At 42.8% G+C, this 123,962-nt stretch overlaps 16 protein-coding genes and 2 non-coding genes across 28 annotated transcripts; 9 read left to right on the top strand and 9 right to left on the bottom strand.

Moving 5' to 3' along the window:
- The first annotated feature begins 2,867 nt into the window (after positions 1-2,867).
- On the top strand, positions 2,868-5,447 carry LOC4324856 (ras-related protein Rab2BV). Its single transcript, XM_015769471.3, has 2 exons — positions 2,868-3,266; positions 4,660-5,447. Exons 1-2 carry the CDS (start codon positions 3,102-3,104, stop codon positions 5,143-5,145), a joined length of 651 nt encoding a protein of 216 aa, XP_015624957.1. The 5' UTR covers positions 2,868-3,101; the 3' UTR covers positions 5,146-5,447.
- A 17,941-nt stretch (positions 5,448-23,388) lies between these two features.
- Positions 23,389-28,005, top strand: LOC4324855 (BEL1-like homeodomain protein 9). Its single transcript, XM_015786462.3, has 4 exons — positions 23,389-24,666; positions 25,491-25,870; positions 26,994-27,054; positions 27,162-28,005. Exons 1-4 carry the CDS (start codon positions 23,860-23,862, stop codon positions 27,750-27,752), a joined length of 1,839 nt encoding a protein of 612 aa, XP_015641948.1. The 5' UTR covers positions 23,389-23,859; the 3' UTR covers positions 27,753-28,005.
- A 2,414-nt stretch (positions 28,006-30,419) lies between these two features.
- LOC4324854 (pentatricopeptide repeat-containing protein CRR2, chloroplastic) lies at positions 30,420-32,960 on the top strand. The gene has a single exon (XM_015766718.3). It carries the CDS (start codon positions 30,540-30,542, stop codon positions 32,520-32,522), a length of 1,983 nt encoding a protein of 660 aa, XP_015622204.1. The 5' UTR covers positions 30,420-30,539; the 3' UTR covers positions 32,523-32,960.
- Positions 32,961-32,963: 3 nt separating this feature from the next.
- LOC4324853 (delta-1-pyrroline-5-carboxylate synthase 2-like) lies at positions 32,964-42,383 on the bottom strand. The gene is made up of 21 exons (NM_001428165.1): positions 42,078-42,383; positions 41,337-41,408; positions 41,134-41,237; positions 40,951-41,053; positions 40,702-40,863; positions 40,300-40,577; positions 37,042-37,192; positions 36,661-36,825; positions 36,466-36,543; positions 36,247-36,336; positions 36,074-36,160; positions 35,898-35,984; positions 35,730-35,826; positions 35,484-35,587; positions 35,110-35,185; positions 34,516-34,666; positions 34,306-34,374; positions 34,146-34,212; positions 33,925-33,995; positions 33,632-33,711; positions 32,964-33,560 (listed from the first exon to the last, which is right to left on the bottom strand). The coding sequence occupies exons 1-20, from the start codon at positions 42,192-42,194 to the stop codon at positions 33,633-33,635; spliced, it is 2,208 nt and encodes a 735-aa protein (NP_001415094.1). The 5' UTR covers positions 42,195-42,383; the 3' UTR covers positions 32,964-33,560; position 33,632.
- A 3,020-nt stretch (positions 42,384-45,403) lies between these two features.
- On the top strand, positions 45,404-45,477 carry TRNAV-CAC (transfer RNA valine (anticodon CAC)). Its single transcript has one exon. It is a non-coding gene; the product is annotated as a tRNA-Val (tRNA).
- Positions 45,478-50,530: 5,053 nt separating this feature from the next.
- LOC4327478 (PRA1 family protein A1) lies at positions 50,531-53,337 on the top strand. The gene is made up of 8 exons (XM_015766853.3): positions 50,531-50,833; positions 51,537-51,577; positions 51,677-51,755; positions 52,241-52,327; positions 52,421-52,509; positions 52,625-52,696; positions 52,770-52,895; positions 52,972-53,337. The coding sequence occupies exons 1-7, from the start codon at positions 50,676-50,678 to the stop codon at positions 52,871-52,873; spliced, it is 630 nt and encodes a 209-aa protein (XP_015622339.1). The 5' UTR covers positions 50,531-50,675; the 3' UTR covers positions 52,874-52,895; positions 52,972-53,337.
- LOC9271397 (aldo-keto reductase family 4 member C10) lies at positions 53,327-55,208 on the bottom strand. Its single transcript, XM_015766852.3, has 7 exons — positions 54,974-55,208; positions 54,832-54,882; positions 54,646-54,722; positions 54,425-54,512; positions 54,059-54,331; positions 53,739-53,969; positions 53,327-53,491 (listed from the first exon to the last, which is right to left on the bottom strand). The coding sequence occupies exons 1-7, from the start codon at positions 55,082-55,084 to the stop codon at positions 53,408-53,410; spliced, it is 915 nt and encodes a 304-aa protein (XP_015622338.1). The 5' UTR covers positions 55,085-55,208; the 3' UTR covers positions 53,327-53,407.
- A 3,542-nt stretch (positions 55,209-58,750) lies between these two features.
- On the bottom strand, positions 58,751-62,645 carry LOC4327476 (aldo-keto reductase family 4 member C10). The gene is made up of 7 exons (XM_015787251.2): positions 62,265-62,645; positions 62,103-62,153; positions 61,240-61,316; positions 61,034-61,121; positions 60,235-60,510; positions 59,867-60,115; positions 58,751-59,062 (listed from the first exon to the last, which is right to left on the bottom strand). The coding sequence occupies exons 1-7, from the start codon at positions 62,373-62,375 to the stop codon at positions 58,979-58,981; spliced, it is 936 nt and encodes a 311-aa protein (XP_015642737.1). The 5' UTR covers positions 62,376-62,645; the 3' UTR covers positions 58,751-58,978.
- A 3,336-nt stretch (positions 62,646-65,981) lies between these two features.
- Positions 65,982-69,919, bottom strand: LOC4327475 (aldo-keto reductase family 4 member C10). Of its 2 annotated transcripts, NM_001409112.1 has the most exons (8): positions 69,606-69,919; positions 69,429-69,479; positions 68,863-68,939; positions 68,657-68,744; positions 67,893-68,004; positions 67,729-67,826; positions 67,370-67,618; positions 65,982-66,305 (listed from the first exon to the last, which is right to left on the bottom strand). In NM_001409112.1, the coding sequence occupies exons 1-8, from the start codon at positions 69,714-69,716 to the stop codon at positions 66,222-66,224; spliced, it is 870 nt and encodes a 289-aa protein (NP_001396041.1). In that variant the 5' UTR covers positions 69,717-69,919; the 3' UTR covers positions 65,982-66,221. The 2 variants fall into 2 exon arrangements, with proteins under 2 accessions (NP_001396041.1, NP_001396040.1); NM_001409111.1 differs by having other exon boundaries at positions 67,729-68,004.
- A 1,652-nt stretch (positions 69,920-71,571) lies between these two features.
- LOC4327473 (CASP-like protein 5B1) lies at positions 71,572-74,403 on the top strand. Of its 2 annotated transcripts, none has more exons than NM_001409123.1 (3): positions 71,572-71,927; positions 73,049-73,181; positions 74,023-74,403. In NM_001409123.1, the coding sequence occupies exons 1-3, from the start codon at positions 71,797-71,799 to the stop codon at positions 74,218-74,220; spliced, it is 462 nt and encodes a 153-aa protein (NP_001396052.1). In that variant the 5' UTR covers positions 71,572-71,796; the 3' UTR covers positions 74,221-74,403. The 2 variants fall into 2 exon arrangements, with proteins under 2 accessions (NP_001396052.1, NP_001396038.1); NM_001409109.1 differs by having other exon boundaries at positions 71,577-71,927.
- Positions 74,404-75,329: 926 nt separating this feature from the next.
- On the bottom strand, positions 75,330-77,875 carry LOC4327472 (probable mannose-1-phosphate guanylyltransferase 2). Its single transcript, NM_001406345.1, has 5 exons — positions 77,648-77,875; positions 77,331-77,521; positions 76,781-76,843; positions 76,451-76,690; positions 75,330-76,375 (listed from the first exon to the last, which is right to left on the bottom strand). Exons 2-5 carry the CDS (start codon positions 77,439-77,441, stop codon positions 75,704-75,706), a joined length of 1,086 nt encoding a protein of 361 aa, NP_001393274.1. The 5' UTR covers positions 77,442-77,521; positions 77,648-77,875; the 3' UTR covers positions 75,330-75,703.
- Positions 77,876-80,543: 2,668 nt separating this feature from the next.
- Positions 80,544-81,281, bottom strand: LOC4327471 (uncharacterized). The gene has a single exon (NM_001406344.1). It carries the CDS (start codon positions 81,207-81,209, stop codon positions 80,949-80,951), a length of 261 nt encoding a protein of 86 aa, NP_001393273.1. The 5' UTR covers positions 81,210-81,281; the 3' UTR covers positions 80,544-80,948.
- An 882-nt stretch (positions 81,282-82,163) lies between these two features.
- On the top strand, positions 82,164-87,723 carry LOC4327470 (transcription initiation factor TFIID subunit 12b). Of its 6 annotated transcripts, none has more exons than XM_066305435.1 (9): positions 82,164-82,518; positions 82,722-83,587; positions 84,374-84,574; positions 85,011-85,514; positions 85,752-85,826; positions 86,008-86,086; positions 86,161-86,225; positions 86,711-86,928; positions 87,343-87,723. In XM_066305435.1, exons 2-8 carry the CDS (start codon positions 82,850-82,852, stop codon positions 86,882-86,884), a joined length of 1,836 nt encoding a protein of 611 aa, XP_066161532.1. In that variant the 5' UTR covers positions 82,164-82,518; positions 82,722-82,849; the 3' UTR covers positions 86,885-86,928; positions 87,343-87,723. The 6 variants fall into 6 exon arrangements, with proteins under 6 accessions (XP_066161532.1, XP_066161535.1, XP_015618226.2 ...); XM_066305438.1 differs by having other exon boundaries at positions 82,383-82,518; positions 85,014-85,514; XM_015762740.3 differs by lacking the exon at positions 82,164-82,518 and having other exon boundaries at positions 82,912-83,587; positions 85,014-85,514.
- A 443-nt stretch (positions 87,724-88,166) lies between these two features.
- LOC4327469 (ultraviolet-B receptor UVR8) lies at positions 88,167-93,743 on the bottom strand. 2 transcript variants are annotated; one of them, XM_015762710.3, is made up of 11 exons: positions 93,282-93,743; positions 92,357-92,430; positions 92,188-92,272; positions 91,965-92,090; positions 91,627-91,863; positions 91,297-91,539; positions 90,640-90,683; positions 89,976-90,158; positions 89,183-89,273; positions 88,618-88,661; positions 88,167-88,535 (listed from the first exon to the last, which is right to left on the bottom strand). In XM_015762710.3, the coding sequence occupies exons 1-11, from the start codon at positions 93,559-93,561 to the stop codon at positions 88,413-88,415; spliced, it is 1,530 nt and encodes a 509-aa protein (XP_015618196.1). In that variant the 5' UTR covers positions 93,562-93,743; the 3' UTR covers positions 88,167-88,412. The 2 variants fall into 2 exon arrangements, with proteins under 2 accessions (XP_015618196.1, XP_015618203.1); XM_015762717.3 differs by having other exon boundaries at positions 91,297-91,533.
- Positions 93,744-99,411: 5,668 nt separating this feature from the next.
- On the top strand, positions 99,412-105,118 carry LOC4327468 (probable methyltransferase PMT11). The gene is made up of 9 exons (XM_015787662.3): positions 99,412-100,237; positions 100,957-101,106; positions 101,191-101,461; positions 101,808-101,918; positions 102,547-102,706; positions 103,157-103,414; positions 103,813-103,935; positions 104,295-104,372; positions 104,647-105,118. Exons 1-9 carry the CDS (start codon positions 99,530-99,532, stop codon positions 104,849-104,851), a joined length of 2,064 nt encoding a protein of 687 aa, XP_015643148.1. The 5' UTR covers positions 99,412-99,529; the 3' UTR covers positions 104,852-105,118.
- Positions 105,119-105,439: 321 nt separating this feature from the next.
- Positions 105,440-105,597, top strand: LOC112937678 (U1 spliceosomal RNA). The gene has a single exon (XR_003240341.2). It is a non-coding gene; the product is annotated as a U1 spliceosomal RNA (small nuclear RNA).
- A 2,316-nt stretch (positions 105,598-107,913) lies between these two features.
- Positions 107,914-113,608, bottom strand: LOC4327467 (protein HESO1). 2 transcript variants are annotated; one of them, XM_026022333.2, is made up of 10 exons: positions 113,458-113,608; positions 112,127-112,289; positions 110,678-110,839; positions 110,163-110,341; positions 109,993-110,088; positions 109,831-109,901; positions 109,606-109,735; positions 108,919-109,026; positions 108,596-108,814; positions 107,914-108,520 (listed from the first exon to the last, which is right to left on the bottom strand). In XM_026022333.2, the coding sequence occupies exons 2-10, from the start codon at positions 112,278-112,280 to the stop codon at positions 108,242-108,244; spliced, it is 1,398 nt and encodes a 465-aa protein (XP_025878118.1). In that variant the 5' UTR covers positions 112,281-112,289; positions 113,458-113,608; the 3' UTR covers positions 107,914-108,241. The 2 variants fall into 2 exon arrangements, 1 of the variants encoding a protein (XP_025878118.1); XR_010737601.1 differs by having other exon boundaries at positions 109,606-109,901; positions 112,127-112,281.
- Positions 113,609-114,733: 1,125 nt separating this feature from the next.
- On the bottom strand, positions 114,734-120,256 carry LOC9268265 (protein HESO1). 2 transcript variants are annotated; one of them, XR_010737600.1, is made up of 9 exons: positions 120,012-120,256; positions 118,731-118,887; positions 117,856-118,011; positions 117,359-117,537; positions 117,178-117,273; positions 117,035-117,095; positions 116,808-116,949; positions 116,061-116,168; positions 114,734-115,966 (listed from the first exon to the last, which is right to left on the bottom strand). XR_010737600.1 is itself a non-coding variant. In XM_066305411.1 (9 exons), the coding sequence occupies exons 2-9, from the start codon at positions 118,876-118,878 to the stop codon at positions 115,334-115,336; spliced, it is 1,512 nt and encodes a 503-aa protein (XP_066161508.1). In that variant the 5' UTR covers positions 118,879-118,887; positions 120,012-120,256; the 3' UTR covers positions 114,734-115,333. The 2 variants fall into 2 exon arrangements, 1 of the variants encoding a protein (XP_066161508.1); XM_066305411.1 differs by having other exon boundaries at positions 116,819-116,949.
- Between the last annotated feature and the right edge of the window lie 3,706 nt (positions 120,257-123,962).

Genomic DNA, 123,962 nt, shown 5'->3' with positions numbered 1-123,962 from the left:
TCGGGGCGTTGTTGGCCCAAATCGGGCTGGTAAGTGGTAATCAATAGCAGGCTGAGGGCTCTGCCTAGTTTTTCTAGCTAGGCTTAGATTGAGTCTGTCTGAGAGCGACGGTCTATCTGGATGGGCTGAATTATCCGGACGAAAAGATAATTTAGAAGGAGAGGCTGATAAGTGTTATCTTTAAACATGACCAGGAGTGTAGATGGGATAAGGATGTGAAGTTTTAAGGGGATTAATGACTGTTTTGGATTGATAAAAAATTATCAATCCATTGACAGTTTGAATAGTACTTCCTCCATCCAAAAATGTTCTATCTTGGATGGAATTTGACATATCCTAAAACAACAAATCTAGACAGAGGTTATGTCCAGATTCATTGTCCTAGAATAGGTCAAATCCTATCTTAGATAGCAACATTTTGAGACAGAGGAAGTAATAGTCATTGGGTTGGTTCGAAGCTAAATCAATATTCATGCCCATTTTGATACATACTTCCTCCGAGTTCATATTATAAGTCGATGTGACTTTTTTTAAGTCAAACTTTTTGAAAGTAGAAATGCAACAATATTTATAGCACCAAATTAATTTTACTAAATCTAACAATGAATATATTTTGATAGTTTCTTTGTTTTATGTCCATAATATTTTTATATTTTTCTATAAATATGGTCAACGTAAAGAATTATGACTTAGAAAAAAAATCAAAACTAACTGTAATATGAAATGGAGGTAGTAATACAAACGCTATTGAGTATTGGACATATCACCTTATTAAAAAAACTATATGTCTACTATTTATTTTATTGTGATTTATTTTATCAGTAAAGGTACATGCTGAAGCATAACCCGTGTTTTTACATATTTTTCACAATTCTTTTAATATGATGAATAATCGAACGTCTATAAAACGTCAAATGGCATCACATATTTCCCTGGTCCAGAGTTCCTTCCCCTACTCTGCTCTGTCTCCAATTTTTAAATATGTGATGCCATTTCTCACCGACTTTCTCCCTAGATGGGTCGGGATCGTTCTGTGCTGATTCAGTCCATGCTATCTTCTATTCCGGTCCATGTGTCTATGGCAGTTAGTTCGCCAGGCTGGGTTGTCAATGCCATAGATAAGAAATGTCGCGCTTTCCAGTGGACGGGTATGGATGCAGTTCAGGGAGGACGATGCATTATGTCTTGGACGAGTGTTTGTCGCCCCAGAGCTATCGGTGGTTTGGGTATTGTGGACTTGTGGCTTCATTCTTCACCTTCGCTAGCTCTGGCTTCAGCGCTCAGGCCACCTCTATTGGGCTGACCTGAAGGCCCCCTCGAGAGATATGTCTGCGTCGTTCATCTTCTTCGTGCCAGGGAACGACACGTCTCTCTTTTAGAGAAACCAATGGATTGAGGGTCGCTCGGTGGCCTCCTTGGTGCCTGGCCTCCTCCTTGCCGTGCCACCACATCTCCGGGCATCGCGCACAATCACCTCTGCTCTCTCTAACAACTTATGGGTGGGGGACATCCGTGGCGTTCTCACGGTCCCTATCATTTCCCAATTCCTCGTGATCTGGGACACGGTGTTTTGTGTCCAGCTCTTAGCGTTGGACAAGCGATTGGTGTTACTTGGCTTACCAGACATTTTTCCTCGGCCAACACTCCTTTGCTTGCGCCAATCTACTTTGTCAGGCTAAAGGCCCTGCTAAGTGTAAGCTTTTCCTGTAGCTTGCGTTCCAAAAGTGCCGCTGGATGACCAACCTTCTTCTAAAGCGTGGTATTGACAGCCACTCAGTCTGTCCCCTCCGTGCCCAAGAAATGGAGACGGTGAATCACATCCTACTTGATTGTGTTTTCGCTCACCAGGTCTGGCATCATGTTCTGTCTCCTCCTGGCTAGCCTGACCTTGTCCCCTCCCGTGGTTGCTCACTCTAGGTCTGGTGGCCGACTACTAGGGCCTGCTTGTCAGAGCACCTCATAAGGGTTTCAGCTCCCTTGTACTCCCGATATCTTGGCAGCTGTGGAAGGAGTGAAACTCTGGGGTGTTCGATTTCTCTCTCTCTCTCTCTCTCTCTCTCTCTCTCTCTCTCTCTCGTTGGTTTCAGTAGTGTTGGAGTCTGTCTTTTAGGAAGGCCGTCTGTGATCATCTGCTAGTGGTACTGCTTTTGGGGGCTTTCTAGGAATATAGTGGGGCTACTCCTCTACCATCCCTCGCTATAGGAGTTTTTTGTTTTTAAGTAACCTTTCCCCTTGTCACTTTTTTCCTTTTTCGATTTTTTCTTCCCCTGTCCCCCCTGCAACACCCTTCTAGACGTTTTGCATTGTGTAACTAAACTCCGTCTTCTTCTATTATATTGACGTGTATTTCTTTTAGCGTGTTAGTGAAAAAAGAGGGTACCTATGCTATTTGCTACATGCATGAGGCTAACCTCTCACGTTTAGACGTGTTGCTACTGCTAGGTTGCACCCACGTGGCCACGTGTATGTAACGTTAGTGGTGACAGTGTAATAGTGTTTGCATGTCAGTATGTGTGAATGCTTGCATATGTGGGAAAGAAAATATTGTGTTCCAGAAAGTATTCATCTATCGAAAAAAACGAAACTGTATATATCTGCATGGTGTGAAATGCTTGCATTGGGCCGAGCCGTGAAGCCGCCCCGACCCCATACTTTCCGCACGAGCAGGCCGTCGAGGCCGAGGTGGTGACCCATAGATAAGCCCACATAACCAACTCATCAAGCCCACGAACCAAACCGACGAGGCAGGTGATACACGCGGCCACCGACCACGGCGACCACGCACACCACATGGCCACATTCCCCAGATCTGGCAAGCCCGCCCCAGCCAGGGACAAAACGCCGCGCCAGCCGTCGATTGGCTGGCCGAGACGCGACCACCAACAACAACAAGCCGCGCCAGCGCAGAGCGAGCGCGAGCCTCGTCCCCCCCCCCCTCTCTCTCTCTCCTCCCCCTCGGATCTGCCTGCCCTCTGCCCCCACCGTTTCAAACCTCCATTCCCCCAGGCGCACGAACCGAGAGGGTCAGGAGGCGAGGATCGGAGGGGAGATTTTCGTTCGTTCCAGATTCGGGACGTGAGGGGAGGCGGGAGGGGGAGATCATGGCGCACCGGGTGGACAACGAGTACGACTACCTGTTCAAGATCGTCCTCATCGGCGATTCCGGCGTCGGCAAGTCCAACATCCTCTCCCGCTTCACCCGCAACGAGTTCTTCCTCGAGTCCAAGTCCACCATCGGCGTCGAGTTCGCCACCCGCACCCTGCAGGTACCCGCGTACGCGACGCCCACCCGCCCCCCCCCCCCCCCTGATCCCCTTGCTTGCTTGTACAATTTTGCGATTGGCGCGCGTCGTGATGTCGCGTCGGGTTCTTGTGCGTTAGGAATTGAGATCCCGGATCCATGACTGCAGACTCGGACACCCACAGGATTTTTATGGTCGCGTGATTGGGCTGACAATGGCAATACGGCACTTTGTTTGTTTGCATGATATCGCGGTGATGGTACCGGTGGTAATGCCGCGCATATTTCTTTTATGTTTTCGCGAGTTCCTTGTGTTGGAGATGATAGAGATTAGAGAACGGATATACGTGTCATTTCTAGGTTAACACTAGATTGTCAATTCTTTCGAGCAATCCTATTCATGCAGGCATTTTGTTCCCTCTTGGTCCTTCCTAGCAATGCAAATACGAGAGTAGATTATATGCCAAAAGTACATTATGTTAAGAAATGCCAAAAATACGAGTAGATTCATCATACTTTTATACTACATTGGAGGAAAAATGCTACCGCACCAATATGCTGGCCTTCCAACGTCAATTTCGTCAAAGAGGTTATGTCAATCCCTGCCGGATTCATAATCCTAATGCATAATAGCTGTTGTGGGCAACATAGATTGACTAGTATGACCATCTTCTCCGTTTGGTTGGCATAGCACTGATCATTGTATTGTCTCTGAATTAATTGCATTCAGATGACTTCATCACTTCCATACCATTTATGTGCAGTTATTATAAGGCTGGAAATGTCTTTTTTGTTTTTTTTTTCTCAGTCCTTACATTCCTTGAGCACAACCATGTCATTATGCTCTGTTTTGTCCTTCCTGATCCTCTTCTGAGAGTATCAATAATTAGACAAAGAAGGTTATATCTATTACTTTTTGTTTGATCAAACATTTTAAGTGATTTTTTTTTGTTTCTAGCACGCCATCACTTTCTTTTTGCAGCATTTCAGCTTTTAATACATATACATCAGTAAATGGAAAAGAATAACATGGGTTAAACTTTAACCCAAATTTTTAAAGAATCTTGTAAGCCTGTGACACAATTCTTCAATCAGCATTCAGTAATTGGGATTGCAGTGCAGTTTGTAGTTGCCACCAATGTTAGTGTGGTATAACTATATTTGTTGATTAATCAATTGATATATACCCTTCAACCATAGATCTTCCCATGTCCAATCAAAGAAAAAAATATATTGTTCTTAGTACTGATTTGTTTGTATATTGTCATGAAGACATTTTCATCATGTTAAAGTCACCATAATTGTTATTGCCAATCATAGATCTGGAATGCTATCCATTTTTCTCTGTTTATGATTATGCTGAAGCCATACGTGTCTACAGTTCATCTCAGTAAAAGTCTACTATTGTCTTGAGACAGATAGAAGGGAAGACTATCAAGGCTCAGATATGGGACACGGCAGGTCAAGAGAGATACCGTGCAATCACGAGTGCTTATTACAGGGGTGCAGTTGGAGCACTTCTTGTATTCGACATAACAAAGAGGCAAACCTTCGACAATGTTCAGAGGTGGCTGCGGGAGCTCCGGGACCATGCAGACGCCAACATTGTTGTCATGATGGTCGGAAACAAGTCTGACTTAAACCATCTACGATCAGTCCCCGAGGAAGATGGCCATGCGTTCTCTGAGAAAGAAGGTCTCTCCTTCCTTGAGACGTCTGCTCTGGAAGCGATTAATGTGGAGAAAGCATTCCATACTGTATTGAGTGAAATTCACCAGATTGTAAGCAAGAAAGCACTTGCAGCTCAGGAATCCGCGTCTACAAATGGGCGTTCCATGCAAGGAACTACGATCAACGTTGCTGAAGCTCCAGCCGCCACAAAAGGTTCTTGCTGTTCTAGTTAAAAAAGACTTTTCTAAAGGAAAAGATCTTTCGAAGCGTTTGTTTTTGCAGAACTGCAGAACCAAATAGGCTAATACTGGTTTCACATAATCTGTCTTCTCATACCGAAGCCCATGACTGGTACTCCTTATCACAAGGAACATTTCTACCGTACACTATAACCTGCCTGAATCAAAACATTTCCATTTTGTATTTATGAATTAACTTACCATGGCATCCGCTTGTATACTTTGGGGGAATTGAAGAGCATTGTACTATGTAACACTGATTCTTTCCTAGTAACAAAATATTCTTTCCAGCACAATTTTGCTTTCCAGTTCCGTCCGAATGGAACAGCACTAGTTTCGTCTGTATTCATTGTACTCATTTATACTACAGTCTAGATGTGCTGTTAGATGGGTAGTCTAGAAGCCTAGGCTAGCTACAAGCCGCAACATATCAGCATTGCCGGTGTTAGTGCATCACCAATGTATATGGCAAAAATGGTCTATATAGATAGGATTCATATAAATAAACTTTAACTATAGCAATCACAATGTATATGGATACAATGTAACATTAGGAGAAGAGAGAGAGGTAAAGATGGATAATATTATTTATGTCATATAGGTAGTCCATATGCATATGGATATCTTTTGCTATTTCCTTTAATGGACTAGTTGCACAATATTACTAGATGGCTGAATGGAATAGATTATTCCCTATGGACTATTTTGTAGTACATTTTGGATGCCCTTATAGCGGTACAATAAACGACGATAGGATGTCCACGTCGGATTTTTCGGTGACGTGGAGGAGAGAGGGGGGAAGAGAGAGAACGAACGGGTGACTAATTAGTCGCCCGGCTCTACGCACGGCCCAAGGTCGTGGGACCGCATCCGTCGGGATATGCCGCCCTCGTTGCCACAGCTGTTGCCTGCGTCCGTCGATGTCGTCCGCTGGCGCCGCCGCCCTCACCTGCGTCTCTCGACGTCGCCGCCTCACCTGCGTCCGCCGACGCCGCCACTGTCGTCCGCCTGCGTCTCTCGGCGTCGCCGCTGTCATCCGCCTACATCTGCCGGCGCCGCCACCGTCAAATGCATCTCTCGGCGCCGTCGCCCTCACCTGCGTCCGTCGGCGCCGCCGCTGTCGTCCGCCTGCGTCCGCCGACGCCGCCACCCTCACCTGCGTCCGCAGGCGTCCTCATCCCCCTGTGGCCGCCTCCGTCGCCGTCGTGCCGCCGCCATCGCTTGCATCCTCTGCCGTGGCTCTCGTCCACCGCGGCCGCAGCCGTCGTCGTCGCCGCGTCCGCCGCAACTGTGGCCCTCGTCTACCCCGGCCGTCGCCGTTGCCATCGCTTGCATCCTCAACCGTGGCTCTCGTCCATCGCGGCCGCAGCAGTCGTCGTCGCTGCGTTCGCCGCAGCTGTGACCATCATCCGGCCACTGCCATCACGTTGTCACCATCACTTGCTTCAGCCTTGGTCGTGGCCCTCACCAGCCACGACCGTGGCCGCGCCGCCGCGGTCGTTGAGCCGTCGTCGTCTCCCGCGTCCGTCGCATGATGCCCTCGTTCTACACGGCCACCGGCGTCTCCCGTAGTTCCGTATCCGTCGCATGGCCATCTGCCCAAGCCCAAGTGCCCATCTCCAACTACCGCACGCTCAGGCCACAGGCAAGACGAACACAGAAACAGAAGGGGTAGGAGGAAGAAAGAGAATGAGATAAGGCAAGATGGCGGGTCCCACAAAGATAATAAAATAATTGTGTTATAGTAGTTCTATTGTAAGCATGAGCTATGCTATAAATGATGTGGCTATTTTTTAAGAGCCGACAGCGGGCTATATTATTGACTTTGCTCCTAGTAGCGGGAACTAACAACCATATTTGCAGTGTTCTTCTGTCTGGTGAAGAAATAATTGATGGGAGCCGTTCTTGTATTCTGGTCCGGAGTTACAGTGAACTCTGAAACAGCCCATCCGTTCCACTCTATCACCAAACAAATTTTCTTCGGTTGGTTGCTTTCTGATCCATTCATGACTCCATCAGCCTGAGTGCCATGCTCCTTCTGTTCCAATTTTATTGATCGCTCCAGTACCCTTGTTGTCAATAAAATGGCTGTTTGGCTACCATTGGCTGTTTGGCTCGGCCTCTGTTGCTTGCTTGACATGCATGGCATACATGAGCCCCAGCCCTCTGTTGCTTGACATGCATGGCATACATGAAGCCCCAGCCGTGTCATACTAATGGACTTCACATCAGCTGATGGCCTCCCATCAACCACCTGCAAAGTGCAAACTACGCACCTTCGCTGCAACCATCCATCAAAGGCGTTCTGCATCTACGGGACGCCAAGCCTCCTGACTCCATTCATTTTTGCACGGTCGTTCACGCTTCCTGCTTTTGGATTGGAAATGCAGATGTGACTATGAGCAGCTGCTCCGTGGCCTACCACGCTGCCGACCTCTACCGATTCACCACCCCTGCCCTGCCTCTGCCTGCACTCTCCCTAGCTACTCTAAAAAACTAGCAGTAGTAACAAAAGCAACACAGCTGGTAACAGCGGGGAGATTGTTCCTGTTGTGGAGTACTTGTAGGTAGGCAAAAGAGGATAAGAGCAGCTAATAGCGAATTTGATGATTGGGTGCCATTAGTACATGTTCTCCGTTTTCAACTAATAGAGGGCAGTATGTAAGATTACCTGCCTCCGCAACTATTTTCCGTACTGATCTTATTAGCACGTACCTATCGTTGATGTAACTAGGGCCGAAACGGGTGGAGTGGGCCAGTATACACTTCGCGAGATGTCCTGTTCGAGAGAGATTCTATCAGCAACAACTTTTGGAAGAAAAACATGGAAACTTTGGAGGATTTCAATTCTATTTAAAAATTTCCTATGAAGGTCTTTGAAATAATAGATTAAATCATATCATATTATTTGAAATTTCTATGAAATAAACGATCCTATAGAGATTTTAGAGGAAATTTAATAAGAACTAACATCTTGGAAAATATCCTTGGAGTCTATCTTTCTTATATGAATCCTGCGTTTTTATACGATCCAATCAAACGATCATTGATGTGTTTTTCTTGCGTTCTCGTTTTGGATTTACAATCCTATCAGAATCTTATATTTTTTCTATTGCTTTGTTTTTCCATTCGCGTGATTCAAAGGGGTCCTTAGATTCTACCATCAGTTTAGTAGATTTTTAACCAGATTTAAAATTTGTAGTTATAGAATCTAGGAGATGAAATAAAAACCAGAACTTAGGAAACATAGCTACCAAACAACTATTTCTCAAAATCTTGAGCTCTTTGTATCGTTGTTCCTTTTACCGTTGACATGCTGGTACTTAACGCTCCTACAACTGGGGATAGACTGCACGGCATCATACTACCGGGGATGAAGTATTGATCAGAACCGACCGGTTTTATAAAGTCGACTGGTTTTATAAAGTATATATATAATCGCTTGGTTTTCTCTATATTTTCAAACTAACCGGTGATGGTTGTGCACTTAATTACTATGCTTTTAGGTTATATAGATATTTTAGTGTCTTGTTGTTTGCTTGTTGCCTACTCCATCCGTCTCTTGATAAGGGATTTTGATATTTTACTTGCACTGTTTAACCATTTGTCTTATTCAAAAAAAATTTAGAATTATTATTTTTTTGACTTACTTTATTATCCAAAGTACTTTAAGCACAAATTTTTGTTTTTTATATTTGCACAGATTTTTTTAATAAGACGAGTGCTTAAACAGTGTAAGCAAATTATTAAAATACATATATTATAGGACGGAGGGAGTACTAAATTTTGTAGGGGGGGGGGTATCCTGATTTGTTTCAACATTGGTTTTTAAACCACAAAAGGTTTTTCTGACAAATTATTTATTGTTGCTCCATTCCTATTTCTAGGATATATAGCTCAACCAATACGAGTCTTGGTCTATTTATTTTTTGCAAATTTTCCTCTAGAGGTTTACTCCAAGTTCAAATAATGATGTGCATTTGTAGTTTAGAGGCCAGGGTTATAATTCCTTTAAAAAGATAGTAAAAAGTATATATTTTTCATCCTTAATTTCTACATGGGGATATATTAACAGTGACGGTGAACGTAGAATAATATAGTGCGTAACATGACAAGACTAAATATAAGAAAAAAACAAACATTATTATATTTTTATACAACTACCTATTTAAAAAAGAAGTAAAAGTAATTACCTTTCAATTATTCATCGTTTTTCTTCTATCAAACTAGTGCTTTTTTCCTCTATTAACTCAACATTTTATAAAGGGTTTAGCCAACGGAACAGGGACTCAGGCCCACCTAGCCCAAAACTGTTGGGATCACCCTGTAGATTAACTTTGGTACGAGAGTTCAGCGTAAAGTTTAGATTTTGGTTGAAATTTGAGATGATGTGACTAAAAAGTTGTGTGTGTATGACAGGTTGATGTGATGGAAAAGGACTGAAGTTTGGATCCAAACTTTGCATCTAAACACAGCGTGAATTTACTTATGCCAATAGTTTTCACCGAAAGTTCACGTTAGATCAGCCAAAGGTTTCTCAGCGCCAATGAGAAACCGCTGTTCGTGAAAGCGCTGTCATGTCAACGGGCCAGCATTTAATAAATATCAGGATATTATATTCATATGAATTTGTAATGGCTAGCAAATAGGAGTAACTGTATTTTACTCTTTAATGTTTGGGATGATATTTAATTAACTTCAGCTGGAGGGGTAAACATGGCCTTTCCCATGACAAAAAGGTTGTACTCCATCCGAATCAGAATAAACCAACTTAGAAGACGATTGTTGTCTAAATTGTTATACTAGATTGTGTCAAATCCATTCATATGTTAGTTTATTTTGAGATAAAGGGAGTAGCTCTGATGTGCTTGTTTTTTTTTTCTGAGACAGATTCAGTAATTTGTATATTTTTATTGTGTAATTGTACCCATTAAAATTCACGCATGTATTTACACACGTGTAATTCGTAAAAAAAATCTGAAAAGTATTTTTACGGTGATATCTACTGATATTTATTAGTTAAATAATATAACCCATTGATTTATGACTTATACTATCAATGAAAGATAGTTTAAGATTGTTGGTGGTAGTATATATTGATTATATTACCGTAGAGATCATCATAAATTTTTTCATAAATTTTATCATGCGTGTCGTCTATTAGGGGTATATTGTGGGAAACACTTATGGTTAATTTGCTTTATGCCTCTTGTCGCTTGAGCTGTACGAAGTAGTTGATATGCCATAGAAAAACAAACAAAGTAGGAGAAACAATTTATTTATATATGTTTACTTACAGTTTAAAAGAAAAATTAAAATATAGAGTACGGGTAAAAGAAATCAACTCTAAAATTTATTTTCCAAAATTTAAATTTTGGCTACGAGCGATAAATCTGCAAGTAGACTATGAAAGGCTATATATATGTGCTCCCTGTGTATATTGAACACATGCACATCTCTACAATGAGGGTCCCTTTAAAATGGAGGATTGACAAATAATTTTTGATAATTCAATTCCCTTAATATTTTTTTCTCATATGCTCCTTTGATTCATTTGAAAAGGACACGGATTTTTCCTATGAAAAGGATGTGAATTTTTATAGGATTGTATTCCTATGGTCAATTCCGTCCTATGGTGCAATCGAAGAACATACCCCCTCTGTCTCATTTGAAGTACAACCATGATTTTCCGTGCACAATTTTTATTGTTCGTTTTATTTGAAAAATTTCTGAACAAATTAAAAACATGAGTTACATATAAAGTACTATTCATGTATTATCATCTCATAATAATAAAAATACTAATTATAAAAAAAATTCAAATAAAACGGATGATCAAAGTTGGACGTGAAAATTTATGATTGCACTTAAAATGGGACGGAGCGAGTATATTCCTATTACCTGTGCTTTTAACTATTACTGGATTAAAAAAACATGTTACTTTCATTTATGTGGTTTATTTCATATTCTCTGTGTTTTTTTATCATGTATTTTAAGGGGCACGACATTAATTTGTTCCTATATACTATATCTAACTTAAGCCAGGAACATTTGTGAAACAATACATACTGTTTCATTTTTCCATATGTGTGTAGGACCCGGCGCGGACAACTTGTGTAACCCTTCTCTCTTTTTTTCTTTCTTTTTTTTTTTTTTGTGCGGGGAACTTGTGTAACCTTTCCTGGCACAGCACGCGCTACTCGCATCCTGTCAATCCCTGCTGATCACGCCTTCGCCATGCAATAATCAATCGAAATGTGGAGACAGCTCCTGTCACGGATAGGCGCCCCTCCTGTTACTTGGCGGCTTTGAAGTATCCACGGTCCTAAATACCGGCCGGATCAGTCACTAGATCTTTGCACCAAACACTAGCCATCTCGTCCAAAGATCCTTAGCATTTGGTGGTACGTGTATCATGAAATGTCCAGTATACATCAATACCATCATCGCCGAACCCTACCCGTACGTAGTGTACGTAGTAGTAGTACGCATCGTCCCAATCCAACCATAATAGGCTCACGCGCGCACGGCCCGATCCATCCGATCAGCGGACCATCACACGATTATAATTCCCGAGAAAAGCCATGCATGCATGTACGCCCCATGCCGGCCGGCGGCCTAACCCGGTGGGCCACTCCCGACCGGTGGTTATCCAGACATGTCATGCTAGTGTGCTACCGCTGCTACATGCACGAACTAAAAAGCCTATCACATGTAGTAAAGCCATGGTCGAGTCGAGCAGAGGAAAAGAAAAAAAAAGATGAACCACTAAATCTGTACGCATCCATGCATGTATTGATCGGATTCGCTAGAAAACTACACATATTGCAAAGCAGCTCCTGCACCGACGACTGTAGCAGCGCGGACACAACGCCGTCCGCTAGATATGGTACCAAAATGCATGCGGGCGCCCATGTCAAACATGGCACGTGCATGCGCTGCTTGGCGTAGCGTACGTGTGTGACGAGCCGTCACGAGGACGCTGTGTATAGTAGGAGCCTGTAGCCAATTGATCGGGGGCGTGCGGCATGATGAGAGCCCATGTATGTAGGCAGCGAGCGAGCGTGCGTGACGCGACCAACAAGCATGCTCAGATTCAGGGCCATCACTACCACCGCGCATACGACGACTACTGCTCGCCCTGTGCCGCTACAGCGCGCGCCGATAGCTCGCCGCTCCCGGACCATCTCTCGCCTTTTTTTTTTCCTTTCTCTCTATTGGCGAAGTCAAGGAAAGAGGTAAATTTTTACTCGTAGCCAATGCAACCGACGGACGCTGCAGCTAGCGCATTGAATAGACTCGAGTTCTCGCTCGGCGTGCCGTGTCGCGCGGCAGCTTGCTGTCTCCGCGTTGCATGGGCTCGAGAGGCGCTGCCACAAGCCAAAACTACTTGAATGCTCCAGCTGCTCACACGCACGTACTACCGCGTAGGTTAACGTCACCAACAGCAATTACTCCTTGACTTATATATACTCCCTCCCTCCCATTTTAAAAGAGGTAACGTGTTTCTGTGTTTATTTTTTATTATCGTCTTATTTAAAAAAAATTATGATTAATATATTTTTCTTATTAAATGATAAAATATTATATTAATTTATACATTATTTTACTTTTTTAACTTTTATTTTTTAAAATAAAATGGACGATTAAAGTTAGACACAAACTCGTGACTGCGTTTAAAATAAGATGGAAGGAGCACTTGCCCACTCATACTCTTTTCATCCCAAAATATAACATCTATCAAAATTTATAATATTAGAACGTATTTTACCGTTTAAAGGTTATTATATTTTAAGACGGACAAAGAAGTAAAATATACCTTTATATGTAAAAAAATATTCAATTCTGACAAGTTTTCTGGCTTCTCATTTATCCTATAATAAGTTTATTTTTAAGTAATAGTTGTATCAAGTTTGTGAATGAGAAAATAATTGCATTCGAAATAGGTAAAATAAAGAATATTTTTTTTAGGATTTGATGCACTAGATGTATTTGTCTTTTTTCTATTTTTGTTTTAGTATGTGTGAGATGAGTGAAATTCTGGAACTAATTGAAGGGAGTAGCAACCTGTACTAATTTGACATAACCTTAACCTTGTCCGTCCATATTCGTGATAGTATAATACTCCTATGTCCGTATCGATACTAATTTACTATATTTTAAAATGGGGTAAGTGCTATCTTGGGTACCGGAGTAAATTAAATCAAGAAAACAACAGCAGAGATGGTTTACTACTGTTTGGGAAACCGGACTTTTTGAGAGAGAATTGGTAAGAATTTAAAAGGTCGGGTTTCTCACCATGTGAGCACAAATTTATTAAATCACTAGAAAAATGCCCGTACATTGTAACATGTAAATGCTATATTAATTTTATTATTGTTATAGGGTTTAGGTAGGGTAAAATTCACCGTGGAAATTCGCTTGGATATTTTTTTTATAAAATCATGAGTTTCAATTAGGAGTCTGTACTTCATCTCAAGTTAGCATGCGAGCTTTTTTTAAATAGATTCTTATACGACTCTGTCGGTGACATGGGACCGGGGATATCTTGACTAGAGGTTTGGGGCAGCCGCGGTCACCCACGTGGCCTGACCCCCTCGGGGGGGGTCGGGCCCGAGAGTGATGAGGCTGCCCCTCCCTCTATCTCCCCGAGGGGTCGGGCCGCTCCCGTTTCGTCCCCGAGGGCTGGGGCGCCCCGACCCCCTGAGGATTTGGCGCCACGTGTGTGGGTTAGGTGAGCACAGCGGCGCTCACCTAACCGCGTTTATTGCGGGTTGGACGAGCGCCCCACGCCGCATTTAATGCAGCGCAGCACACTCGTTCGGTCCGTGACAGGTCACAGTGTGTGACCGGTCACAGACCGGTCAGATCGCGGGTTAGGTGGCAACAGGCGGCCTTTCGCACGCCTCGCCCCGTCCCGTCAGAATGATGAGAGCCTCTAGGCACTCGTCCCTAGACGGAGCCGGCGTGGGAACTCCTGGAGTTAGCACGTCGGTCCCGACTAGATTCATACCAGGCTTCATCGCAACCATTACAAGGAAGTCATTTTATGAAGAAGGGCTGACGTGTGGCATGCTAAACTGACACGTGGTAGACAAGAATGACCAGTTTGTGACTGGACTGACGCCGGTCACGTCATCAGCAAACAACCGTGCTTCCATGTTGCACCTGCTTCCGGCGGAGTGGAGGTTGGTATGACCCATCCCATCGGAGGGTCATTCGGACAGCAGCCATTGCAAATCGCCCATTAATGAGGGAGGACAGGGTTATCCCGGTGTCAGGCGAAGGTACGAGCCAAGTTTTGGTCAAAGTAGGATGGGTCCCCACCCAAAAGAAGGGTAGGTAGAAATGGTGTATGTGGTATCCCCTTGAGATATAAAAGGAGGACCATGCCTACCAAAAAGGGGGGACTGGAGAAAAGAGGAGTGAGAGGGTCTCTAGAGTTTGAACTTTCTTGCTCTCCAGCTCTCTGTAACTCCTTCATACACAGATCCACCAGAACACAGGAGTAGGGTATTACGCTTCTCAGCGGCCCGAACCTGTCTACATCGCCCGTGTCTTGCGCATTTGCTCTCTCGCGAACCATTCCACAGATCAAGGGCTTAGAACCTCACCCAGCGCCCCCGGCCGAACCGGCAAAGGGGGGCCCGCGCGGTCTCCCGGTGAGGAGCCCCACGCTCCGTCAGACTCCTTTTGTATTTTCAAAAGTAAACAAGCTTAAAATCCAACTCAAACACGAATAAATATTCCCAAAAGCGAACCGACTTAAATACGGATGACGTACGAAAATACCGACAAAAACATTCTCAATTTTTATAATAGTATATATAGAAGAGATGTACTTCCTTCGTCTAAAAAAACTTAAAATAGTATATGATATATTTTAGTTATACGAATTTAGACGGCCATCTGTCCAAATTTGTATTACTAGAATATATCACATTCTATCATAGGTTTGTATTTCGATTAATTAATATTTGTAATTTTGACTAATTATTGAGCTGCTAATGTAAGAGCATTTGTTTAATGAGACACAAGTAATGGCATAAATTCATATTCGAAAATACCTTCAAGTGATGCTAGTACTATGAATATACTCCTCAGCAACACACGACTCAAAATATAGAAATCTAGGATTAAGATTAGATCTGATCTAGTACCACGATTCTAGACATGGATTGTATAGATACATCACATATCTAGATTCGTTAGTATTAGGTTAGGTTTAATCCGGTTTTAGGTTAGTATATTTTTAAACGGAGAGTGTAGTTGTTAATGTTATATTATGAAAAAAAAGATTTTCAAAGTAGATCATGCAAAAACTAATATAATTTATATTTTTATGACGGACTAACCTGGCCCGTCCCCACGATATAAGAACCTATACCGGATATAACATATCCTAGTAGAACGAATTCGTATATGTTCTATGATATGTCGCATCCGATACTGTAGGTTGCTTTATTTCGATATGGAGCGAGAAAATTATTTTTACTATGGAAATAATATGCTAACGTCTTATTGATCGAATTGATCAGTAGCCGAGTCTCCTTTATATGTAAAACCTCAGCCTTTTATTTTTAATAGAAAAAATGCCCGTACGTTACAACGGATGAAGTCTATTTTAATCTTATTATTGTTATATAGTTTAGTTAAGATGAAATTCACTGTGGGTGTTCGCTTAGATATATATATTTTTAGAAAATCATGAGCTGCAGTTTGGAGTCCGATCATCTCAAGTTAGCATGCGAGTTTTTTTAAACAGATTTTTTATATGATTGCTTCTGTATTACCGAAAGTTAACGATCTTAAAAATCGACTCAAATACAGATTTGTATTTTTCAAAAACAAACGAACTTAAAAACTGACTCATACACGGATGACGTATCAAAATACCGGCAAAAACATGTTCAATTTTTTATAATACTCTCTCCGTCGATTTTAAAATTTTGCTTGCATTGTTTGACTACGAGTCAAGTTATTTTCAAAATCCTACTCGGAAGGGATATAGTTTCTGTTATTCCGTACCAGATCCAACATACTCAAACCTTTCTTGGAGGTCAAGTTGAGCTGATCCACGATATAAAAGGAACCCCTGAGGGAGGGCTGAAGGATCATCCAATTCAATCACCAACACACCCACCATAGTTTACGAAGTCGGAGTACGCGGAGCCAAGTCGCCGGGAGATTTCGTCGAAACCTTCGACTACGGTCTCGTCGGTATTATCTATTTCGACTACTCTCTTTGTAATATGTTCTCGTCATAAATCCCATATAAACTGGACTATGGCTATTACCTGATAAGGGGCCTAAACCAGTATAATCGTTGTCCTTTGTCTGCTTGATGTCGTATTACGTAGACCCTCCTACCAACATACCCTAGTACTCAACTCATCCGGTTCACGAGTATCACTCGTCGACAATACGTCCGTATCATATCCCATATTCTAAAAATATGACATACTTCCTTCGTCCCAAAATGTAAGCATTTTTTATGTTGGCATGGGTATTAAGAAAGTAGATGAGAATGATTGAAGAAGGTGTGTGATTGTTTGAAAAGAGAAAGTAGGTGAAAAAGAATGGTTGTGATTGGTTGAGAGGAGAAGGTAGGTAGAAAAATAGCTTAATTTTGGGACAAAGTAATGTGCTAGAAATAGCTACTCCCTTCGTCCCATAATATAAGGGATTTTGAGTTTTTGCTTGCAACGGTTGCACACTCGTCTTATTAAAAAAATTTAAAAATATTATTTATTTTATTTGTGACTTACTTTATTATCTACAACACTTTAAGCATAACTTTTCGTTTTTTATATTTGCAAAAGGAATTTGAATAAGACGAGTGATCAAACGTTGTAAGAAAAACTTAAAATCGCTTATATTGTGGGACGGAGGGAATACATTTTAGTACGGAGATAATATCGCGGTATCGGTGTATATGCATCCGTTTCGGATACTGCAATTGCGTACCCCTACAGTATGTGCCGTGTCCTATTGTATCTGTATGCACCGATTGCTGAAACCGATGTTGTTCAAATCGGAGGGAGAACGAGAATTCATGCAGGGCGGTGTCAAATCACTGGTCTAATGACAAGGGGATGATGCGGAAGGAGTGAGGCAGTAAGCAAAGAGATTTTGGAGCCTGTACTCCACGTTAACCCAAGCTATCTGGTGCTCCCTGACGCACGTCAATCAGATGCTACTACTACTACCGCTGCGTCGGCTAGCTCCAGAGGAGGCCGACGTAGAAGTACTTCACGTAATCTAGGAGTAGGGGTAGGAGCAGCTAGCGTCTGATACTCTGATCTGAGAGGGTTCAGACTTGGGAGTCGCTTTGTGCTTTGAATGCCAGTAGTCCCAGCTGACTGAGAGCCACGCCATCCACCGTATCCGGAGATACTACAGTACACTCCAATTACATACAGGTACGTGGAGTACTCCTAAATTCCTAATCCTATACTCTTAACATGGATGAGACTGAGGGGTGTTTAAATTCATATGTAAAGTTTTAGCGTGTAATATCGAATATTATATAGGGTGTCGTATAGAGTGTACGTATACTAATAAAAAAACTAATTACAGAATTCGTTAGCAAAATACGAGACAAATTTATTAAGACTAATTAATCCATCATTAGCAAATGTTTACTGTAGCACTGTCAAATCATGGAGCAAGCAATTAAGGTTGTGTTTAGTTCACACTGAAGTTTGAAAGTTTAATTGAAATTGGTTGAAGTTTGGAGACCTGTTCCAAAGCTTTTTTTCTCAAACTTACAACTTTCCATCACATCAAACCTTTCATATACACAACTTTTCTATCACATCGTACCAATTTCAACCAAACTTCTAAACTTCAGTGTGAACTAAACACAGCCTAAACAGGGCCTAAGCTCATAAGATTTGTCTCGCAAATTAGTCACTGTCAGGGTTATGGATACCACATACATAATAGTTGTTAACTAAATCTCGGCAGGACTCACCATATACCATGTTCTATACGGAAATAACCTGCGGATACAGAAGGAGTTCCGGATAAGGAAAGATAACCAGAGTTCTATATGAAAACGACAATGACTACTCGGATTGTATCCATATTGGTTTCCCTATTTCTACTTGGACAAGGAGACACCTATGAGTATAAATAGAAGACCTCCTAGGAGGAGAGGGGACACACCCACCATGGAAGACACCTACGATAGACAACACGGAACAATAGAAGGCACAACATACAAGCCAACATACGCCAAGACAAGCCGCCGGATATCGACATCAGAGATATGCCTGGATCAGCCCTATTTGGTACCTACAAAGGCCGGCCATAGGGATCTAGTGCTGTCTCTGATCTCGCCGGGCACGAACTCGAGGAGGAAGACTACCCTGTTGTCGACTACGAGTCAGACTTTCAAACCGCCATGTCGATAACAGTTAGATAGGCTACCCCAAATATTGTACTGGTGTGATTATGATGAATAAAAGTAACGACCGGCTTCGACCAACATGATGTAGGGTTATTACCTGACGATTCAAGGGCCCGAACCTGTATAAAATCCTCGTCTCCGTCTCTTTTACCTCAGTCTCGCGTATATCCTAGTACCAACGATCCACATACTATACAAATACCGCAATCGCGACATCAAACGTCGACAGTCACAATTTATGTAATTTCTTTTTTTAGCCTATATTTAATACTTAATGCAGGTATTCAAACGTTCGATGTGACAGGGTGTAAAGTTTTTGATGGAATGTGGTAAAGGGGTATTTAGATCCCACCCTAAAATTTTACACCATATCACATCGAATGTTTAAACACCTGCATAAAGTATTAAATAAATACTAAAAAATAACTAATTGCATAGACTGCGACTAATTTTCGAGACGAATCTTTTAAGCCTAATTGCTTCATGGTTAGGCAATTTGGTGCTACAGTAAATATTTGCTAATGATAAATTAATTAGACTTAATAAATTCATCTCATGATTTACTAATGGATTATATAATTAGTTTTTTTCTAGTACCGAACACCTCATGCAATATCCTAATAGTATCCACTTTACGCCCGTGGATCTAAAACACCCCTAAGCAGGGCGTGATTAGCCAACGTCTTTGAAGAGAGAAGGAACCGAACAGATACGTACAACGACAAGCATCCATCAGTCAGAAAAGATAGAGAGAGGGAAAGAAACGGTGGCATGCAGGCTTCTCTGAATTGACCTTACTGTCGTTGCTAGTAGGAGTAGAGTGATTCGGTACCTGGTACTGCAGCTGGTCGTCGAGTGGCCGTATGATGAGAAAAAATTTCGACGGGAAGACGCGATCAGCGATCTACTCCGCACTCATTTCTTGCGGACTACGAGGCGCGTAGTATATCATGGATGTCCAAAAGGGCAAAAACCTCGTGTATACGCATCATCGTATACGTTGGCACGGATGCTGTCGAAGTGTCATTCAAACATACTCCCAAGTTCTACAGTACCTCGCGGTACTCCTTCCGTTCCATATTGAATGTGACACATTTTAGTACAATGAATCTGGACAGTGATAGATTCTCTGTCCAGATTCATAGTAATAGAATGTGCCACATCTAAGTATTGGTTATTTTATGAGATAGAGGAAGTAAACCAGTTTCTTTTTTTTCTTGCTTCGACATTATGATGTTGAAATGTAAAAGGAACTTTCTTTTACATTATCGTTATATACTCCCTCCGTTATAATATAAGAAATTTTAGGTGGATGTGACACATGCAATAAATCCAGGATAGACCGTTTGTTAAGATTTATTGTATTGGGATGTATCACATCCACCTAAAATTCTTTATATTATGGGACAGAGGGAGTAGAATAAATGTAAAAGGAAGTAGTTTTTTTAATTTAGTATCTATTAAAATTAATTATTAAATATTCAATTATCAAGATGATACGTAATTAGTAGTAATAATTTAATTAATAATATTTTTTTAATTAAGTCTTTCTAGTTTTATTGAAAATTTGGCATAGCCCAGCTAGAACTGGACGGTAAAACGAGCCTTTTACACTAAGACAGAAAACCCCATAAGTAACGGTTATGAACTAGCTATGGTCGGTACGTTTGCTCCAATCCTATACATGTCGGTTTATTAAAAAAAACGCAACGCTGGCTTCCACGCCGGTGGCCGCCACCCAATGCCGCATTGGTGGAGGGGGGAGGGGGGCGGAGGTCCCTTGGGTGAGAGGGAGCCGACGAGATCTGATGACCACGCCGCCACCTTGCCACCCGGCCGCCACCCCACGCCATGCTAGAGGAGGAGAAGGGGAAGGGGGGAGGTCCCCTAGGAGAGAGAGGGCTAGCAAGATCCAGGCCTCCTCCACCACCACCGCCATCTCGCCGCACTTGAGGACGGGGCTGATAAGATCTATCTGTCAGCCACCGCACCGGCCGCACCCTGCCCGATCGGTCGGCTTTCTCCATCGCCACGCTGCCCTAGAGGAGGAGAGAAGGGGGGAGGGCCCCCGGGTTAGGAGAGGGCCGCCGCCGCTCCACCAGAGAGAGGAAGGCAAAGGGAGAGGAGGGACGAGAGATGCATGGATGGCAAGCGGGATGGATAGATAAGATAAGGGTGCTGTGGGTGGTCAAACATATACGGATTAAGTTTTTTTTAACAGGTGTCAGTTTTTTTAAAAAAATCAGCATCCATATTCATTTTATAGATGTCAGTTCTATTAAAAATATGCATCTATAGTGCATGTATTGAGTTTTTTTTAAACAGAATCGATATCTATAGTGCTTAAATATGCCGGTTCTATATTTTTTTCATCGTGGGAAGGTGAGAAAAAGATCATAGATGTCGATTTTAAATAAATTGGCTCTTATAATACCGGTCCCTATGAAGATTTTTTAAGTAGTGTTATCCGTTGTTGATTAATGCTAAAGAATCTCAAGGTCACACAGTTCACTGGTAAAAGTTCGGTCTCCTTATTTCACTCCACTGTAAATATGCTATGGTACAGCAGCTGGAAGGTCGCTCCGTGTAATTCCCTGGTTCTACCCCTTCTTTTTACGTCAAAAATAATTGCTTTTGGCTTTAGAACGCACCCGGGAGCCCGGGCGGGACACATGAGCTAGCAGCAGGGTCGCACGAAACGAAACGCACGTACGTTTTTGGCGTGTGCGGCAGCCATGGCAGGCAGCAGCCAACACGTGCGCTGCGAGAAACAGGGAAAACGCGGCGTGTCCACATGCGATCCAGCGAAACAGGAACTGCGCGAAAATACAGGCGGGTCCCCGGTCCAGCCACTCCAGCCGGTCGCACACTTGTGCGTACCATCGACACGCGAAAAGGTGAGGACGGCGAGGGGCCAAGGCGCCAAGGGCAGCTTCGTCTCGACTCTCGCGGCAAGGCGGAAAGCTCGGATAAACAAGTTGATAAGCTGGTCCATCCAGCTTGGGCGACGGCCTAATGCACGAGCTGGGGAGAAGATACACGTTGCGGTGTGCATGCGCCCGTGGCCCTTGCCCACGCGTGCATGCGGCGTGTCATCGGCACGGTGTGCGTACTCCTGCCTCTGTTCTGTGTCTCTGCCTGCCTGATTAGCACAGCGCCACAGCGCTGCGCCGCTGCCAATACACAGCGTCTGCCCCCGTGAAACGATTTCCAACGCGCTGTGGCGACGGGAAAATATGTGTAGTGGTATAGGACGGTCTGTGGCAAACACCGCGCGGGCGGAGCGTAGTAGTAGTACGTGCTAGCAGTGCTTCGTGGGTTCGCTGTGCACACGTTGGCTTAGCGTGAGCCCCGCTCGGTCGCATGCAACGCTGTGAGATCGCGTTTGCAGAAGAGGCGGAAGCGGTGGAAACGTGAAGATATTTAACGTGGGGATAGGTAGCCAAAGCTTAGCAGCTGCCTCGGTTCACCTGTTCATGTGCTCACATGCACGAAATGTTGAGCAAAGCAGTGCGCGTCGACACTGCGAGGTGGGACCCGCGGCGATAGGGCGGCACTGTCCTGCCACTGTTCTGACCGAGTGAGAATCACTTTCACCTGTTCTGTTGATCCATGTAGAGAGAGGTCACTAGGCAGTAGCTTAGCCGTGCTTAGCTGCACTATAGTCTACAGAGGGGGTCCCTGCAGTAACAACAAAGGCATAAGCCCGGAGGTGTAGTTCCTTCACACCCCAGTACTCTGCTCGTACTCCTCGTATCTTTTGCTCACTTATTCTCTCTCTGTGCACTACGGCTAGATGAATGGACGGGTGGATTTGAAGTTAATGGCAGCGGCAGCCACGTCACGGGCTCCGCCGTAGCGTAGCTTTGCTAATCATGCCGCGCCCAAGGAGGAGCCGGCACGTGTCCCCCGGTGACGTCCCACGCGACGCAACAGCCAACAGCCGCGGCGAAAGAGAGGTGGGATTCTCTCCCCCGTATCCCTGGTTGCGCGCCGCTGTATGGAAAACCGGGTAGGGGACGTGGGTCCCGCTTGTCGGTGGTGCGTCGACGACGGTGTGGAGCTGCGCGTGGGGGACTCGGAGCGGAGGGAGGAAGAGACGGGCCGTGGGCCAGAGGGTGTGCTATGTTAGGTCTTGTCATGGGTGGGGCCCAGAGGGGTGATTGCTTACTTGCGGGCCCAGTTACGGGTGGTGACCAGTCGTGGGCCCGGGCGTCAGGACTCGCCCAATGGAGGGCTTGCTCTGGGGAGGGCAGCGCATTAAAGGGCGCGTATGATTTGCCGCTTCTACTAGTGCGGGTCGACCAGTATTGTACTACCCCAGTACTACACTATACACAAGCAGCCAAGGGATTGGGTCATGTAGATGTAGTGATGTGGACACGCTTGCGATAAAAACCGTATTTTGGTGTCGTTTGACAGCCCTGTACAGAGTACTGGGGTTAACACGCAAAAATTGTTGCTGCAGCAGAGGTGGAATTCGAAAGCAGGGAGATGGGTGTTTGTACGAAAGCCAGTTAGGACAACATTTATAATGGGGGACTTAATCGCACTGCACATGGAATGTTTTCTACTCGTAGCTTGGAATGGTCAAACCCCCACAGGTGGGAGTACCAACCGCGGGCAGCCGCAGTAAAACAAGGGAAGATGAAAATCATTTTTTTTTCCCTCGTAACGAGCCAGCCAAGGGCTGATCGCGCCGCGCCAAGGGCAAGTACGCTGCAGGCCCGGACACGTCCTGGCAGCCAAACAGCCCACCCACCCACTCGGATGACAAGCGCGGCTGCACCTATTTTTACACGCGATGCGCGCTCTCCAGTCTCCACTCCTCTCCCCCGTCGCGCTCGGCCTTTCTGCTTTCGCTTTCACAGTTTCACGGCTTACCATTTCCTTCCCATCTCTCCCTCCCGCCACCCCCCTCTTTCTCCCCCTCCGTGTCTCGCCTTTGCAGAAAGAAAGGCGCCACGAACCCAGCAACAACACCCAGCACAAAGGCGAAACGGGGAAAAAGAGGAGGAAAACAACAAGAGGACGCGAGGGGTCGGGGTGGGAGAGGGAGGCTACACTACAGCAGCAGCAGAAGCAGAGCGGGAGAGTGATGAGGGAGTGAGACCAGGCCAGCCAAGCCAGGCCCGGGCGCTCGGAAAGTGCGGAGCCGTTTCCCCTCTATCTCCACTCTCTCCAGGGCCAGGTGCTCACTGCGCTGCGCCTCTTCGCACGCACCACCCGTACTACGTGCCCACCCGCGCGCGCGCCGAGGAGAAGAGACCCACGACCGTACGTGCGTGCGCGCCATGTCGTCCGCCGCTGGGGGCGGCGGGTACGGCGGCGGCCAGGGTGGAGGCGCGGAGCACCACCACCACCACCACGGGCACGCCGGTCACCTCCTGCTCCACCACCATCCGCAGCACGTGGCCGGCGCGGCCGTTGCGGCAGCGGCCGCGGCGGCGGGCGGGCAGATGTACCACGTGCCCCAGCACAGCCGGCGCGAGAAGCTCCGGTTCCCGCCGGACGCCGGGGACTCGCCACCGCCTCATGGTCATGGTCATGGTCATGCCCCGCAGCAGCAGCAGCAGCACGGGTCGTGGCCTCCGCCCCCGGCGTTCTACTCGTACGCGTCCTCGTCGTCGTCGTACTCCCCGCACAGCCCTACTCTAGCGCAGGCGCAGCTGGTGGCGCACGGGCTGGCGCCGCCGCTCCCGCAGATCCCGACGCAGAACTTCTCGCTGTCGCTCTCCTCCGCGTCGTCGAATCCTCCACCACCGCAGGCGCAGCCGAGGAGGCAGCTCGGCGGCCTCGCGCAGGCCACGGGGCCGTTCGGTCCCTTCACCGGCTACGCCGCCGTGCTCGGCCGGTCCCGTTTCCTCGGCCCGGCAGAGAAGCTGTTCGAGGAGATCTGCGACGTCGGCGGCGCTGCTTCGCACGTCGACCGCACCATCTCCGACGAGGGCCTGCTCGACGCGGATCCGATGGACGGCGTCGATCATGACGTCGTTGATCACGACCTCGGCGGCGCTGACCGCGCAGCGGCCGACGCTGGCCCCATCTCGGGGGCCGAGCAGCAGTGGAAGAAGACGAAGCTCATCTCCATGATGGAAGAGGTGAGTGAGCTCCGCTAGCCGCCTCAATTCCTCCTTCCAGGTTTCTTGTGGCGACCATCTTTTTCACCTTGTTTCGGCGTTACAATTATCGCTACTCCTGGGTGGAGAAGAATCTTGCACATAGTGGTCATGTCACCGATGCAGTTGCGGATTGCTTTTATTTACTGTGGTTGCATGTGCTTTTGATTTGATGATGATTTCCTTTGCTGCTGATACATCTTTTGATTTGTTCTCTCTCTTCTTTTTCCTCGAGTGGTTTGAGCTTGTACAGTTCTGCACTGTTCATGATGAATAGTAGTGTTCCTCCGCGTCTTATCACCAAAGATTGTATTTTGATCGGCTGTTTAGCACTACTGTGAGTGCTTGAAAAGATAGTCCTCCACATGAAATTAGAACTAACCGTCCTTTCAAAGTCTTGAGACATGACCCATGGGCGATGCCAGATGCCATTAATTCTCTCTTGTTGGTGTCCTCTGGTGAGAATAGTGGCGCTGCTAAAAGCTTCGAGCTTTGAAATGCGCTCTCCTCTACGATGTCGGAGCATGGCAATTAGGAGTATACTACATGAGCATCTACGTAGGAGTACAATGTAGAAAGCTTCTATTTTTGGAACCCTCTGTAAGGCAATTTTGTTTGCCTGTGTTCTTCAATAACATCTCTCTCCCATAATTGGGAGCTACGCTTGCTTTGTTCGTGTCATATCCACATGAAAACAAAAGCACACTGCTTCCTTTTCCTAACATGGATATCTTTTTATCTAATCATTCTTTGTTGGTAGATTATCTCTCATCGAATTCTAACCCAACAGCAATATCTTTTTTTAGGTTTGCAAGAGGTACCGGCAGTACTACCAGCAGGTTCAGGCTGTGATGGCCTCGTTCGAGACCGTCGCCGGGTTCAGCAACGCCGCGCCGTTCGCGGCATTGGCGCTGAGGGCGATGGCGAAGCACTTCAAGTGCTTGAAGAGCATGATTCTGAACCAGCTGCGCAACACGAGCAACAAGGTCGCTGTGAAGGACGGGCTAAACAAGGAGATCGCCGTGTTCGGGCTCGCCGGGGGTAGCAGCGGCGGCGCCGGCCTCCAGCGAGCGAACAGCGCGAGCGCGTTCGGCCAGCCGCACAATATTTGGCGCCCACAGAGGGGGCTCCCCGAGCGCGCTGTGTCCGTTTTACGCGCGTGGCTGTTCGAACACTTCCTGCACCCGTAAGCCCTTTGATCTTCTTATTGCTTTATGGTTAACTCTGGGTTCATTAGCTGCACGCATTCCAAGACAATGATGATGATGCTACAGTTGCTTGCTTTAGATGAGGATAACAGTAGTCCCTAAGCATTTGTGGTGAGTGTGGTTGTTCCTTTTTGATATGATCAGTAGTACGTGACACTGGAACCGTGGGGTTGATCCGTTGATGGTTTGGTGATAGCAAGCGACCCTGCCTGTCTGATAGAAGGCTATGGCCTCATGCAGGCATGGCTTCCAATCCATCATTAACATAACTTTTAAACCTGTACCTAACTGTGTGTTGAGCTGTACTACTAGAGATCATACTTTCGACTTGGTGATCTAAATAGTGGCATTCCTGCTGCTTGTTTGATGCATTCTTAATCACGTATTAACTTCCTGGATTTGTTGTTTCTGGCTGTAATGTATGAATGTGGTGGCCCGGCTTCTCATAAGTAGAGTGGCTTTTAGAACACGTTAATGCTGGAATTAACTTGCCAGATGGGCATTACTTCGAACTAAATCTTAAAAGTACATACCTTAGGCTATAATAAGCATCATCATAATGTAGTTTGTTTGGCATATTCTTTTTAGTTTTTGTAGTATGATCATTTTGCATTATATATATGATCTAAAGGCTGTAGCTAAGCCCTACTGGTGGTTACATCAAGTTGATTGACATGTGCTCGAGATATTCAGTTTGAGATAATTAGTACAGTAGTTTAGTGCTAGCCATTTTCATCCAGTAAGGGGTTTGTCTGTCTGTTTATTACTTTAAAAAAAGGATCAGTCATCATCTTTAAAAAAAGTCACTGAAATCCATTATTTGTCAGATGTTGGTCCTAGTGTTATTAGTTCCCGTATTGATCAAATCCTTTGTAAGGTTCGACTTGGAAGATGTGTTTGCCTACATCTTTGCTTGGATATTCGCCATGTAAAATATTTGTTGTGATCCTGTAAACCATCGTTAAGCATGCACATCACAAGTGTCTTTTGTAATAGCGGAAATTTCTTGATTATTTGATTTTGCGCTATATCTGGTACTTTGTTCTTTTAGAAAACACTATAATTTTGCATCAGTGACATTTTCAGATTCCAATCGTGCAGGTATCCTACCGATGGTGATAAGCAAATGCTAGCAAAACAAACAGGCTTGACACGCAACCAGGTAAATAGAAATGCTTCTAGGTGTGTTCAAGAATAGATTGCACAGTATATCAGGCTAGATTGTTTTGTTTTCAGGACATTTTGATTGAATTTGTGATGCTGGTGCAGGTATCGAACTGGTTTATCAACGCAAGGGTTAGGTTGTGGAAGCCAATGGTGGAAGAAATTCACAACCTAGAGATGAGGCAAATGCACAAGCACTCGGTGGTTGACAAGGGCCAGCATAGCGTGCATCATCAGGCCCAGCATTCTTCGCAGTGCAGCGGGAATCCCTCCGTTCCTTCGGACTCCCATCCTGGACAGAGCAGCAGCATAACTCGGAACCACAACACCGCTGCCTCCCAGGGCTTCCCGGATGAGCTCTCCCAGATGTCCCAGTCCATCCAGGGACAGGTGAGCTTCGCATACAACGGGCTGACCTCGCAGCACAACATTGCATCACCACATCATCAGCACCAGCAGGTCGGCGGTGTTGGTATCGGAGGCGGCAATGGCGGTGTCTCCCTCACCCTTGGTCTTCACCAGAACAACAGGGTCTGCATCGCCGAGCCTCTCCCGGCTGCTCTCCCGGCCAACCTAGCTCACCGTTTCGGACTGGAGGAAGTCAGTGACGCCTATGTGATGAGCTCATTTGGAGGTCAGGACCGGCATTTCGGGAAGGAGATTGGTGGTCACTTGCTGCATGATTTTGTCGGGTGATTGTGGCTGCTGCCTCAGGTTGCTGGTGATGCACTTGTAATGTACTGCTAGTATGATGTTAGGATGGTATATAAGTCAATCACTTGGCGACATGGCTTGATGATCAGTCTGAATCAATTTGTTCGGAGGGTGAAAAAACATTGATCTTCCCTTCATGTAGATCCAGGTATGCTGTCAAATATTTGACACCTTGCGGGCTATAGAGAGATTGACAATACCTTCCCAAGGCAGTAAAGTTGTGTACCATTTGTTATATGCTTAGATTAATCCTTGTACTGTGATGACGAAATGGGCTTAGCTGGCAGAGAAAAAGAAGCTGATGTTATGGCCAAAAAGTGAGGTGATCCTACCAAATGTACTAAAGTAGCTGAAGCTTCAATTTGTCGCTGTAGAATAAGACCTGCTAGGATTTATCTTTCAGCCTGTTTTGTTAGCCTTTCTGCCTTCTTTGGGTGAGCAGTATTAAACTAAGTTAGTAGACTTTTTTCTAAGTATGTCTTGTATCCTTAGACGGGGGTAGCCTCCTAAAGCTTGGACAAACCATGATTTGACCATTTGTTAACCTCTAACTGGCCTCTGTTACACTAATAATTTTCGTTGGGGTCTGTGCAGTAGATTGGCTCATCTTTTTCGATCGATGCATTAGTAGTAAACAATTTGTCTGGATCTGCAGGCAGAAGCTCTCCAATGGAGCCTGGCTGTCTTGGCTCCATGCATCTTTGGTTCTGCAGCATCATTTGATTATTATGTGAATGGATGAATTTTGTATGTGTATCCAGCGTTGTTACCTGGAGATAGGCAGCTCGAGTGGGGGGGGGGGGGGGGGGGGGAGGGACCCATCTTCCATGGCTCCATGCACGTTGTTTTCGTTTGGAGGGGAATCCATGCACGTCACAGGGTACTGTAACAAACAACAACTCCCTAAAAAAAGAAGGTGTAGCAGGTACTGCAAGCACTGTTCATGTTTTGAAAAGAGGCACTGCTGCTTCTTTTCTTGGGCGTCAGGCGGTGGATGAGGCGCATAATTGTTCTTTCGATATGTCATGCAATGACCACTGTAACTACACATGTGTGGCGTGTGAGGCATGGAGTAACTCAAAGCTACCAGTATTCGTACTAGTATCCCTCCAATTAACTTTTGATATTTTTGGACAATATATAATACGGTTTTAGAAGTATGTCCTTGATTATGTTTTTTTTACCTTTTTGTTACAATATATATATAACAAAAAAAATTACATTTTTTTTAAAGACAGATCTATCTACGATGTTATAGTGCTTTTAAACTAAATATTTTTAAAGATATTGATGATCAAATAAAAGTTTTATCTTAATCTCATCTAAAACGTCAAAATTTATGAAACAGGAGAGAGTATTACACTTCTCATCTCGCAACGAAATCAAAGCAAGCCGGAAAAGCCCGGAATGTGTGTGCGTGTCAACTTTAGATCAGCACAAGTCAATTTCGGAATATATGTTTTGGACAAAGAATGCATTACGGAATAGTAATATCTACTTTGTTCCTCCTGTTATGCTGCAACTTTGCTCCTGCTAATTTACTCACTGTTACTACTTCATGACAAAAATACAACTATATAGTACTACTGGTTTATTTTTTTTTATAAAATTAGCTATGGTATCCCAATTCAATAAGCTCTGCAGATAGTATGGCCTCTTCTGAGTTCTCACCCTGGCACTGTAGAAAGCTTCGGTACACAGGCCTTCTGCTTGCTTCCTTCTCCAGGTACATGCCTGTTGAAAGCAAAGCTTCAATTTTGTTTCTAACTTTACTTTTTTCTTGTGAGGATGGGCACAGGGGGCACATGAGCAAAAGTTGAGGCAGTGGACTACTAGAGACCTTTCCTTAATCTAATCTGTGATGATGGATTCTCGTTAAGCATATGTTCTTTCCACTCTAAGATACGGCTGATTTGATCCCTCATTGGATTTGGAACGCTTTTCAAAATGCTTGTTTGGTTTTGTCGATATCTCGCCCAATCCGGTGGCTCTCTCTCAGCTGCAGCTGCTCCCACCACTATCCAACAATTGCAGTGGCAGTGGCAGTGGCACATCTGCTGCTTTTGTCTCGGAAATGACATGTACATACTGTTTGCTGCATAGAATAATTGCTTTTCTCGGAAATGACACACAGCGCAGTGCGAGAGCATCAAAGGGGGATTGGTCATGGGAAGCGGCACCCTGGCTTTCCCGTCAGGCACAACCCTTTTTATCAATTCATGCTGCTCTATGCCCATGTTCAGTACAGTTTCTGTTACTACTAGCATTGACATGGCACTAAAAAAAAAAAATCCGTAGACAGTACCTCTTGTACAAGAGACAGCCAGCCACCAAAACTAGAACCTGTAAATAGGAATAATGATTAATCGATGACAGTGGCAAAAGCTATCGGCATCGTTATAGTACTTGCCTAATCACCAGCGGTCCAGACTTCTTCTCTCCTACTACTATGATCCTATCCTATCATTGCCGAGGTGTTTTCTGTTTGGACCTGTTTATTTGGAAAACACGGTGCAAAAGCGGCCTATCACCATTCCGGCCCATGCCACAATCCGTCAGCCCAACAAACTGCAAAAGATTGCGTAGCCCATCAACGGTCGGCCTGTCACTACCACAGCAAAAATCCCCACGCTTCTCCACCGCCGCGGCGCGCCTCCGCCTCTCTCCCCATCCGCTGCCCGAACTCCGACCACACCGCACCGGAAAAATATCCCGAACACGGTGAAGCCACTCGCGCCGCGCACGCTCCGCCTCCGCCTCCTCCACCCCATGTCCGCCCCCGCGCCCGCCTCGCCGCCCGCCTCCCTCTTCCACCTCTCCCGCCCGGCGGCCGGGCCCAGGGCGCGCCCGAGGGTGTCGCGGTCCAGGTGCGTGGCGTCGCTCGCGTCCCAGCCGCCGACGCCGCCGCCCGCGAACGCGAACCACCTCGTGCAGACGCTGTGCGCCAGCGGCCGCCTCGCGCGCGCCGCGGCGCTCCTCCAGGGCCTCCCCGCGCCCACGCAGCGCACCTACAAGTCGGTCCTCCTCGCCGCCGCGCGGGCCGGGGACGCGGCGCTCGCCGCGGCCGTGCACCGGCGGCTCAAGGCGGACCCCGTCTTCCGCTCCGACCCGTTCCTCTCCACCCGCCTCATCGACGCCTACGCGTCGCTCGGCGAGCTCCCGGCCGCACGCCAGGTGTTCGACGAGGCGCCCGTGAAGAGCATCTTCGTGTGGAACGCGCTGCTCAAGGCGCTCGCGCTCGCCGACCATGGCGAGGAGGCCCTCGCGCGCCTGGCTGACATGGGGCGGCTCCGCGTTCCGGTCGACAGCTACAGCTACGCGCACGGACTCAAGGCCTGCATTGCCGCATCAACGTCTCATGTGCCGGCGTCGGCCCTCGTACGCGAGATACATGCGCATGCTGTCCGTCGTGGCTACGGATTGCACACACATGTCGCCACCACTCTTATTGACTGCTACGCAAAGCTTGGAATCGTCAGCTATGCTGAGAGTGTGTTTGCTACAATGCCAGAGAGGAATGTTGTGTCGTGGACTGCCATGATTGGGTGCTATGCCAAGAACGAGAGACCAGGTGATGCCATTTTGCTATTCCAGGAGATGGTGGCTTCTGATGAAGACCTTGTACCCAATTCAGTCACAATAGTATGCATCTTGCATGCTTTTGCTGGAGTTAACGCTCTCGGGCAGGGCAAATTGTTGCATGCGTATATCCTCCGGAGGGGTTTTGACTCACTTGTTTCAGTTCTGAACGCATTGATGGCGATGTACATGAAATGTGGATGTCTTGAAGCTGGGCGGCATATCTTTGATTTAATAGGACACCGGAAGGATGTTGTGTCATGGAATACACTCATATCTGGATATGGGATGCATGGATTTGGCCATGAAGCGGTTCAGGTGTTTGAAGACATGACCCAAATGGGCGTTTCACCCAATATCATCACATTTATCAGTGTCCTTGGGGCTTGTAGCCATGCTGGACTCGTGGATGAGGGGAAGAGGCTGTTTGAGTCGATGGTGGATTATAATGTCACCCCTCGTGCAGAGCACTATGCCTGCATGGTAGATCTCCTTGGTCGTGCCGGGCATTTGGACGAAGCCGTTGAGCTCATACAGGGAATGCACATTAGGCCGAGTCCTCAAGTGTGGGGCTCACTTCTTGGTGCTTGCAGGATTCATCGCCATGTGGAGTATGCGGAGATGGCTTGCTCACAACTCTTTGATCTTGAGCCTAGAAATGCTGGAAATTATGTACTCCTTGCTGATATCTATGCTCGAGCTAAGTTGCATAGTGAAGTTGGTGTGCTAAAGGATCTTCTTGAGGAGCATGCGTTGGAGAAGGTGCCTGGATGCAGCTGGATAGAGGTGAAGAAGAGATTGCACATGTTTGTCTCTGTGGACAACAAGAATCCTCAGATTGAGGAGCTCCAAGCTCTGATAGGTGAGTTTGTGACACAGATGAAGAATGATGGCTATGTGCCTGACACAGGAGCTGTTTTGTATGATATTGAAGAAGAAGAGAAGGAGAAGATTTTGCTTGGGCACAGTGAGAAGCTAGCTGTTGCCTTCGGGCTTATCAACACTGGCAGGGGAGAAGTCATCAGGATCACCAAGAACCTCAGGCTATGTGAGGACTGTCATTCCGTCACCAAGTTCATCTCCAAATATGCAGAGCGAGAGATTATTGTGAGGGATGTGAATCGGTTTCACCACTTCAGGGATGGAATTTGTTCATGTGGGGATTATTGGTGAAGATGCTGCGGACTCTATTAATGTTTTTTGGGAGCTTTACTGATTTATACAGAATAACCACTGAAGACGTAGGAATTGTTGTATAGCCTAACATATTGATTAGACTAGCCATCATGACTCAGTCTTTCAGGAGGTACCTCAAAAGATTGCTGAGTTGTTTGTTTGGAGAGAATTGGAATCTCTGCCAGACAATTTTGATACATTTGTGATGGATCCCTGTTTAACACATCAGTAGTAGTAACGGTATCCTGACACATTTGGAATGGTGATGGTACTGTGGATACCAGACATGGATGTAATATTGTAATATCCCCACCTAATGTTGACACTGATACGAGAGTATCTACCATCTGTCATGGTTAGAGGCCCTGAGCTGGGAGATTGATATTCATCTCTGTAATTTGTTATGCAATACTGCAATGGGATGCATTACGAATAGCTGCTAGAATTCTGAACTTCTTAAGTTGTGAAATGCTGGGAATTTTCGTCCGAGACTTATTGGCGATTTCTAATATAACTGTCTTTATCTAAACAGATCAGATACGGGATGGTTCAGTTGAGGCTCCAGTCTGATGATTAGGCTTCTGCGATGTGCATGTCTCCGGCTTCAGCAGCAGACCGCCCTACACCAGCCAGATCTTTATCATGGAAAGCACCAGCGTCGCCACGCTCAGGTACTTTCATATGTGCATTCTATGGAAAATAAATCTGAGATGTTCATCTAAAGCCATCTAGCAGTTTTACATCTAGTACCATAGACGTGTCCATGAAAGCCAATATAGTTACATGTAGCTACTACGACATTGGCATAAATTATTCATGGTACAATGAATAATAAGGAATACCACACAACTACGTAGCAACACCATAGTACATAGTACTATAAGTTTCTGACCTACTTCGCCCTTCATTACTTCCTGCTTTGACATGCTTTCGTGCTCCCATTGCATGTCATGAAGAGAAGCAGCTCTCAAGGAGGAGCACGGTGAGCGTCTGCAAAAAATTGCTCTACAACAGCTCCTTCACAAGCCACTTCACCTGAAACCAGAGATGTTGAAGGTTAGTAATCAGTAGTATGCCATCTTTCAAAATAAAAGAACACTACCTACCTCACTGCAAAGGGAGCTCCCTGTGGGTGTAAACAACTCCCTTGTCGCCGTTCACTACTTGTCCACTTCCTCGTAAAATGCTATATATAACGAAAAACCAATGCACACATATTACATGAAGATACTAGTAGTAAATACAAAACTACTGATTTTTTCCATCTGTTTAGTATGATAATAACATTTAGCTGAAAAAATATTGTATGATGATAAAATGCTAGATGCAGAAAACATCTTGCACAATAGTATTGTCCTTAATGTTTGGACATGAAGACAATATGGCATGATAACCCTACCATCGAGTTGTTAGGAGTCCATCAACGCCAACAGGCCCCCGAGCATGTATGCGCCCTGTGCTTATGCCAACCTATATTTGATAAAGGAAAGAAAATAGGGGACTGAATGAAACGCTGACCATTCAATAGTAACAACATATATTTTCGATAACTATTTTTTTTTGATAACTAGTTAACGAAAATGTCCAAGTTATAAAGTGATACAAATTTAAAGGACATACCTCAGCACCTAGACCAAAGCGAGCCCCATCACAGAACCGTGTGCTTGCATTATGGAATACCGCAGCACTGTTGCAATTTATAGAAGAATAACTCCATTAATTAAGGTATGTACTAAAAGCGGCAAACATAATAGTTGTGCAAAGGAAATTAGTTAAACACCTATCAACTTGCTGTAGAAAAGTCTCTGCTGCCTTTCCATCAGTAGTGATAATGCAATCTGTGTGTGCACTGAAATGAACATATATTTAACACAATCAAGTTTAGTTCAAAAAAAAAAAAAAGAAATGATGGGGATATAGTAAGGAGAAAAACTGCATACTTCCAAAAAAAAAAAGTGATGAGGATATAGTATGGAGAAAAACTGCATACCTTCCATAGCGATTTATATGGTCAATTGCTGACTGCACATCATCAACAAATTCGAGGGTGCATGCCATTGAGTTATACTCATGATGAAATGAATCTACCTTTGGTAGTTTCAAAGTGTCATGTGCAACAGGCCCGCCATAGATAACTACCCCTGCAACATGACATCAATTAAAATCCATTAGTGCTCTTCTGATCCCCTTTTGCTGATTTGCACAAGAACTCGTGTTGCAAAGCAATTTTGGATTGACTGCAACATAATAAGTAAAATCTGTAATATGCTCCCTTGAGAAGCATTGAAAGTAATTAAGAACATCAAATCTTTGATGTTGAGCTACATAACTGTTCATCATTTCTCATAATAAAATAAAATACTCCCTCCGTTTCACAATGTAAGTCATTATAGTATTTTCCTCATTCATATTAATATTAATGAATCTAGATGGATATATATGTCTAGATTCATTAACATCAATATGAATGTGGGAAATGCTAGAATGACTTACATTGTGAAACGGAGGAAGTAGCACTTTTTGCAGAACACATGTCAAGATACAAATGGCTGCAATACTTCAACTACAAGGGTGTGGATTTTACCTTCCTTTTCAAGCTCCACCAATAAATCGTCAAGGCCTTCTGTCCTGTTCAGATCTTTATGAACAAGTAACGTTTCCTGCACAGAATATAAAAAATATTTAGATATCTGTGCTCAAATGATAAAATTTTCCAAGAAATAAATTAAGTGGACAAATATAGAAAGTTAGACTTGAATAGAATGGCATCTTCCACAGTGAACTATTGCTTTTAGCCAGAAGTTCGACAACAATACTTGTAAGTTAGCATGAGTGGCCAGCAACGATGTAGAACACACATACAATTCGTAATATACATTTTTTTAAAAAAAAGTACAATAAATAGAGAGGTATCACCATATGGGCACACGCTAATAAATTTGTAAATTAGAGAAGTACCATGGCATTACACGCTGCTGGATAATCAACCTTTGCGTCCAATACAATACGTTTTGCCATGTCCATGTCAGCTGATTTGTCAATATAAACATGGCAGATACCGTCTGTAGAAGAAAAAAAACATTCATTCAATGTATATCATAATAAAAAAAGGAAATGTATTATGCTTAGTTTATGCAAAATAAATAACCATTATCATACTAGTAATATTTAGTGACAAGAATTCAATAACAAAAACAAGCTTACCAGCATGACCAAGAACAGGAATCTTGGTTGCTGCTTTGATCTGGGAAACGAGCTTATTGCTACCTCTTGGTATTACAAGATCAATCACATCATCAAGCTGCACAGAGTACTTCTGGTTTAGATTAAATTCTTAAATTTATCACCCAAAGAATCACTTTACATACTCACCTTGAGCAAATCAGCAATTTCATCTTTGTTTTTCACTAGGCCAATAAGTTTTTTACCAACAACATCTGGAATTGCACCAGTTATGACCTAATAAAAGACAGCATGTTGGTATTACTGAAGCCTACTATTGCTTCATTAATCATTACTACTAAATCAGTTAGTTAAGTACATAATACCTTATGCAGTATTGTGTTTGATCTCATAGCTTCTTTTCCTCCTTTCAAGAGAAGACCATTTCCACTTCGGATTGCTAAAGATGCAATCTGTACAATGTTATGTTAATATGATAAATAACGTTGCTTTGTAGTTAACTGATACAGTTTCTTTCCAACTAAAAAAATCATTTTACCTGTACCAAGGCATCAGGACGGGACTCAAAAATAATTAGGAGAACACCCAATGGGCAATATGTTTTCTCAAAAACAAGATCTTTAGCAACCTACAAAACAAGTCCTTCATTGGTTACAAATCACATGAAGCTATGATTGATTGTAGTACTTATCACATTGATTGATTGTAGTACTTATCACATCGTGTTTGGATTTTAGAATAGGGTATATGCATTCACCTCTGTTCTTTTCAGTGTATGGGAAATAGGGTCCTCCATATCAGCGATTTCACGAATTGATCCTGCGAGGCTTTTTATCTTCGAATAGATATTAAATATAGTGAGGACATTTCATACAACAGCCAAGAATCACTTCAACAAATAATGAACTTAAAGATGACACCGCTCAGAAGATGGCACATGTATCTGGCCTACCTTTCCTGGCTTTATGGTCATCCGAGCAACCAATGATTTATCGTAACCAATATCTTGCGCCAAATCCAGATCAGCTTGGTTCTCGGATGTAATTAGATCTTCATTTGCTTCTAGAGCATCGGCGATGTCTAGCAAAATCTTCTTACGCTCCTCAGACGACAATTTCTGTTTAGGTGACCACATGCAACACAAGTAGTTAGCAAAGGCAGCAAGAAAATAAACAATATTGATATTTATACTACTTAAAGACGACGACATGCCTTTGTAATAATTTAATATGACATGAAGAAAACACGCAATTATTTGATTGTTTTTTGAAGTTATAGCTTGAAAATTGCATTGCCTGATTCCTTCACAAAAGGAAGTGAAAGGAAAGAATACCTGTAGATGTCTGGAGCAATCTCTTGCAGCAACGGCCATCTCACGCGCTGTTGCTTCCTTGGAACAACCCCACTGGTTTGCTTCCCTATGGAAAAGCGTACCGATTTTCTCTCCTCGCATGACCTTAATAATGCTATCGATTGCAAATCCACTTCATGGATAATAAAAATAGTTAGAAAGCAGAGTTGAATCACAAGACTGCTGTTGGGAAAATACACACAAGCTTTCCTACTTACTGTCTTACTGACAACTTGAAATCTATTATATTATTAAAACAGCTTTGAAAGGAGGCACCACGTTCGCTGTGGGGGCTAGAAATTCCCACGTTAATCGGAGAAAAAAGAAAAATCTAGACCGTTAGATTATACTGGGACTAGAATTTGATGGTGTAGATTAACTTTGATAATAGAAGTCTGAATAGAAAACAACTGCTAGATCAAACGGACGACACTGATCAAGTACTAGAATACAAGTCCAAATAGGTGGACGTACTCCTGCTTTGATTCTTTTCTTATCCTAGATGGACACTAAGGATCAATCAACAAATCAGGTGATTAGGATTCAAACACAGTGCGTGCATATATATTTTGGAGCCAGTATAATTAGAATTAAAATGTGATTTTTTTTACCTATGGATGAAAAAAAGAGAAAATAGACCAGAAAACTTATGCATTGGTAGAGATACATCTCTCCGTCCAACTCGCTAAGGCGTGTTCAAATTTAGTACGGTCTTAAAAACTAAACTTTAACTTTAAATTTTTCATTGTAGCAACAAAATCATAATCATATAAAATTAAATTTAAATGAATATCCAATGATATTATTTTTAACAACTAAAATTTAATTTATAATAAATTACAGCTTTGAAAGAAGGAACCACGTTCGCTGTAGAGGCTAGAAATTCCCACATTAATCGGAGAAAAAGAAAAAAAAAGAAAAGGAGAGTCCAAGTAGAAATACAATCTAAAAATAGCTGAAATTCGGAATTAAAAATAAGCAATATTGAAAGAAGTTTCCATATAAGAACCCAATACAAGATTAATCAAAATTCAAAATAAAAATAAAATAAAATCCAAAATTAGAAAGAAAAAAAGAGACCCAAGTAGAAATACAATTTTAAAATAGCTGAAATTCGAAATTAAAAATAAGCAATATTGAAAGAAGTTTCCATATAAGAACCCAATAATCAAAATTCAAAATAAAAATAAAAATAAAATAAAACAAAATTAGAAAATAAAAGGATAGTCCAAGTAGGAATACAATTTTAAAATAGCTGAAAATCGGAATTAAAATAAGGAATATTAAAAAAAGAGTCCACATAAGAACCCAATTACGAGATTAATTAAAATTAGGAATAAAAAAATAAAATCCGAAATTAGCAAAAAAAAAGAAGAGTTAAAGTAGGAATACAATTTAAAATTAGCTTAAATTTGGAATTAAAAATAAGCAATATTGAAATAAGAATCCATATAAAAACCCAATACGAGATTAATTAAAATTCAGAATAAAAAATAAAATAATATTCAAAATTAGAAAAACTAAAAGAGAGTTCAAGTAGGAATACAATTTTGAAACAACTGAAATTGAAAATAAAAAATAAAAATACTAAAATAACACAATACGATATTAATTAAAATTTGAAAAAAAATAAATTCTGAAATTAGAAAAAGAAAAATAAGATTTCAATTAGGAATACAATTTATAAATAACTAAAATTTGTGATAAAAATAAAGACTATTTAAAGAAAGACCATCTAAAACACATGACGAGATAAATTAAGTAAGAGGCCTATAAAGGAGTAGAGTGGTGGCGGTTGATACGACATATAAAAACTGTTAATAAAACACCAAATAGAATCCTAATAACGATTAAAAGGAGGGACGATAGGCAGGCCGTGAAGCAAACGAGCAATGTGATTGCCGGGACTACTAGAAAGTAAAAAAAAAACCCCATTGATAATCATATTCAATTTTTAAAATCTCAATGACAATAAAAAGAAGCAGTGGGCGGGGTGTATAGTAGTATAGTTTTAGAGCCGGTGATGTTTGACGTGACTTCTAGAAAATAAAAAATGAATTGCAACGATAGTTGTGCTTAATTTTTAGAATCACAATGATAATAAAGAAAGAGTAGGCGGCGGACGGGCCATAAAGGAGCATAGTGGCATTGTTTGACGAGACTTCTAAAAATTATAAAAAATAAAACCCAACAAGACAATAAACTCTAAAAACTACAAGGTTCAATTTTTAAAGGTTCCGAACTTCGAAAAGGTAAAAAAAAACAATGATAATCATGTTCGATTTTAAAATCTCAATGACAATAAAGAAGGGACTCAGCGGGCGAGCCGTAGAGAAGTACAATGGAAAAGCCGCTGATGGTTTGGCGGGATTTCTAGAAAGTAAAAATGAACCGAAACGATAATTATGTTCGATTTTTAAAATCTCAATGACAATAAAGAAAAGAGACAGTAGACGGGCCATAGAGGAGTATAATGGCAACGTTTGACGGGACGTCTAGAAATTATAAAAACGAAACCCAACATGACAATAAACTCTAAAAACTATAAGATCTAATTTTTAAAGGTTTCAAGGAGAATGAATAGAAATAGTGGTATATCGAGCAAGCAAATAAAGAAGGAGATGTCATAAGGGGTAGCAACTGGTGTGACTTTTAAAAAATATATATAATTAGAAACACGGGGATGATAAGGTTTAATCTTTCAAACTCTTAAGACATGAGATAGCTATTTAATAAATTTTAAGTAAAATCATACTAAAAAATTATATGATTTTATTTAGGTGCTAGCCGCGCAATTGCGCGGGCTACCCAGCTAGTTTCATAATAACACACCAAATGTAGGAATTAAGATGCAGCACTTTGATACTATTGAATACTGTCTCTACCAGAGCCTCGTACAGGTGGTTAATAGTAGCAACTAAAGCAGTCCACGAGTTTTCTAAAACAAAATTGTGATGCAGGCATGCAGCTGCTCTCCATTCTCAACTATTATTATCAGGAAAGTGCTTCCAAAATATCAAAATATTACCGTCTTAGTCAATGTGTAAACACTTGTGTACAAATACAACACCACGTGACAGTGTAACTAACCATCATAAGTAGAACATATAGTTCTTATACACTGAAAAATAATATAAATCGTTGTTGCAGTTGCAGTATATTATCTTTTAGACATATATTTATTGGTTAACATTTGTGCTACAATTCATGCAACGATAGAAGAAAACAAGCTTTACTCACCTGGCAATTACAACAGGTATTCCTTTTGATGAAGCAGTAAAAGCAGCTGCTACTTTAGCTTGCATTCCACCTCTTCCCACACGAGATTTCTCCCCAAAGCTAATTAACTTCCCATGTTGTTCATGGACGTATGTGTGGATAATCTTCGATTGTGGATCGCTAGGTGGACCGCTATAGAGCCCCTCCACATCACTGAGCATGATAAGGAGATCAGCTTTAAGTTCTTGCGCTAACAGTCTGGCCAAACTATCGTTATCCCAGAATATGCCAGATGAATCCTACACACGGTTGATCATTACAATCAGTAAAGTGTAAAAGGTTAGTGTTTGTTGTTAATGGAATTTGGAATACGTATATATCAGTGAAGCTCCCAGTGCACACAAATCACATTAGGAAACACACCTCGTATGGTTGCCTCCTGGTACTGATGGCGTCATTCTCATTAAATACTGGTATAACCTTGAGATCTAACAGAGAATTAACAGTCTCGCGGAGCTGGTTCCCAAAACTTGGATCCATAAAATCACGATCCGTAACAAGAAGCTGAGATGATGTTACGTCAAGCTGCAGCGAAGGAAGTTTAACGTGTCAAAATATATGCAAAAAAATCATATTTTTTACACAAAAATCCATCAGGAATGGCACGCCAACCTGGCTAAATAACGTGTCATAGATCGCCATCAGCACACTCTGACCGACGGCAGCGCAGGCCTTCCCGTCCATGTCCATCTGTGGGTTCTGCAGATCAGCGAAACTGCAAGCAAGAGAGAGATCAGAAATGAATGCTACAGCAGAACACTGTTTACTGTTCAGAGCCAATTAACTCTCTGCAACCTGCTATTGACGAGCTTCCGGTACTTGAGCCTCTGCCTCCCAACACCAACAGCACCAGAGGTGACCAGAATCACCTCGTACCCCTCAAAATTTAGCTGCTTCACCTGGGAAATTTATCACACCGGTTAACTGACACTGATTAGCACAAGCTCGGTTGGTCAGAGCATTAACCTCTGGTAAAAAAATTTGGGGGGAAAGTTTACCTGTTCACACAGAGCACCGAGCCTGCCCATAGCCAACCGGCCATTCGGCCCAGTCACAACAGCGGTGCCGACCTGTCGAATTAAGCCAGCCAACAGAACATATATTTAGAGGGAAAAAAAATAATATCCTTCATTAGAGAATGGTACTAATTAATGAGTGGTAAATAGTTAAACCTAAAAACATATTTATGGTAAATAGTTAAACCTAAAAAACGTATGAATGGTAAAGAGTTAAACATAAAAATATAGCCATAGTGATTTTAAATTAAAAAAAATAGAAAAAAAGGACAAATCACGGGTGACAGCATATGCTGTCATAATGGAGCTCATAAAAATTCACTAAAAATTACCTACTACTGCTGTTCTTCTTATGGTCACGCGTTGTATGAATCTATCAAACGTAAGTACGAACATGAACAGCACACAAGAATAGATTAGAACCACTCCTTTGGAACGCATGCTGCAGCTCCCAAAAACAAAAAATGAAATAAATCTATTGCAGTTTGTAAGGCCATTTTTTTTGTCAGGTTCTCCGATCCTTCGCAAATCAGATCGAGAGAGCCTCGAGTTTCACCGATCACAGATCGCGCAAACAAACTATCGTCACTGAAAAAAAAAGGAAACAACAAACAACAACAACGGCAGAACGGCAGGTTTCACAGGAAGGGAGGACACAGTCGCATGCCGGACGCCGCTGACGGGATCGTCAACCCGCGCATCACGTCGCCCTCGTTCACTCACCTTGATGATGATGCGCTTCACGTCCTTGACGAAGCCGCGGGTGGAGTCGGTGTTCTCCACGTCCGCCTTCGCGACCGCCGCCACCAGCCCCGCGCCGCCGATCCCTCCTCTCCCCATCTCCTCCTCCTCCTCCTCCGCGAGCTTGGGGTGGGATTGGATTGGATTGGATTTGCAGGGAGGGAGAAGGAATGCGGCAACAAGTGGCGTGGAACTTAGACCAGAAACGCGAGAGATACGGGGAGGGGCGGAGGCTTACACACCGCCAGGGTGCGACGGCTTTAAAAGGGGGAGAGGAAGGGAGGTGGTGGTGGTGGTGGGGATGGGTGGTGGTAGCCCGTAGCCGCGTCCCGTCCCGTCGCGCGGGCGTCGGATTACGTGTGTGGCGAGATCCCGCCCGCCGCCGCGATCGTCTGCGGCGAGCGGACCCCGTGATGGCCCGTAACCATCGCCGAACCGCCAACGGGCGCTTTCCACATGGGCTCCCGGATCTGTGGAATCAGCGGTTTGCTCCCAAAAATATCGCCATCTTCTGTGTTGCGGTCTCTCCCTCTCTCTAGTCAGCCCAGCTCACGCAGGCCCAGCCACAGTAACCACTTATTTTAATTGTGGATAAACTGTGAACTGAAATACTGACCAAATTCCTAAAAACTAGTACATCACTGTTTCGAAATAAGATTATTTTTATTCGCTCCTGTTTATTCTAAAATAAGTTTATTTTTAAACAATCGTTGTATTAGAGTTTATAAAAGCATGGGGCAAAGCATTGGGAGTAGATAAAATATGAAATAATTATATTGAAATTTGATAAAATGATGATAATATTTTTTATTTGATATGTATAGCACGAATGAAAAATATACTTATTTTCGAGATAGTGGACATAAAGAATGTTTCATGGAGATATACTTAACAAGATTATTCCTACCGTTTTCACGTACAAATTCCTAAATTCATTTACTTCAATCGGTTGCAACCAAAACATTCGACATGCATGATACGACGATGACAGATTTTAAGGTGTTTATTTCGTGGTGCTTTTGCTAGCTAACGTGGATATTGACAAATCGTGTGTTCCACATAAATACACACTTGTCTACCCTCCATTCATCCACTCCATTGCTCCAGTCTGTCCTCGTCTCCTCTCTGTTTCTCCCACACACACGTACACCGTACCATTCGTAAGACCCTCTGCGTGCAGAGGATCAAACGTTCCTGACTTGCTGCTGCCGTCTATCATTGGAACCATACGTGTCACGTAGGTGTGTCCTATCTGATCAGCCATGGACGGGGACGACGGATGGTGCTTGTTGTCTCCACAATGCAATCATTAGTCCATAACACGCACTTCCCACAAAAAAATCAATATCAAATACTGTAATACTTGGGACATTTTCAGGGTAGAAGACAAAATGTTGAAACGTGTACAGCCAGTCGTTTCATAGCACACGTGCTCCACGGTAAGAAAATTGGATAGCCGCAGATCGACCTCCAATACACGGTTAACACACGGTCGCACTAAAATCACACACGTCCTAGCTTGTATAGCATTTCGATCTACATCTGAGATTAATCCCGAGATGAATCCCAAGAGAAATAGGGAAAATACTATAGTTTTATTGATTTTGATTTGAGTGGATTATATTGCTCGATTTGATTATAAGTTATGTTAAATATTTTAAGAAATAAACTTGATAAATAGTGTAAAACAATAATCTTAGCATTGCGATAAAATAAAGGTTTTTTTTAAAAATGCATTTTTTTAAAGAATAAAATAAATAATCCATTTTACTAACCAGATGAGTAATTTGAAAGAATTGGATTAAGACCATCGTGGTACGAAGTGTAAGGTTATTATGGGCCAGAAGTTCATGAGCGTGTAAAGTGCATTAGTGTTTACCCTCTTGATAGAAAAATAAATGGTAGCGCATACATAGTTTGAAGTCTGGGCATTTCAACAATCAACAATTTTTAATGATCTGTTTGGCATGGCTTTAAATCTCCAATAATAACATCCCCATCATTTTATTTATGTTTATGCTTATTCACTTGGCTTATCATTAACTAAAAATAATAATCTATAGCTAAATGTTTTACAGACATGTTCTTAGCGATTCAAAAGTAGATGTTATAAAATAAACTACGATGAAACAAAAATATCACAAAATTAAGTAAAAAAATTATCAAAATTTGGCTTATATAAGTATAAACATAAGTGAAATGATGGGATTATTAGATTCTTGCATAAAATAGGGTAACCTAGTATATTCCCGATTACTTCTAAAAAAAACAAAATTTGAGCTAAAGATACTAGATTTAAAAATTGTATATGAAGTTGTGACAAGTATCGCTTTATACATGGCATGTTTTTTTTGCCAAAAAAGAAAAGCTACAGCTGTGTTCTTTTGGTACGGGAATACATGTACAGCTATGTACTCCAGGTGGTACTCCTACTCCGGTCACACCGTCACAGTATCGCCAAGTTTTTTAAAGACCTGATAAGTTTTCATGTGATTGAGTTGTCGCCTTGTGTTCACCAGATGTAAATGATGTTGCCCCCTATGCACTTCAGATTGATACAGTAGTTCCTACTAGTATGTATGGCATCTTAGCTGAGACAACGGAGATCAGCAGTTCAGCACAATGGATATTGCGTTTGCACGCTGCAACATGTGCAGGGTGAAGGTAGGCGATCTGTGTCCAAAGTGTTGAGTCAGTTTCAGTAGTATGTATACGGCCGGAGTACCATACTTTCGCTGCTTGATTCGAACTTTTCTGCACTGTATTTGCCCAGTCGATCTGTATAAAAATGAATACTACTACTACTACTACTACATGACAGTTATAGAGACGTGTGTGATAACACATCAAATAGGCAAAATAGCTACTGCACCAATAGCAAGCCCCTAACATGCACGGACCAGCCTCAGATGCACAAAAGACGCATTCCCGTTTGTTTTCTTCTATTGTGGCCTTGTATTTAGGTCCTGCTCTTACCGAGATGCGTGCGCATGCATGCACCGATTGCTTGTCAGGTCGCGGCGCGCAGATCGTGCAGAGATCGATGCACATGCATGGTTGGGAGGAAGTTGCAGACTTCAATTACTGTTGCAATCCAGATATTTATGGATGGAGCATGCTCTCCGCTGGGTCTCAAAGAAAAGGTAAGCAACTGGCCGATGCACTCCGGCAAAAGTGCGGCTGTTAGATGAACGATGAAAACAGATTTTGACTGTTGACAGCGTCTGCGTTGTATCCGTGATCTTTGCTTTCTGCAATTTGTTGATTTAACATTGATTTAAAATGTGCATGCTTATATAAACAAAAAGGTCTGGGTGGTGTAGTTGGTGATCACGTTAGTCTCACACACTAAAGGTCTCCAGTTCGAACCTGGACTTAGACACAGTTACAATGTTTTTTTAGTTAAACTTTATAAAATTCATCCTATTGGCTCAGACACAATTAAAAAATTCATCCTATTGGCTCAGACATTGCAATTATTTATTGAGTTAAACTTTATAAAATTTATCCTATGGGCTCAGACATTGCAATTACATTATTTTTTTGTTGAGTTAAACTTTAAAATTTATCCTATGAGAAGAGTTATGAGTTTTCTCGAGTTAAAATTCAGCCTATGATTTTTTTTTTGAGTTGAGATTTAAAATTTATCCAATGATATGAGTTTTCTCGAGTTAAAATTTAGCCTATGAGTTTTTTGGCATTGACTTTTTTTTTACTGAGTTAAAATTTATCCTATGAGTTTTTGCAAAATTTCTCTTCTGGCATTGACAATTTTTTTTTTGCTGAGTTAAAATTTATCCTATGAGTTTTTGCAAAAATTCTCTTCTTTGTATTTGCAAAATTTCTCTTATTTTTTGCATTGACATTTTTTTCACTGAGTTAAAACTTCTCCCATGAGTTTTTGCACGCTCAGACATTGCAGTTTTTTACATTGACAATTTTTTTTTGCTGAGTTGAAATTTTGCTATGAGTTTTTGAACTCTTTCAAATATGGTCAATCCTTTCAAGAGCTGAAAATTCAATGGAACATTTGACGGCGAGCATGGGCAGCTGCCCGTGGTAGCCGGATGGTGGCTTTGCCGTTGCTTTGTAGGACTAATTTTAAATTTTAGAATTGCATTCTTTGTTGGACAGAGGGTGAGACATTGACAATTCTTTTTTTTTTTTGCTAAGTTGAAATTTTGCTATGAGTTTTTGCACTCTTTCAAAATTTATTGCTGAGTTAAAATTCTCCTATAAGTTTCTGCAGTCTCTATAGTATAGCTGAGCCAGAAAGATTTTTAACCCTGAGCAAAACTCAAACTATATCCAGTTCTATGGTCAATCCTTTCAAGAGCTAAAAATTCAATGGAACGTTTGACAGCGAGCGGGGCGGCTGCCTGTGGTATCTGGGCGGTGGCTTCGCCACTGCTTTGTAGGACAAATTTTAAATTTTAGAATTACATTCTTTGTTGGACATAGGGCGAGTTTATTGGCAAAACTGATAAATATTTTACTGATTGAGTTTTGTGCACGGGCAAAATTGATAACTTTTTTTTGCTGAGTTTTGTAATTGTTTTTTCGTGAGTTTTGTACGTTGGCAAAACTGACAAATTTTCTCATATGAGTTTCTGCACTCTTTGTTGGACAAATTTTAGAATTACATTCTTTGCTCGACGGAGGGTGAGTTCAAGTACATTGGCAAAAAAAATGATTTTTTTTCTTCTTTCCTCTCTATAGCTATGAGTTTTGTATATTACCAATTGTCTCTCTTCACCAAATTGCCAGTGTGTTTTTCTCTTTTATACATTGGCAATTCATTTATTTCTTTTCTCAAGCAAATTCATTTTTCTTAATCTTTTCTACATTGTCATTCATCCAAATTTTGTCTCTTTTGTTACTTCTAAACAAAGTTGAGTTTGAACTTTGATTTGGTGTGAATGTATTTTACGCCTACAACTATTTCTAGTAATTTTTTTTCATGAATTTAGAGAACTTTTAAATCCGGTTTTCACGGGTATTCACATATTTGATGTTTTTTCAGTGGGTATTCCCCATTATCAATTCAAGAGACTTGTTTATCTTTTGTGACGGTTGTTATCCCAATCAAAATTTTAAAACTTCCGCATATTTTTTTCCTCCTAATCAGTGGTTGGGGCACTTAGCATAATCTGACGACAATAGATATGCTAGAAGCCTAGAATCAATGTGCCACACAGCTCCGCCTAACAGATGCTCCCTATGGTCACTTTTACATAGCTTTTAGGACATAAAATTAGTGAGTGATTTAATATGATTTTGTTGTCTCAAACTTTAAATATATTGACATGAGGGAGTAGGAGCATGTGGTAGATGGTGATGCTACTCAACGTGCAATAGTCTAGCTAAACCAAAATGCAACAGAAAGGAGCCTCATTGAAGAAATGGCTACGAAGTTATTCTACTAAGAACCCAGGAACCAGAATTTGGATCCTCTGCCGTAGATACAGTAGCCATAAGCCCATAACTGATAGGTTAATTCGATCCATACCATTACAAATAGGGAAAAGTCTAAATTACCCCATAAAATATTGGGTGAGTACGAATTACCCCCTTAGACTCGAAAAACAGATATCTTTCATCCTCAACTATTAATATATACCGGACGAACTACTCTCCTAATTCAATCCGGAGTGGTTTTGGTTATACATGGTAGTTTAGTTGGCATTTTTTTTCTAAAAAAAGGTGGGACCACCTGTCATATTCTCTCCCTCACCCTCTCTCTTCTCCCTCTGATTCTCATCCAAATTGGCTACTAGGGGTAGCGAGCGGTGAGCGGTGGGAGGCGTTGGGACCATAGTTATTAAGACCGGACCGATAAATGAACCGATTGAGCTCTCGGTTCACTGGTTTAGTGGTCGGACCACTGGTTTGTCCGGTCCAACCACGGTTTGATTAGTAATATAGAATAAATGTTTATATAATAGCACAAGCGGTACGATGGTGGCATGGCTACCGTGTGGTGCTCTCAATCCTATGACTTGAGGTTGAATCCTCATCTCCACCAATTTTCTTGGGATTTTAATCTCCGGTTTATATAAAAACCGCTCAAGTTAACCGGTTTTCTCCGATTTTAATCCCTGGTTTATATAAAAACTGCCCAAGTTAATCGGTCAATTTTCTTGAGATTTTAATCCTCGGTTTATATAAAAACCGCCCAAGTTAACCGGTTTCTCCACCAATTTTCTTAGGATTTTAATCCCCGGTTTATATAAAAACTGCCCATGTTAACCGGTTTTCTCCTATTTTAATCCCTGGTTTATATAAAAACCGCCCAAGTTAACTGGTTTCTCCACCAATTTTCTTGGTATTTTAATCCCCGGTTTATATAAAAACTACCCAAGTTAACTGGTTTTCTCCGGCCTGATTGCATGCCCGATCTTTTAAGGGGACTGGACTGGCGGGGGCTCTGGTTCCCTTTTTTTCCAGTCGAACCACCGCCGGTGGCAAGTGGCAAGCGGTGGAGGCGCCTCCTCCTCGGCCTCCAGCAGAGACGACTGAAAGGATGGAGAGGGGACACCGCCAGGCGGCGTTCCTCATCGGCGGATGGAAAGGGGACACGACGAGTGGCGGATGCGGCTTCAGGCAGCGAGTGGCGGAGGTATCCCTCGTTGTCTATCTGGTGGGCCATGCCGTTGACCGCCTAGGACCCCACGCCGTTCCTCGTCGCCCTCCACCTCCGGCTCGCTGCTTGTGGAGCCGCCTCCACCCCGCCACTCGTAGCTCACCGCCCCCAGCCACCAATTTGGGAGAGAATCGGAGGGAGAAGAGAGCGGGGCGAGGGGCGAGGAAGAGAATATGACATGTGGGTGTCACCCTTTTTTAAGAAAAAAATGCTGACTGGACTACCACGTAGGACCAAAACCACTCCATATTGAGTTAGGGGGTAATTCGTCTGGTATTAATACTTGAGGGTGAAAGATTTCTAGTTTTCGGATCTAAGAGAGTAATTCATACGCACACAATAGTTCAAGGGTAATTCAGACTTTTCCCTTACAAATATGTTATTTCAGATAAATGTCATTACAATTCGTTTATTCAAATCGTAGTCATGTCATTGAAATTTTATAAAATTAGAACCGTGCCACTACCGTCACATTTTTCATCTTTTTTTTCTTTCCTATAAGTGGGACCCACCCGTTAGATTAATCTTCTTTCTCCCCTCTTTTCTTGGGGTCTGTTTAGATTGATGTCATTTTCAACCATACCATTTTTTTTTGTCAAAGTTACTTAAAAAATGTCTACATTTAGTTTGCTGCTAAATTTAACAAATACTTTGTCCATAAGAAATCCTGCTAAAATTGACAATGCCAAAATTTGGTAAGATTTATTTTGGCTACAATCTGAACATGTCCTTATTTTCCTATCTCCCTTCACCGCTGGTAAGGGAGGTGGCGATAGCTCCTCACTCATCGGCGCCATGGGCACCGCTGCCAAGAACAGCTGCATTGACGTCGTCATCCTCCTCATTATGGCGTTGGCCCTGTCCGCGCAGCTCGCACCTGTTAGGCCCGATCGAAATCACAGCACCGGCTGTTGCTTTCTCCTACTGCCCGACGCCTAAGCCTCCGATGCCGCCTAATCCTTAAAATATAAGTATTTAGCAAGATACTAAGTACAATGACTTAGTAAAGTGGAAAAAAATATATCTTGATCGTGTAAAGTTGTCAAGGATAATGACAGCATAATTCATGCTTTCATCTGCCTCTCCAAAAAATTGAGACACGTACATGACTTGTGTAAAAGACAAATACAACAGCTGGCGTAAGTGAACATGCTGAACGGGCTGGTGCACACGGTAGTCGGCACCAAGGCCAGCGACACATGCTGCCCGCTGCTGTCCGGCGTCGCCTCCCTCGCAGGCGCCCTCCTTGCCATCCGCCGAATTTGGCTCAACAAGTGGTGGAGATTGATGAAAAAAAAAAGAAGAGAAAGAGATGATGAAGAAAAAAATGTATTTGACGGGTGGGTCTCACTTATAGAGAAAGAAGATAGAAAACATAACGGCAGTGGCACGATTATAATTTTGTAAAATTTCAGTGACACGGCTACAAATAGACGCACTGTAATAATATTTATCTAAAATGTTATATTTTCAATGACATGGATTGAATTAAACCCTTACATCTAAACTTGCGTGTCAGTGTCTCACAATACATCAGTAGTGCTACAGACAATCTCCAGTTCCCCGCTGCCAGGAACCAATGCTGGATTGCGGGAATCAACCAAAAAATGGCTATCATCTCGGGTGATCATATTACTCGATCTGACCCGTTGATCTATAGAATGGGCGGTCAAAAAACGGGTCCAGTACTCCAGTCATGTACCAACCCTTCGTCCCAAGTGCCAACTGCGCCTGTCCGATCGGTTCCGATCCGACCAAGCCACACGTCGCCGAATCCGAACAGCTCTTCCACGAACCACTTGCCCCTCCTCACGCCCTCTCCTCGTCGGTTTCGAACCATCTAGAAGCGTCGCCGCCGACTCGCCATCTCCTCTCTAGGTCACCGGATTTCCTAGCCGGCGGCGAGCTCGTCGGCTCAGGCGGCGGCGGCGGCGGCGATGGACTGGAGCTCCGTGACTGCGGAGGATCTGGTGGACGCGCTGCGGGAGGTGGACTGGTCGACGCCGCCGCGCCCCGTCTCCGAGTTCTTCTCCCGCTTCACCGCCCCGCGATCCTACTCCAAGTGGACCAGCCGCCTCAAGTGCAACCTCTACTAGTAAGTAGTACGGCTTCTATCTCGAATCTACCTCCCACCTCTGTGCCTCTCCTCACGAATCGAAGAATGAGTGAGCTAGATTGGTTGGCCCACTGTGATTTGGGTTAAATCGGGTTGGAATAGGGGGCGATGCATGAGGTGCCAACTGTTTAGATTCATTTGGAACGATACGTTAGCTGCTGCAGAGATGTTTCACATTTAATGTGTGTAGGGCATCGATCTGAATTCTACTTTTGGAGTTAAACGTGGAATCTAGATTTGATTATAACTTGTTCTGTGAGGTGTACGTTTGCTGATAATTCTAGTTAGGTGTAGCTCACTAAATCGTGACTTGAAATTTATTGGTAGCTTGGCTACATCATGGAATTTTATATGTGAGACTTAGGGGAGTATAAAAGGTGCATAATCAAAACTTCCGTGATGTTTCCATATTATAGTAAACCACACGGTTATCCTCTGAGTGTGATACAATATTTTGTATGGAACCGATGATCAACAGTAACCTATAATCATAGAATATGTGAACAGGTACTTTGATTTTAACGTGTAAATAGGAAGGCAGCATATCGATATTATTTAGGAATAGAACCTGGAAGTTCCTCTACCATTTTACATTAGAACTTATATTGTAAATACATATTTGTTTTGTACCATGTTACATCTTTCAACAAAGTTAATTTCCAACGTTTTTGCTGGTTTGCAGCTACAGGACGAACTACTTCATCTTGATCATGTTCATTCTTGGTAGGCAGAGAGACCTCTATGTGCTGTACTCCCCCAACCCCCCCATCCCTACTATTTTTTTGACTTTCATATAGTCATCTTGTGTCTCTCTTTTTGCAGGGATGGGCTTTCTCCGGAAACCAGTTTCCATCCTTGCAGCTTTTTCAACAGGCCTCAGCATTGCATTTCTCAATGACAGGTAAGTTTGGATTCAATTGAAGGCACCGTTAGTGCTCTTGGGAAGAAAGATATTTTGCACTTTACAAGCTGTTCTTCCTTTAACCTGCAAATGTGACATTAACCCCTATTTCGCATGTCGCATTCCTTCCAACACATAAATGTTGTTTGATTTTGAATCTGCTAAGCATCTGCTGTTATTATTATCAATGGATATAGATTGGGAGACATCTGCATTTCATATTTTAGCTTAAGGGCTCATATCAGCACTCTTGCACCAGTTATATGTTAACAACTTAACACTTTGTTTTTTCTTCCCCTTAATGAAATGATACGCTGTTCTTCTATGTTTTTGAGAAAAAAAAACTTAACACTCATTAGATAACTGACAGATTTTATGCTCATATGTGTATTTCTGTAGTCAATTCCTATGTTTGTCCACTCCACTAGAAATAGTGATACTCCCACTAGAACTGCTTTTTCAAATGATTCATGTTTGATATGCAGTTTTGCAGTTACATTCAATGAGAAAGTCACAAGGACAGTCAGACAATTTTCACCACATTTAGCAGCAAAGATGAGGCCACCCTTAAGGTGGGGATCCTCTCCCCCTATTTCTTCTATAACATTCTTCTTTTTTTAAAGAGTCTCAGAAGAACGGGCTAACAACATTGCTGATATTTGCAGACCTGTCATTCGTGGCCGACCAAGCTCAAAAAGATCAATTCATATTTGTGGCCGGCCTCGATGGGTTTTTGTTGTATTATTTTCTGTCGGTTAGTATAAAGCACTGACCTCCATACATACTATTCTAGACCATAGTTTTTTTTTTATAAAAAAAACAACTAAATAAATAATGAACTCAACATATAATTTATTTTATTTTTGCAGTAAGCTGCTTCCTCTGGATGACCTCATGTAGTCTCCTTACGGTTCTGTGGGCACTAATTGTTGGTCTGCTTGGTAAGGCCAAACTTGAGGTTTAAAATTTTAAAATTGTGCATGTGTGCCTAATATATAAGTTTGTGCCTTGCAGCAACCTTGCTTCACGCCAGTTTCAGAACACCTAATCTGAAAGCACGCCTGAACACATTCAGGGAGGAATTTCGAGCAGTATGGCGGAATTATAGCGAGTTTTAAACGCCCTTTTTGTCTACCCCATGTGAGTGCCTTCATCGCTGTCTTATGGTCGAAAATTGAATCTAGCGAAGGGCTTAAAGTGCTACCTGTTCTGTCAGTGCATCATTGTGGAGCTGCTTATTGGATGTCTCTGCGGTGGTGCAATGTAGAAGGACCTACTTCAGTGTGCTTTCGAATTTCTTGATTTTCTCTGCAGATTTATGTGGTAAAAATGTTACCAAGTTCCATATCTCTGCTGCCTCTTGCGACTCTTTAATTGTGGGAGATTAAAAATAGGCATGCTATTTTCTCCAGTTTATGGATTTGGCTTTAGATTGTGGATTATTCTAGTCCCCCACCACATGGATCTCCATAGTTTTAGCTTCTGGTCCAAAACTTCTACTGTATTTTGATACATTGGGGAAGGAACAGCATGTAAAAGAGACAGCTATCCTGAAGAGAAGAAAAAAGATATTGTTGTGAAATGCCTGTTATTTTTCATCGTTCTTTTACAGTAATGGCACATTTTGTTTCACATAGGTGATTTCCATTCTTTTAGATTTCTCCATCAAAAAGCTCCTCGTAGGTTTTGTAGACACTCTCGGGGTGAGCAAATCCATCTCCTCTGATTTGCTTAACCTGTCCAACATGAACAATGCATTTTCAGTTATTACAATTCCAATACAAGGCCTACAACTACAAGAAACCCTTGGCGTATCCACTATACTTGCATTTTGTTCAATAGTACTTTTTTCTGTACTGGTTACTAACTTATCGGAAGTTCAGAACTGTATGAAGTTTATTCATCCGGAATTGCATAAGATATGAAGACAGAAGTGAAACTGTTTTCTGCACTTGAGACAGCTGAAAGGTTGGATGCACTTGCCTGTTCGATTTCAGAGAGCTTGGCACACAGTTCCTCAGGAATAGACCAACCAAACAGATCCATGTTCTCCTTCAACCTCGCCTCACTGACGCTCTTGGGAAGCACACTCTGACCCTGCTGAAGACCCCAGCGCAGAGCAACCTGAGCCGGAGTTCTTCCTAGCATCTCGGCTACCGATGGCAACACCGAATCAACGGCGATGCCCTTCATCCTGCCCAATGGAGCATACGCCTGCAAGAATCATGTGAGCAGTGAACCACAGCACAATGCTACTACTACATATCAAGTGATCGATGAGCTCAGAAACATGCAGGACTTACAGAGAGATGAACGCCACTGGTGTGGCAGAACGCTCTGAGCTTCGCCTGCTGCCAGCCCGGGTGGCACTCGACCTGATCAACGGCCGGAGGGACGCGGGCGACGCAGAGCAGATCGCCAAGCTTCTTGGAGGAGAAATTGCTCACGCCGATCGCGCGAGCTTTGCCTGAATCGTACAGCTGCTCCATCGCTCGCCAGGTGCTGGGTATGTCAGGCTTGACGAAGTTCTCTGGACTGAGCTCCGTGCCTTTCTTGATCTGAAACGGCCAATGAATCTGCAGAGATTGCACCGTTGGGCACCTGTCAGAAGCAGAGCAAAATGGCAAACCTTTCACTGTCTACGTTTACGCTGATCATGATGAGCTTACCAGATACAGATCAACGTAATCCAGCTGCAGATCTTTCAGTGTACTATCCATTGCGAGTGGGACATCTTCAGGTGCGAGGTCGCTGCACCTGCAGAGTTTGGGACGTCTTCAAGAGGAAGGGATAGAACATAATTCGAAATAGCAGAATAAACTTGCACTACTAGTAGCGTTCAGAAGTTGAGGTCGGTCAATAGAAGGAACAAGACAGCAGCAGTCAGCACCATATCTTGGAGGTGATGAAGAGGTCTTCCCGCTTGACAACCCCATCATCGAAGAGCTTCTTCAGAGCACCACCAATCTAGGAGCACACACAAAAATCACTCTCACAAGTTAAACCGGTGCAATTCATGCCAATCGAGGATAGAACACTCAACACTTCAAAGATTTGCAGGGAATAGCCTTACTACCTCCTGCTCGTTCTTGTACAGCGGCGCGCAGTCTATGTGCCGGTACCCTGCCTGCCACAGCAACTCAGCAAGTAAACTTAGAACAATATATGCATATGGATACGGGCGTACAAGTAAACAGCAAGTGTTCAGAGAGACCGACCTTGACGGCGGCGGAGACCACGTCGGCGACGACGCCGGTGCCGGCCTTGTAGGTGCCGAGGCCCACCGAGGGGATGCGTGCTCCGGTGTTGAGCGTGAAGTGGGTGGCCATGTCCTCCGGCTATCCACACGCGCCTGATGCTCTGCTCTTCCGCCGCCGGCCGCGTGCGAGACAGATTAGATATGGGGCACGTTTTGGAGTCGCTTGACGAAGGGAAAATCAGTAGTAGAAAATCAGGAGTATTGTTGAGATGCCATGTCTTTTAAAAAACGGAACAAGCTCTTCAACAGAGGCTGCGCAAACGACCGAGGAGGCGAGGACCTGTCGCGATTATAGTGTGAAATGAAATCCGAAGCACATTGAGGTGCTCAACCAGGGGTCCCGCATGTCAGTGACAGCGTATGTCAGCCGGCGGATCCCACCTGCCACCTGCAAGAGAATTGCTTTCCGCGATGCTAAAATTGCAATCAAGAACAAGTGACAATTATCAAATGAAAGGTTCGGCTTAAGAATGTTACTATTAGGATAACTAGGAAGGTGGCCCGCGTGTGCACTTATATTTTTAAAAGATAAGATTATTGTTTGTTCAGAAATTTTGTCTCATAAATTTAGGGCAAACTAAAGTTTGGATAATGTTATTTTATAATAAATTAAAGGTTCTGTTTTTCTCGAGGTATCTTAGAAAACCATTCACAAACTTTTGAATAGGGGATGGATTAAGTAATTACAACTTTTGAATCATGTTTTTTTTCTCGAGTAAATAAAAAAGTATTGCTAGTTAATTATCATACAGTCCATCTATATACATACGTGTAATAAATAAAAAATGTGAGTGCATGATACTCAAAATTCTAGAATTTTGATTAAATCATCTCATGAAGACGCATGATATAGTAATAAAGGGAGGGAAGCATATGCATGGGAAAAAAAAAGAAGAAAGAGAAAAATAAAAAAGGGAGGGGAGGCATACGTACCCATGCACGTAGGTGCATACCTATGATGAGGTGGGACCTCGTAGTATTTAGTTTGTTCTAAGATCAATTTAATCTAACGGTTTATAATATTGGACCTACCGATTTAAGTGAAAATCAAGTAACTGATACTTTGTCTTTTTTTTCTTAGAATTTCTAATATTTGCCCTAATTTATTAGAGTATCACGTGGCAGCTTGAGAGCATTTTAAGGAATTTTAAATGACTAATTAGAATATTAACTGCGCAATATATATGTATGGGACGTATGGTAATATTTGTTCCAACTTCGTCCATGTTTATATATATGTAGAGAGAAATTAATTTTGTGGCTAGCAAGCCATTAGATGTCTAATTAATAGCAATTAATTTTGACACCTATTTACAATTGTTCAGAGTAACTCTTACATATTCATCTTACGACTTCGATGATCCGTTGATCACCAATTTACTGATCACCATGACTCGCATGAAAAAAATATGTAGTACTTAAGGTTTAGGATAGCTGAAATTGATGAATTATATAATTTATGTGATAGCTATTTGAGGGTATAAACGAATGAATTGACTTCTAAAAAGTTATAATGTTGTTTAAAGAAGACACCATTTAGAAACTTGGAAAGCGTGCAAAAAAAATCCAAAATATGGAATCGGGAAAAAAAGAGAGGGCCTTAAACTCCCTTTATCACCCTTGTCGTACTAAGAGTTCTATTGATATTCGTCAATATTGCACTCACATTTATAACATAATGATTCCTTTCACCTGTACGGATAAATAGTACAAAATCCAAATACGACATAACACAAATACATTATAATTATTATGTAATCAACTCTCGGTTTCAACTTAAACAGAGCTAATTAGTGTTGAGAAAAACACAACCCATGGTGCTTAATTATTCTCTCGCTGCATCACCTTTAATTTTATTTTTATGTTATTAACAAAATTAATCATCTTCATATATGATTTGATATGTGGCAAAGCGGTAGCGCTACAGCGGTTGTGATCACCTTAGATGTCTTAGACACTACGCTTTGTCACACGTGCGAAAGGCCAAGGTGCAGACGTGCGTTGTGCAGCAGGCAAAAAGAGAATTTCGGACGCTTTATTTATTAGCAAACAATAGATCCAATGATTATAATAATATGTCCACCAGTTCTACTGTAAGTGTAAATTAGTTAATATAGATTTTAAATTGTTAATATAATGGATACACAATATAATGGTGTAGACCTTATTTTGAAACAGTGCATTACCTGAGAATAATAGACCAATGTAAAAAAGTAGATCCGATAATTTATATAATGGGGCCATCAGTTTAAGTGCACGTATAAATTTGTTAATATGATATTGTTTATTTGATAGGTACACAATATAATTTTGTAAAATTTATTTTAAAATAGTGCATTATTTGAAAATAATAGTACAAAGTAAAGAGTACACCGGTTTAAATTATATGATGGTAGATTCTTTGTTTGTAAAATTATTATTATTTAAAAAATATATCCATTATATATATAAATTGAAAAAAGAAGAAAAAAGGAAAAAAAGGGGAGGAAGCATACGTACAGTACGTACGTATATACTCCACCTGCCAATGCGCGGGAGGAGGATAGGTGGAACCCATGGTATTTAGTTTGTTTTAAGATCAATTTTATCTAACGGTGTGTAATATTGGACCCACCAATTTAATTGAAAATCAAGGGATAGATGTTTTGTTTTTTTCTTAGAATTTCTAGGATTTTCTCTATTTTATTAGAGCGCCACGTGGCGGCTTGAGAGCGTTTGTAGGAAGTTTCATGGACTTTTATTATATAATAGAAGATAGATTTTTTACCAATATGTATTTTTGATCGGTAATTGTAGCAAAGTCGATTCTTATCTTTATATGGTGTCTTCTTCACCACATTTTACATCTTACTTGCTATCTTACTATTAAGCTTCTTCCTTTATGACATACAACTCCCGTCGCCCCAGGGCAACGCATCACGGCAGCACCACCCCTTGGTTATGGTTTTGGATGGGGGAACAGGTTAGAAGATGTGAAGTGCCCCTCTTCGGCCTGCTCCGCCCCGCTCCCGTGCGCCGCTTCCGCCATCACCGCTTGCTCCGCCATGGCCCACGGGCCACCGCCAAGTACGGGAGGGGATCGGGATGTCGATTTTGGTTGTGAGGGGATTTAGAGTGGGGGCAGTGGATTTGTTTGAATAGGTGAGGGTTAGTAGAGTATTTACATATTTTCTTAGTCAATTTTCTAATTTCTTGAACTCACTTTATGTGGGACTGGACATCTAAACCAGGGGTAAACAGATTATTCAGTTCGAGAAAATTAAGGGTAAAATTGTAAAGTCTACTTAAGTAGGGGTAAAATCACAATTACACCTAAAACATGGGAATTTAATAAATGTACTCTTAAAAATAAACCTAGATATGATGGAACATATTCTATTATTACGAATCTAGACAATCAGATTCAAATTCATAGTTTTAGGAGCTGTTTAGATTTGTAGTATTAAGATAGTCATATTCTATCTTAGATTTGTTTTTTATGAGACAGAAGAAATACAGTCAATATCATGGCTCAATAGAAAAGGGAAGTGCACAAACGACGGCACACCTTCGGTGCTAAGAATAAAAACAGAAAGAAGCTATAATCGTTGGTGAGGCATGGCTGAATACCAGCTACCAGCAGCAATTCAGGGTACATATATAATTTCTTTTTGTTGATTAGCCTGCTAGGCTGCTAAGTAATTTCAGCGAGGGAATTTGATGATCCAAGGACATAGTCAAACAAGTAGCACGGGAATAACGGGATAAATGATGCCAGATGCGAAGCACAAGCACCAAAATGGCATTCCAGTTTTATTCAGAGGAGCAGTAAAAAGGATTTCCAAGGGAACATGATGCTGCTGATCAAGCACTTCATTACATAGGACAGAGGAGCTCGAGAGCACTGAACCACCAAACATTAAATATGCGTAAATTTGCTAATACAATCAATGTTCAATAAGCGTGATTGGCACTGACGGAACTCCTAAATTTCCCTGTCCCAGAGCTCCTCATGGGTCTTGTAAACGCTCTGTGGATTGACAATGAAGTTGCCCCTGAGCAGCCTAACCTGAACACCATAAAACAATTAACGTCAGAAATAACTGGTGTACTGCTATATGAGTTACTGGAAGGGGTGCAAGATATTGAATTAATGAGTGAGCTGTACTAGATTGATGGCAAACAAAATACTACCACACTGCGCAAGACCTACAAAATTGTCCTGCGGCCACTAGTGAGTACTGGCAACATAAAGCCAAACCTGAACAGACAGTTTGTCATGTCACATGACATTACAATAGAAAAGCAGCAAATGTAATGAGAAATGAAACAAGTAACATAATCATCAGAGATCGAAGCTGAGTAAAAAATTGCTCAGATATTACAAATTACAAAGAGTAGCCTTGAGCATACACGTCACTGCATTATCATGTGTGATCTCTGAACTATATAATTGATGCTTGTTGCTGCGCATATGTTTCCCTGAACAGGTGTAATAAGGGATAAAAGAATGTTCCTAAGAGTATCCTGGCACTGATGTTCCAAAACAAGCAGATGCTAACAAACAATACACTAAGTTTCTACAATCTAGTATGCTTCGAGGTAAACAAATTTCTTTGGAGAGTATTTACAAGCAAATTTGTTTCCAAGGATAAAGGTTGTCATATAGAATTAAGAAACATTTTATGGAGAACTTTTGCAACATCAGCTTGCTCTCTATATATAGCCCGGTATCAATTGTTACCAAGTATCAATGTAATTTTATCCCAATCATATGAAGCAAACACTCGCTGTTAAGAAACAGTCTGTTCACATGTATGAAAAGTGAAAACATAGATGACAAATATAGGTGCTCAAAGAAAGTTGAACTAACCTGCTTAATCTCCGAGAACTTAGCAAGCAAGTCCTCTGGAATAGACCAGTCATAAACATCTAAGTTCTGCTTTATCCTTTCTTCACTCACACTTTTTGGGAGTACACTGTGACCCATCTGAATGTTCCAGCGCAGCGCCACTTGTGCAGGAGTTTTGCCAAGCTTCTCTGCAATCGAGATAATGATGGGTTCCTTAAGGACATTGCCGTTCATAAATGTTGAACCAGGTGAACCTAGCGGCGAGTATGCCTAAAAAAGGAGGAAGAAAAGGATCAGTAGGTTTCAGAAAAGGAAAAACCACAGGTGTCATTTGTTCATTACTAATATCAGTCAGAGGATTGACTCAGTTTTTTAGTATGTAGACTTACAGAAAGATGAATGCCCGTTGACTGGCAAAAGTTATGCAGCTTCATCTGCTGCCAACCAGGATGGCACTCCACCTGGTCAACAGCTGGAGGTACACGGGCTGCAGCAAGCAGGTCACCCAATTTTTTCGATGAGAAGTTACTCACACCAATGGCACGACTTTTGCCAGAATCATATAACTTCTCCATTGCTGCCCAGGTAGATGGGATGTCAGGTGGTAAGTAGCTTTCAGGTTTGCCAATGCTGGATCCCTTCTTGGTTCTGAATGGCCAATGAATCTGCATAAATATAATGGTGATTAGAAATTCTGATTAGTGTAACAAGATGCTGAAACATTTTAACAAAGGAATCTGCTAAATTAAAAGTTAACCACAGGTATATGCCCCAATTTATGTGGAGAGTATACTTCAATGTAAGTCATTCAAGGTGAACAATCGAACTGATACCAAAACAAGGAGTACTTTGTTTATTGTGGTTGCATGGATGAATGATAAAAGGAAATTGTCATGCAAATATGCAATGGACTAGCAGTCTAGCACATATAACAGAATGCTGATGATTCTGATATGGATGGCTCAGGTGTATTCCATAGCAGATTGCAGAAATTTTGCTGGACAATGTAACATTAGCTATCAATGCGCACTGACAAATGGGGAGACCTATTCTGCAGCATATAGAAATAGAGCTAGTTGCTATAGGTTGATGATGCCAATGATTCCAAAGCAAGACCTTGATGGTGGAGAGAACAGAATCAAGCAAGTCACATATTGAACCAAATTCTTAATAAAAGAAGATACGTACGAGGTAAAGATCCAGGTACTCAAGCTGTAAGTCATTCAAGGTAGCATCTAGTGCCTCAGGCACATCCTCTGGGGCATGATGATCACACCTGACAAACATACCCATCACCTCTGATCAGTTGAAGTAAAGCTCCAAGCAAGCACTGGAATTCCAATTCAACTGCAAAGACATAATTACAGGCCAATCACACATAAATTTGAGGTTACCATAGCTTAGACGTGATAAACAGATCTTCGCGTTTGACCACACCCTCTTCAAATAGCTTCTTCAGAGCCAACCCTACCTGAAAACCCAAAATGTGTTTGTTAATTGTTTGTTATATTACTTGTCTTGAAACGAGATAATATTGGACCAGGTGTAAAGCACGTGGTAGTAAGCAAGAAGGGTAAGTGCTACTTAGTTTTGAGTAGTGCGGATTATACATGCCCTAAAAGTAGAGCGGATCTGCCCCTACTTTCTTCCTTCTTTTTTGTGAAGGTGTCATCAACCTTTCTAAAGCGATTTTGCTATATCTCACTCGAAAGATTTTTTCTTATCTCTCACTCGATTTTCTCACTCAAATTTACAGTGCATTTTCTTGTAAGTTATAGTGTAATTTATGAAACTTACACTGTAACTTTTGTAAGTTACACTGTAATTTTTGAATCTTCGCATGTAAATTTTAAATTTTGTATTGGATTTGGTCTTTTTCTTGAGGATATGGTAATTTAGTGTCCATTATAGTGTTTCTTAATTGCTTTTTGCTTTTTATTATATCTATCGGATTTTAATCCAAAGATTAAAAATCTGTGTGATACGATTATAAAAATCTTTCGAAAGATGTATAGGTACTCCCTTCTAAAGTACTAATAGTTCACTGTCCATATATATAAAATGGATGAATCTTCTTTGCCAAATATAAAAATGAAGGAGTAGAAGTTTCCAAATACTTTTTTTTGTGCCTTTCTTCTGTTATTATCACCCATGTTACTAATGCAAAATTCATACGCCAATCGTTTCAAACAAGAACACGCAGAGTGATGCCCCAGTAATTCGTGAACGATTCAGAGCTTTGGAGAAACCAAGTTACCTCCTTTTCGTTGTTGTACGCACTGGCGCAATCGATGTGCCGATACCCCGCCTGCACGATCCGAGAACAGTATTACATTGATTTGCCAGACATAATAAGCCAAATGGGGGAAGAAACGAAAAAGGGGAGGAGGAGGAGGAAGCGCGGGTGAATGGGGGAAACCTTGACGGCGGCGTAGACGGCGTTGCCGACGACGCCGGGGTCGGACTGCCAGGTGCCGAGGCCCACGGAGGGGATCTTGGCGCCGGTGTTGAGCACGAAGTGCTTCGCCATTTCCGCCCCCCTCTCCCTTCCCACGGGTCTCCCACCACCTCACTGTCTCTCACTCACGCACAAGAACGGCCGCGAGAAGGAGAAGGAGAAGGAGATCGAAGCGCGCGCAGCACGGGAACCCGGCGGCGGCGGCGGCGGGCGGCGAGGTGGGAGTAGTGCGAGTGATCCGCTCGGCGAGGTTGGTCTCGACTTCTCGAGCTCTCGCCGGCTTTCCGGGGTTTCGGGACGAGGCGTTCACCGTGTTTCCGTTGCGGTGGTGGTGTGGTGTCTGCGCCAGGTGGACGTGGTTTGGCAAATTAATAGCGGGGGCTTTGGCTTAGATGTGCCATCGTGTGGATAGCTTAGCCCGTGACAAGGACAGCCCATTATGGGCGCATTATTAGTACTCCCTCCGTCTAACAGCCATGACTTTTCGTGTCCAATTTTAATCGTTTGTTTTATTTAATTTTTTAAAAAAAACTAAAAAAAATATGCCACGAGTAAAGTACTATTTATGTTTTATCATCTCATAACAATAAAAATACTAATCATAAAAAAAATTTAAATAAGACGGACGATCAAAGTTGAGCGCAGAAACTCATGGTTGTGTTTATTTTGGGACGGAGGTAGTAGATACTTCCTCCATTACAAAATATAAGGCACAACCACCCTTAACCCAAAGACCAAGAAATAATTATTATCATCTTGTAATTTGGATTATCCTAATAAATATAATGTATGCATCCAATAGGATTAGATGTCATAGTTAATTGCATGCTTACATGCATGTCTTATATTAGAAACATCTTTAAAAAAAGTGGTTGTGCCCCCTTTGAATCATAGGAATGAAAAAAACGGAGGAATAGGAAAAACATAGGATTCTCATAGGAATACAAGTGTAAAACAGAGAATTACAAAACACAGGAAAAACATAGGAATAACCATTTAAAAAACATAGGAATGACCATTTGATTGAGCTGTAGAAAAAACACAGGAATTTGAGGAGATATAAAGACTCAAAGAATTCTTAACATGAGGTTTTACCTCATGCTAAATTTTCTCCAAAACTTGCATGGGAAGAGGCATTCCATAGGAATTTCATAGGATTCTATAGGATTCATTCATTCATTTGATTCACAGGGCTATATAGTAAAAATTTCTATAGAAATAAAATTCTTTAAAATTCCTATGAATTTTCTTTGAATCAAAGGGTGCCTTATATTATGGAATGGAGGGAGTACTAGCGTGACCTCTAGGAGGAGTACGTTTTTGCGTCTACTTGCTTCAATTGTCTCTTGTCCTAACGAGTATCATTACTCGATAATAGAGGTCCTAACCACGTACTACTCCGTATTTGTTTCAATCACGTCTTTGTTATTCATTCATGTAGTTCCTCTCCGGGTTGACCTCGTGGCGTCTTGCGTAAGGACTGGTTTTTGACAATAACGTGCACCAACTGTTGGCCGCATGTGGCCGCTTTTGCCGATTCGCCGGATTCGGCCGGGGGAATCTCCGGCCTAAAGGAGAAAACGGAGAAACCTTTTTTGTCCACATCGCACACGGTGTAGTTTTGACCCCCGCCGCCCCGCGCAGCGCGAGATGCCGAACGCATGGGGACACACTCTCAGCATCCGCCGCCGGCCGCCCCGTGGTGTCACTGCCCGCGCTTCCGCTCCGCGCTCCACGAGTTCGGGTCGAGGCTGAGGCCGACGCGACACCACGTCGATAGCGTTGTGTCCGTGCGAGGCTGCGAGCTTGTCGCAACGGAAGCGTAAGCCGTGACGCGGAGCGGCTCTATCGCTGTCGCTGTGGCGCGCGCGACCGTTTCCTGTGTCTGTGTTGCCATCTCTTCACTCTTCTCGAGCTGTTGGAAGCTGGAACCGTAGGCTGGGCAGCAGCTGAAAATAATGACTCCACCCGTCCATTGGCATTCCTTGCAATGCCGAATTTACTATTTTCATTCTCATTCGCCACTCGAGTCGATGGTAAATGAGAATAAAATTTTAAGAGAGTGTTATTTAGACATGTATATTTGGAAGAATGATAAATAGTAAATTCTCATACTGGATTCTAAGGGGCTTCTTGTTGTTTATTGATCACCTGATTTTCTTAAAAAATGTAGCCACTTGTTTTAACGGTTGAGATTACTCCAAGATCTGTGCTACCCTTTATAATTCTAATCCTTACCCCTCCTCACTTCTTCCGACCAACCACATCGTTGTCGTTGCCTTCTACATCTTTCGTCCCCTAACTTATTCCTTCTTTTTCCCTAGCTAGATACATAGTAGCTCGTCTACTTCCACTACCCCCTCCATCCAAAAAAAACCATCCTAAGTAAGAATTGGATACTACATGGTGTAACAAATCGAGCACATGGTATAACGAAATCTGGACGTCACATCCTTGCCTAGGTTAGCTTTTTTTGACGGAGGGAGTACGTCTTTCAGTCTAACGTCATTTCCCCTCGCCACGCCTCCACTCTTCTATCTTATCATTGTCCCAACTTCCTAACCACATACCCCCTCCGTCCCATAAAAAACTAACCTAATACTGGATGTAACATATCCTACTACTATAAATCTAGATATACGTTTGTTCAGATTCGTTGTAGTATAATATGCCGCATCTAGTTTATTTATTTATTATGGGACGGTGGGAGTAGGCCTCCCTCGCTCCCGTCGTTGATCCCGACCACCGCTTTCTTTCATCCCCGTAGCTTTGATTTTGCCGTCAGCGTCTCACCATCCGTCCATCTCTGTCGCTCAACGTCGGTCTTTCGTCACTCCAGTCATTCTTCTAAAGTTGCTCTTACCGCCACCCACAGCCTCCCATCCCCTCCAACCCCTAAAACATTAATTCATGGGTTCTCTGCCAGAGTTCGAGAGTCACCGGCGTCGAGGCAAATGTAGAATTCCAGTAGCATCATCGCTTATCTGAAGGGACAAACAATCTATAGATCTTCAATTTTATGGGAAACTATAAACAAAATAGAAAAATAGCGTCAAGTAAATAACAAGTCATAATTGATCCCATTGGATAGATCCTACCTCCACCATCACCTCAGCTGAAACTAGTCGGTGTTAATCACTTAATCTCCCTGTGTACTTAAAGTCATACCCTTAGCAGTTAAACACTTACTGAACCAGGACTTAACAGGAGTGCCAGTTAAACACTTACTGAACCAGGACTCCACAGGAGTACCATTAATTAGTTGCTGGTATCAATTTCTGCAGGAATGCCCCGCAACACAAACACAAGCGATGGGTAACGATTCTCGCCATGTTTGTAGAGCATACGGACATCCATATCATGGCTCAAAAGATAAGGAAATAGCACAATCATACTATGCCTGTGGCACGCCTTTGGTGCTATGGAAAAAAATAGTATTCCTGAACAAAGCTAGAATTGACCTGTTTCTCACAGAGAAAAAATGTTGCAAGAAATCTTTCGTGAATAAGGTGCAAATCAAAGCAAAAGGCATGGCTGAATACCTACTACCAACAATAATTCAGGGTGACTATCAAATGTCTGTTAGCCTGCTAAGTAATTTGACTAATTTCAGTGAGGAACATGAGTATCAAACTAACGCCTCGGTACAAGAAAAAATGATGATGCCAAAGGACAAATAGACAAACAAGTAGCATGGGATAAATGATGCCAGAGGCGAAGCATACAAATGACATGATCCAGTATTATTCAGAGGAGCGCTAATACGAATTCTAAGGGAACATGATGCTGCTGATCAAGCAGGTTCATTACATTGAATAGGAGCTCAAGAGACTCAAACACCATACATTAGATAAGCGTAAATTCGTGAAAAAATAATGTTCAGTGAGAGTGACTGGCACTAACGTAAGCTGACTGCATCTAAATTTCGCCGTCCCAGAGCTCCTCATGGGTCTTATAAACGCTGTGGGGATTAACAATGACGTCGCCCCTGAGAAGCCTAACCTGAACATCATAAAACAAGAACATCAGAAATAACTGGTGCACTGTTATGAGTTAGTAGAAGGGGTTCAAGATAATGAGATACTTGATTGATGCCTTGATGGCAAATAAAATAGCTCATGGCATAAGATGTACAAAATTGTCCTGATAAGGCCAGTGGTTGCGACATAAAAACCAAACAAGATCACGTGACAATAGATGAATATAATTATAGCACATGTAATGAGAAATGAGACAGGCAACATAATAACCAGAGATCAAAGGTGAATAATAGCATTGCTGAGATATTACAAATTACAATAGCCTTGAACCTACATATCCATTTCATTATACTGTGTGTTGTTATATTATTATTATTTTAGATAATGGGAATTTATAAAACCCGGTTTCTACACCAACGGGGGTGTATACAACCACAAAGTGTGATGTTATATTCTTGACCTATATAATGGATGTTTGTTGCTGCGCACGTGCTTCCCTGAACAGGTCTAATAAGGGATAAAATAATGTTTCTATGAGTATCCTGGTATTGACGTTCCAAACCAAGTACTCCCTATGTCCCAAAATATAAGGGATTTTGGACGGATGGGACACTTTCTAGTACAATGAATCTGGATGCTAGAAAGTGTCCCATCCGTCCAAAATCCACTTTCTAGTACAATGAATCTGGACACTCATGTCCAGATTCATTGTACTAGAAAGTGTCCCAACCGTCCAAAATCCCTTATATTTTGGGACGGAGGGAGTAGAAGCTACATACAGTATACCGCTTCATTTACTTAATTACCGCCAAATGTAGCATGCTTCAAGGAAAACAAATTTCTTTGAGAGTATTCGCAAATGATTTATTTTCCAAAAGTAAAGGTCGCCATATGGAAGTTAGAAACATTTTATGGATGACCTTTGCAACTTTAATTTCCTCTATATAGCCTTCTACCAATTGTTAGCAGGTATCAATGTAAGTTTGTCCAAATCATATGCAGACACTGGTTGTTAAGAAAAAGTCTGTAGAGATGTTTGAAAACATTGACAATTAAATATAGGTGATCAAAGGATGTTGAACTAACCTGCTTAATCTCAGAGAACTTAACAAGCAAGTCCTCTGGAATAGACCAGTCATAAACATCTATGTTCTGCTTTATCCTTTCTTCGGTCACACTTTTTGGGAGTACACTGTGACCCATCTGAATGTTCCAGTGCAGTGCCACTTGTGCAGGAGTTTTGCCGAGCTTCTCTGCAATTGAGATGATGACGGATTCCTTAAGGACGTTACTGTTCATCCATGTTGAACCAGGTGAACCTAGAGGCGAGTATGCCTAAAAAGAAGAGGAAGAAAAGGATTAGCAGTATTCAGAAAATTAAAAACCACGGGACTCATTAACAAGAGCATTGACTCAGAGTAATTATATAAGTACCACAGACTTACAGAAAGATGAACGCCAGTTGACTGGCAGAAGTTATGTAGCTTCGTTTGCTGCCAACCAGGATGGCATTCTACCTGATCAACAGCTGGAGGTACACAGGCTACAGCAAGCAGGTCACCCAGTTTTTTTGATGAGAAGTTACTTACACCAATGGCACGAGATTTACCAGAATCATATAGCTTCTCCATTGCTCCCCAGGTAGATGGGATGTCAGGTGGTATGTAGTCTTCAGTGTTACTAATGCCTGAGCCCTTCTTGACTCTGAATGGCCAATGAATCTGCATAAACGTAATGGTGATCAGAATTTTTTATTATTAGTGTAACAACATGCTGAAACTATTTTAACAAGGAACCTATTAAGTCAAAGGTTAACCATAGGTATCCTCCCATTTATGTGGAGAAAAGACTTATTCAAGTTCAATATATTATGTTACTATTGCAAATTTGTCTGAATAATATTGTCAAGGTTATCAAAGTCATTAACCATATAGGTATATGTAATGATCCCAGAAGAAACCTTAGGATGAAAAAAAAATCCACCATAATTCAAGGAAAGAAGGTGAACTGATATGAACAACATAATTCTATATTAATTTATTTATTGTGGTTGCGTGGCAGGACTAAAGGAATATCTTCCTACAGACCCAATGAATGATAAAAGGAAGTTCTCGTGCAATGGACTACAGTCTAGCACATGATGATTATGATTGGATGTCTCAGGGCTAATCCATAAAAGCTCGCAGAAATTTTGCTGGATAATGTAACAGTTTATCAATGTGCATCGACTGATCAGGAGGCTTATTCTGCAGCATGTAGAGATAGTTGTATAGATTGATGCCAATGGTTCCAAAGCAAGACTTTGACGATGGAAAGTACAGAATCTAGCAAGTCACGTATTGATCCAAATTCTTAAGAAAATAAGATAAATACAAGGTAAAGATCCAGGTACTCAAGCTGTAAGTCACTCAGAGTTTTGTCTAGTGACTCAGGCACATCCTCTGGGGCATGACAATCACACCTGACAAACATACCCATCAGCACCAATCAGTTTAAGTAAAAGCTCAAGCAGGCACTAGGTAATCCAATTCAACTGCAAAGACAAGACATATTTACAGGACAATCACGCAAAAGGTTACCATAGCTTAGATGTGATAAATAAATCTTCACGCTTGACAACACCTTCTTCAAATAGCTTCTTCAGAGCTATCCCCACCTGAAAACCCAAAATGCGTTTATTAATTATTACTCGTCTTGAAACAAGATAAAATTGGGGTCTAGTGTAAAGCATATAGTAGTAAGAAAGACAGGTAAGTGCTAGTTTTGAGTTCTGATTGCCAGCGCATGGCCCTGAGTAGTGCAGATTTGTCTTTTACTATGTAAACTTTTTTTCTTTTTTCTTTTTTTGAGAAGGTGGAAGATCATCAACTTATTATCTAAACGAGTAGTTCACTATCAGTCCATATAAAATGGAGGAATATCATACAAGTTTCCATAACAGTAGGTTGCCCAATTGAATCAAGAACGGAAATCATCTGTTTTGTGCCGCTGATCTGTTTTCACTAATGCTGTTAATGCAAAATTGATACACGAATCGTTTCAAACAAAAACATAGACGAGAACTAGGAGGACCATGCCTACAGAATTCTGCAGTGATACCCCAGTAATGCGGGAATGATTCAAAGTTTTGGACCAACCAAGTTACCTCATTTTCATTTTTGTACATTCTGGCGCAATCGATGTGCCGGTACCCCGCCTGCACAATCCGAAAACAACCTTATATCGGTTTGCCATCATCATCCATCACAAAGTAGAGAGAGAAAAAAAAACGAAACGAAAAAGGTGATGAAGAGGAGAGGAGGAGACGCCGCGAGTGGGGGACCTTGACAGCGGCGTAGACGGCGTCGCCGACGACGCCCGGGTCGGACTGCCAGGTGCCGAGCCCCACCGAGGGGATCTTGGCGCCGGTGTTGAGCACGAAATGCTTCGCCATCTCCGCCCGCCCCTACTACCACCCCACAGCCTCACACGCCGTCACGCAGAGATCGAGCGGTGCCGCCGGTGCGAGAAGGCACGGGGACCCTGCGGAGGCGGCGGCGAGGCGGGCGCAGCGCGCTGCTTTACTGTAGGCAGCGGCCAGCGGGAGCGCTCGGCTAGGTTGTCCCGGCAGTCCGGCGCGGCCACGAGACTACGGGAGGCTTCAGGTTCACCGTTATGGTGGCAGGTTGTGTCGAGTGGACGGGGCATAGTTTGTAGGGAAAAAAAGCACGAATTACCTTCCTAAACTTTTGCAGTCATCCGAATTACCCCTAAACCAAAAAAATGGATATTCTTCACCCCTAACTATGCAAACCGGGCGAATTATCCCCCTCAAACCAATTCAGAGCGGTTTTGTCCAACGTGGCGCACACGTGACAATCCAGTCAGCGTTTTTTTAATAAAAAATTGTGAGACCCGCCTGCCATACTCTTCTTCCTCTCTCTTTCTATTCTCTCTCTTGCTCTTTTCTCTCTCGCGGCTCATGCAGCGTGCACAGCGAGGATGGTTAGCGAGGACGGCTCGAATGTCGACGCGGAGGCGGAGGCGGCAGAGGCGACGGAGGGGAGTGGCGACAGAGGCGGAGGCTGACCGGGCGCGCGGGGACACGCGGCGGGTGCCTCCTCATCGTGGGCGCATGGGGACACGTGGTGGGACACCACCGCCACCGCGGGCTCCTCCTCGTCGTGGGCGCGCGGTGGTCGGCGGCGCGCGAGGACTAGGTGGTAGGGCGGCGGGGCAAGGCAGTGGAGGAGGCGAGCGGCAGCGGGAGTTCGCGCTGCTCGAGGTGAGGCGAGGCGGCGGCGCGGGGTGACGGCGCGCGAACGAGGCTCGAGGCGACGACGGCGACGGGCGACGAACGACGGCGCGCGGCACGGGCAGGGCTCGAGGGGAGATGGCGACGGCGCGCGGCGCGAGCGACGACGACAAGCGACGCGATTGGTCCCATCTGTTCCTCCGCTTCATCGCGGGCGCGGCCGCGGGCTGGGGCTGGTTGTCGCGCATGGCGTCGCCCGCCGCGCTCGCCTCCTCCTTCGCCGCCACTGCCGCCTCGCCTCGCCTCGAGCTCCCACCGCCGCTCGCGTCGCCTCGAGCAGCGCGAGCTCCCGGCGCCAGGACGGGCATGGCTGGAGATGGACTGAATTTTCCCATGGAGAAAGGTCCGGGGTCTTCCCGACTAGCAACACAAGCTGCGAGCTAGCCGGTCCGGGTTTGAGCCTCACCCCCTTCTTAATTCAAAATCAATCTAGTCCTTTCTAGATTGGTCTCATTTGTGTTCGCGAAAAAATTTTCCATGGACGAAAATGCCCCTCTCTAATGATGTTTGTCATGTAAACTGGAGTAACTTTTAATCCGAGCCATTTATGCACTTCAATTTTCGTGCGTTCTTTTCTTTAGAAGCATAGAAGCACGACTCGCTGCGATCGATCGTCAATTTTGAAGGCATATTTTTAATACACCTAAAACGAGAAACCTCATTAACATATGATTAATTAAGCATTAACAATTAAAATTTTAAAAATAGTTTATTTGAATTTTTCAAACAACTTCTATTATTATCTTAAAAAAACGTACCGCTTAAAAATCATGCTAATGAAAAAAAAAGAGAAAGTTAAAATTTGGAGTTGAGAAAAAAAACTTGGCCTTAATCAATAATCACAAATTTCTGTGTGCAGTGCCCACCAACACCAAAGCCCACCAATTTTCGCCGTCTTTGCAAGCAAACGCACGCAAGCGACCGCGTCCTGGCTTGCCCCACCGCACCCGACGCCGCGCAACGCGACCCCAACCCCAACCCGGCGTCGTCACCGCGCACCAATTCCACCAAAAATTCTCTCGTCAGAGAGCGCGCGCCACCTTTCGCCGTCCACCCATCGCCCCCAACGCTTCTTTGAAAAACCGAAACGCCAGTTCAACTCCCAGCACGGAAACCGCCCACCAACTTTCGCCGCATGGCCGCCGGTCGCCGGGGCGGCGTCTGAGAGGGCGCCCGCGCGGCGCGCGGCGCGGGTCGGAAGCGGAGGAGGGCGATCGAGATGAGGGAGCTCGCCGGCAGCCCCGGGACGTGGAGCGGCCTCTCGCTGCGGGTGGGGCAGCTCGTCTTCGCCGCCGCGTCCGTCTGCGCCACGGCCTCCGCCCTCGGCTTCGCCGCATACACCGCCTTCTGGTGCGTGCCGTCCCGCCCCCTCTTCTCCCCACCCTTGTCTCGACGTCATCCCGTACGAGTAGACGAGTAGTCTGTCGCTCGATTGCTACGAGCAACCCTCGCTGCGTGCCTTATGCGTTTGCAAATCGATTGGGGATGCTCTGGTGACGGCGTTTCGCGTGCTTGGGCAGAGTGATTTAGTGCGGATCATAGGCATCATAGTATCATACACGCTTGAACAATCATGATTGAGTCGGCCAATTTGCTGATTGATAGAGTAGCTTATTAAAATTTGGCCGGCATGTCACGCCGCCCTGCAATTTGCTGATTGATATGCAGCTTTGTTGCTGGATAATCATTGTTGTGGCTTTATTCTATATCCGACTGCTTGCTTCCTGGAGCCGTCTGCTACTGTAATTGGGGATGGAAGTTTTGTGGCAATGAGGTTTCCTTTGTGCATTATATTATTCACAATTTCATTGACAGAACGATTCATTTCGTAATTCAAGTTTGTGCAATTTGGATCATCAAAGTAAATATATTGTCACTGTTGCTTTGAATATAAGTTGGCCTTAGGCTTTTGGTCTAAGTTTGTAGCCACTGATAGCTGTAAGATTTGAATAGACACTCCTTCAAAATTGACAATCAGTTAAAACTATTCAGTGACTGAGGCATCTGTTTCAAGCAGTAGAATGGCTTTGTTCATCTTCGGGTGCAGCAGCCGGGGATGTTGTTATTCCGTTATCTAAATGTTTGAAGCACTAGGAGAGACCAAAGGTAGTCAATATAATGAAATTTAAAATTTTTATGTTGCTGGAACATTGAGCAACTTTACTCATATCCAACATTCATTGTTTAAGTAGGGTAGGCATGCCAATCATTCATGATAATCTGTTCTTTGTTTGTTTGTCCTATTTATTACTCTATTTAATTTGATGAGTGACATAGGAAGTCTCAGTGTTGTCTGTGCTGTTAAGATTGGTGTGTTCATTTTGTGGAAGGAATCTGGCAGTCGTTTGCATATGTGAACATTCGTCTATGCATCCATCAAAGCAAAACCATTTGATCTGCACTATGACAGAACTTGCAGATTGAATAGTATCCTGTTAAGTAACCAGTTTTTGGTGAACTCTCAATTTCAGTTACTTGATTGCATCGATGGGACTACAGGCACTCTGGAGCTTGGGACTTGCTTGCCTTGATTGCTATGCCTTGAAATTCAAGAAAGATCTCCACAGTGCTGTTCTCCTGAGCTTATTTGTTGTTGGCGACTGGGTAATTATTAATGATTTTTTTTCATCTCATGTATTATTCACCTCAGTAGTTCCCACAACCATTGAAATGGATAAATATTTAGAAACAAATCAAGTAAAAATTTAAATTTCTGAAAATTTCTCTGCCAGGCCTGTCAAAGCATAAGTATTATACTCAGATAGAACTCATTATAAAAATATCCACTTAGAAATGATTTGCTTTAGCACATCAAAACCATATTCTGCAGTATTTTGAACCACATTTAGCATTCCTGGATCATTCTGTTTTAGGATTTGTAATTGCATCACATGTTAAGAGACAGGCAACAGAATTAATCGACTTCCGTTCGCATGATGCAGGCTAGTAAAGCTTGAGCTACATGGTATCAAATATTAATATTAGCTGGATGTTGTTGAGATCGAATTTGTCATAATTTTCATTTAGTACATTCTGATTGTAGGTAGAATTAGGATCCAGGTGGGGCGAGACCAACTCTTGACTTGTCCTAGTTCTCCACTTACCAACTAAATCAAATAAATGTATGCAATTTGGACTGCCAATTATGTGAGGACTGGAACATCAATAAATTGGGATGGTTAGTTAACAAACTGGAAAATAAAGTTTCAAACACAAGAGGTTTCGCTATTCCTACAGGAAATGGGCAATTTCATGCGAAAATCTTAGCTTAAGCACATAAATATTTCCATGACTTGCGAATCGTTCGCATTACTATACAGTTTCCAATCCATCTTACCGCACAATTTGAATTTGGGGCATAAAGAACATAAAACATTTTGTGCCATATCTAAACATTTAAAGTGTGTTTTCTGATGTACTAAAGCAACAGTTGTACATGATGCAGGTAACAGCAATCCTGTCGTTCGCGGCATCATGCTCAGCAGCAGGTGTAGTTGTTCTCTTCGATAGGGACATATACGCTTGCAGGAATCCCCAACTCCCTTGTGGAAGATTTGAACTAGCCATAGCATGTGCTTTTCTTTCTTGGGCGTTTAGTGCCACATCTGCTCTCGTAATGTTTTGGCTCCTCGCTTCATTGTGAATAAATTTGTACAACCTCTGTCTGTAGCTCCCCTCTGTTTGATCCCTTCTCTGTATACGAACTAATTTTTGAAGACGACAACACAACAGAAGTTCTGAAATGTCATACAAGCTCCATGAACTCTGTTTCCGAGAAACTAATTGAATGGAACATCTGCAGAAAATTTATGTTCCATATGCTCAAGCACGTTTCCTTCTCATCGTCATTTTTCTTTTGGGTTTGTTTTTTTTTGTTTCCATTGGTGCAAAGTTATCGTCGATTGTTTCCAACCCCTCTCTGAATTTAATGCAATGAGGCACTATAACCTCTTAAACTTGTACTTCTACATTAATTACTAAACGATACAGATGAAGCTTTTTACTGCATAATTTTCACCAAACAAACGAAATTTTCTCTACCGAAACAATGGTTAACTGAATTAAGGACGGGTAAACTTGTAATGTCATCAGATAGGCGCATTGAGATGAAACATGTTCTATCTAAATGACCCAACGACAAGGACTGTATCCGAGAGTGACGTGGTTTTTAATTCACTAAGCCTCCAGTCCACATGATTTTGAGTCATCCCAGCCCTTATTGCAACACATGATAGTTTTTTTTCTTTCTTTTTGAGAGGACAACATGGTAGGTACTTGTGTCTTGTCCCAACCAAGAAAAGGTCCGATGCATATTCGCTTCCAACGTTTCTCTTGGCCATATGTATATGGCTACCCATTTCAGGGAGCTATTTTGTGGAGTAGAAAATAATATGGAACACTCTCGTCCTCACAATGGCTTGCAAGACTGAGGCTGATGGAAGAACAAGAAGCATGGCCTAGGATGGTTTCTCATCTCGTTGGCTTCAGTTGCTCCACTAGCTCATTTGGTTTATTGATTGAGATACTGAAGAACTTCAGATCCATAAACCATCACTCATCGGTATACAGAAAATGACAAGGCTTGAATTGCCAGTACAGATCGAAATCACCACCACAAATCACAACCGCAACTGCGAAGCTCAGCACAGCAGCATGAGCAAATTGCCGTTTCATACTTACATACCAGTAGTTCTACTTTTATTTTTTCTTTTTCTAGTTTTTGCGATGAGCTTGTACAAATAATTGGCCTATAGTTTATATGGATCTGCCTGATCCTTATTATTATCCACTTTGCATCATTTGCTACAAATTGTGCAATACATCATGGGTCTGTTCCATATAGCAGTATATATTTGTTTCAAAAAGAACAAAGTACAAGGCTGATCCTCTTCTTTTATAGGAAAAAGAGTTTCTTCTGGTCCTCTTGGTGCAGGGTTGAGAACTTTACTGGATGGTCCAAATGAAGGTACAATCAAATATGGCACACTGAATTCTCATTGAGAAGCAGTTTTCAGAATGTGAGTAACACACATGCTAGGTCAACATCTTGGAAGGATCACAGGTATAAACTAAAGATACTGCATTAAAAGAACTTGAGTATACCATAACATAAAAGGAGGGTTAGTTCACATGACAATCTCAGGCTTCAGGATGCTTGACTTGATCTCTTTGTGCGGGAGAACAACACCGCCGTTGGTATAGACCTCATCACCTACATGTACGTCCTCTCCCAGGATAGTCATATTTTCTATCCGTGCCCATTGTCCAACAGTTGAGTGCCATCCAATAATGCTGTTTGATATGCAAGCATGCTTCTTAATGTGCACGCCACGCATCACCGTGCAACGGGAAAGCCTCACACCATCCTCCACGACGCATCCAGGACCGATAGCAACATCAGGACCAATCAGACAGCCTTCGCCAATCTTGGCACTCTCGTGAACTAGCACATTCCCAACAATGTGTGCTCCAGTGGCTAACCTGTTGGTTGATCTCTTCCTAAGTGAATCCAGATAAAGGCGCAAGCCTGTAATGTAATCCCTTGGTTGGCCAACATCCATCCAAAAACCTGGAAGGACCAGAGCAAAGAGCTTTGCATCAGATGCAATTCGAGGAAAGACCTCTTTCTCAATTGAAGTTGGCTTCAGCTCGATGCGGTCCAGGACAGATGGATTCAACAAGTAAATTCCCGCATTGATCTTGTTGCCTACAAATATTTTTGGTTTCTCAACAAATTTTTCCACCATTCCAGTGACCTCCTCCATAACCACAACACCATATTTTGATGGTTCGTCCACCTATATTGAAATAATAGTCAGTATACACAGTACACAAGTTTACAATTCAAGAGAGTGGTCAAAGAAAGGATCTACCTTGGTGACCATAATCGTTGCCTCACCACCATGGCTCTTGTGAAATTTTATGAGCTCAGCAAAAGGGTATTCACTTATGACGTCACTGTTGAGGACAAAGAATGGCTCACCAGATCCATCCACAAGCTTGTCCCTTGCTAGAGCAAGAGGGCCAGCAGTTCCCAAGGGCTCAGTCTCTTGGGAACACGTGATTGTGATGCCAAGCTTATCCTCAAAGTCCTTCAGGAAATTGAGCATTACCTAAAAGACGGATCAGAGCAAACCAATTAGAATGTGAAGTTAGTTATACTTATACCATGAGACAACAGTAAAAGATTATCTCCTTTTTACCTCCGGTCGGTAGTTGATGGCTAAAACAACTTCTGTTACTCCAACTTCTTTCAAGGCCTCAATCTGCATAAATCGGAAAACTTTTAATTCAGAGCTCATTACTCTCCTCAATCCTCATGCTCATGTTTGCTGGAGCCAACATTTTGGATATAAATCAAGTACTCTTGATAACCGATTGGAATTTTCGAGGACAGAGAAAATTTGGTGTGATACCAAAAGAGTTTTCCAAAATCATGTAACCAAATTGATAACTAAGGAAAGAAACAATTGAATAGTAAAAAGGTGCATTCAATCACATCCAAGTGCAACCTACCATGGATTTTTAGTTGTTACACCATGTTTATGTGGGAGTAATAAACAAATCAAATAGTATTAATGTTCTCTGACCAGTTTAGCACCCTCTCCCTCCTTTCATGGAGAGGCCAGTGCCATTGTTGGACTGTTGGTAAAGAATACTGTACTATAATTAACTTGTGCCCAATTCATCCATTGGCACTGCAAATAAGTACTCTTATTACTCCATCAGAGTACTAGCGAAACCACTTATTACCTGATGCAGAATCATGGGCTTGTTCGCGAAATCAACAAGAGGCTTTGGGAAACTGAGCGTCAAAGGCCGAAGGCGAGTGCCGAAGCCTCCAACAAGAATGAGCGCCTTCATGGTGAATCGCCGCCTCCTGTTCTCCCCTCCCTAATCCCTACTCCGGCGGGGATCCTCAAGCGGGCTCGGGAAGGAGAAAGCTGCCATTGCAACAGTCAAAATCAAATCCGACACTAGGTTGGAGCATCAAAGAACAAAGAAAGAAAGATTTCGATTTGATCGCTCGCGGCCGCGGCAAAGCTCCGATGAGTTTAGGGCTTCCGTACCAATAGGAGGGATCAGCCTGGAAGATCTCTCTTCCTTCTCCACGACCAGCGGACCAGCCCTCTTGGAGGTAGGTAGCGCAGCTGCGGTGGAAGGAGGAGGGCTTTGTGCTGCGCTGGATTGGGAATCGAGAATTGGGTGGGACTTTATAGAGACGAAGTGGAGAGGCGACGCGAGGGGAGGGGAACGAGAGTACGAGACACGACGAGAGGTTCAGGCTTTCAGAATTCAGATAACTACAGTAGAGATGTGGTTTCTGTCAACGGAAGAGATTTTCTTTTAATCCCCTTCTAATCATGGGAGAATATTATTAAAATAAATAAATTTTAGAAAACGCTATGTTTGCTTTGTTTGAATGAGAAGTCGAGGGGAAATCTTTGAATGAGGAAAAAAACATGCACGTTAGTACGTTACATACGCCTTTTCTTCTTGTCCAGTTTATTTCCGCCTGGCCTTCTGTTCCAGTTTATGCTTTCCACTTTCCCTGATCCAAGAAACCAAAGATTGCTTCTTCTTTTTTGTCACAATGAAGCCGCTTCGGACTGTCATCTGTCCAGACTGTAGATGCAGGCAACCAACCAAGGCGAGGCATTGCGCTGCCCATTGTAATCACGCATAACATAGGATATTCCATGTGCTAATCCTGATGCGTCCGGAAACCCGGCAGATCTGATGATCTTGGCTCCTCTTTCTAGGGTCAACCGGCTCTCCGGTATCCAAGATATCTGCACCTTGCTTCGACTAATCTTTCTTTGGTTGCGAGTGACGGGACCCAAATGCGCACTCACTGATACGCAAACGCGCATGCGAGAGAAATGCCGTGTCGGTGCTCTTTTCTTTTTCTTCCTTGCTTCCAAGCTGATCTTGTGATTACTTAATCTCGTATTCTCGTGTATGGTGCCGCCAGAATCTGTTTATGATCTGAAAACGCTGCAGTAATACACTAGTAATACTGTGTGATCCTGTGATACAACCGTCAGAAAAAACCTCCCAGTCGATATTTTATTCCCCTTTTGAGTTCAATGGTTTTTGGGATTAGGGTGTATACCTTATTGTCCGTTTCGTGATAAGCTTCGGAATTTTGGATAAGGCTTAGCCGTTCTTACGACTTTTTGGGCCATAAGGCCTAGTCGGGTTACATTTCGTTACGTGATGATGGGCCTCTCTGTGGCCAGATGAACTGGGCCTGAAAAAACAGAATCTTGGAAAAGCTACTGGCTGTCTAAGGAAAAAGTACACCGGAGATCCCTCGTCTTGTAACCGAATTATAAATCGTCCCTAAAAAAAAACCCAGTTACAACTCATCCATCAACTTACAAAAACAGTGCAAATGAGGTCCTCCGGTGGTATTGTCCCCAGTTTTGATTGACGTGACACCTACGTAGCTTCTTTTACTAGTTCTTCATCCCACGTGAGATTGACGTGGGGCTTACGTGGCAGTTTCTGGGGAAATAATAAAATAATAAAAGGTAGGACCCGCATGTTAGATCCCTCTTTCTCTCTTCTTCCTCTCTTTCCTGCGCACAGGGAGGAAGGCCAGAGGAGGGCGCACGACTCCAATGGCTATGGGCGACCTCGACGGCGACGGAGGTGGCCCAAGATGCGGTGGCACTGGAGATTCGAGTGCGGTCGGCGGCGGGTGGCTCCCAAGAATGCTGGCGGCGGTGACAGTGGAGAGAGAGAGAGAGAGTGGAGGAAGCTCGAAGGCTGTGCGGCGACAGCGCGGCATTGGGGAAGAGTGGCTGCCGGCGTAGATGAGCTCTGCGGCGGCGGCGTCGCTGAGCCCGTGAATCAGGAGCTCGAGAGTCGGTCGGCTGGGAGCCACCACCGCGCTCTTCCCCCGCCAGCCACCAGCTGCGCCTGCTCGCCGGCCCTCCTCCCTGCCGTGTCAGTGACACCACCGCTGCCAATGCCCAACTTCTCTCTATCAGCCCCTCCTTCCTGCTACATCGTTGACGCCACCGCCCTGCTCTCGTTTGCCGGCCGCCGTCTGTCGCGCTGGCCCTCCTCTCCGCCGCATTCCTCCCATGTCGCGCTGGCCCTCCTTCCCGCCGCATCGGTGACGCCACAGCCGCCCATGCCAGCTCATTAGCGGAAAGGCTGCAATGGCGGGTGGGCAGTGGAAAGGTGGCAGTGGCACTTGCCAACAGCTGCCGCGCACCGTCTCTGCAACACTGGCAACTATAGTGCCCCGAACCTCGCAAGTCCGGAGGCCACGATACTGTACTTGTGTAACATGTACCAGTCCCAGGATACACAAGCTGATACACACGGAACATCGGTGATCCAAAACAGTCTAATATTATTACATCACTAGGGTAGTCCTTACATAGGTTGCCATCGTGGACAGATCCCATATAGACAACTTTGGAACACAAAAGACAGCAACATAACGCGAAAACAACATAGCGGGAGCTAACGGCGGAAGGCGACTTAACGACTAAGCGCTAGGCTAAGCGCCTAAGCGACTAACTTATTTCATAGGCACGGTTTTGGAACTAGGCTCGGAACCCTAAAAATCTTCATAGTTGACGTGCTCCTGAAGATACTCCTCGGCGGAGGGGTCATCTCCTCCATCTTAGTCAAATGCTTCGTGTCGAGGAGAAAGAGTAGAGAGGGAAATATGAAGAGAAAGAGAGGAGGGGAAATAGTCGCTGACATGTGGGGCCCATGTGAGTCCCATGTTGATTCAACTGCTACGTTGGATAAAATCGGGGTCAAAACCATCTAAGGATCTAAAGTAATTCCTTTTTTAAGTTGAGAGATATTACATAGTTTGGTTTTTCGGTTGAGCGACGATTTTGTAATTCAACGACAAGACAAAGGACTTTTAGTGTACTTTTTCCACTGTCTAATTACGCCCAGCAAAGCCCAACCCAAACAAACGGCAGTCCTGCATCAGGTAACAGGAGAATTTTTTCTTCAGAGGCAAATCAATCACAGTGACCGAGATAGCACTTGCATATGCGTACCTCTCTGCATACAGAACCTATCACCAAATTTATACAGTTACACGCACAGTATTGTTTTACAAATTCGTTTTTCTCAAGATACAAAGCGTTTCGCCCTTCGACGCACAAATCTTCCCTTTGGAGACCTGCACCTCGTTACAGAGCATAAACAGCTAAAAAAAAAAAGTAAAGGTCGCTTATAGATGCTATAGGCTGAAAAGCCCAAACTAGCTAAAGTACTAGGCTCCTTACATCTCTCACTGTCTGCACTGCACAAGCACAGCACCACAAACCTCAAATTGTCTGAACGACTGGCACCTGCAGTTTGATCGGCGTAGCAGTTCACGGCATCCTAAGCTCGCCGGCGCAGCGTGGAGCACCGGAGGTGCGACGCCCGGGCGGTGCAGGTGGTGACCTCCTCCTCGGAGCCGGTGGAAGCCTGAAGACGAAGTGGCTGGGTCTTGTCATCGGCGTGTCGGCCGTCAGAGTCCCCCGGCAGGAGCACGTACGACGCCGGCGACGGCCTGTCGGAGATCATGTCGCTGAGGGATACGTGCCCTCCCTCCTTGTACTGCGCTACCGCCTTGAAGATGAACGGGATGATGCCTTCCATGGGAGAGATTCAGAGGATTTTCCTTGCGAGTTGTAGGGAGATCGAGCTGGGACTGATGCTGGATTAGGATGAGTGAGGCTTGAACTGATGGGGGCTATAAAAAGAGCAGGTAAAGTTGCCGAGAAAGTGACACGAGCTACTGTAACAGACGCAGCAAAATGACGTTGAAACAAGATCGATCGGAATCCCAAATACTACTAGTTAACTGTATTAGGTTGAAATGGCAATCTTGATCGGCTTTACTCTGACGTGGATGTATCATATACCGGCAGCTAGCCCCGTGGTTTTTCTCTTCAGCCAACGGATTAATTTTTGGATAATTAATCCAGTGTAATCCATGAAGACTTGGAGGGAATGAGGGGTTAGCCAGTCTTACAAGGCGCGTTCCCGATTGGACGGCAATCATATCAGGATGCAAACCTGTGGATGACCTTTTCAGCTCTTGAAGTTGATGATGCTATAATCTAGCGTACCTGCTACGGGAGGAGAAATAAGACAGCGTTTTTAAACCTTGATCTTGACAATGCCGGTACGCCGTTGTCCCGTTGAAACTTTCAGCTTCGTTCACTGTAGTATTATTGCACTAATCCACTGGAAAATATAAAGCAATCAACCTGATCGATCAGCGCTATGTAGATACCCCACACACTCCCGCAGCCTAACCCTGTTGATCAGCACAGGAATGGACGTTTCTTCTCTGCGTCTGCGTGCCTAGGTGCCATTCGTCCACTGGAACTGAAAGTCTGAAACTGATCATGTGCTTTTGAACTTGACAGCAGCGTAGGAATATAGGTGTATAGCAGCAAGAACTGACCGCGGAAAGCATAGAGAGATATCCCGCGTGCGGGCGCGGGTAATTCGTAGGCAGAAGGGTGTTCTCTGTTGGCGTATGTGCGGACGAGTTTGGCCAGCGGGAGTGGAATGGAGAAAGGCGTAGTCGCAGGTTGCAGACTCGCAGCCACTGGAACGCGAAATATTTCGGCTCCTCGCGACCCATAGGATAAGCGCGCGGCGACTGCGAACGCCAAGACGCGCGCGCGCGCGAGCGAGACGGTTGCCCCGTCGAGTCGGAGCCGGGCGGTGTTTGGCTTGTCTCCCACGGCCACGCGCAATCGCGCATGCGCGTTGCCCCCCGCTGCTGTTGATGTCAGCGCGAGCCGCGAGAGTTTCGGCGAGCGGGCGTCGCTGCCTCGGCAAAGAGCAAGAAAGACGGCAAGCGCTAGCTGGGCGGAGCGCGTCGACTCGGAGCCGGTCGGGTCACGGAAAGGATCAAAGAGAAATCGAAGGCGAGACTGCCGGTCTCCAGGAGGTAAGCTGCTGAGACACGGCCATGCGAGCGTGCCGTGCTTTGCTCGTTGGCAGCGGCCAGCAGGCACGTGTAACGGCGAGTGATTACCGTCTCTTGTTAATTTAGTCTCCAATCGCCCAGACAGCATTGGTTTCTCCTGCGTCTGGGCTTATTTTTTCGACGGTCACTGCACCTGAATATGATTGTTTTTTTTTTTTTTGCAGGGAACCTGAATATGATTGTTACACCTCAAATGCCTCGAACATGTTCCTAGATCAACCCAGGAGAGTACAAGCAAGCATAGTGATGGCAACGAGAAGCAAACTCTGAGCGGATTCTTCTTATCCGCTAAATGATCCCGTGGGGCCAACCTGGCAGTGACCCTAAAGACAGCAACCACCCCCCTCCTGACTCAACCACGAAAAGACTACGCGCACACGTCAAACTACCCCACAGGACCCGTACCTGCCCCCGCACCCCCCGACGCAATCGTCCACCCCGCGTCGTCTCCGGCCGCCGCCCACCGCCGCCGGAGCCCCGCCGCCCCCAGCCCGCCATGGCGGATCCGCCGTCCGCGGCCGCCACCGCCTCGCCGCAGCCCGATCAGCTCGCCGCCGCCGCCGTCTCCACCCCGCAAAACCCCAACCCTAACCCCCTCCTCTCCCCCCAAATCCCACCGTCGCCCACCGTCTCCGACCTGTCCGCCATCTCGTCCCCGCAGCTCGACCCGTCCGCGGCGGGCGGCGGGGCCATGGACTACCCCCCGCGGCCGCCGCAGATGCAGGCTCCTTCGCCCGGCCAGGCGGCGGCCGGGGCTGGAGGCTTCGGCCAGATCCACCGCTCGGGCTCGGGCTCCCGCCTCGCCGCTGTCGGCCAGCTTCCACAGTACGCTGCTGCTGCGGCCAGGATGTACGGCAGTCAGGTGAACTTCTCGGGAGGTGGAGGACAGGTGGGACAACAGCAGCAGCAGCAGCAGCAGCTGGCTGCTCGCGCGGCCATGCTTAGTCAAGGCCAGATTGGGATGCTGCAAGGGCAGGGGAACGCAGCATCTGCGGCGCACTATGGTCTCCAGTCACAGATGATGGCGCAGGTAAATTTGGGGTCTCAGGCACGCTTTGAGTTAGCTGAATTTTGCATCTAATCATCATGAATTCCACTTTTAACGGAAGTGGGAAACACAGACTCTTTTAATTGTAGACTTGTTTACTTGTGGTTAGAGTTTTTCTATCAGCTTAACAGGGTAGCGTATCGTATATGGTAACAGTTTTGTAACATGGCTTAGTGAATTGGTGACTCAAATATCTATGCTGAATATTTTTAGGAGGGTACGCACACAAAATTAGATCAATTTGATCAGAATGCCAGGTCCGGCTGAAACTTTGCATTTACCAGTTGATTGTGAATCAAAAGGAAATGAATCGTGGATCCAGAATCTTGAAATTTCTTAAACAGTTTTGACTTTTTTTTCTTGTAGCATCATGGTATTTAAGTAGTGGAGATAACTCCTTGGGTGTGATGGTGCATACCACAAGAAAGAAAAACTAGAAATCTACATTTCTCGTACTATGTTCCATTGGTAAAATATTTGTGATTTCTTTTAGAATCAAATATAAGCTCTGATAAGAAGCCTTCTGTTGTTGGAATCTTTGCAGGCGCAACCACAATTGTTCGAATATCTGTATTATATTTAGAATTGCTTAATGAAACACCCTCTGCTTTTTTTTATTGGAAACCACATTAAGAGGAGTGATTCGTACTAGTTTTGCCTATGTTAAGAAATTATTATTATTGGGGAAAATAATTCAGTTGAAGGTAACTAGTAACTATCACCATCTGATTGTATTACTAGCATAATTGGTTTTTCTTGTTGCTGCAGCCAAGGCAGAAGGGTATGGTGCAAGGTGCACAATTTAATACTGCCAATGCAGCTCAAGCATTACAAGGTATGCAGTCCATGGGAGTCATGGGTGGTATGAGAGGAAATGGAACTATTCCATATAATCAGCAACGTTTTGCCCATGCACAAGCACAATTGAGGCCGCAGCAGACATCACAGCAAGGCACACTGTCTCCACAGGTACTTGACTTCCGTAAGCAAAAGAATTATCTTTGGTTATCAAGCACCCACCTCCTTAGTCCTTACCTTACCATATGTATCTTTCATGGCCTTATTGTTATTATATGTGAATGCATGCCGCAGCAAATAGCCAAGGTCCTTTTTAAAGAACATATATTAACAGGTACTGATCAAAGAAGCTAATATTAATCTCTTGGCAGCTTTCTGATGTATCTTTACACACAGTTACTAAAATTATGCTTTTACCCACTAAAACTGCATGAGAGTTAAGCATTTGTGTGTCCTTTTCCCTTTTTCTTTTAGGATTAATCAGAACTATGCTTATTAACTTTGCACCATGGATATTCTATTTTTAACTTGTGACAGTTGCGTGCATCAATTTTTCTAGCACCTCTCATGTTTATGCGGATAACTTCTATCTTGGTTTATTTATCAGAAGGTTGTGGGTCAAGGCTTGACAAGAACAGCATCGATTGCTGCATTAAATCCACAGCTACCTGGATCGTCGACAAATGGGCCGATGGCACAAATGTCCCTTCCTCAGAAACAGCAGCAGGCAGCATGGTTAAAACAAATGCAATCATCGCTGGGATCACCTGTTTCTCCACAACAATTTCAGCATCAACAAAGGATGCTATTAATACATCAACTTCAACAGCAGTCAGGATTGAATCAACACCAAATCGCACAAACCCAACAACAGCATCCTCATCTCAATACCCAGCTTTTACAGCAGCAACACATTCTACAGCAACTTCAGCAACAACAACAATCTCCAAGGATATCAGCATCTGGTTCCCAGAAGTCCATGAACCTGACAGGATCACAACCGGGCACTCCTTTATCAGGTGGAACTATGACTGGTGGAAGTGCAAGTCAAGGAGCAGAAGTAACTAATCAACTTCTTGGGAAGAGAAAAATACAAGATTTGGTTTCACAGGTAACAAATAACCTTCTGGGTTCATTCTTATGAGCTTCTGTATCACTGGTATGATGTGATCGTATCATGATCTTTGAGATTTTTCTTGAAATATTAGAATCGCATTCCCATTTTTCAGAAGCATATTCTCTTTGTTGGTTGAATAATAATATTTTGCTCTTTTGGTCGAATAATACTTTACTCTTTTGGTTGAATAATACTTTGCTTTGTCTTTGAATTGTGAACTCCTATTTACAGGTAGATCCCCTGGGCAAGGTTGATCCAGAAGTGGAAGATTTGCTTTTGGAGATTGCTGATGACTTCATTGATTCGGTAATGTGTTTGTTGTTTGTAAATCATGCTTTTACAGCACACTTGCTCTTAGTGAATTTCTATTTGGTTGAAAAATGTGATTCCGTGTGATTCAGAATCTGAGTACCTTGAGCTTCTGATTTTGCTTCTTTTATCTGATGGACAAAACTTGTATCAACTGACCTTTTTTATTTGTTACTAGGTGACTGCATTTGCGTGTACCCTTGCGAAGCATAGGAAATCATCAGTCCTGGAAGCCAAGGATGTATTGCTGCACCTAGGTTGATAACCCTCCTCTCTGATGTGATAGAATCAACTTTATTTGCTTATTAAATCTGAATATATTTTCATGCAGAAAAAAATTGGCACTTATCTGTTCCTGGTTTCTTAAGGGAGGACAAGAATCCGCAAAGACATCCTGTAAGACTAAGAAATGCCATTCTATTACTTATTATATTTTGTGAAACTGTTTTTCTTAATCTTCGTTCATGTGCACTCATGTTATGCAATATGCCAACTGGACATCTGGACCCAACTTCTGAGGGAATTGACCTGGCTATTGTAGCCATTTTGTTGTTTTTGGGTTTTAGGTTTTATGACTTTGAATGTATGGGGGTAATCGCTATCAAAGTACCATAGTCTAGTGCTTTCTAGTAGAATTTACTTAGTAAAGGGAACATTAATTCAGCAATTTTCCCTGTTTCCTTTGTTTGTTTGGTTATAAAAGTTTAGAATGCAATGTTGTCTGTTTGTTATTTTGAAATAGAACTAGCACTTATATTTTTGCCATTGCCTTTATTCTCATCATCTGGGCATCTTGCATTGCATGTACTGCTGCTGTGCTATTCAGCAATAAGCTCAAACAAAAGTTTGATTGGATTATTTAAAACAATAAACTGCAACAGGTAAAGGTATCAGTGGACCCTCAACAACCAGAATGTGATGCTGCTGGTATTAGAAGCACAGGAAATAAATTGGTAATTAACAATTCAGTTGCCAACCATCAAACAAGACCTCCGGTTACTGAGCCTTCACCAATGCCCACAATGGGGCCTCTGTCAAAAGTGCCCCGTTTCTAAGCATCATGCCTCCTCATCAGTGCAAGGGAAAAGGGAAATTACATGTAAGTCTGTTCAGCAGATAGAATCATTCCTTTTCTTACTTTAACATTGCTTCATCAGAATTGTGATGATACTACAGTTGGAATTTGCATGTCTTTTAGTAATAAACATAATAATAGTTTTGCACAATTGCCTTGGGATGTTTATTAACAATGCATAGACCTTAGTCAACTTTCTGGTATACCCTTCAGTCAGCTGACAGTGATTATGTAAACTGGGCATTATTTACGGGCACTCGAGCTATCAGGCTTTGCCCGTCCATGGTGAAGCCATTTTTCCATTATAATCATTATCAGCTATTACATACTCGCCTCCCATATAAATGGAACTTTGAAACAAAATATGGTTGCTCTCATCTTTCACTCTTTCATACCACAATACATCCTCGTTCTAATCATCTGAAGTTTTCAGTACAGGTTCTAGGACATTTCACATACAGCTTGGTATTAATTAGTATCTAACTTGAGGATTGCTAGCAAATGGAAGCACAATAAATGTATGAGCATCTACGGGCAAAAGTGGGATGCTTGTGTTCTTTAAAGGAAAGAAGTTGCTGACTGACAGATTGTTCGCGACAGCCTCATCCAGGAGCTCTTGTGTAACCTTATTAGAAGTATTCGTTGATCGCTGTAGCTGACCCCTCTCGTTGTACATAAATGTTTTTTTGCGAACGGGGCAGCCCTTTTCGTTCTTGTTGTTCCTATATAGATGTAGAACCCATATTATGGTATCGTGTATTTGCTACAACTCATAAGTTGATCTAAAAGATCAGAAAAAAATGTCATTATATCGTGTCATTGGGCGTCTTGCATGTCTCCGATCACAATACAATTCAGCCTTTGCGGTCTTAAACTGTACCATTGCGCTCGTTTTTTTAAATCCGTCATCCTGAAGATCTCTAATTCTGGTGTGTACATTGTTTATAAGGATGATCTAAATGAGGGTCTCTAATCTTAAATGTGTACATTGTATATTGTATTTATTGAGGTGATTCAAATGAAAAGTCTTTGCGTCAGTAGTAGCTGCCTTATATAAAGTCTGGATTGAGGGAAAATTAACACGAAGTGACCGTCAAATTCTGAAGGATTTCAGAGGCGGGAGCAGAAATGTATAGCTCATCAGCCCCATACATGATCGTCCCTGTTCTAGCGTAATCAGCGTTCCGGTTAATTTCGTCTGCATATAGCAACCGGTTAATTTCGTCTGCATATAGCAACTGGAAAATGCAAGACGAAGCATGGACACAGTCATCACCGCATGCACTTTCAAGCACAGGCCTTACAGCCATTCCTACCCAACTGTATACGCGGTGCGATACAAGCTTGTGTACGTTGCCCGTTGAAGAGCGCACCGGAAAGAATGAATACACCATATCTGCATGCACTGCCATGTATATACACGAAATGCAACACGGCCGCACCTTGATGAAAGCCTACCAAACTCCTAACAAAATTGTCAACTAGGGAAGTTTGTTCGCCGTCAGGTTTTAAGTAGGGGACTCCGCGAGCACCAAGGTGTGCCACCAACCGCACGACACATTCAGTGGGTGGTATGCGTCGACAGGAACACTGCAAGGCACGTTTCTGTCCATGGAATCGCCGAGACCGAGCTGCACGCGCAACTCAAAAGTTATAAAAAGAACTGCAACGGTGAATGTTTTTCTTCTCCAAGTGCAGAGCTGAAATACGCACCTGTCCGTACTTGTTCCATCCCCAGCAGAAGACCTCGCCTTCATCTGCATAAATGTCACCACATTTTGTCAGTAGATGTTAGACCAGGAACAGCACTTTCTACGGGCATGTTTAAACAAATTGTCAGGGAGGCCAAAGATTAACAAGAATTTAAGTACTTCAATCACACATGGAACAGCTTATTGTAGAATTCCAACTTTCCAAGCACAAGTTACTGATAATACGCTAATAACTACAGTGACTCATAATATGATTACACATCAGAATATCTAGGAAGATTCAATAGGGCTTGCTTATATGGGGATTAGGCTCAGTACGTTCGGTTGGCAGACAGATTAAACTAAAATACTCATGGCTTTCTAAGGGATCGAGTATAATCTCTACCTCTTCAACAAACCCTAAAGGTCTTGTTTGGATAATTGGGTTTATTCAACAAACCCTTGCCAGAAATATTTCCTTGATTTAAATGAGCATGAGAAGAGCATTTTATTAATATGCAGTTATATTAGACAGATAGGATAGCAAATTCCTTCTAGGGGAAAAATACTAGTACAGTCAAAGGTACCAGTTATTATTGCACTATGACGAGCTCCACAAGAAACAGCTCGTGCATTCTTATTCTCCAAGCTTGAGGCATCTACCAGTTTTGGTACAGTCTGCATAAAAAAAAAAGCAATATACTTATGGTTATCACTTACTGAGTAAACATGCACCTCACATACAGCTAACTCCATTTTGGGAGGCAATCATTATGTTAACTGTAGTTATTTTCCCTAAACTTACTTTATGTAATTAACCTCCATTAACATCGAAAAGAATAGAATTGAGTAAAGTGTACGGGCGGTCCTTAAACTTGTAGGGGTATGTCATCTAGGTTCCTAAACTCTCAAAATGCATATCTAAGTCCCAAAACTTGTCATAGTGTGTTATCTAAGTCCCAAATCGCCACAAACTCTTCAGTATCCTACGTGGCGTTGATGTGACATGCCACACGGACATGACATGGCATCATTTTGATTTACAAATGAGACCCATTTAAAATTTTTCCTTTTTATTTTTTCTTCTCTTTTTTCCCTTTCTTCTCCTTTCTCTGTGACCCGAGTAGAAGAAAGGGAAAAAAAAGAAGAATGAGAAGAAAACAAAAAAGAAAAAGAAAAAAAGAAAAAAAGAAAAGGATACGTCACGTCCATATGGCATGCCACATCAGCGCCACGTAGATCTTAGAGGGGATGTGTCGATTTGGGACACTTTGACAAGTTCTGGGATCTAGATATGCATTTCGAGAGTTTAGGGACCTATATGACACAACCCTACAAGTTTAAGGACCACCAATGCACTTTACTCAATAGAATTTGTACCTCAGCTTGATCAGAACCAGTGCCCAGCTGCCCAAACTGGTTTCCTCCGAAGGAATAGACATCGCCATCTACAGATGTGCATACAGTGTGCCACAGCCCTGCACCAATGTCTTGCATCTTGACTCCCAGGATAGACGATACACACGTTGGACTTAAAACATCATCTGTGTTTCCTTGTCCACACTGAAGAATAAATTATACAATAATTAAGAGCACTAGTGCAACAGAACTTTTGTTGCTCCTACTCATAGGTTTCAAAATGGGGGAAAAATCTAATATATACCATGCCAAAATAGTGTCAAGTGAGTGAGCAAGAACTGTCATCACCATTGTTATGGAAGATGTCAAAGTTGAAAACAGAGAGAGAGAGAGAGAGAGAGAGAGAGAGACTTTCAATGAAACTACATATCACATGTAAACCAAATTAAATTGTAGCATAAGTTTGCTGTGTACTTGTTCAGTCGGAAAGCAAGTACAAACAACTCTTCAATGCCTAATCTTGTTGAATACATAGATGGATTACCCAAAACAAATCATACACTTCTCCATCCCTTGAATACATATTTCTTTTCCTAGCTACTTGGATGTGTTTAGTCATGCAAATGATGCTTTGAAATCTCACACAAGCTTGGTCCAACTGATATGCTATGGTAGAAGCACTAACCTGTCCGTACAGTCCCCATCCAAATGTAAGTAGTGCTCCTGAATCTGCAAAAGAACTAGCTGTTAAAAGTGCAGGGCCAAAATTTTTACTAGAATTTAGGGTTCCATGTGTTGTAAAAGCAGGTTGGAATTCACTAGAAGATATGAACAGAGCTGAACAGTTGCTAATATTTTGGTTTGAATTGAAATTCCTCCTAGATGTAACTCGTCTAGATCTGCAGTTTTGATTATTAGACTTTTGTGCACATCCTTGGATTTAAAGTAACTTCTTTGGAACATGTTCTTTGGTGATTTTACACAGAAAATCTCATATACATAATATCGTAGTTACTTAAAAGTTAACTACAATATATGGTCCAATCAAGCAATGCACCTTGTTGCCTCTAATCACCAACTATTTTCTATGTGAAAACAAACATGAAAAAAAGCATGTTGTCCATTCTTGTAAATTCGTAATACTACATCACAAAACATTACTTTATACTGTACCAAAGCAAACTGAACTACCAATTTGAAAGTATGTATTGTCATCCACAAGAAAAAAACCGACCCAACTGAGGTATTCACACATACCACCTTAAGATCATATATGATCGACATCAACTTTAAATAAGTAGGATAAAAGGTTCCCAGAGTGAGCTTGAAAGAAAGGGCTTACCTGTTACTACAGCACTGTGGCGACCCCCACATGCAATGGCCTTCACGCAATTTCCCATGACTTTGCTAATCTGCACTTCAGCACTTTTGTTTCCTTTCATAGCTGCTGGCCGATCTTTGCTGTACAATGCTGATTCAATGCACGGGATAGGATGTGGAGAGGAAACAGTCCGGATTCTAGAACCCAGGCCTAGTTGCCCTTCTCCTCCATAGCCCCAACCCCATACTTGGCCTAAATCTGAAGCTTTCGAGAAAACATTTAGTTTTAATCAGCAAAGTTCCCTAGCCCAGCAAATGTAGTGCCATAGTGTTAGTGCAAAATGTAGGCTACCTGATAGTGCTAATGTATGACGACCACCAGCAGCTACTGCCATTATTTTAACTCCTGTATTAAATGTCACTACACAAGGGGGTGCTGAAAGGTTTTCATCACTGGACGTTGAACTTTCGGGTGCATGTTTGGTTGAAGACAACCTTCGTCTCTTCGTGCTATCATCAGTACCTCTACTTTCAGAAGGACCAGATGCTGCTCCGCTACTTGTCCTAGACACCTGCGACCTGGGGCTCACTGTAATGGAGTTGCCTTTGTTATATCTGAAAACAATTGATGTAGAGAAGCTTATACTTTTTAGGCACAAATGAAACAAGGTAGGCAGTAATCATCACCACCTTGGTCAGCGGCAATCGCACTCTGTCTTTCATCTTTTTCCAAAGTTCCACCAGAAGATTGGTCAGAAATGACCCTTCCTGTTGGAACACATTCTTTCCAACCCCATGTATAGACATCCCCTTCATCTGGTCCAGTATGACATTTACGAAATTACTAGTAACACAAAAATTATGAGCTCTTGCTGTCCTAAAGTACGCTATGTGTGTTCAACTAGTAGTATACCAGTTATTGCAACACAATGAGCCCATCCAGCATCAGCTCTCACTATTGCCACGTCACTAGGAAGTGGAAAAGCTTCTGGAGTTTCCTGAGAAGTACAAAATTGTCCTTAGAAATATCTCCGAGTGATGAGAGCATAAAGCATCAATACAGATACGGGTAGCATTTTTACCTCATGCTTCCCGGCAGTCACATAGCTTTGGCCCATATCATCAGCAGAACCCCAAGTGAGGAGTTTACCAGACTCTGATCCAAATAAAAACCCCAGTTTAGTATCAAATTTATCTTGAACATGGTGAGCAACCGATTACAGAAATTTTCAGAGAAAGCTCGTTTCTATTGGCATATTGTTGAGTCTGAACACATACAATCTCCTGAACTAATAGTTTTAATTCGAACACTCTGATTTGGTACATCAAATTAATTCGTGGGGCCGGCCAACAAGAATGCAAATTCCCCATCACGGTCAACCGAACAAAATGAATTAAAAGGTCACTCGTGTGATCATGTTAGAGGCAACTAAGAACATGATATGACGTTCTTCTTTCACCTCTCCTCGATCACACGATTTTTTATCGTTGTTTCTGGGTATCACACGAATAAGGTCTCAGAAAATTCAGAAATACACTTAATTTAACAAATTTCAGCTGTGTATTCATCTTCTTTCACTATATAGCTCTCGACAAACAAATCCCCATTTCACACATTCACCCACAGCTATGAAATGGTTGTAACTAAAGCACAATCGGAACAAGAGGACAAGTCCGAGCTCAAACTTGCCGCACCAAGTCGTGCAAAACTGGACCTCCACTTGAAATGTAAGTACATCACAATCAACTAATTCAAATGTGCCCAATAAATGCAAGCTGTAAAAAAAAATCGTCACGAGTATTAATGCCCCGTAAACCCGTCCTATACTATCTGTTCGCAAATTTTCGCCAAATTCACTACCTATTACTATCATCAATCCACCACGGTAATTGTAAGAGTCGACAACTCCAGTAGATCTACCACAGCCCACCCCGAAAAACCCAACGAATCGAGAGCAACGGAGCACGAGCGGAACAGCAATGAGAAGGAGAGTCACGGGACGTCACCTGAGATGGCCATGGCGAAGCCGCAGCCGCCTCCGCATACGTCCCTCCACCCATCGCCGCCCGCCGCGGCCGGTAGCCTCACGGGTACGGGCCCGAGCAGCGGGGAGCGCTGCGGCGAGACGCCGGGGAGGTACCCCCACATAAGCACCACCCGCTCCTTCCTCCCCGCAGAAACCCGCGCGCGAAGCCCGGCGCCGTCCTCCTCCATCTCCATCTGCTCCTCGCCTCCCGCTCCCACCACCCCCACGCCTCCGCCTCCGCCGCCGCCGCGGCCGTTCATCTCCTCGGGAGCACCCGTCCTCCCCGTATCCGCCGCCGATTCCTCCGCTACCTTCTCCGTCGCCGTCGTCGCCGCCTCCGTCTCGATCGCTCTCGCCTCGCGGCGGCCACGGGGGGGAGGAGGAGGAGAAGGCGTTGGTTTGGTTGGGGTGGGGAAGCGGCGGCCACTTGCTTTCCGAGCGTGAGGCTGTGAGCTGCGAGATTTGGGCGTATCAGTTTCTCCGGGGCCGGGGGCGCCACGTCGGATGCCGACGTGGCTGGGCCCCAGACACGTGGCGCTCGGCGGGCCGCTGGATCGGGACGGCGAATTCCTGGCCAGGAAACGGCCGGAAGCTTCTGGAAAGGTTTGAGGCCCAGGGCTTGGAGGGGCTACGTGTCGGCCCGTGGGAGAGGCCACGTCGTGCGGGTCGGAGCCAGGAGACGCGGCCAGGGAAAACGTGGCCGGCTGCAATTTGACTCCCCGGCGCCGCATCCACCAATTAAATTTGCTGGTAGCCTTCCTAAGAGTAAGTTTAATGAGCAATTCTACAGTTTTTGAGGAGGTAATATGAGATATCAGATTTTATACTAAATTTTTGGTATCTCATAGTATCTAGGTACCAAGAGGTACTAAATTTACAATAGAAAAAAATGATACCTCATGGTACCTTCTTAAGAACCGTAGAATTGCTCAAGTTTAATAGTACAGGCCACTACTATCTTCAAATCATATATAGCCAATGTAATAGCCAATTCATATAATAGTTGCTTACTATAATATTAATATCTGGTCCCACCTGTGTCATACACACATTACGTCTTGGAGTCCGTGCTACAGCCAGCTACAGATCTGTAGCCCGCTACTTTTCTGTCTCTTCCTTTATCTCTTTAAAATATGTTTATAGCTAGCTTATAGCCTGCTATTGTACCTGCTCTAAGAGCAAGTTTAATAGTATAGCCAACAACTAGCTCCATATCATTTATAGCCAATTCATACAATAGTTGCTTACTACACTATTAATACATGGTCCTACCTGTCATACACATTGTACGATTTGGAGTCCGTACTGCAGCCCGCTGCTCTTCTCTCTCTTCCTTTGTCTCTTTTAAATATGTTTATAGCTGGCTTATAGCCGACTATTGTACATGCTCTAAACCGCCTTTTCCCGATGGAATGGCAATTTGTTTTCCTATATGATGGAGTACAACTGTATGTCTACTTCCATCAATATGAATGTGGGAAATGCTAGAATGACTTACACTGTGAAACGGTGGGAGTATATTATACTAGCTACTTTTATCAATTTTCAAAAAAAATAAAATAAGAAAAACATACGAGTAGTTGTGATTGTTTGAGGTAAAAAATTATAAATAATAAATAATAGTGATTAATTTGAGGTTAAAAGTTATATACATAAATCAAATACAAAATTATTGTGATTGGTTGAGTATATGATAGAATAAATGTTGAAAATAATTATAAGGATAGTTTTAGTAGGGAGTTTTATTTCGCAGTTTTTAAGAATGCAATATCATCTAAAGCTGGTTATTGAATGGAGTAAATGCTTATATGTAATATGTTGGTAGCTCGAACATCCTGGACCATTGGACCATCGTGATTTTAAACACCGTACGAAAAAAAAACAAAAGGCATAAGGGAGAGGGCGTGTTTAGTACACGCTAAAATTGGAAGTTTGATTGAAATTGAAATGATATGATGGAAAATTTGGAAATTTGTGTGTGTATGAAAGTTTTGATGTGGTAGAAAAGTTGAAAGTTTGAAGAAAAAATTGAGAACTAAACCAGGCCTATATACGGACACACATGTACACACTCATCTCTATAAACATGCACACACGTTCTACGCATATGAGCATCTCTAAAAATTGGACCAACATATTTAAAAAATGATTGAAATTAACAGAGTTACCTCTCATCCCTATAGACGCACGTACGTACACCTTACCTTACCCGTACGAGGAAGACGGTTGGGATATCTTAAGGCTGAAGAAGTTACCATACCTGTCTCTCTACTGATGTATACATGAGCATTCGTGCTAAGCCTAAAATTTAGATCTAGTTAGTACTACCTCTGTTTCAGGTTATAAGACTTTTTAGCATTGTCCATATTTATATAGATATTAATGAATCTAAACACACATATATGTCTAGGTTTATTAACATATATATATGAATGTGAAAAATACTATAAAGTCTTATAATATGAAACGGAGAAAGTAGGTTTTGTCATAAAAAAAACTTAAATAGTTCAACTATATCCAGTTGCAAAAAAAAAAAATGAATACATAAAAGAGTACTTTTAGTAGCGTAATTGTGGCGTGCAGTAGATTCACCGATTGATAACACCATGTTTTATCTGAAAGGCATATGCACTAATGTGCGATTTATATGTCTGGAATACATAAATTTCATGATATTTTTAATAGAAATCCACACGATACTGTAGTTCGTTATGCGCACAACATTTTTCACCCATGCCAATCAGACTAGGGTGGGTTGTCTCGTGGGCGGTTTAACTTCGGCGTCAACAATATCTAGTGTAGAGTTTTGCGTCCATTTCTGAAATATGTTTTTCGAAAGGGTTAGAATGTAAAAGATAGCTGCTTATGTAAAACTAATCCTTAAAATAATATTCTAAATATCGAAACCATTTTTTGGCTCCACACATGACCCGATCGAATGGTAAACACACAGGCTCGCGGTGAGAACGTGTGACCAGCGTGCAGCCGTGCACCGGCTTTGGTGCGCGCTCGTTTATTATTCGGCCCTGAACGCTCCGGTGACGAACCTCGTCTACGCATCATGAGTTTCTTATCTCCCTCCGTGGCTTGACCGCTCGAGGGGCCACGAGACTCACGAGCGGCGGCCGCCAGCCAGCCGATGCGCCAAGACGCCATCGGCCCACTTCGTGGCGGGGGCCAGGTTGCGTGCGATGCGACGCTTTGTGGCCAACGTCTCGAAGCTTCACGAAGCCTCAGTTTCCCGCCCCGCGCAAGCATCAATCAGCAGCGAAAAAAAGGGGGCCGCGTCAACAACACTGTAGCAGCAAGCAGCCCCGTCATCTTGATCGAGTCGAGCAGTTGTGGGAGAAAAACGTCACGCGCACGCGTGCCGTGCGAGGAAAAAACGTCTCTCTTGCGGTAACAGGTAAACGTGCCTGTGGGTGTCACCAGTTGGTCACACTTGTCCTCTCCTGCGACGGCGACGGGTGGGGGAGGAGGGGAAAGCGACCGGCGTACGATGTTCTTCTGCTGCCACTGCCAGTGTACTGCCTCCTCCGTTCGCGTTTGCTTTCGCTCGAGCACTTGACTTGACTCGCCTCCCGCACCCGCCATATGGGAGCCTAACCATCATGAGCCGTTGTGCACGCACGGTGTCTGAATGAAATCGTTCGTGTGATGCCTCTCCTGTGGTGAGCGTACGGCGCACCGTGGTCGAGTTGCTGTGTTTGTTAGTATCGTGCTTCTCGACCAACCAACCAACCACCTGTGATTTTCTCATTCATCGCGCGATAGCGAGACCCGGGATGCGACGACGCATTATTGATTTCTTGTAACCATCCACATGCGTCATGCACTCTTGCTACATGAGATTGTTTAATTTCCGATAGACTGCTCGTAGAAATCGCAACTTTTCCCTTTAGAATGCTACATGGGGTGGTGCTTCATGTACCGTGGAAACGTGTCCATCCTTCAGGTAGCAATACTGCAATAACATAGGAAAAAGGCCTTCCTTTAGAAGCATGTTTGGCAAGAAAATGGAAGATATTAGGACCGCCATAAAATAAGACTGCGTTCACTCTTTTCAGTAAGATGCGTTGTAACAAAGGGAACACGTAAAACTGTTGTTTGCCACCAGCAAAATATAGTATATGACAATTGGCAAATCAGCGGTGTTGTCCATATTCTTCGCTTCAAACCAAGGGATTGTTAAGTTAGCAATGTACATAATCGGAATCGGTGGGAGGCATCTCTCACAACTCACAAGGACAAGTCACAGTTCAGCAGTACTTCAGTTCACGGAGCAATCCAGAATTCAGAACTCGCATTGTGGTCACTGCATAGCTGGAAGCCCATTATACCGCTCTTTTAACGGGCCAAACCCAACCTCAAGGACAGCCCAAACATAAAAACGTCCATGCAGGCTTAGCTTTACTCAGGTCCAGTATGATCAAAGGAACACAAAATTCTTGGGAAAAAGTACACCCAAGGTCTCACAACTTGCCATCAAGTTACAAAATCATCCTTAAACCGTAAAACCAGATACAACGTGTCCCCTAACTTACGAAACCAGTGCAAACTAGATCCCTCTGTGGTTTTGACTCAGGTTTTGTCCGATGTGGCAGCTCACCCAGCGTGGGCCCCGCATGTTAGCCTCTTCTTCCCCTCTCCTCTCCACCTCTCTTCCTCTCTCCTCTTCTCTCCACGGGCGGTTGGGGGGAGGGAGGGAAGGGAGCAGCTGCGTGTGAGTGGGGGCCGGCGGGCACAAGTAGTGGGGGAGCAGCTGGGCGCGGGTAGTGGGTCCCATTTCCTCTGCCCATGGCGAGGGGATAGCGCGGCGAGCCGCTGCCCTTGGTGAGGACGCCGTCGAGGTCAGAGGGCGGTGCGGAGGACGGCGGAGACGGGGTGCAGAGGACAGCAAGCAGGTTGGAGGGCGCCAAGAAGGGCGGGGACGACGCGACGAGCAACGCTCCCGAGAAGGAGTCGAGGTCGACGAAGTGGCAGAGGCCGCGCCGGGAGGGGTGTGGCGGTTGGAAGGGGGGAGGGGAGGGTGAGGAGCTTGGCGTGCGGCGGGAGTGAGGAGAAGAGGAGGGGCCCGCATGATACGGTAGCGACAGATGTGGCGAGAGGACAGTGGCATGAAGATGGAGGAGACATGAAAGAGGAAGAAGTGGTGCACATCCTCTTCCTCGTCGAACCCGTCGTTGTCGTCTGGCGGCGGCAGGAAGCAGGTGGGAAAGCGGGAACGGCAGCCGCAGCGAGAGTGGAGCTCGGTGGAGGAGGCACGATGATGACGACAGAGGGAGTTGGGGGGGGGGGGGGGCGCCGAAGCTGTGGAGATCGGCACCGGCGACAGATTGCTCCACTTCGCCTGCCTGCTTCGCCCACCGTCACCCTGTCAGCTTTGTGTGCCGTTGTCCCACTTCGCCTGGCTGCTCCGCTTGCCGCCATCCCGCTCCGCCCCACCCCGCCTGCCGTCACCCTATTTCACCTGCCTTCTTCGCCCGTCGCCGCCTCGTTGGCTTCACGCACCACCGTCGCCCCACTCCGCCCGCCGGCTTCGTGCGTCGCTGCTCCACCTACTCCGCTCCCCTCTGCTCGGCTGCTCCCATGGGACAGAGTGGATAGATACAGAGAAGAGAGAGTATGAGGAGAGGAGAGGAAGCGAGTTGGAGAGGAGGGGAAGAAGAGACCGATGTGGGTCCCACACCGAGTCAGCGCACGTCGGACAACACACAGAGTCAAAACTACCGAGGGATCTAGTTTGCACTGGTTTTGTAAGTTGAGGGATGCGTTAGGGACCTTCAGTTTACTTTTTCCAAATTCTTGCTCATTGCCCAGCCCAACATTTCTAGGCCTGCTCACCCATTTCAGGAGCAATACTCTCTCTCGCAGAAAACGAGAATTTCATAGCCCAGATCCAAAAATACCCATTTTCCCATCCTTCACCGACGAGGCGACGATCGACGGCGGCGAGGTCGGTAGAAGCGACGGCAAAGCCGACTTCAATTCGCCGGTGTCCCGGGCGTCCACTGACAAAGAGGACCCACTTGGAAGAATTATTATTATACAGTAGTACTCCAAGAAGGGGATAGATTTTTCAAGTGAAAAATAACAGAGCAGTGCCCCTCAGTTCAGTTCAGTCCCCGGCAGTGCACGATCCCATCCCTCCCGCATCGGCAAGGCACCGCCGCGCCGACCGCTCTCCGCACCGCGACGCGACGCGACGCGAGGCGAGGCGAGGCGAGCATGAAGCCCCTGGGCGCGCACGGCGCCGACCTGCTCTGCGGCCCGCGCGTCCTCCGCGCTGCGGCCCTCGCCTTCGCCTGCGCCGCCGCCTTCCTCGTCGGCTACCACTGGTCCGACTCCTCCCCGCGCCTGCTCTTCTTCTCCTCCACCGCCTCCTCCTCCTCCTCGCCGCTCCTCTCCACCGGCTCCCCTTCCGTCGCCGTCTCCCCCAACGCCAACCTCTCCTTCGACCCCTCCCTGATCCCCACCCCTGCCGCCTCCACGCCGCCTGCTTCTCCTACTGCCAATGCCTCGCCCCCACCTTCGCTGCCGCCGCCTCCTCCTCCCCTCCGCCCCCCTCCCCCTCCCGCCCGCCTCGGCATCGTCGGCGAGGACGGCGCGATGCGCGACGACTTCGACGTCGTCGTCGGCGGCGCCAACGACACCGATCTGGCCGCCACCGACGAGGCCCTGCCGCAGGAGCCGACCGACGCGGGCCCCGCCGTCGGGAGCAGGGTTCGGATTGGGAGGTTCCCGGTTTGTCCTGAGAGCATGAGGGAGTACATACCCTGCCTCGACAACGAGGAAGAGATCAGGAGGCTGCCCTCGACGGAGCGTGGCGAGCGGTTCGAGCGGCACTGCCCTGCCAAGGACAAGGGTCTGAGCTGCCTCGTGCCGGCACCCAAGGGGTATAAGGCACCCATTCCTTGGCCTCGGAGCAGAGATGAGGTGCGCATTGGTGTTCTCTCTTTCACATTTTGACAGTGTGCTGTAAACAAAAGTTTTGATAGTGTGATGCATACAATTCTTCAGTGTATAACTCTATGCCCTATAGTACTAGGCATCGAGTATAACATGCAAGGTATTCAAAAATTGATGGATTGCCTTTGGATTTTCCGAACGTGGAACATGGGGTAGTGTTTGATTTTGTGGGTTATTACTAGCATTGTAGCAAGCTCATACTGGGTTTTCTGTTTGCTAAGTAGAGGAGATGTCTTCTGATTCTGCCATCAGTATGAAGTATGAATTCAAATTAACTAGAGCATGATGAAGCAGCATTTGAAGTACAGCATTTTATTTAATGCAAAATTAAATACTCCCTCCATTCCAAAATTCCAAAATATAAGGCATAACCACCCTTAACCCAAAGACCAAGAAACAATTACGATCACCTCCTAGTTTGGATCACCGTAACAAATGCAATGCATGCACCCAATAGAATTAGAGATCTTGAGTGTGGAGGATTTAAATATAATAATTGAATAGAGAGGAGGTGCTATTTAATTGCATGCATGCATGCACACCTCATATTATGAAATATCTGAAAAAAGTAGTTGTGCCTTATATTATGAAATGGAGGGAGTATAACCAACTGATTTGGTTTAATTTTTCAAAGACCTCTGGGTTCAGGTAAAGGAGTTTCTATAACACACTTTGATGAATTGCAGGTATGGTTTAGCAATGTACCTCACACGCGGTTGGTTGATGACAAAGGAGGGCAGAATTGGATTAGTAAAGCTAAGGATAAATTTAGATTTCCTGGAGGAGGAACTCAATTTATCCATGGAGCAAATCAATACCTGGATCAGATTTCTCAAGTATGCTGATTGTACTTTTATCTGATGAAAATTTTATCATGTTGCTGACTCTCAGTAGCACCACCTGTCTCTCTGTTCATCCAGATGGTACCAGATATTGCATTTGGCTCTCACACTAGAGTTGCCCTGGATGTTGGCTGTGGAGTAGCAAGTTTTGGTGCATACTTACTTTCACGTGATGTGTTGACATTATCCATAGCTCCCAAAGACGTTCATGAGAATCAGATACAGTTTGCTCTTGAGCGTGGTGTGCCTGCAATGGCAGCAGCATTTGCGACACACCGATTACTATATCCCAGTCAAGCATTTGACTTAATCCATTGTTCACGCTGCCGAATAAATTGGACCCACGATGGTGAGCACTCACTTTGATGTAAAGTTCTACCTTTTTTTTTCTTAGTTATGCGTTTGAGCAAAGGCAACATATTTAAGGAGTATTTAAGGAGCTAGTCTGAATTCATTCCTACGGCATAAGAAAAATATTTTATTCAAATAATGACTGGAAGTTCCTTTATTAGAAAAATAGACATGCTCAAGGCACTCAAACATTGCAAAGATAGTGTGTTATTTTTAGCACGTGAAGACGCTTTTTCATCCAATGATTGTTTTCAACAAAATATCAACACAAAGATAACTGTTTTTTGTAGCACCCTGACTTCCAATTTGCTTAACTTTTGTTGCCATGATTTGCCACTTTAAAGATGGAATCCTGCTTCTGGAGGTTAATAGAATGCTCAGAGCCGGCGGTTATTTTGCTTGGGCAGCACAGCCTGTTTATAAGCATGAAGAGGCTCAGCAAGAAGCATGGAAAGGTATGCATTATTTCCTATGTACCCCTAGTAATTTTTGTTCCATTGTGGGGGAAACACACTAGTCTTTCATTTATTCTGTTGGTATTTTCCCACATGACGAATTCATATTTGTTCTTGTCGTTTGCATTTTTAGATTTATGACAGCTGCTCTTTTATTCCTCATTCATGCATTGCCGTTCTTTCCTTGTTTATTGTGTTGTGTATCAGCATTATGTTTCATATGCTTTGAAGTTTGAATCAACCTCCTATTATGGTCTGGAATGACATATGTCAAATTTTACGATATCTGGAGTGATTCATATGGTTATGTATACACAGTAATTTGAAGAAAAAAATTAATGCAAAATGTTTAATATGCATGGATCTCCAGATTAAATCCATGGCAAGCCTGAGGCATTCTTCCACGTGAAGTAAAGTAAATGCAAAGCTAAACTACAAATTCTTTTCATTTCTAGAAACCAACTAAAGCTGCAGATTTTTGTTATGATGTATCATGTCTAGAAATATGAATGTATTGCATGGTTTTTATCAGGATTACATAATATATTGGTTTGACAGGCTTACTTTGAATGAAGTGCTTTTTTTGGTTTGTTTTGAAAGAATTGCTTGTGAACAAAATTATGTGTAGAGATGGAAGACTTCACTGCAAGACTCTGTTGGGAGCTTGTGAAGAAAGAGGGATATATTGCTATGTGGAGGAAACCATTAAATAACTCATGCTACATGAACCGTGACCCTGGGGTCAAACCTGCACTTTGTGATCCTGATGATAATCCAGATGATGTCTGGTATGTTTCGACCTCATTTTGTCCTGTTTTTATTGATGAAACCTCAATGTACCATTCTAAATCTATGTCTTTCTGGCTGCAATCGTATTGGATAAAATTTTAACAGTCACATGTGCTATTGGACCATAAAAATACATCACCATTCACTACAGTTTGTCTATATAATATTTTAATATCATTGATTTATGATGGGCTAGATGGCAATAATGTTTTCTTTTTGCATCATCATTGGTTAGATCTGTTAAACCATTCACCATTAAAACCTCATAAATGCAAAGCATATTATCAACAAAATCTGTGATAATGGCTATTCATTTTTCTGGTTATGTAGATTATACTACATCATTCAGAGGCCTTAGCTACTGTTTGATTGGACTGTTGTACTGCTGTTATGTTTTATTTGGCATGAATCTTTTTTGTGCTATTCTTTATGTTCTATTTCTCTTTCAGGTATGTCAATCTGAAAGCATGTATCAGCCGGCTTCCTGAAAACGGTGATGGGCTGACTCCCTTTCCATGGCCTGCACGTTTAATGGAGCCACCAAAAAGGCTTGAAGGTGTTGAAATGGATGCACACTCATCAAAGAAGGAGCTTTTCAAAGCAGAAACCAAATTTTGGGATGACATTGTTGAAGGTTATATTCGTGTTTTTAAGTGGAGAAAGTTCAAACTCCGGAATGTATTGGACATGAGGGCTGGATTTGGAGGGTATTTTATCTTTCTTTAAGGCCTTTTCTTCACTCTGTCCATTCTCTTTCCATTTCAAATTACCTCAGACATTGATTAGTATCCGATTTCCATGCCTTTAAGTACAGATGTTGATAAAATATATACAATGACTTGGAGGTCTAGTGGATCACAAATCTGCTTATGTCGTTGATAAGTTGATATTAGTAATATGTCATCTGTTTTCTTTGGACACTTATTGTACATAGATTCTATGCCACTTAGTTATTTCAACCGTAGTAACCTTCTGCTCTGACACTACTATACTAGGTTACAGAGGTTCTCACAAAGACAAAATAAATTGGACTTATTTTCTGTTTGGTGCGTGATATATTCTGTTTTGCGCAATATCTCATTTTGCTTGCTAATTTTTTATGCAGGTTTGCAGCTGCATTGATTAATCGTAAACTTGATTGCTGGGTGATGAATGTTGTTCCTGTTAGTGAGCCAAACACACTGCCTGTAATCTATGACCGGGGACTTCTTGGAGTGGCTCATGACTGGTATGCATTTTTATATTCTGTGGCTCTCTTATTAGGGTTTTTGTTCTATTTATAATTTATAAATGTTCCTCCTGAATTATATTGTACTGCAACCCGTAATGTTCTTAATAGAGCATACTAGTGAATAGTGGTCACTTGCATCTTCTTTCTCCTTGCCCCGTGTTCTTGTCGAACTTGAACTCCAGTGGTCAACAGTTTGATTATAATGCTTCTCATTGACGTGTTTCTTGTTTATTTAGATATCAATGTTTGTTTCTAAGCAGTGGTGATTAGATATTTGGTGTTATTAAACTAAATCTACAAAATTTTACCTTTAAATATTGCTCATGCTGCCATTTTTGTGCCTTCCTTATCGACAGGTGTGAACCATTTGATACATATCCAAGGACATATGATCTGCTCCATGCGTTTAGCCTATTCTCGAAGGAACAGAAAAGGTAGCAGTTCTTTTGATAATTAAATTCGAGTTATGTTCCTGTTTATTTTTCTCCCAAACACCTGTGTGCCTAAAGAAATATCCACACTTATGTGCCCCAACAATGTGACTATAAAAATAGCTGAACAGGTGATCTCATGCTTTATCGATACATTGCAAGATACAAAAATAGTATTCATGCTCATTCCTTTCTACGTTCTTGACTATGCTGCTAAAGATACCACTGAGTTCTGGATAAACAGTGCGTCTAACTGTAGTATCTCTGTTGTTACCAGATGTAACATCTCAAGTATCTTGCTGGAGATGGATCGAATACTCAGACCAGGCGGTAGGGCTTACATTCGTGACCTAAAACAAGTTGTACAGGATGTCAAAGAGATAACAACCGCCATGGGATGGCGATCCATCATGCGTGACACCGCAGAAGGCCCGTATGCTAGCAGGAAGGTTTTGATGTGCGACAAGCCGATGGTGCGTTAGCCGATCAGGCTGGTCCAGAGCAATGATGCGAGCCCTGGTTTTGTTTTCCGGAGCCTTTTGAACTGACTACCACAGCTACTACGGACTGGAGATTGACATCTGTTTCAATACATAGGGATAGGTGAATGCCAAAGTTGTAACTAATCAATTTGATTCGTCATTCGTTTGTACAACGACTGATGTAGCCCCTAACGATTGGCTTGTTTTTGTTGTATCATCCACACAACAGTAATTATGAATAGGAGTTAGGAAGGTTTTTGAGTGACATCTATAGTCTGATGAAAGCGGGCAACTGTCTCTTTCTTTCTTCCATCTTGCAGATCGGAGCTTCTGCTGAAGCGAAAGCTGTTACTTGTATGGGCCAAATATACGGACTCGAGAGGCAATGGGTTCTCAGAAAACCCAACAGGAGAACTGAACCGAATCGTAGACGCTGTGGTCGAGTGGTTAGGGTGGTGTCTGGCCCCCTTTCGTGGGCTAAACAGGAGAACTAATAGAAGTACGTTTTATTAGTACCACATCGCTTCTTTTGGGTTGGAGGTACCTGGGAGAAGGGTATAAAACGAAGGTTGGGTGCTACGTTTGAACATACTTACCTGGACGGGGTTAATGGGCGATCAAGAAGGCTCATGGCCTAGATTAGTGGCCTCCATTGCACTTAGGAGGAACGCTCGTCTACCATCTCCCCAAGTGGGAGTGGACGTCATAATTTGTGGCAGAGGGGGTACGCGTTCGCGCGGCCCCTACCAATATTTAAAATTTTAAAACGTTTTTTAAACTTTGATAGAAAAATTGATTTTGTATTCTGAATTATGTCGCTTGTATTGTCCAACTGATAACCCCTGTTTGATTGTAGAAATGTATAGGATGAACGAACTTGGTACAATAGGAGGAAAACTAGATTACTTAAAGCAACAATTTTGCTATAGATTTGTCGTGTGATTTTTTCTCTCGGATTTGTCGTTTTTTAGGCAGTTCGATAAGTACCAAGATTCGTGCACATATAGCGCTGGGAATCCGCATAGGATTTAGTCGGACGGTTAGAGGCGCTAATTTCTTTTTTTGTGCTCTAAAAAATGGAGTTGCTAGAAATATGGCGCCATATGCTACAGTTGATTTTTTTTAGCCACTTGCACAGTAGTTACACTTCATTTACACCCCACTTACATATATAATTAGTATGTAATTTTCGAATTTACATATGTAATTTTAGTACTTACATATGTAATTTTGAGACTTACATTGTAAATACACTAAAATTACATATGTAATTTAGGGACTTACAATGTAAATACATGCCAACTACTTTTTGATGAAAAATATGGCGCCATAAATATAGCTACACCCCTAAAAAATTGATATGCACGCTGTTCTCTCTCGTTCTCTCTCAATTGAAACTAAAATAAAAATAAAATACAAAATTACAGTCCTATATAACTAAAATTACATTTGTAAATTCAGTTGATATGACATGTAAGTGCACTGTAATTTTGATAACAATGTTGTGTAAGTAAATATTTATTTGTTATTTTTTTAATATATAAAATTACAATCCTATATAACTAAAATTACATTTGTAAATTCAGTTGATATGGCATGTAAGTGCATTGTAATTTTGATAAAAGTATTGTGTAACTAAATATGCATTTTTATTTTCTTTTGTAGTCCGTTGGATGTAAATTTAAGGGTAGAACAAATCTGGGTGATTTTTTTTTAGAAATCACCCGACAAATAGATAGACAATCCCCATACTCAAAGAAATACTTATGATTTTATTGATACACTAATTTCAGTTTTTTTTAACCAAAGGGCTTTACTAAATTCAATTCTATTTGACTTGTACTAGTATGTGCATCGTTTCTTTTATGTTCAGCTATCATGTACCATCCACGTCAAATTGTAGACCTCAAAGACTCAAACGTCCTTGTAGTAAAAGGAACGAATACGATGAGCTTGTAAACATTATAATTCAGTATGCCAGATGGGTAAGATCATTTTGTACTTGTCTATGATAGGAGCCAGCTACTTATTTGGGTTGAATTTACACGGAACGGCCCCCTGAGAGCCCAACAGGTGAACCGAACTGAATCCTAACGATTCAGTTTAGTACCACATCACTCCTTTTGAGTTGAAGGGGCCAGAGAGAAGGTATAAAACAAAGGCTGGGTACAACGTTGAGAAATTCTTACCTGGACGAGGTCGATGAGCGATCAAGAAAGCTCATGGCCTAGTTTAACGGCCTCCATTACACATGGGAGGGAGTGTTAACCTACCATCTCCCCACAAGTGAGAGAGTAGGGTGGTATGCGTTCGCGCGGCCCCTTCTAATTTCTAACAAGTTTTACAAGTTTCAACTCGGGTTTGCACTAATTATAGTGAAATTTCTAAAAAAAGTTTTACAAGTTTTACACATGCGTTGCATGATAGATTGATCGATATGCGTGGGGGCGACTGGGCGACGAGTACATAGCATGTCACCTTGCATCGGCAGTTCGGCACGGCATGCAATGCCCAACATCTGCTCTTATGTTCTGTACTCGTGTGGGCATACCTTGCAGAGCAGGTGTGTAATGAGATAGATCAATCGTCCATGATCAGCGTTGTTGTGTCTCTAATGTTTTCTCTGATCACTGCGAACATTTGGCACAGCTCTATTGCAAATTTGGAAAGTGGAAAATGCAAGTTCCGTAAGTTGCAAGTCATATAATTCAGTGCAATGAGAAAGAACGGTTTGTAAGTTGCAAGTCATATAAGTCATATATAAGTTGCAAGTCATATAGTTCCGGTTTCTATCTGATCTGTTTGTGCTCAACATTCAGAGCGCACGGTTTCGTCGACGTGTTACATGCATGTTCCGATGTTCTGTGATGGTCAAATTTGCAGCTAAAGTTGAGCGCATTGTTGATGTTCCTGCTTGATTCAATTTCTTGTTTCCGTCTGCGGCCATGGAGGCATGCATGCATAGACGCGAAGCACAACTGGTACATACATGACCATGCATTCTATCAAGAGAGCTCCAGAAATACACATTCCATTGCAATCTTTCTCATGGGAGATAGATGGAGAAGGAAGATGGCCTAAAGTTATATATTGAACATCAGAAGTGATAGAGCTGCATGTTCAGCAATACATCTTCTAGATCTCAAAATGCACATAAGCCCCAGGCTCGCTCAACCATACGAGCTGGCTGGCAATAACTTGCGCTAAATTTCATGAGCTCATACATATTGTTTGTCGAGACCTAAGGGAATCGAAATGTGATGCATATTGACATATTGTCAGGCAAGAGCTAAAGATAATCTGTTGCTATCCTAGGACCATCAGTTATGATCAACTGATGCTGATGGTGAGGCCGGTCTGAGAGCGTTACTGCCATTCTCCATTGTAGAATCATCCACAAACTGGCTCGTGCCATGTAGTTGCTGCTCGCCAATTTGAATGACGATATGATGTGTTCTCCTTGCTACGCTGGGTATTCTGGTACTGACCTCCTGTTTGCCTCCCTGCAGCATACACCTGTTGATTGTTCTGGTTCTGGTGATGAACTGTTGTTTGCCGCTGCGTGTTATATGCCTGTGGATGATTATTGTTCTGGTAATGCACTGCAGTTTGCCGGTTGGTAGTATACCCATGTGGACTCTGACCTGACCTGCTTCCTCCTCTGGCTGGCTGGTGATGATGATCATCGTATGGGTTAGGTGCCACATAGTCAAGATATCATAAAAATCTGTCATGAGGACTCACTAAGGTATTTGTATAACGGCTGGCACTGGCTCTTCCACCAAGTTTTGATCCAACATCAGGTGTGCAAAGCAGTGACAATAATCCATTTCGGTCAGTAAGCGCATGCGCATCAGAAACAAACTTATTGCTCGCGTTGCTGAAGGCATTGACAATATCTTGGAACTCAAAGGAACCGACTGCTCTAGCAGCATTATCAGGTTTCTCAAATGGATCTTCAACCTACATAATAAATAGCAAGTAGATAGAATATCAGCACTTGGGCTAAAACTTTTAGCAACATCAATCATCATAACCACCAAAAGCATCAAAAAGGAAAGCCTTACAAACAAGCTGTATGACTTGTCCATCCATCTTGGATTGTCCTGGATTCTCTCCAACCGACCAGTGTAAGTCGATATAACCTTATCCGAAAGGGCATCGATGCGGAAAAACTGCAGGCAATATAAATTGCTGGTTAAGCCCATCTAGCTCTTCAGGTTAAAAAACTAAAGAAAGATGCAATAATCCCAGATACAAAGCAAGAAAACTAAAGGCTACAATTTTGACACTAGCCCTTGAACCTTGGTATTGGGGAAGTTTCAGGCCAAATTTCATTGCGTAGACATACTACAAATGCTGAATTGCAGATAACTTTTAAATGTATTTTACTGACTATCTTGAGTTAAGCAACATGAAATCACTGATGAGATTAGCTCATGTACTGACAATTTGATAGCTACTAGTTACTAAAAAGGTTACATATGAGTCGTCGTCATTGGATTTACACCCCCAGTGAGTTAGATTAAGCAGACCAAATATGTTTGAACAAGCTCAAGAGAGACCATATATGGCCTAAAAATGCCAGTGTTGATTCATTAACATAGTTAAGAACAAAATGTGGAGATACATGCCTAAAGACAAGAATAAAACATACACCTGTATTTGAACAACAGAACTACAGTACTTAGAAGGAAGTCATACTCTCTTAGACAAGGTTGACTAGCCAATATAGTGGCCATAAGTTCAATTACCTTGTGAAAGAATGATGCAAGTAGATGAGAAAGAGAGCTCTGATTTCTTTGCCCCATATTTTGGCGCCGGAATCTTTCTATATTTATGGAGCAAACCTCATCAAGATGTTTCTCATTATAGTACGCCCTCCCTGTATGTGAATGCAGCAGTTAAACAGCAAGGCACTGACAAATAGATAGTCACTATCCATCACAGGTAAGCCATATTCCCATAATGAAATCTTATCTGAAATGTCCTCCATGATGTTCCCTTCATAAATCTCCTTCAGCGGTGGTAATATTGCAGGTTCACATGTCTGGAAGGCTCAGAATAAAGAACGCATATAGATAACTTTAATGGAACAATAAATAAGAAATAGAGGTAACTTGTAAAGTAAGAAATAACACCTGAAAATGAAAGAGAACAAGTAGACAAAGTGAATAGGAATTCAGGGTTCCATTTTTTGGATCATTAATGTTTTGAGCTTTGGCCCATTCCTTGACCTGCCAAAAAACATGGCTTAACAAAAAGGAAGATTGTAGCAAAAAGAGAATTCTCTTGGTTACACAGAGCTTACCAATAAAACCATATCACCAAAGCGATCATCCAAAGTATTGATCCAGTAGAAGATTTTCGATTTAATTCGACCAGGGTAATTGCTAATGGATATATCACAGGAAATACCATATTGGTTGCTCACATACTGAAGGACTGGAACTCTTGCATTAGGAATGAACTCCATATGTCTAGCAATACCTAAATAAGGAATGAAAACAGATAAGAATATCCTGTAAATTCAACAAAAAGGGTTGCATTGAATGAAGTACGGAACAAAAAGAAGATCGTGAATAGCTTGATCAAAACTTATTCATTACAGTGACTTCACCTCTCACAAGATATATTGCTTTCCTTTTTTTTTTTAGATAATGGATAACCTGGCCGCTGCATCAAAGACGCGCAAAGCCCACTTATTGCTTTCCTTGGTGCATGTATATGCATATAGTGACTATTTGTTTGATCACAAAGAACACACAACCAAAACTTCTATCATTTCGGTTAAAGCTGTTTTCATTAATCGAAAAGAAAGTTTACCTCGCTTTTGCAAAGCTCTCCTTACTTCTCTCAGGGTATCTTGCTTCTTTCTCTTACTTATAGGGAGATTCAAGGCATTGAACAGCTCAACTGACACATCCAAATCACCTGATTTTGCATAAAGTTGTGATACGAAGGATCCAAAAGGTTTTACAGAAGCACCTATAAAGGAAAGTTAAGAACTCAGAAAAAGAAACACTAAAATAATTGCACTGCTGACTTCTCTAACAGTTACCCTTTTCCAACATGCAAACTTCATAAATAATATATGCATTGAGGAAGACACTATCCATTGTATAACAAGAGAATGTAACCAAAAAAAAAATCCAGTAAAAACATTATGTGACATTTGAGCAGCTCCATTCTGGCTATGGGTAACCATTCGGTTTGAACAATTAATTCGGATTGATTCTTTGGTTTTCTCGAATTTTGGCCATCCGAAAATCAAGACCGAAATTCAATGCAAAATCATAAAGGCCAAGCTATTTGGTTTTGGTCATTTTGGTTCGGTCCTAGGTCATGACCGAACTGATTGATCAATTTCAGGACATGTTTCGGTAGTAAAAAATTTGGCAGCAATTCCCCAGTTTCAGGACATGTTTGACAGTAAAAAGTCACAAAATAAACAACAAATGATATAGAACACAAAGATAGCACTTGCAACTTAACATCAAAATTCAACTGTTCAAACATGATACTTAATAGGCTTAACAGGTTGATTTTGCGCTTATTAACTATATTTCGGTCAATTCGGTTAACCAAGGCCTATAACCAAATTAAATTCGGTTAGTTAGAAACTCTGACATAAGTATTTGGTCTCAGTTAGTTTGGATTGGTTCTTTGGTTTCAGGTAATTATGCCCACCCTTAATTCTAGCAACACAAGCTTATCGTGATTGTCATTTGTCAGGCATGATATGACAAATTGTTGGTTAACGGTTACTGTGTACTGTGAACTGTCATAGGTCAACAGTTGCCTGCTAGCAACCTCATGGGTCTGCCGTAGAGTTCCCATTGCCATACAGCAATCGCAGCATGAAGACCATTTTCTAGCATCGATCACAAAACAAACACATCACTTTTAAGTACTATGGATTGCATAAATATGTCACTCATTGTATTTTCAAACTATTGCCCAGACAAAGTGTGATGATAACTTTAAAACTTAAGGTTCCTTATGAATATAACAAGAAATACGATAGGCACCGCAGAGGCACCTTACACCTATAAGACTGGGTCTTTTCTTTCAGAGATCTATCAGAAATCCATGCCCAAGCTAGCATTCACAGCAATAAAGTGGAAAACACATTTTCTCTTCAAGATCATAGATAAGTCTAACCAAGCTTGATGTAGAAACATCACAACACCATACCGTCAATAAATACAAGGAACCCAACGGAAGATTTTCAAATAATACAGGGGTTATGTGGTAACTTTAGGTGTGAGTTACCTCTCAAGGCCCCAGCTGAATAGATTGTATCTGCCAGCTCCTGAATTGCATATATTCGTTTGTTTCGGTCACCCTCCACTGGTTTGATTAGAGAGAGGATATCTTCTGTACACTTCTCCAACACATCATAATTAGGGACACGCCAAATCGACATCCTGAAATCCTGGGCAACAAATGATATAGACGTATGATCAAAAGAGATTATATGGGTACACAGTGGCGTCGCTAAGCACCATAACCAGATATAACCGCATTCAAACCCATTACAGTTACAAGAATAATGGTTGTCCTGGTTTTCTAATGTAAATTGTAAAATATTTGCTCCATAAGTCCAAACCAACAGTGCAACGACCTACGTACACCCTACAATTGTTTCTTAACTTTGCTCTAGTTTAATGTACACCCTGCAATTTAATATATTTTCATCCCTCCACCAGTTTCCAGCGCAGAATACACCCAAAGAGGTTACTAGAGGTGTTGGCCATTGGGTCATGTGGCTACCACATCATCAATTTCTTTAACACATGGCAGTACTCCCACCCATACCACACCCCATCTAGGAAAGAGAAAAAGGCCCACATAATTTTCTTTCCCTAAATCATCATGCCCCCACGTTCACCTGCATGCCACATCAACCAAAACACCCGCAATACCACCCCTAGGATGTGATTTGCATGCATGATATTTGGGTGTGTAGTTTACAAGGTATTGAAGTTTTGTGTAAATTAAACCCCAGACGAAGTCGGCAGGCCAAAAGTATACTTCATCACTTCATCATATAAATCATTTAACTCTAACATTAGCACTACAGTAGTTAACGTAACTGGGTAACTACAGAATGCTAGCAGAATTCCGCTCCACTCTACGAATATATGCATGCTTATGTGTCGCAGCAGGCGAATCCACGTCGAAGGCAACACCCTTTCCCCATTCCCCACATTCCGCAATTAATATTTGGCTGGCAATACCCGTGGTACTCATCAATTTCTCTACATCAAAACCCCACACCAAAATCACAACTTTCGGGTGAAAACAAAGAAGGAGAGAGAAGTGCACAGCCACAGCAAGGCACCCTCTTTATATTTCTTCGCAAACGAACCGCGAGATTGTCGCAGTAGTAGCAATTATCAAGCAAGGAACTAAAATACCGAACCCTTGAAAGGTACATTGCATTCTCAGAGCAGCGCGGCCGCTCTAGTCGCCATCCAACCGCGATCCGCGGGGTTGGTCGTATTCGCCAAACCCTAACTCGAGGAGGAGTATCGAGCGAACCCCGCCAGTAGACCAAGCGAGAAATCCACTTCAGATACTAACCGAGGCCAGGGGTTTACCGAGAGAGAGAGATAGCGCGATGAGAGGAGGAGGAGCCGCCGCCGGCTACGCGGAGGCTGCGGGCTCCGCTGGCGTGGTGGAGGTGGAGGAGCCGTGGAGACGGGTTGTGCGGAGAAAGCGCGAGGAGGTTGAGGCGGCTTGCACCATGGCGATTGGCGAAAGTAGGCGGCGCACGAGTCAAGCTAGGCAAAGGGAGTCGTCCACGCGCACGAGACGAGGGTAGAGTGGGAGGGAGTCGTGCGTTGCGTTGGTTTCGCTTCGGGAGCGGGGACGGGACGGCGCGCGAAGGCCCAGTCCGTAGCACGTCGGAGCCGGCCCGAGGGGAACGCTTATCCAGTTTCTGGGGAAACCACAGAGGAAGCCGTTTGAAACGTGGTTTTTTTTTCCCTTATGAGTTTTGATTTTTTTTTTTGAAACGGCAGTGTTCCAAATGCAACATATAGATTTTGTGAGAAAAAAAAAAGAGGGTATGGTAGCAAGAACTGATATGCACTCTATTTGGCATCCAAGCCTCTCCTATATACGTGAAAACCCCAACATAGATGAGAGTGTTTGATGCAGCTAGGATACCCAATTTCATAAAATCTTAGATCCAATTCTATAAATTTGTGAAGCTAGGGATACCCAATTTCATAAAATCTTGGATCCAAACCTATGCCAAACAAGGCCATATATGAGATGATGGTGGACACCGAGATATATTGTCCAAATTGAACTTTGTTTATAAGTTATGAAAAATCACATCTCACAAAGAAAGTCGAACCTAAACGTTGCCCACCATCATATCATCTACGCGTGAGATTTTTTATATGAATTTATATGGAACTTATATATGATTTTATGTTTTTTTTCGGGGGATTGGGTGACATGAGTTTTGACTTAGTTTCTACCCTATATTTACCTATTCCTTCACAACTAGACAATTAAAATAGCCAGATGCAAAAATATTCAGTAAAATTGTCTGCTTGTTGGGTTATCAGCCACAACCAAAACGTAAGTATTAAAAGTTACTTTAAATGTAAGTTTTTGGTTTCTTTTCTCGGCCTTAGGCTGGGTTCGCACGCTACAGTACATTTTTTGAAAAAAAAATATAGGAAAGTTACTTTAAAAATCATATTAACTTTTTTTAAAAAAATAGCTAATACTTAATTAATTATATATTAATTTGTTGCTTCTTTTTCGTAAATAAGGATGAGTTCCCAACTACTACAAAAGCCTTAATCTTTTAAACGGCTGATACTGCAGATTACCTCGTTTATTAGTTTATCATACATATAAAAATAAACTGTTTTTTCTTCATTTTTTTAAACAGTTCTCAGCTACAGCGCAATCAATCGTAGCCACGCGTGTAGCAACATGACAACATCTGCACAAAAGAAAATCTTGTAACTGCATTTTACCCAATACAGTTCGCTGCATTGCAGCGGCACTGAGATCAAACTGCTGGCTGACGAAAGCTATCACAAACTACCAAAAACTCATACACACTGCGATGCAAAAGCTGAAGATAATCCGTTGCTATCTATTTTGGTAGGTTGATCCTGCTCGCGGCTCCCTTTGTTGCCATGTTCCCCTGCCTGAGGAGTCTTGAGCTCGTGATTCACATGCTACATTTTGTGGCCTTCCAACAACAGGCACGTACCTTGTGTTCACAGCGTTCCTATTTGTTTGACGGCCAGATGTGTGTTGTCTCTGCTGCTGATTCCGGTATGATCCTTCTGTCTCGGTTGCTGTAGCATGTAACGATTGGTGATTATAGTTTCTGGCCGTTGTCTCGGTTGCTGCAGCATGTAACAATTGGTGATTGTAGTTTCTGGCCGTTGTCTCGGTCGCTGTAGCATGTAACACTTGGTGATTGTAGTTTCTGGCCGGGCGTTATCGAGTATAATTCTGGTATTGTCTTGGTGCTTGGATGCTGGTAGCATGAACCTGTGGTTGACTATTATTACTCTGATATGGTTCCACTGTTTGGAGCTGTGTGTTGTGTCCCATTGGATGCCTATAATTTTGGTGCCCTACTGTTTGGACATCTCTAGTATACACCTGTGGATGACCATTACTCTGGTATGGGCCAACTGTTTGATAAATTCCTGCTGGTTGGCTCAATGCAGGAATTACATGCTGACTGTTAAGAGCATGGTACGCTCCAGTTGATTGGCGCGCCCGTGGGGGATTATGAACTTGTCTCCCAACTGTAAATTCTCTGGCCCCGCGGTGATTTTGATTATCAGATGGCCTCGCTGAGACTTGTTCCGTTGGTCTACCATGATGACGGTTCCTCCGTGGAGTATTTGTGCAAGAGTTAGCCATAACTTCTTGGCTAACTCTTATGCCAAGCTTTGAGCCAACAGCAGGCGTACACAGCATCTCCAGTAAGTCATTTCGTTTGGCGTGTTGGAGAGATGCAAACTTACGATTAGCAGCGGTGAAGGCCCCAGCAATCCGCTCAAGGCCTTTCAAATCAACCGCTCTAGCGGCATTATCAGGTCTCTCAATTGGATCTTTGACCTGAAAAGGAGATAATGAACGAACGAGATTGTGTTAGTAAATAGTCCAAATTTCAATAAGACTGCTGAATGCAACCATAAAAGGAAATCCTTACAAATAAGCTGTATGATCTGGCCATCCAACTTGGGTTCTCCTCTATTCGTTTGAACTGGCCCGTGTAAGTGGATATCACATCACCCGAAAGGGTGCCGATAGAGGAAAACTGCAATCAATGTAAGATTACTGGTAAAGCTCGTATCTCATGAGTTACAAAAAGTAACGAATGAAAAATGTGCATGGCATCTAAATCTTAAATATGCTTTCAGTGACAGTAGCATTATTTTAATGGGGATAAAATATAGTTTAATGGAGCAAAGTAATTAAGTAGCCCCACAAAAAGGAGGGATTAGCTCATTTGTTTAATTATGTTTAATGAAAGGAAGATAAGTAGCTATTTCACTTAGCTTAGATTTGAACACAAATCATCTTATTGGACTTATAACAAAATGAGCAAAACAAAGGCTAGCATGGAAGATGAGTTGAGTTATAACAAAAATCGTCTTACTTCTCTAAAAGGAAGAGTCTGTCAAGTGTTAATTAGTTTAAAAAATACAAAACACAAAGAGAAAAGGTATGTTTGAGTTTAACAAGATGCCACGATGCTGAACAAAAGCAAGGGCCAAAGACTTTTGAAATAACTCAACTTATTAAACTACATGAGCACCAGCAACCTCGATATAACTTACTAAAATATGGCATAGGAAATATTCCTAGAAACATGAAGACATGCTTCGCCAAGACATGAACAGCAAATATGTCCTTACAAGAAGCATACTAACTTTACCAATGAAACGGAGCATACTGTTTAATTACTTTGTGGAAAAAGGTTGCAAGCAGATGGCAAAGAGAGCTTTCATTCCTTCGTTCCTTGTTCTTGCTTTGAAATTTTGCTAAATTTTCAGAGCAAACCTCATCAAGATGTTCCTCATCATACACCGTCATTTCTGTATGTAAATGCAATGAATTCAGATACAGATATGCTAGACAATCATCATCAAAGAAAATATTAGTTCATTTTACCAGCAATACCTTCTTCAATGTTCCCTTCATAAATCTCCTTAAGAGGTGGAAGGATTGCAGGCTCACATGTCTGGAATAAGGTAAAGACAGTAACAAGGATATTCCTAAAATCATGTATCAGTATAACTTGAAATACCACAGATGAATATTACCTGAAAATGGAAGAGGACTAGTAGGCAAAGTGAATAGGAGTTTAAGGTCCCAGTTTTGGGATCATTAATGTTTTGAGCTTTCGCCCATTCTTTGATCTGCAAGAAAACATAGTTTGAACCTTGGGCTTTCCAACAAAATGATGGGGCAGCAAGAAACTCTCTACTAGTTACCTAGTCTTACCAGTAAAACCATATCACCAAAACGCACATCTAAAGAACTGATCCAGCAGAAGATTTTGGATTTAATTCGACCAGGGTAGTTGTTCACAGATATATCGCAGGAAATTCCGAAGGTGTTGCTCACATACTGAAGAACTGGAACTCTTGCAAAAGGAACAAATTGCACATATCCGGCAACACCTGACACAATTCAACCAACGAAATCATAATATAAATAAGAGCTACCTGTATGACTAAAAAGAATTGCCCAATATAGTAGCACAAGGTTGTGAATTTCAAGTCCAATTCTCCTTTGAAATAAAGATACACGGTTCATCATATTTAGTACTCCTACATGATTTTGCTATCCTATGTGCGTAAATGTGTGGTTGCATAATATGGAATCCTTTTATGGTTTTACCGCAAAAGCCATGGTTATTATTTCATGGGTACAATGATCATGCAATGAGAAGAAGTCTGCATGCTCCTTTATTATGTAATATGGTAAAAAAGGTTTACCTCTATTTTGTAGCACTCTCATTAATTCCCTCAAGACATATTGCTTTTTCTTCTTGCTTATGATTGAGTTATTAGGGAGGTGAACCGATATATCCAAATCACCTGAATTTGAGTAAAGATTTGATACAAAGGATCCAAAAGGTTTGAAAACAGCACCTGTTAAAGAAATTTAAAAGTTCAGATAAGGCAACACTAAATCACCACCATCATATCATCATTAAATCCTTTGACATTTCATTTTGCCATCATGGAAACTTATTAGAGAACCTGTGCATTGACTAAGCAAGTATATGAAGGAAAATAAGTTATTGAACAATCTATACCATTTGAAGAGATCATGACCCCATTATAGCAAAACAAACACCTAATAGTTCCACATTATGCAGCATTAGGACTGTAGTGAAAAAATAAACTGAACACTGGTCACCATTGCCTTTATTTTCTTTTTAGCAGCATGCAAAAAGGCTTGAGAGATCAAATGATGCAGATAATTAGAAGCAAAAAGGAAAAAAAAGGCAACAAACAACTGGAGGATTCTCCCTAATACGAAACTGACAGCTACTGAAAAGAATGCAATGCGTGAGACTAAACTTAAGTCGCCTAGATCTGTATTCGCCGACAACTTGTGACCACCTTCTGCAGCCTGCAGGCCTATCTGCTATCACTGGAAGACATTGTTTCTTAGATATTCTACTTGTTGCCCGTTCCCACCATTCTAGCAACAAATCACAAGAGAAGTGACCAAGGGCCTCAGCTGTAGGTGCCAAAAGGATAACTGACCATAACTGTCCACAGTGGCCATTGCATTTCATATTTAGCTTATCAAAAATTACATTGTTACAAACTTAAAAATTATCAAATATGAGATAACTCACCTCTTAAGGCTGCAACTTTAGGAATGGAATTTGATAACTCCTGAATTGCAGATAGTCGTTTGCGTCTGTCATCCTCCACTGGTTTGATTAGAGAGAGGATGTTTTTAACACACTGCTCCACCACATCATAATTTATATGTTCAGTCATACTGAAATCCTGCAGTTCAACAACGAAATATAATGGACCAAAAAGGAAAAACAAGATGTTACATGGGTACAAATAAAAATACTGTTAAAAACAAAGAGAATGGAGATTCAACCAGATAATTTTTCTAACCACAAGTCAGAAGGTCAATGCTTGCCTGGTTTTCTTTTCTACAAATTTGCTCTGAACAGAACATTGATGGAATTATGTTCTCTATTAAGTATTCACTAAGATTGATCACTCTGATGCTTATTAAATGTTTCCAATTTTCTGAGAGGGGAAAATGCTCTAAGAGAACAAAGGGACACATTTATTAAAAGAAGATAACGATGAGAACTAGAAACAAACAAAAAATATGACTTGCAAAAAAAATGTTTCCATTGCGTTTATTTTGCTTGCATTCACGAATCACAACATCACCATCAAAATGCAGCATGACATGACGCTATCTATGCGAAAATGATCACAACCAAAAGCAGTGGTGGAACAATGCATTTGGTGCGTGGTCAACCACATATTTTTGTCTCAAGAACTCACACAAACCATTACTAGTAAACAATGTATATATATGAATCGCAATCATTGACGCTTGTTGAACTATAAAAAACTCCAAGAAATTTTGAAGGGTCAAACCCACATAAGCTTGTAAAGTTAGTTTTGATTCTCAAATATATTATAGAATCACAACTAAAAACCTTCTTCTCGTGACTGGTTAGTGATTGTTGTATCTACATAATACCATAGATGTTCTCATACTATAGCATATGCACATCCGCTGAAATAATTCCTTCACGAGATTCCACCAATGATGAAGTGTCAACGTATCTCAAATTTTGACAGTGTGCCACACCGCGCGTGACAGCGTGAGTGCTGTTAAGAGTAACGAGTAATTGCACAAATTGCTAGGCATGCTGCGGTGGTTGGTAACTACAGCATCCAAACGATTTCCTGAAAACCCATAATATTACATATCCTCCAAACGTCACCTATAATCCAAAAATCGCATGCCGCCCAAATCACAAGGAATAGGTAAACCCTGACCCGATCATAAACGGAACCCCCGCTCTGATCGAGAAACCCCGTACGCGGGTGGAATTACTGAAGAGAAGCAGAGGATTTTTGGAAACGATCTAAACCTGGAGGAAGCATGCAGCAGGCGGATCTGACGGCGGGCGGGTCGTCGGCGGGCGTCGAGAGCTCCGCGCGCGGCGGCGCCTTGCTGGTCTCGTCGATACGGGCTGGACGGGAGGAGGAGGAGGCGGAGGCACGGGGGCGAGGAGGAGACCGTGGCGGTGGCGGATCAGACTAGCGGCACGGCGTCGGGTTAAATCGGGGGAGATGGATGACTGGCTTCCTTTCGGAAAAGCCAAAGCGGCGCGCCAGAGGGAGACCGATGGGGGAAGCAAGTAAAAACGTACTCCTAGTCGGATATGTGGGCTTTTTGGTGGCTACTGTACTATCTGGCACTATGCGGTACCCTTTTTAACTTTTTTTTCAAACTTCTAACTTTTTTATCACATCAAAATTTTCTACACACATAAACTTATAATTTTTTTCTTCAAATTTTCAATTTTAGTCAAACTTTTAATTGTAGCGTGGAACTAAACATATTCGATCGGTCCCTCGACTCAACCTCCTCTTTCTAGTTTTTTTAGGAGGAAACTTTTTCCCCTCTCTCCTACCCACCCCTTCAAAATCGAAACAATGTGGTAGTAATTTTATTAGAAACACAATAAACATATTTACGCATATACACATTTATATACTTATCCATATAAGAGTGAGTATAATAAGATGACGTAAACAGATTGTCCAAGTCACTCCCTCCATTTTATATCGTAAGACTTTTTGGACTTATCTAGATTCATCCATTGATCAATATATATATTTTATATATGTGTCTAGATTCATTAACATTTATATGAATTTGGATAATGTTAGAAGGTTTTATACTGTGGAACGGAGGAAGTACCACATTATATTTGTGCTTATGTGAAGGGAGAGATAAAAGGCACGTAAAAAGATTGTACGTCAATATATTAAAAGGAAGAGAGTTCTTGTTACACACAGTATTAATCATTAATATATTAGGTATTAATGATGCAGTATATATCTATAATTAACTATTATATAAATGAGCTATTAGATTGGTTATAAATAATGTTTCAATTTTTAAAACTAGTGATTGGCAATATTATTATTAAAATTGCTCTAAAAGCACACCCTAACACCTAAAATTTGGACCGGCATATCCCATGCCTATCCAAAATCAGCTCCATTTGATAAATGAAGTGGAGAAGACGACTCCGCGTCGGGCTCCCGACAGGGAGGGGGGAAATCGGACGTTGACGTCAGCATGACGCATACGTGCAAAACCACTTTAAACTATTTTTTTCTCTTAAATTATTTGTCCAAATCATAATCCGATTGCACCATTAAATTCGTTATAATTAAATCTTTAAAACAAGATCACACATAGATATATTCCGGCGAAACTTTTTTAGCTTATTATTGAATTATTTTTAAATGTTGCACGATGTTCCACCAAGTATTTTGGAATTGTTTCACTAAGTAGATCGAAAATGTTTCAATCGTTTAAATCGGGTGTTGTTTCACCTTATATAAAAAACAATGTTTCAGCAAATAGCGAAATAATGTTTCAGTTCACTGCAACATTTGATCCATACATAGTGAAACATTATAAGTACACTAAGTAAAACATTTTTTGTGGAACAAAAAATGAAACGAATTCCCTTAATAGAGGGTTTCTATAATATGTGGATAATTTGTTGCAAAAGAATGTTTCAATTCACTGCAACATTAGATCTATACATAGTGAAACATCGTGAGTATACTAGGTGAAACATTTTTTGTGGAAAAAAATAAAACGAATTCTCTTAATAGAGGGTTTCCAAAATATGTGGGTGATTTTTTGCAATGGAGTATGCGGTGGAGACACGTGGCAGGTAACAGGGGCACATGATGGGGCCCCAGGGGTAGCACATGGAGAGCGCCCAATTCTCTCTCTCTCCCCTCCCCCCGGCCCCGGCCAGTCGCCCGAGCAGCAGGAATTTCGTGAAGTGGACATAAGACCTATTCGGATTGATTCTAACAATTTAAACCATGCTATTTTTTTTAAAGTGGAATACAAAACATAGGTCGGTTTGTTAAGAAACATTAGCAAATAGCAATGACTACAGGAATTTGGCAATACCATAGTAACATACCAAAATCCGGTATCCTTTGAATATTGCCAACATTTGGTATCCTATATGGGGGCACCAAACTAAACATATCCAAATTAACTTTACCCTATCAAAACATGGCGATGTTGTCTCTTATAAAAAATTTGGGTATGCTAAATTATGAAAAAGTTGTTTTGGCAATAGTCTAAACATGCCCGTAATCATAAACCCATAGATTGACATGAGCAAACGAAACCAATTGCGATCGCGTTAGACTTGTTTGTTTGGTTTTACCAATCTAATGTACGTCACTCTGCTTTATTTTATTTTATTATTTGAGAAACACAATACAAAAGCATATGCTTATCACATACACGCTCCAAAAAAGGTACATTCAACTTTGGTGTTATTCTACTTTATTATAAAAGATATCTATTGGAGACCACATTCAGAACCTGGCGAGCATTATGCCAGTATAAGAGTAAGGTGGTGTTTGGGTGGGAGGGACTAAACACCACCTAAGTATTAAGGACACCTAAGCCAGATCCCATGATGCCATATACTAAGACTAAATTATGAGGTGAATTGAAGGAGAGGACAAAGAAAAAAGAGAAAAGGCCACTCCTCATACAAAAGGTAACCTCTTAACAAACTCTAAGGGAGAAAATTGAGACTCGAGAGACCAGTGTAAATTGGATGCAAATAAAAAATTATATTATACTGGAGCTAGTGTATTAGAGGTAATCTATTTTATATACTATCGCTTAATTAATTAGTTGATGATGTGAACAAAACTAAAGGCTAGCAAGCACCCCTCCATAAAACTTGCTCTAATAATACAGTGCATCGTTGATTGCAATCATATTAGACTATGCGTTACTCTCGAGTATGTTCATTGCATATTGGTCATGACATCTCTTGCAGGGGAGACTAAGAAAGGTGAGACCTTTTTTTAGCGAAAGAAAGAAGAGACTCTCAAACAGTCAGATCCAAGGCAGATCTCCCGGCCCAGTCAGATCATGGGTGTCCCAAGCCCTTTTTGTAGTGCGCAGGCCACACAATAGATTTTCCTCTTTGGTGGACCCAGAAAAATAGCCCCATCGTAGTACAATGTTCGCGAAAGTATTTGGTGAAGGCCCAGTTAGAGACTTTGGTGGAAACAAAAGCAGGGCTTGAAGGGTGAAGGACTGAAGGCCTTTCTAGGACAAGACAGGATGGAAGACGGAAAACGACTCGACGAGCCATTGCCTATTTCTGTGATAGCGACTAGCGAGCGCCACAAACAACTGGAATTTATGTTACCCTCCAGAAAAACTTAATTTTATGCTACCTTCTCCAGAGAGAATAAAAGACTGTATTTTATAGCACAGTTACTATATTACATCATACGTGGAATGCGTTTGTTCGACCGACTTGTTTCGACCATCATCACAACAACTGTGCGCGGAAGATTGATAGTGTTAAACTGGGAAGATTATAAACAAATCTTCCAAGTGCTAACTGACATTCTACACTAACATATATTGTTGACAAGCTATTAACGTAGCTACCCATCTCAAAATATAGCTATAGACTATAAGGCCTGGTTTAGTTCCCAACTTTTTCTTTAAACTTTTAACTTTTTCATCAAATCAAAACTTTTCTACACACATAAACTTCCAACTTTTCCGTCACATCGTTCCAATTTCAATCAAACTTTCAATTTTAGCGTGAACTAAACACATCATAAATTTGGAATCACCGCCGTACCATTTTGGAACAAATTAAATACAGTCACGGCTAGAAAAATCATTATTTTTTTGCCAAAATGAAATTTTGCTGGTGGCTGACAGCACCGCCAGTGACTAAAGGCCAATGGTAATACAGTATTTTTGCCGGCGGTAGCTGACCGCCAGCGTAGAT

This window comes from Oryza sativa, chromosome 1, assembly GCF_034140825.1.
Source record: "Oryza sativa Japonica Group chromosome 1, ASM3414082v1".
Classification (NCBI taxonomy): Eukaryota; Viridiplantae; Streptophyta; class Magnoliopsida; order Poales; family Poaceae; genus Oryza; species Oryza sativa.
The sequence above is the reverse complement of the archived record's forward strand: the minus strand, read 5'-3'. Positions and strand labels throughout refer to the sequence as shown.

Coding starts and splice junctions, on each gene's coding strand:
- LOC4324856 (XM_015769471.3), top strand. CDS start 3,102: ATGGCGCACCGGGTGGACAACGAGTACGACTACCTGTTCAAGATCGTC. Junction 3,267..4,659: donor TCGCCACCCGCACCCTGCAG/GTACCCGCGTAC, acceptor GTCTTGAGACAG/ATAGAAGGGAAGACTATCAA.
- LOC4324855 (XM_015786462.3), top strand. CDS start 23,860: ATGTCGTCCGCCGCTGGGGGCGGCGGGTACGGCGGCGGCCAGGGTGGA. Junction 25,871..26,993: donor TTCGAACACTTCCTGCACCC/GTAAGCCCTTTG, acceptor CCAATCGTGCAG/GTATCCTACCGATGGTGATA. Junction 27,055..27,161: donor CAGGCTTGACACGCAACCAG/GTAAATAGAAAT, acceptor ATGCTGGTGCAG/GTATCGAACTGGTTTATCAA.
- LOC4324854 (XM_015766718.3), top strand. CDS start 30,540: ATGTCCGCCCCCGCGCCCGCCTCGCCGCCCGCCTCCCTCTTCCACCTC.
- LOC4324853 (NM_001428165.1), bottom strand. CDS start 42,194: ATGGGGAGAGGAGGGATCGGCGGCGCGGGGCTGGTGGCGGCGGTCGCG. Junction 40,864..40,950: donor ATGACACGTTATTTAGCCAG/GTTGGCGTGCCA, acceptor CCTTCGCTGCAG/CTTGACGTAACATCATCTCA. Junction 33,712..33,924: donor GGACTCCTAACAACTCGATG/GTAGGGTTATCA, acceptor CGTTATATATAG/CATTTTACGAGGAAGTGGAC.
- LOC4327478 (XM_015766853.3), top strand. CDS start 50,676: ATGGACTGGAGCTCCGTGACTGCGGAGGATCTGGTGGACGCGCTGCGG. Junction 50,834..51,536: donor CTCAAGTGCAACCTCTACTA/GTAAGTAGTACG, acceptor GCTGGTTTGCAG/CTACAGGACGAACTACTTCA. Junction 52,328..52,420: donor AAGATGAGGCCACCCTTAAG/GTGGGGATCCTC, acceptor TGATATTTGCAG/ACCTGTCATTCGTGGCCGAC.
- LOC9271397 (XM_015766852.3), bottom strand. CDS start 55,084: ATGGCCACCCACTTCACGCTCAACACCGGAGCACGCATCCCCTCGGTG. Junction 54,883..54,973: donor TGGTCTCCGCCGCCGTCAAG/GTCGGTCTCTCT, acceptor TTGCTGTGGCAG/GCAGGGTACCGGCACATAGA. Junction 53,970..54,058: donor CCAGTGGCGTTCATCTCTCT/GTAAGTCCTGCA, acceptor TGATTCTTGCAG/GCGTATGCTCCATTGGGCAG.
- LOC4327476 (XM_015787251.2), bottom strand. CDS start 62,375: ATGGCGAAGCACTTCGTGCTCAACACCGGCGCCAAGATCCCCTCCGTG. Junction 61,317..62,102: donor CGTACAACAACGAAAAGGAG/GTAACTTGGTTT, acceptor TTGGGTTTTCAG/GTAGGGTTGGCTCTGAAGAA. Junction 60,116..60,234: donor CAACGGGCATTCATCTTTCT/GTAAGTCTACAT, acceptor CTCCTTTTTTAG/GCATACTCGCCGCTAGGTTC.
- LOC4327475 (NM_001409111.1), bottom strand. CDS start 69,716: ATGGCGAAGCATTTCGTGCTCAACACCGGCGCCAAGATCCCCTCGGTG. Junction 69,480..69,605: donor CCGTCTACGCCGCTGTCAAG/GTCCCCCACTCG, acceptor CGGATTGTGCAG/GCGGGGTACCGGCACATCGA. Junction 68,745..68,862: donor TTTATCACATCTAAGCTATG/GTAACCTTTTGC, acceptor TATGTTTGTCAG/GTGTGATTGTCATGCCCCAG.
- LOC4327473 (NM_001409123.1), top strand. CDS start 71,797: ATGAGGGAGCTCGCCGGCAGCCCCGGGACGTGGAGCGGCCTCTCGCTG. Junction 71,928..73,048: donor GCCGCATACACCGCCTTCTG/GTGCGTGCCGTC, acceptor TCTCAATTTCAG/TTACTTGATTGCATCGATGG. Junction 73,182..74,022: donor TATTTGTTGTTGGCGACTGG/GTAATTATTAAT, acceptor TACATGATGCAG/GTAACAGCAATCCTGTCGTT.
- LOC4327472 (NM_001406345.1), bottom strand. CDS start 77,441: ATGAAGGCGCTCATTCTTGTTGGAGGCTTCGGCACTCGCCTTCGGCCT. Junction 76,691..76,780: donor CCATCAACTACCGACCGGAG/GTAAAAAGGAGA, acceptor TCCGTCTTTTAG/GTAATGCTCAATTTCCTGAA. Junction 76,376..76,450: donor CAACGATTATGGTCACCAAG/GTAGATCCTTTC, acceptor ATTTCAATATAG/GTGGACGAACCATCAAAATA.
- LOC4327471 (NM_001406344.1), bottom strand. CDS start 81,209: ATGGAAGGCATCATCCCGTTCATCTTCAAGGCGGTAGCGCAGTACAAG.
- LOC4327470 (XM_066305435.1), top strand. CDS start 82,850: ATGATCCCGTGGGGCCAACCTGGCAGTGACCCTAAAGACAGCAACCAC. Junction 85,515..85,751: donor TACAAGATTTGGTTTCACAG/GTAACAAATAAC, acceptor TCCTATTTACAG/GTAGATCCCCTGGGCAAGGT. Junction 86,087..86,160: donor GGATGTATTGCTGCACCTAG/GTTGATAACCCT, acceptor ATTTTCATGCAG/AAAAAAATTGGCACTTATCT.
- LOC4327469 (XM_015762710.3), bottom strand. CDS start 93,561: ATGAACGGCCGCGGCGGCGGCGGAGGCGGAGGCGTGGGGGTGGTGGGA. Junction 92,091..92,187: donor TCATTGTGTTGCAATAACTG/GTATACTACTAG, acceptor ATACTGGACCAG/ATGAAGGGGATGTCTATACA. Junction 89,274..89,975: donor CTGGTTCTGATCAAGCTGAG/GTACAAATTCTA, acceptor TTTTTTATGCAG/ACTGTACCAAAACTGGTAGA.
- LOC4327468 (XM_015787662.3), top strand. CDS start 99,530: ATGAAGCCCCTGGGCGCGCACGGCGCCGACCTGCTCTGCGGCCCGCGC. Junction 101,919..102,546: donor TCAGCAAGAAGCATGGAAAG/GTATGCATTATT, acceptor AATTATGTGTAG/AGATGGAAGACTTCACTGCA. Junction 104,373..104,646: donor TTCTCGAAGGAACAGAAAAG/GTAGCAGTTCTT, acceptor TGTTGTTACCAG/ATGTAACATCTCAAGTATCT.
- LOC4327467 (XM_026022333.2), bottom strand. CDS start 112,280: ATGTCGATTTGGCGTGTCCCTAATTATGATGTGTTGGAGAAGTGTACA. Junction 110,840..112,126: donor TTCAGCTGGGGCCTTGAGAG/GTAACTCACACC, acceptor TTTCCTTTATAG/GTGCTTCTGTAAAACCTTTT. Junction 109,736..109,830: donor ATCATGGAGGACATTTCAGA/TAAGATTTCATT, acceptor TTCACATACAGG/GAGGGCGTACTATAATGAGA.
- LOC9268265 (XM_066305411.1), bottom strand. CDS start 118,878: ATGACTGAACATATAAATTATGATGTGGTGGAGCAGTGTGTTAAAAAC. Junction 116,950..117,034: donor TGAAGGGAACATTGAAGAAG/GTATTGCTGGTA, acceptor ATTTACATACAG/AAATGACGGTGTATGATGAG. Junction 116,169..116,818: donor TTGCAACCTTTTTCCACAAA/GTAATTAAACAG, acceptor CATTGATTGCAG/TTTTCCTCTATCGGCACCCT.